At 39.4% G+C, this 144,179-nt stretch overlaps 3 protein-coding genes across 7 annotated transcripts; 2 read left to right on the top strand and 1 right to left on the bottom strand.

The window, feature by feature from the left end:
• The first annotated feature begins 7,622 nt into the window (after positions 1-7,622).
• LOC128362489 (paired mesoderm homeobox protein 2B-like) lies at positions 7,623-9,548 on the top strand. The gene is made up of 3 exons (XM_053323228.1): positions 7,623-7,863; positions 8,513-8,700; positions 9,120-9,548. Exons 1-3 carry the CDS (start codon positions 7,623-7,625, stop codon positions 9,546-9,548), a joined length of 858 nt encoding a protein of 285 aa, XP_053179203.1.
• Positions 9,549-13,686: 4,138 nt separating this feature from the next.
• On the bottom strand, positions 13,687-106,093 carry LOC128362485 (LIM and calponin homology domains-containing protein 1-like). Of its 3 annotated transcripts, XM_053323221.1 has the most exons (27): positions 105,930-106,093; positions 67,778-67,848; positions 62,166-62,235; positions 55,781-55,887; positions 48,680-48,710; positions 45,142-45,252; positions 43,182-43,380; positions 36,333-36,591; positions 31,881-32,276; positions 30,546-30,581; positions 28,310-28,436; positions 27,803-27,960; positions 27,069-27,555; positions 25,173-25,487; positions 24,660-24,765; positions 24,400-24,494; positions 24,215-24,314; positions 23,512-23,586; positions 22,693-22,721; positions 19,380-19,472; positions 18,949-19,113; positions 18,672-18,766; positions 17,760-17,921; positions 16,889-16,984; positions 16,080-16,188; positions 15,035-15,137; positions 13,687-14,063 (listed from the first exon to the last, which is right to left on the bottom strand). In XM_053323221.1, exons 1-27 carry the CDS (start codon positions 106,029-106,031, stop codon positions 14,038-14,040), a joined length of 3,723 nt encoding a protein of 1,240 aa, XP_053179196.1. In that variant the 5' UTR covers positions 106,032-106,093; the 3' UTR covers positions 13,687-14,037. The 3 variants fall into 3 exon arrangements, with proteins under 3 accessions (XP_053179196.1, XP_053179197.1, XP_053179198.1); XM_053323222.1 differs by lacking the exon at positions 23,512-23,586 and having other exon boundaries at positions 105,930-106,092; XM_053323223.1 differs by lacking the exons at positions 62,166-62,235; positions 67,778-67,848; positions 105,930-106,093 and adding an exon at positions 56,196-56,224.
• A 2,675-nt stretch (positions 106,094-108,768) lies between these two features.
• Positions 108,769-112,275, top strand: LOC128363144 (transmembrane O-methyltransferase homolog). Of its 3 annotated transcripts, none has more exons than XM_053324070.1 (4): positions 108,769-108,997; positions 110,305-110,600; positions 111,543-111,739; positions 111,843-112,275. In XM_053324070.1, exons 2-4 carry the CDS (start codon positions 110,345-110,347, stop codon positions 112,185-112,187), a joined length of 798 nt encoding a protein of 265 aa, XP_053180045.1. In that variant the 5' UTR covers positions 108,769-108,997; positions 110,305-110,344; the 3' UTR covers positions 112,188-112,275. The 3 variants fall into 3 exon arrangements, with proteins under 3 accessions (XP_053180045.1, XP_053180047.1, XP_053180046.1); XM_053324072.1 differs by having other exon boundaries at positions 110,337-110,600; XM_053324071.1 differs by having other exon boundaries at positions 108,769-108,993; positions 110,337-110,600.
• The last annotated feature ends 31,904 nt before the right edge of the window (positions 112,276-144,179 follow it).

Consider the following 144,179-nt stretch of genomic DNA (forward strand, 5'->3'; position numbering starts at 1 on the left):
ATGAAATGAAACACAGCAGCTCAATCTCTATTTATTGTCATTTTTATAGATTATTCTTGAACCACTGGAAAATGTTCCAAATATTTTGACTATTTTTATCATTAGTTTTATACATATCAAAATAAGGAACGTTCAACTCCTTAATTTTGGATTTCAAACCCCATTAAACACTTTAAAAATGAGATTCAGATGAAGATAAAATGTTCCTGAAATAAATAAAATCTATTAATGTGATCTTAAAGTTCAACAAAGTCAAGCCCTACATGTTGCTCCTTGGTTGGCTCTTACATTAAATCACTTCATTTAAGGTATATCAGTATATCAGGCTGTTTTCATTCACTGTTCCTACTTACATCCATTACAAATATGGAAAATGGTGCATAACTTTTCATAAAATATCATACAAACCATTTTATTAGAATATGTTGGGTATATTTAAGGGATTTGTCACCAGAGAACAGAGAAGTTGAGGCATGATATGAATTGGTTTAATGAGCTGTGAGTTCATGTAAGTTGTGTGCACATATACAGCTGCTGACAGATGTTACCTCTGCTTCAGGTTAAAGTTGGGTTTTGATATTTGGGGAAAGATGTCACCAAATTGTCTGCAGAAATAAAAAAAATCATTAAGATGCATGCTGTCCTGTTACAGGTCCAACATACAGTAACTAACAGGATATTGAGCGAAATATAAATAAAGTTCAAATAAATCGTTTGTCCTCATTCACATAATCCTAATAAGAGAGTGTGACTGTATGAAAGGTGTGCAGGAGCTGTGTGGAGGAACATATTAGTGTAACATACTAAGTTGGTCAGTTAGATGTAAATCAAGCAAACCAGCTGTTATCACTTGGCTTTGATACAATTGGTTGGGAATTATACTGGATCTTGTTTTGCGACTGCTTTAATTTGTTTTAAATTAACCACAAGATGATGCAACAATGTGACAGGTAACACTACAGGTGACACACATGATGGCCTGATTATTGAATGATGTAATTTTTCCATATAGGATGTCTTGTGTGATGTTTGACAGTGTATATAAAGTGGTTTTCAAGCCATTATTTCTGGTGAAGGTATAAAGCTGAATTATCAGGCTCTAATTTAACATAATGCTGTTTGAATAAAGAAGATAATGAAACAAGAAGACAGCTGTAAATGTCCAGTAATCAGCCAAAATGTATGAAAACACATGTGGCTTATGGGGGTTAACTTCATTTTTAAGCTGTTTTAAGGAGTTTGTCCTGTTTTAATACTGATAAAAACAGCTGTTACATCATATTACTAACTGTCTACATGCAGCCCACATCTCTCAATTAAGGATGTGTTCAATTATTGATAAATGATGTTCTTTTTAACTCTACATAAAGCCATGTTGCCTTATGATAACTGGAGGCCCTTGTTGTTAGGACTCTTTTGACTATATGGAAATAATAATCCAGAGTGGAGCTGCTTGATGGTTTATGCAGATGGAGGCTGGGGGCAAAATAAAAGAGTCTAATGTACAACTGAGACCACGTGTTTAGTCATAACACATCAAAAGAATATGAAATTGGGAGGGAGGGGGTAGTGGGGGGGGGGGGGATGCATGAGGCGAGACAAATTAGCAGTTTTAGAAATTGATAGCAGGTGTTTACATGTGGTATATTTTGCATATTATAATGTCAGAGGGAGGAGGGAGGAGGGTGTAATAAACATTACAATGTGTTGTATAATAATCAATATAATTCACAATGACCTTGACGTTTTATGATGGATTGGGAGACACAGTCTACTGTAATTGCTGCCCTCCCTCCTTTGCTTCCTTTCAGCCTGACGCCTCCGCTCCTACTGCCCTCTCTCCCTCACTCCCCTTTTTTGACATTAAAAAGTGCTCCATCATCCTCGATGCGCCGCCTTGTCGCCTGCCGCTCAGATGACCATTAATCGCTTAATTCCAGTAAACCTACGTGAGCACAAAAGGCCGCTGTCTGCCCCTTAATGCATGTGTGATTAAGCTTTTAGGCAGACCACACTGCATTATTAGCCAGCAGGTCCTTGTATAGAGGGCCAAATGCCTTCAGGGGGCCCGAGGGTGGTGTGTGGGGTAAGAAGAGGGGGTGGGGGGTGGGAGGGGGGCAAGTTAATGACACTGACCCTCACTTCCCCAACAGCTATTCAATTCAACAATAATAACGGGTCACGCAGCTGATTTATGAGGCTGGGGCTAATAATTGTCAATTGCTAATGCGGGGGGTTTGTGTGGTGGGGGTGATGCCTGTAGACTATGCTAAATAAAATATGCCTTGACCCCACTGGGGGTGAAATGCAGGAGGCCAGAAAAGAAAAAAAATTGACAGATGATGTTTCAGATTGTTTTATCCTCAAAGCAGGTTGCAGCATAAACGGCTCTAAAAAAAAAGAAGAAAATATAATGTTGGTTTGGTGTTTGTGTGGATTATAAAACGCGTTAGAGAGAACATAAAGCAAACATCCAGGCCAGACTCGGTGCTGCATGCTCCATCAGTCCGCCTGAGCCGCTGCAAAATTAATAACAACCAAACAATGTGTCGTGGAGAGGCGGATTCAATTACAAGTTTATTTACAGGGAAAATCTCATGAAGGCCATTGACCAACGTTAAACAGCGCGGGATGAAACGATGACAAGAGCTCCGATAAGAATTTAATTCCATCTCATTTCAGACGATTTTATGAATCAAATTCTTGAACACTGGCAAGAGATTTAATGATCACATCTTTGCGAAATCTTATTTTAGAACCGGTCGATGGCATTTCTCTGCGTTAATGTCGACTTAGAGGTTGGAGTAATTTAGTAATTGATTCCTTGCCTGGCTCTCGCCCGTGCCAAGGCCGCGTTTGAGGGTAAAATGTTTCCTAATCTTATCCCCTGGAATAAGATTTTTATGTTAATCCACTGGCTGGTCTCTTGGTCACTTGGGAAGCACAGATAAAGGCTCAGAGGGCTCTGAGCGGCCAGGAGAGATGAGCCGAGCTGTGCTGGTGGCTGCAGCAGCTGAAAAACAAACGGGATGAGTTAATGGAAGATATGAAGGAGGGTATCACACACAGCACAGCCTGTAGACCAATAGAGTAAAAATATTTAACCTATTTCTTGAAGAATCTGTACATTTTGTAAATTAGATTTTTTTTTTACTCTTTTGCTCAATAAAAAGGTTGGTTAAGTGGTCTCCAGCTATCTTCACTTTATATTCTTATCAGTGTGATTCTTGGCCACAGATATCAACATTATAGCATTTATATTAAGCTGTTGTATATTAAGATGCTTAAATTCTATTATATATGGTTAAAATTAGACATCAGGTGGCTTTACCTCTCTCTGCATCCCGCCTACCACCTTCACTAAGGCGCACGGTGACCTCAGATTTGTGGCAAATGTAAGAATGAGGAAGCATCAGGTGAAAATATCAAACAACAATAACAACATGAGTTAGTCTGCACACAGCAGGCTGAAACTCTGACATCTTTTGTCCTGCATGTTGTTTTTTTTCCTGCAGACACCGAGAGAAGACTCCAGCTTCTAATTGAATTTGCCTCTTCTCCAGATGTCACTTTCCATCTGTGCGCTTGGAAACGTGACGCGCCTTTTACGCATCGACTTGGAACACCTTTAACTCAGATGGTTGTGTTTTTTTTTCTTTGTCTGAGGTTTTAGATTTTAAAATTGCAGGAGGAATTATTATAAAAAAGGTTTGCCTGGAAATTTTATGATCATTTTGGATGACAATGTGTTTTTCCTAATCATGCAGGATTTGATATTGTAGATCTGGAGCTGTAAGGTCACCATTTCATCCATCCTGGTGATGTTATTTTTTTATTCTTTTTCAGCATTTTCCAGGTGAAAGCTCGACCCCTCGTCTTTATCCATCATGTCAAATTGAGACATCACACTAAATTGCCACGACAGCATCCACCAAAATGAATTTTTTATCTGTTCCCGAGCCCCTCCCCTGCAACACGCGGCCTTATTAATAACCGTTTTGATAAGCGTAGGATTTCCTCGGGCGGAGGAGTGAGACATTGTAGGTGAAATGTGACAGCGGGACCCTCCCATCGCTCTCTCTCTCTTTATCCTCCTCTGTTTCTTTGCCTTTTCGGGGGAGTGGATCCATCCAATCCATCCAGAGACAATGGCATTTTGTTCCTCTTTTTGTCCCTCCTGTCGACCCGCATTCCTATATTGCTGAGCAACGATAGTCCGCACTAAATGGAGAGGAGTTCCTCCCATATCCAAGCTATTGTCCGGCACTTGCCAGGGGAATTTAGGGTCTTGCACACATCGCATTTTCCTGATTTATTTAAGTGAAGGCATATGGTTGAAGCCCTTTATTTGCCACATAATTACACATTAACTACCAATTTACTTGAATTAAAGGACCATTATGTTACTGTAAATCACTGTTTCCAGGTTTGTTTGCTGTTTGAAAACATCCTACAGCCACCAGAACGCGAACTGTGCATGTGGTGAAAACTGTGTGCATGTTTTCTATCCTGCAAAACTAAAAAATCTTTTTAAATGAACTCAGGCTGCAGAGTCTGGCCTTTCGGATTTAATATTCTCACATCAAAACATCAAACTGTGGCTGCTCGTCCCTCCCGCACCAGCTGAAAGAATTAAAAGATGTTGAAACTATAAAAGGGAGGCGTTTCAATAGCTGGTGGACTATGGTGGAGGGACTATAGACCGCAAGAATAAAGAGCGGCTTCAGTGAAAGAAACCCGATGGCTAAAAGCTATAATTGTATTTGCCTCGGCGAAATATCAGAAAAGACTTCTCGTTTCTTTGAGCGTTATTAGATTAATTCCCAGAGATGGTTTCTTTTCTCGCTGCCAGACGCGTGGAGGGAGGACGGTGAACCATTTGGCTCTTTGGTTTCAATAATCAAATTAACCATTTGGTACAACTTTTGGGTCCCAGCTCGTGTGTAGAAAGGGGGAAAATAAAAAAAGAAAACATTTACATAATAGGGACCGGGTTGTGTCAAGAAAGAATTAACTTTTTTGTTGTTGCTCTCGTTGATCTCTGAAAAGACAATGTACACACGAAAGAAAAGGCAGAAACACACTGCAACACGTCAGCAATTGTGGAGAAGAAGAATAATTGATGGCAAATGCAGGCGGGTCAGATGATGTGAGAGCTGCACCTTGCGGCCTGTAAAAAGACAAAATGTACCATTTATAACAACGTCTGGTGTCATATTCAGCCTTTAAGTGGACATTTTTATCACATGCAATCTGGTTTCTATAGATATTTGGAGACAATATCGCAAAGAAGAAAAAAATAGCAGCTAGTTCTTCTCAGATATCGACATATCTGAAATAAAATGAAGATGTATAAATAATTTAATCACCTTTTTCATAAAGAAATATATAAAAACTCAATTTTACATCAAGGACCTCAGATATTGACCTATATTTATCTCACCAATAGCAGCCTGTGCAAAGATATAATCCCCTTTTTTAATAAAACGTGTTAATGTCATATTTTCCCACTCCTTAATAATAATGAAAAGATGAGATGAGTGTGAAAGTAATAAATATATGAGATGAACCAGTTCAAAGCAAAATATGTGTTATAATCCTTTAATATAATCTAATAGGCTTTGAGATAGAAGTTCTATATAAAAATATCTAGTGTTTAAATTGATGATACAGTAACATAAAGATGCTGATACCAATGAGCATCATATTCTCAGCCGCCTATTAAAGGGATATTGTGCTGATTTTTTCAGAGATAGAGCCTCAAAATAAGAACATTACCAAGCAGATCAATCACTGAAACACGAAAAGTGATGAAGAAATTGAAACATCAAACACTCATCTGCTAAATTGAATTGATCCATCAGAATTCCTGTTGCGCCTTTTTGTGTTTTTGATCATTTGGAGGCTTCAAACGAGGACTTGAACTCGATCCAAAAGGAGGTAAAAAAAAAAGAAAGAAAAGAAAAGAAAAAGAAAAAAAGAGAAAGAAACACACACTCGGTTTCAGCGCCATACAAAACGCTTCACCTTATTACACAAACCAAATTAACCACTCAGCCAATATTGTGAGCCTAAGAGGTCCGATGACTGCCTCGCCAGTTCGTTACTTTCATTAGAAAGATGTTATTTGCTAAATAAACGAAATAATGAAAGTAATAAAGACAATTACAAACTCATTTGAATCCTAAAAACACACCCGGAAGTTTAGCAGAGATTATGCTGCAGCAGTGGAGAGGTGAAGAAATGTGGAAAACGTTTTGTTTATTTGGCAAAAAAAAAAAATAAGAGACCAATATTGCCATCGAAATTAAACTGGTAAATTAGTTTATTACTGGACGCAAACTGCAATATGATGGACCATAACTTTCATTTATTTAGATGTATTCAGCTTCTACACATTCATGAATCATGTACTGGCAAAAGCCTAAATTACAGGTTCAAAATCATTAAAAATTGGTCATAGCATGCAAAATTTAATGTGACATATAACCAAAAAATAATGTGCATAGACTGCTCAGTGCATGCATGATCTGTGCGTAAAATCAGCCAGTAATATAGATGATTTGCTGCAGTGGAAACAGCTTTTTTTGTTGCAATAAGAGTCCTGGAACAAAGCAGGAAAAATACGGATCACACACACACATAGAAAATATGATTAAAACTCAGTTGCATTTGATACTGTAAGTGCACCTGCAACTGTAACCGAAGTGGCTGATTTTTTTATTTGTCAAAAAAAAAGAAGATATTTAAACCTCAAGAAATCCTAATACCTAAGCGCCAAAATAACCCGTTATAGAGGGTAAAATGCACACACGATTCGCTGCTTCGGTGCATGCAGAAGGGTTCACGAGAGAAATCAAACAAGCCAGTGAAAACAGTCAGGAGCAGACGGGCAGAAAGAGAAGCAGAGGGGGAATACTATGTGAAATCCTGCCCAAGGTATACGGTCGCTTAAAAGGCTTAAAAGCTTGGAGAAAATTGGATCAGGGAGAATCGTCACCCAACTTTCATTATTTCCAAGTGGTGTGATTGAATTAAAGGGCAAGATGGTGGTTGGAGAGGAGTGGGGTGGATGGGTAGAGGGGTGGTGGTGCTGGTGGTGGTGGAGGGGCTGCGTAATGGCGTGGTATTAAATTCTAATTAGAGATGCAGGGGATCAATGATAGGGAGGTTGGACAGCCCGGGCCCCCAGTGCCAGCCCAATAGACTGATGAGTTATTGTCATGTAAAAAAGCGCTAGCAATAAGACCAAACGCTTTGCTATTGTCCAAGCGGAAAGAGCCAAGTTTATTATGAGGACTATATGCTCTAGAGACCTCGGGCTAGGCGGCTCTTAGGGGGCTTTTCATAAAACAGGGCTAGGTTCCTATAAAGGAGGCCAGTTTTGGAGCAGGCGCTGAGCAGTGAACATCTACCCACCGTCCAGCCTCCTTCCAACCAGTTCAAACCAAACAAGTCATCTTTCCCTCCCCAACTCAGACCGCGCGTCCTCCTCAGTTTTGTTTTTTATTATTTTTTTCCTTTCTTAACCCAATTTTTTTGGGGTTTTTTTTTTTTTTTTTTGAGTGTTTCATATTTTTTCCCGGGAAGTGCAGCTTTCTAACTCAACCGAGCCTTCTCAAATGTATAAAATGGAGTATTCTTACCTAAATTCCTCTGCCTACGAGTCATGTATGGCCGGGATGGACACGTCGAGCTTGGCATCGGCCTATGCGGACTTCAGTTCGTGCAGTCAAGCCAGTGGGTTTCAGTACAATCCCATCAGGACCACTTTCGGGGCCACCTCCGGCTGTCCGTCTCTCACGCCGGGGTCCTGCAGCCTGGGGACCCTGCGGGACCACCAGAGCAGCCCGTACGCCGCAGGTAAGCAGCGGCTCCGGAGCCTCAACCAGGCGTATTATAGGACGCCTTGATTGCATTTGAAAATGGAAATGTGTTTAGTATTTACCAAACGAAATTTGCTTACATAAATGAAAGAATTTATCACGTTAGAAGCGATTGCAGGCAAGCGGTAATTCGGTTACGGGGTTATACTATCCCAGTCACACCCAAAACCGCCAACAGAATTATCTTAAGCTGCCAAAATGATAGGCATAATTTATTTACTTTGCGATGAGACATAAAGCTTCGAAAATAATTAGATAACCAAAGACTAAAGCTCATTATTGACACCGAATTGGAGTTACAGTAGCAACAAGCGGGGCGGATGGGAACATTATGACAAGTTTTCAAACTTGAGCCTCAGTCTGAGGAGCAACAATTAGTTTAACATTACAATTAACCGCATCACAGGTCAGCCACGTTATCAATTCAGAACTAATTCACAGGTAATCAAAGGCGTAATAGAATTGAAAGCTCTAGCCCGGCGCCCTTAACTGGATTTTATACAAAATATCGAATTTGAATTTACTTTCATTTGACAACATCTCTACTACACACGCTCATATCTTCCCATTACTGCACAGATAAGACCACTGGCACGTCTAACGGTGACATTTCATTTCGTTTACAGTTCCCTACAAACTCTTCACGGATCACGGCGGACTGAATGAGAAGAGAAAGCAGAGGCGCATTCGGACCACTTTCACCAGCGCCCAATTGAAGGAGCTGGAGCGGGTTTTTGCTGAAACACACTACCCGGATATCTACACCAGAGAGGAGCTGGCACTCAAAATTGATCTGACTGAAGCCAGAGTGCAGGTAAACAGCCACCGGCTCTCCAGCAACAGGCGCCAAACTGCTCCCGTTACGCACGATTACGCTACAATTACGCACGGGTGGATTTATGATGCAAATGAGAAACATTTCAACATCATATGGCTTATTTTTTTTACTAGATTTTAGTGAAATAAACACTTTACTGCTTTGACACGTGACAGCATGTTGTGTACTAATGCGTAAAATAAACAGTTGTTGTTCTTTAAAGACACTTTTAACATTTTAACCTCAAAACACATTTATAAGCAGAATGAATTCACAACATCTCCACTATAGAGTCTCACGTGGTCATAACTGAGCTGTTATATCGCTTTAGATTAGCAGTGATTTATTATTTATGTACAAATAAACCATCAATGGTTGTTTAACTTTTCCTCTCCTATTCTCTCTCAATTATCCAGGTGTGGTTTCAAAACCGGCGCGCCAAGTTTCGCAAGCAGGAGCGGGCAGCTGCAGCGGCCGCAGCGGCTGCTAAGTCCAGCTCCGGGAAGAAGTCCGACCCCAGAGACGAAGACAGCAAAGACACCAAATCTACCGACCCCGATAGCACAGGAGGACCGGGCCCGAACCCCGTGCCCACCTCCAACTGCGGCGGACCGAGCCCCACCGGAGGCCAAGTCAACACCACCGGGAACGGACAGGTGGATCAAGTGAAGACCTCCGTGTCCACCGGTATGGGGGTGACAGCACCGAGCCAAGGCTGGGCTCCCGCCCCGGGGACCATCACCTCCATCCCGGACTCATTGGGCGGGCCATTCGCCAGCGTACTGTCGTCTTTGCAAAGACAGAACGGAGCCAAAGCTACATTAGTAAAGACCAGCATGTTCTAATGAAGCTTCACAGCGGGGGAAGAACAACAGAGCAGAGGAGAAAAGAGAAGTTTCCTCCCTCCGGAGACTGAAAAGCAATTGCTCAAGACAGACTTAAGGACAATAAAACGCAGTTAAAAAGAAGATGACAACTCTGTTATTTCGTTTTTATGCCTTGCGCCGTTTCTTGTGGTCAGTTGACACTTTGGCTGTAGAAATATCCACCTTCACAAGTCATGGTTTGTCTTTTTTTTTTCTTAAAACAAGTGCAAGATGAAATGTTTCTCCTCCTTTTTTTTGTTTCATCATGTCCTGAAAAAAAAGGCAGAATAATGCAGATCACTGTAACTCACAACACTCTTGTTTTAAGAAAAAAAAACAACTACACATTTTAGACTCAATACTGGATTATGTGACTTGTTAAGATGAATATTTTCCTGTTCTGATAATGAGCAGACGTCTGCGCACTGGAGACACCTCGTGCCATCAGTGAGCAAAAAGGAGCCTCTTTTTTGTCACATTATAATGTCAGAGTTCAACAGCTGCTTTGTTTGGTAGAGAGACGTTTAATATCCATGACTGCGGATGCTCTCTCTATCTCATACACACACACACAGACACACACACAGACACACAGACACACACACACACACACACAATGCAAGGTGTGAAGCAACAAATATCCAACCCAGAAACTGACGCGTTTTTTTTTTTTTTTTTTGCTTTCCTGTTGTCTTGTAGACACAACCTGCTGCGTGGAAGTAGCCTCTTACAGCTGCGTTCCTTTCTTTCTTTTTTTCTGCGGGGCTGCTGAGAGTTTAGTTTCTTTAAATTATCGATATAAAAACACAATTGTTTCCTCGAGAAAAAATAAGGCACAAACTACTGCAATGTTCACCTCTGACAGGAATCTGTATGTTTTGTGTGTCTTTCTACGGCAGTGTTTTTGTGGCTCAAATTGTATAGTGTTAATACGTATTATTGTCTCCTATAGTTGAACCATAGGCCATACTCCCTCGTAGATCGATCATACAAGTCTTTTTGATGTTTTACAAAAATTCCCTCGGAAGAATTTATTTTGGGTAAAAAACTAAAAGAAAAAAGGGAATGGATGCAAACATTGTATTTATTTCTATATAATTTGCATGTTGTCTCTCTGTCTGATTTTACAAATGATTTCCCTCCCATTTTGTGAGCATTATGTAACATGTTTTGTCCGGGATCTGAAAGTTATTTATATGTAGGTAATGAATGCTTATATTTAAGAAGGAAATATTTCTACATGTGCACATAGTTTTCCAGGTGTACCATTGAAATGGTTGTTGATGATAAAAAACAAAAAAATAATAGTGCAAGTTGATTTGTCATGTTTTTCTTTGGAGGCGTTAGGAAACACAGGTAAAGGTTATTATTATTAGGTTTTTATTATCTAATATTACAATCTTTAAAAGTCTTTTTAGGTGTTGCTCATAAATAATGTGCATTGAGGCTCGTTTCTAAGAGGATCAGTGATTTCAGCACCACGGACAGCACCGCAACACCATTTATTCAACCTTTTAAAGTTTATTTATTTATTCATTTTCCCCTGAAAATGGAAACTGTTGCATTTTAAGTTAAATTATTTCTTTTAATTTCGATGCAGATGTGCAGACACAAAGGCCCAGGTTACTGAAATGAGATCAAATCTGAAAAACTGCTCCATTAACACCAATGAAGAGTCATCTTATTGGAGAGCAAATTTAAATGTGGAGATAAAAAAAAAGTAAAGTTGATCCGAGTTGGAAAGGATTTATTTTTCTTTAATCATTTTAGACTAGACGGGGCTGATGTTGAATGAGGTGTTTGAGATTTTGTGATGCTGGAGGATCAAATACATGAACCTTTTTTTTTTTAAATATTGGGGCAGATTTGGGCAGGTGAGGTGGTGAGGACCTTTATTGATCCTGGTCAACGGTTTGTGCTGTCAGAGTTTAATATGTGTTTATCTGAACTCACACTTTTTGGTAGCAGCTATCAAAATTTGTGACCCAATTTTAATATTATGGGGGTTATAATTGTGCAATAACAACAAAACAGATTTTATGACCCACGTTTTAATACTTAGACTAACACGGTAATAGGTCAACTTCAAATAATTAGATTTAACATCTGTAATTGTCATCTCTATGATACTTAAACACAATGAGTTTCCTCTAATTTCACTGTCTACATATTGCCAGATTTCTAAAAGGAGCCAGAAAATGTAGAAAATATAACAAGTATTTATTTAACAAGTTTCTTCCATTCGTTTCAGGGGATTCTTGCAAAAATGAAAACACAGCTGCACATTTTTTTCTTCAAATTTATACCATTTTATTTATAAACATACAGTATGCTATCAATGCCATCGCATTTGGACATCAAATGTATCTATATTTCGGATAGTGTTCAGGTGAATATTACAATAAATACAGAACAGACGTAAAAGGTTTTTCATTCCCCAACTATCCATGTTAAAGAAGACCGTCTGAATATAGAGCTCCGTCTCAAAGATCCCGCTATAAGAGACTCAGCCGAGATTTATTTGTTATCTAAATGAGGATTTTAAAAAAAAGAAGAAGAAGAAGAAAAAAAAAGAAAACACACAATTAGAACAGAAGCTTAAAAATACTGTAGATCAGAGAAATGAACCCGGAGGAAAAGCTTGGCTATAGGACGCAGTTGAGGAAGAGGAGGAGGAGGAAGAGGAGGCTGCTAGTTTGCTTTCATTTAGCAAATCATTTGGTTTTAGGCTTAAACGTGCATTTTTTTAACATCCACAATACATAATCGAGCTCTTCTCATACAAGTTCAGAAAAAAAAAGAAGAAGAAGCAAGTGACTTAAAAATATCCAGCTGGCGGCACAGATCTTTAGTTTCATCCAACCAAATATTGCACAGGTGCAACTGCTGGTATGTGTGTTCAATATTAACCTCTGCTGATTAACTAGATGTAACATGTATTGGTGATATTTGTGTTTTCATTTTTTATTTTATTTTTATTTTTTTCATTTTTATTTTAAATGAATGAATCCTACCACTGAGCAATTATCAAAATTACCTCAATTAATAGCATACAGAAGTCTATATTGCCCTAGAATAAAACAACATTCAAAATTAAATCAATGGTTTCCCCTGCAGTATATATTTCATCTATACTGTGTTTTTTTTTCCTTTTCCAAATAGACAACAAATGTATTCATTTGCACAGGTTTTATCACTGCAAATCACAGAGGAGTCACATGTGGAAAATTAAGTAAAGGGTGTTTATGTGAAAATAAGTACTTACCAACTGAAGTAAAGCGTGATGTGTACGGGAGGGCTGCAGCCCGTCTGTCTGCAGTTTAAAAAGGTAAAATTTGGCCAAAATCCCTCCCTCTACCCAAAATAATCATAATAATTAGAATTAGAATAAAAAAAGAAATAAAACACCATACAGCTGGTGTTTCTTTCCTGCATCACCTTGCTTTCCTAAGGCACATTAAAGTCCTGACTTTCCAAGCTGACAGGCTGGCCGAGGAACAACCTGATGTGACCCAAAGCACGAGAACAGCTCACAAGTCATGTTATTGCCCTAATGATGAACACTACATTCATAATATGTATTTATATAAGAAGCTAATTTTATTTTGAGCACAGAATGAGAGACACAAGAGGTCAATGTGTGGGCCAAAGGTTCAAAAAATAGGGATTTTCTGAATATATTTCATCTGTGGACCTAAATGTGGGTTTATAGTGACCTTTATTGCTCTTCATAAAAGAACTGTGTTAATAATATTTTGTTTTAATCTCACACTTCATTGCAGGGGCATAAAATTATTCATATTTTTCCAGATCCAGCCTGTTATGAGAAATTAAAAAATACCAATCTGAGCTGCCTGACGCCACATTCGGTTATCTTTTTATTCCTATCACTCCAAATTAAGAAAATGTTTCTTAAATGATAAAAAAAAAAGTGATTACGTTACTGTGATATACTGCATTTCCATTTTATGGAACTGAATGGTACATTTTTCACATTTCTTTTTCCAAACCAGGAAAGTAGAATCTGATCCTACTTCTCTAATCAACACCTGAGCGTCAGGACGTTGACAGAGCCCTTCCTGTGTTTGAAGCATCTGTAAATGTTTTCACTGAAGGATGTTAAAATGGCCGCCGCCCCCCAAAACAGTCTCTCTCTCTCTCTCTCTTGCTGCATGATATAACAGAGTCTGTGTGGTGTTATGAGGACCAATCGAATCCAAGAGTTTGATTCATTTCACTCACATATCAGATGACATACACACAAAGAATAGATTTTTTCTTTTTTTTTTTTTTTTGACTGTCCACAGATCTCTGTTTGACCCACGTGATGAATCTTCGTTGGTTATTGAGCTGCGGAGGATGCAAAAAAAAAAACCCCGACACGCTTTGAAGGACATGATTTTGCAGATAATCTGGTTAAACAGGGATGAGATTTCTTCCGTGAACCTTGTGCTTTTTCTGTCGAGCGTCACAACGTGGTTGGCTGTCCGGCCGCTTGAAAGAAAAAGAGAGAGAGAAACACACAGAAGGAAACCCACAATTTAAAAAACAACAACAACAACAACTACCCACAATCGTTTCCTGGGATGTTGAGTTCAAGGACATGCGGCTATAATGAGAGAAAACCCTCCTAATTCAGGACTTAACGGCCTTTTGATTGAGTCTGATTTGATTTTGCTGCTTGCTGATCCTCAAGTGACAACAGCTGCTGAGAGGTTATCTAAAAGTTACAAAAAAACGTTGCAAAACTTACCATCATCCTCACCTGACTGAAACATCCCTACTTTCTCTCTTCCTCTCTCACCGGACGCAGCTTCAGATTCATCCCTCCATTCATCACTGCTTCACTGTGTCTGACACTTCTTTATTAAAGCCGCACTCAGTTGGATTTTTGATATTAAAATACACGCATCTTATCAGCCTCACAGCGAGCTGCAATAAAGAATGTGGGGTTTGAAACGCACCTTGAATCTTTACCAGAAAATACTGTCGCGTTTACTTTGAAAACAATAAATCAGACACTAAAAATTCACGGCTGGATTCGTGGGGCACTGTATTTAATGCTGGGTGCTGTACCAATATTGCCTTATTGAAAACTGCATTTATTCATCAAGGAATATATGAAATATGACCAACATTAGCAAACAATAAGGAACAATAACACCTTTCCCTTTTTCTAATTTTAGAGAATGATTAAACCTCTCCTCTTTGTGAGCTTTATCTAACATGAACGTTTAATTATTTTGTGGTGCTTCTGCTTTTTGATATTCATAACAGTGTTTTTATATGCTTGGAGTCAGCTACGTTGATAATTCCTTTAAGTTTTTGGATGGAAATGAAACAGAGGGTGTGAGACAGAAAAAAAAGGGATGCAGAACAGATGCTAGTTGAGAGATAAATGGGGAGAAAGAGGAGGATATGAGATAGAGAGAGAGGGGGAGGTGGAGAGAGGTGGAGGGACTCACAGCGGGAGCGGATGTAGCACTGGTGGCAGTTGAGGAGGCCGTTCCTAATTCGGACGTCTGTCCCCGTGGTCGTGTCGCCTAGCTGTCCCTTACACACTCCGCACTGAAGACAGAAACAAAGAGACATAAAGGATGGAGAGAGAGAGAGAGAGAGAGAGAGAGAGAGAGAGAGAGAGAGAGAGAGAGAGAGAGAGAGAGAGAGAGAGAGAGAGAGAGAGAGAGAGAGAGAGAGAGAGAGAGAGAGAGAGAGAGAGAGAGAGAGAGAGAGAGAGAGAGAAACAGAAAGGTGATTTATTAGTTGTTATAACAGGTGAATCTGAAAAGGAGAAGGCTCGCATTAATCGGTTTCTTATTGTCAACAAATATCAATAAAAAGACCAAAAACAACCGATACATTAATCCACCTCTCAATACTGTTCTCCACCCTGCCTGTGTCTCCTAGTCCCAAACCCATTAGTTCCTACAGAGGACATACATCTTTAAAAACAGGTCACAAATATATAGTTTCATTTCCAAGAAGAGGCTCAGTCATTTGTCTGTCTGTCATTTTTAAGCAAAGGTTATTCAAATATGAGTAACATCTGCATTTGGGTGGGAATACTTTCAGCTGTGGATTAATACAAATTTGGTGCTCCAGTGAGTATTCATGGCAGCAGGACTGTGTGTGTGGGACTGACTTATTATTACATACTGTGCCTATATTCATGGTAATAAGAAAACATGCCTCTTGATGTGTTTTTAACAAAAAGGAAGAAGGAATATAATAACAAAGTAATATCAGGTTTTGGCTCCACAAACAATACTTACAGTTACTTAGACTTCTAATATTGGTTTTGGTCTTTTAATGCTGTTTCTTGGCAACAAGAAACATAACAAAATATCTTCAGCCTTATCCTTTTATTGTGTTTACGAGCTTAAGCTCTGCTGCTCGAGTACAACTCATGCTCATAATTGACCATTAAACAAAGACAAACAAGAGAACGAGGCTGGATATTTGATGACAAAAAGCAGTCGTGGGAGGACAAATTCTCTCTCTGCTACTAACCTTAAAGCAATGAATGTGGAAGTAGAGGCTGAGGGTCTCTATAATCATTGCCGCCCCCTTCCCTAATGGCTGCCCACAGCTGGAACACAGCTTCTTCCCACTGACGGACCTACAGGAGAGAGAGAGAGAGAGAGAGAGACGGATAGACACACAGGCTATGACACTAGAACACTGAACGACTTTGAAGGATGTTCATGGACTTGCAGCTTATTTCTTGTTGTGCCAATTTAGCTGTTATTTAGCTAAATACAAAAAGGAAACAGTGTTAATGAGCTGTAATCATCAGTACTTATGTCATTATGTTGGAACTTTTCAGCTATCTCATACCCTAATCTACAAGGACAGATAGTATCTTCTTCCTTTACAGAATGAAAATACAGAGGTAGCTTTTCAGTCGTTGCCCTTGCAGTTTTTGGTCGTTATATCTGTTGATCAGGGTTCATGTGATCACTAATGCTCATCACGGTCTGCGGCTTTACATGTTTCCTGTTTTTTCAGATATTTAAAATCTGGTCTTGGCCTGCAGATTGTAAACTCTATCACATTTTTTTCCCGCTGCCTGTAAAATAGACAAACAATATTAATAAATAACCTTCTGCTTCTCTCTGACTCCACGTTCCCATTTATTGTATTGATATTCCTGGAAGGTTGGAGAGTCCTTGCTGTTAGATGATATGAAATGGGTGGAGAGATGCAGGCAGCGAAGCAGAAAATGACAATGCAGAAATGAGCACCCTAGCCACCCTCCACCCCCTTCCCCCCCCCCCCACCCTCTTCCCATCTATGTGGAGCTGTTTGTGATGCAGTACCTATTGGGTGCTGGAGGCACTGTGTCTGGAGGTGGAGGACATGCTGCGGGGGGCTTTGATGAGTTGCGGCCCATGTTATTATCAATGGGGCTGCTCCTGGAAATGGACAGCAACATGCAACATGATGATGACTCACAGTCCCAGCGTTTCTATTGGCTGACAGACACAGACACGAACCAATCCAAACCAGGACAAAACTACACAGGTGGAACTTATTCAGTGATGTTTGGGTGTAACACAATCCTACTTTATTCTTTAAAATGTAATGTTATGTGTCTATACAGTAGATTCATCTAATGATAATCAGTGTTTTTCTTGTCAAGCAGGAGTGTTGCTTTACAGAAGAAGACTATGACAGAAAACACAGGTGCAAGACGCCACCTGCTGGTCAAACATGTTCACTGAAGGATGCACACAAACCAAAGTCCTGCTGCTTGTTATTATGGTCTTTTTAAATATGCATTTAAACCTGAGATAAATGTAAAATGTACATTTGAAAAAGTACATAATGAAATAAATGTTACAGCAGCAAATGCTATATTTTAAGAATTTGTTTTCTTTCTTTTATTAGACAGGCTGTGAATATGTAACATGTACAGACACATTCTCACATTGGTTAAACTGTGCTGTGTGTGTGTATCTTGCGGATTTTCCATTCTGACAGTTAAGGACACATTTTTCTGTATTATTTCAACAATATGCAGCAAACCTTTATATTTAAGGGGGACATAAATAGAAATGAATTCCAAAAGCCTGTTCTCTGATGTTTAACAAACTACTTAATATCCAGAACTGTGGTGCAGCTTGTACAAAAGGATTTCACTCTCTCACACACACACATATACACACACACATACACACACACACACACCTGCGGTCTCCTGAAGGCCGGCTGGGCTTGTTGCTGTCTGCTTTGAGCTCTTGTTGTTTCTTGACGGGAGTTGAGGTTTTGGCCGGCACCGATGGAAGCTTTTGGCCGTTCTGCAGACTGTGACCGAACATCTCGACCTGACTGCTGCTCTGGCTCACCGAGCTGACGATGACAGAAATGAAACATTAACTGTTGTACATGCTCATGTCACATCACAGATTGATGCTTTTCATTTTATATCATTTTAATTTGATTAATCCCACTGATATCCATTATGATAGAAACTGGTTGAAGAAGTAGAACAAAACAGAGATAGAACATCCAAAAAAATACTGGAGACACATGAAGATGAGAGCCGGTCAGGGCTGCAACTAAGAATTATTTTAATATTATTCTATAACTGTTTAATCCATAAAATGTCAGAAAATTGATCCTGATATGTGTAAAGTATGAGGTGACATAATCAACTTGCAATAGTCCAACATTATATAAAGCCAAGAAAAGCAGCAAATCCTCCCAAATTGAGAAAATGTGAAAAGTTCAATTTCACAAGAAATCAAATCAAAGACACTGATGACATTTTATTCTTTATCTTACATTTGTCTATACAATTATAGCATGAAATGATAATTATTCCAAATATTAATCGACAAAAGCAGCTATTTTATCATTTAAAATCTAAACTTCTCAACTTCTCTGAGCATTCCTCCAACCTCTCAGAAGTTTCCATCTTTTGGGCTCTTATGTTTCTTATGTGGTTGGTAATAAATTTCACATATTAAGACCAAATAAAAAACAATATTGATAGATGGACTTGTCCTTGAAGGCATCACAGCCTCATTTTAGCCACTCTGTGTGTGTGATGAAATGCATCATTTACAGTTAATGTATCTTGTGACACACTTCACCAACCTTCTGCCTGTTTTCATGCTGTCGTCAGCAGTGCTGATGTCACTGGTCCTGTCGTTTTCTCTTCGTTTCCATTCCACGCTCTCTGTACTTCCTCTCTGTTTCAACCAATCAGAAACAGCGAACAGTTAGCTGATCAACCAATCTAAAAAAAAAACCCAACGTGCCCACTCATGTAATTCAAGCCAATTGCCACCCATAGTCTCCCGGCTGAATTGATACAAGATTAATGCAAACTGCACCATCTAATAAATCAACTATAATCAATAAATGAGCTAACCGACTGATTTTCCAACATTTCCTGCTTGCGTTCCCAGTCGGCGAGTGAGCGGACGATGGCGTCCTGAGGCTGCGAGGTGGAGGAGAGCTCCCCTCGGCTGGGGGAGGGCAGGGCTGATGAACGGGGAGTCAGAGGCGCCACAGTCTCCTCCAGTATCCTACGCTCCTGTTGTGATAGAGGACAGTGAATTGTTAACATGTATGTAATTACTGTTATTATTGAATATCAGTCAGTAAATACACACTTATTTAGATTTAAACATGTGAAATACACACATATTATACATTTTAATTTAGATAAGTCAAAAATGATGCTGGTTTCAATTATTTTGAGTGCCTTTTATACCAAAAAAAGAGCCCCCCCCCAAAAAAAACCACATCACAGAGGCAACACGTGCCCTGAAACATAAACACACACACACACACACACACCTCCTCATGGTACTTCTTCTCCTCTTCGGCCACCTCCCTCTGAGCTTTCTCCCACTCCTCCTTCAGCTTCTCCTGCTCGCGCTGGTACTTCTCCTGTTACCATGGCAACAGACACATGACATACAGCACACAGCCTCAACGAACAGGGAAGACTAAACTGTCTGCGGGTGGTTGCAATTGGCAGGAAAACAGAGCCGATACGCAGATATGTATAACTGGCATCAAAGTAGATTTCAAAAATTAAATTAGAGTCAATGATAAAATTCCTTCCTAGTACATACTGCCTGCTCAGTAGACTATATAAGATTTGCTTGTAGGTTGCCCACAGTAACTACATAAAATATAAGCCTTGATTTAGAGAGAATACATGAATCCAAAAAGTAATTCTTTGTTCTGGCTAAACACTTGCTCAGATCTGATGTTTGCTTGTCAGGGGAAAAAAGCAACCAAAACAGACCAGAAGCAGGCGGTGCGGACAAAAGGCAAAAGCAGAACATGCAGAACCTGCTGTGCACAGGGTTCCTACACAATCTTCCATTTTTTAAAAGGCTGCGTTCATACTTTCCCATGATGTTCGCTACTGTTTTTGCAACTGGGGAATATAACCCATCCCTCTGAGATTATTCTAAACAAGCACTATAAGACTAAATGTTTTACTCTTTTTTTCAGATTTGTGTAGGAAGCCTGACAGCAGGCCAGAATAACAAAGATTCAGAGAGAAAGCAACTTAAAGCAAGACAGATGAAAAGACCAAGATCAAGGCGCAGAGACAACACAGAGTCAACCAGAGAGGAAACGAGCACATTCATCCATTTCAGGGCGTTTCATCTCAAGCAGTCCTGAAACAACCGCAGAGAGAAATCTGCTCTTATCACTTTTGTTTTTTAAGATTTATCTATCAAGATGAGACCAACATATCTGAGAATCCTTTGAAGGTTAAATAAAAAAAAAATAATAATAATTAAAAAAAATGCGGGCTTGAGATGCAGCTCTCATTGGTTGAGGAGAGAGAGGGTGATTTGGGCAGCAGCAACAGCAGCAACCTTGGACAATGTCCTCGTCTGTGTTTGCGATGTATGTGCATGAGATGGAGACAGTGAGGTGAAAGAAACCAAAGATAAGTGGTTCTTCCACTGCACAAAATCGCCCTCTGGTGGTCAAAGTGTGTATAGGAGCAGCTGGGGTGTGTCTTTGGAGGGGAGGATATGCTTCATACAAAACAAATATGGACAAAAGCTTGGCAAGTAGCAATGAAATGTTAATCCGTCTGATTCTGAGCAGAGCAAGTCAGTGAGTGTCACACAGCAGCTGCTTTTACCGAAAAACGGTGTCTGAATTCATTTTCAGGGTTTTTGGCTGGTTTAGTATCCCACTAAGCAGGGATTTGGTGTTTTGCCAGTCAGGATGTCTTGGTTGAAATTTGGCAGATATGTGTTTTTTTTAATATAGGTCAATGTCAAATATAAAATAGTTTCAACAACATTTAAAAAGGACATGTGTAGTCATGACCTGCCTCACATTAAAATACTGTCATTACCATTTTTAATTAAGTCTTATCCTCCACCCATTTACTGACCTGCAAATCACCAAATCAGTGCTTACTAGGATAACATGCCTTGCATCAATTCAAGCTTGTATTAGCGAGTCAACCCAGAACCTTTTGGGCAACGTTAAACAAAACATTTGCAATTTGCTTTCATGTAACGCAACTCTGATCCAAATGTAATAACATGGGCTGCTGCACCCACTTTCAGTTCAAGGCTTTAAGGCAGCTTAATAGCCAGGAGAGCCTCTGTTGTAATATGAAACCAATCTTTCTGAAATGCTCAAACATAATATTAAAAATGGCTATTCCATTCATACTCTAACAAACATGGTTATCCACTGCTGTACTTGGAAATAAAACACTTCTTTGTTTCACCTATAACTTTTATGAGTTTCTGACACACTTATGTTATCAAACCCTCATGACAAGTGGAGCCATTTATTGCTGAATATCTAATAATTGTTTCCTTCTTAACTAAAGCTCTTGTGCTCTCTCCCAAATGTGTGGCTTAACTTGGAAGGTTAGCTGTGTGTGCTGAGAGAAAACCTAATAGCAAGACTGTGAGGCTTAAAAATTAGCTGGCTAAATAGGTAGATTAAAGTAGGCTTTTTTTCAGGATTAGGGTTAGGGTTCAACTTTTCATTTCTGACAGCTGTTTGTACAACTAAAACCTAAATTTGCATCTCATTCTGAACTCCTGGTGGTCTCATGTACCATGCTTTGCCCCTTTGAGGTATACTATGTACCTGCAGCATGCGCTCCTGCTCTTGCTGCCACCTTTTCTGACGCTTTCGCTCCTCATCCGGGTCCCAAGACCAGCGGTCACCCCGCCTGGCCTGAGGCAACACCGGGACTGACACCTAATAGTAGACCCCGACACACACACCAAAACACACACACAGACATGCGTAAATACACACACGGCACACAGATATTCATGCGCACATTCACAACCACCAACAAGCCGCCATTCACACACAAACACCCTCTCACCCAACCACGAAGCCAGTGAGAGACCAATAAGATGGATGAGCCCCCCGATAAACACACACACACAAATACACACACACACACAAACACACACACAGATCAACACCAATGTGCACACACATCCACCACAGGAGAAAGAAGGGAAGGGAAGAGACAGAAATAGTTGGTCTACCACAACAGCACTACTCCAATGCTAGCCAAAGGATTCCTACTAAAGGAGAGAGAAGACAGAGAAAGACAGAGGTGAGCTCAAATGAAAATGAAAGCAGTTTCGGCCATTGTCTACAGCATCTTCATCTGGCATGCTACATTAACAGCTGTGTGTGCGCTATGATGTGTAGCTGAGTGATACAGCGAGTTCACGATTTGAGCCAAAAACTTCACTAAAAGCTAATGCCTGACGTTAGAGAATGATGACCAAAGTCAACACAGACTGCCATAATGGATTCTAGCTGAGCCTGAACTGCTGACTATGCAACATTTTACAGGATTTTGAGATTTGATCATGTTTTAAAATGGATATTATACACAATGTTACATGTTGGAACTAAACACTGCTGATAAAAAGTGGTTAATTATCTTGGTTTATATTATGTTTTAGTTCAGGTGAGAGGCTTATTTTTGTGTACATAGAGATCATTTGTAAACTTCTGGTACCTAATATAACCCAGGAGATGGTAAACCAGATGAGAAGCAGTAAAAAGGAATATCTTGTGAGTATGACCATAAAATATATACCAAAAAAAATAAAAATAAGATTATGCTTCTTTTACTCACGTTGCCACGGCGATCCTTCTCTGCTTCCTCTGTAGAGTAAATGTGAGAGGGGACATTATTTAAAATACAATTTAAAACAAACCACCACATTTTTTTGATGTTAGTGATCATCAATCTCAAAGCGATTTATGACGGGACACATGTTAAATAAACTCAGAACATGCCAAGCTGAAGTTTAAAGTCCTGAGGAGTAAAGATGTTGATGAATGAAAAGGAAAAAGTCAGAAAACTTCCACCAAAAGCGACAAATAAGCATAATCGAGAGCCAATTACTGACACAATAATAATATACGATTGTCCTTTTTATCTTGATTTTGTCTTGATGTCTTAATATATTCAGCTACACATTAAGACATTTTTCAAAACTGAGGCAAACTTAATGTAGCTTTTGGTGGAAAGAATAGCAATGAAAAGCACACTGAGGCAAACACATAACTGATAAGGATCAAGTTAAGAAGGTCATCCATGATCATTTCCAGAAACTGTCACAGGTGACCTATTTTTTTTCTCCCAGCAGTGCATCCTAATCAACAAGATGATACCAGTATAAACCAAAATGAAGATAACTCTAACAATAATAACATACTGATGACTTACACCTTTAACAACTGTATGTTTCAACGTGCATAGTACAAATGAGAAACATCAAAACATCAAAACTGATCATCCACAAAACTCTGAACTAGAAATGAATTCAAAACAAATGGATGGGACTGAGGGGCTGCTGCCTGGCCCTCGCAGGAGTGGCAGGGAAACCCTGTGCATTCAGCACTCTTGAAGGCAGAAACATGAGCTCCACTGATGAATGGAGGTGTTTACCTGCTGGAGCGAAGAAGTCCCAGCGTAACTTAGGGTTGCTGGTTGCAGACGGAGACCTGACACTGTTTGCAAAGTCTATATCGAAATAAAAAAAGTATATGTGGGTGGAAAGAAAGGAGGGAAGGGAGGGGAAGAAGGGGAGCAATAAGGGATAGACAGATGTCAAAACTAGGTGTTGGAATGGACATTGAGAGAATTGGAGGAATCTAATTGGGGGAGGCTTAATGAAATCTAATTGGAAAAGCAAAAGAAATTGCAATTTCCGATTTAAAAAAAACTGTTTTCTACTCTGCTAGAGTTTGAAGACAAGGTATAAATAAAAGACAGATAAAAAACAAATTAGGCAGTGTAATAGCTTGTTTTTGGTCATTCTCAGTTCTTACTAGCTTCTGTACCTGTCATCATTATCAAAAGTGAAAGAAGGACTTCATTAGAGATAATTGCGACTTGAGAATGGTGATGCAGGAGTTTGCCAAAGTAATGTTGCCAAAACAGGTTGATACACATTAGGTTACTGACTGCCCCCTTAACTCTTATTCTAACATCTCGTAGTAAATAAGCAAAAAAGAAAGAGTGCACAGTTGAGAGGCAAAAGGGAAAAAAGCCGGCAAGGAGGATATGCTATTCAAAACTCAGAAAACAAGAAGATGTATGAGGAAAAAGAAGCTGCTAGTTTGGTATTTGACGTCAGGAGTTCACTCACCTTCTGTTGTTTCACTTGGCAGGTCGTATCCAGATGATGCAGAAGCAGTGAAGCTTTGTACAATCTCCTTTCTCTGAGACCACTCCAGGGAACTGCAGATCTGGAGGCAGATTTACAGGACTGATAAATGGCTGTTATGATATGTTAGGTTAAAATGTTTTTATTGGCTCACTTGGCAGTCTCACCTGTGAAGTTACTGGCTGACTTTCGTGTGTGCTGTCCTCTGATTGGTCAAGTTTGGAGATGTTTTGTTCAATCTTTTCTTGTTTTTGATTAGTTTCTGAAAACATAGAGACAACAATTTATCACAAATGTTAAAACAAATCAAAACTAATCACATTATCTTTCAAACATTTCTAAGAAAAATTACAATGGTCCATGAGCTACAATAATACACATCTTTACACAACCACAAGGGGGCAGCATAGCAACATGCTGCTCAGACCTGCAGGTGCTGTTTGTTGATCTGCAGCATTTGACTTTTCCTCCTCTGGAGCACCTGCTGTCTGACCTCCACTCTTCTCGATGCTTTCCTCTGGTTTCTGCAATTCCTGTAAATAAGGCACAGATTGTTTTCACATTGATTAATGACAAACACAGGTGTGGTATCAAGGTAATGCTGTGCAGGGTTAGGATTGCTCTTCAAGAAGCCTTGAAGAGCAAATTTTCTTAGATGCACTGACAACATTTTTAAAGATAGTATAAAACAACTAAAGATAAAGAGTGGATTACATCGTTATAGTTAGGTGTACATAAACAAATTATTTGGCAGAAGCTCTTTTTTTTATAACTATATTTTGCAGATGTAAATTTCCTCATCATGAGACTAAAGATGAATTTTCTTATCTTATGTCAATCATGTCAATGTGATAATGATCTTCTCGAAAGGAAACGGACTTAATTCAGTGTTTTATTTCGACGTCTCACTGTATCCAACCATAAAGATATTAATCCTGACCGTTGGGAGTGAGGTGGGCCGGCTCGGTGGCGTCGAATGCTCTGTGACTTTCCCTTGTTCGACGCCTTCAGATGGCGACTCTGTGCCACCCGGTGCCTCTGCGGACTTTGTTGACACTGGGCTTCCTCCTCTTCCAGGGGAGGCGTGTGTACTGTGTGCGGGCGAGGCTGTTGACGAGGGAACGTCTACAGTGCTGTTGCTGGTTTTGGAAGGGGAGGCATGGAAATGAGGAGGAGATTCCCTTCCTTGACTCTCAGGTGTGGTGGGAACATCGTCACTTCCTATGTTACCGTTGACTCGGAGCAAACCATCCGCCTAGGATCAGAAGAGAACAGGTTTACTGTTTGGTTTAATATGTGTCCTGTACTGTTGATGAAGATGTTTTAAAAGCTTTAAAAGGTCACTTAAGAAACAAGAGTTTTTTGGCCAATACCTTTTTGATAATCTGTTACGTTTTGTATATTTTCCAGCCCTTACTGTAAATGACTGATTTAAAAATGTGTTTATTGGTATGAAACATCTGGAAGAAATATATCCACTTTAACCAAACTGTTTGAACTCTTTTCAATGACAAACCAAAAATTAAAACAAACCTCATGGCTACAAACCCTGTGCACTCATTTGTGGTCATTACCAACCACTCCTCTCTGTTCATTATTACCTATTCATGTAGCCCACAACACCACCCTGGCCTCTATGACAAAGAGGCACTAATATATGTGTGGGGAGCTCCTGGTGAGCGGTAACTTAAGACACAGTGCTGCAGTTTGGGTGAATACAGCCAGTCTGTGCGACCCCCCCCCCTCCTCCAACCTCCACCTTCTCATCCCTCTCCTAGCAGCCTGTGTGGGCCCTCTTTGTCCGCTGGGAGCCCACTTCACATTGAGAGGGCCCTACTTGTCAACTTCTTAAGTCAATAGGGAACAGAGGGCTCCATTCAAAGCCGGGCTTCGCTCAGACTCCTGACAAGACATTCCAGCAAAGTGCTCTGCTCCATCTGGTCTGGTAATAACTCCCCCCTCCCTTCTCCGCCACACCAAAACATAAGATCTCATTTTGAATATTCCCATTTGGCAGTTTTTTCCAGAAGAGGAGGAAATGGATCCTGTTGAGAGCACTTTGAGCTAAATTGAAACATGACATGCTTCCACTGAGAAGGGAAGTTTTTTTTTTTCTCTCGAAACCAGCCGGCTCATCACCATGGCGGTTCTTTGGCATTCGAATGTAAATGCCAACAAAGCTGGAGGCGAATTTACCCACCAGTCTGTGAGGAGGGCAGCCAGCACTGGAAAGAAACCACATGTAAAGTGGTGAAGACCTCGATCATGCCTACTGAAGAACTGCTGTAGTTACGCTAATCTAATTATTTTATTGATGAAAAGATCTGTATCATGAACATGTAGGGAACATTTTAGACTGTGGGATATTAGTCTATTGGGCAGATTTTACTATGGCAACCAAGACATTTGACAAGGCAAGGACACACAAGGCATTTGAAGGACACTGTAATACAAAACGTACAAAGCACTGAGAATGCGTCATCATTTTTATAGTTGGGAAATGGTCCCATAATCCTGGAAAAGTGGTATCCTTGACTTTCTCTGTTGAGATAATGACATTCATTCATACATTTTCCATACCGCTTATCCTCTAGAGGGTCGTTGGCGGGGCTAGTGCCAATCTCAGCCGACATTGGAAAGGTCACCAGTCCATCAAAGGGCTAACATACAGTTAACAACCATTTACACTCAGATTTACACCTACAGGCAATTTAGAGTGACCATTTTACCTAACCTGCATGTTTTTGGCCGGAGAACCCAGAGAGAACCAATGCAGGCACGGGGAGAACATGCAAACTCCACACAGAAGATAATGACATGCTTTAGTGAATCTCACCTTGCTGGACAATGGTTCGACCGCTGCAGGCCGGGGGTGGATGTAAGGCTTGGGCGTGAGCAAAGGCACCGGTTTGGGCGACAGGGCTCGGGTTGATGGTGGCTCAGACGAATGTGAGCGAATCTGGTGCCGCGGGTGTACAGACGTGTCTTTGGGAAACTCCTCGATTCGCGCCTCCAGTGTAGATGTGAACTTTGGAGCTGGGGCAGATTGTTGCCGCAGATACTTCATGGGCCCATTAGGGTCCATATCAAAGGGATCTGGGGTTGTCGGGGAGGAGGACAGGGAGAGGGAGAGTGGGAAGGGTGAGGTAGGGAAGGAAGGGTCAGCGGATATGCTGCGGTCCAGGAGTTTTGGCAGCTGCAGGCGTTCCAGCACTGACTCGCTGATGGAGAAACGCTGGGCGTAACGATTGAGGATGACAGACGCCTCCTCCGGGGTTCTGGCCCTCCTATAAGCCAACCGCAGCTCCTCCTCTCGACGCTCCCTGGTAAAAAGAGGGAAGCAGGTACAGAGAGAATAAATTGAAACGGCTGCTTAAAAAGATACAATTTGAGTTTTAAACCATATTATAGAGATAGATTTAAACAAAGGGGAAACATACACCTTGAACACTTTGATGTCCACTAACAGGGAGCAAAATTAGCAAAATCTCTTAATGACATAATGTTCCTTATACAGAATTATTCAGTACCTACTGAGACCTGTCATCAGTTAGTGTGAATTTAACCTACTTGTCCTCCACTATCTCTCTGTAGGTTTTGATGCTCCTCCTCCTGTGGGAGATACAGCCATCTCCTGTCATCAACTGCTCCATCATTTTCCTCTCCTCCTCCTTCTTGATCAGATCCTGGGAAATACTCCTCCGTCTGTTTTTCCATCGGGCCAGGTCCTGACACACACAAACAGATTATATGTGTTTTAACTCCACATGAAACAAATCCCGAGGTCTCGGTTTAGCAGCGTTGTGAGACCTGAAGCTCTGCTGTAGCCCTCGGAAACTGAATAAAGTTGTTTAACTGGGGCAAAATATTACCGGAGTCTGTGCTTCAGCCTGCAGGCACTAAATCACTGAATATATCGAATAAACCTCTGACACAATGGAGTCAAGAAATACAAACTGTGGAAGTGAGACAACATTCTTATGAAAACCCTGTATTGAAGGCCCACTTAAAAAAAACAACATTAAAAAATGCACAAAGACAAAGAAAAATAAAAGTTGGAGAATCTGACAGACTCACATCCTGCCAGTGATCCTCCTCTTCCTTCATCTGGTTGTATTGGTTGTGCATCAGTTCATGACGCACCTGACTGTGGGGCTGCAAGATGGCCTCCTCCTCGCTACGCATGTCGATCATACTCACACTCCTGGAGAAGAGGAAGGGATAAAGAGACACAAAAAACATAGATAATGAAGATCGCGTTGACAAGTCATTGCCAGGATGCAACATGTTTTTTTCTTTTCTTCCATATTGCTGCAGATGACACCATGAATTCTCCTGAATGTTTTTCACTGTAAGTAAAGTGTATCTGCATGTATGACTGGCATATTAATCCATTTCATACAGTCCTGTGGAACAAACCGTAATAATAAGGAAACCAAGACATGAGTACAACTTCCCAAAATGTTTTGCATCCTTTAAAAGACCTTGTGTAATGAGGACTTGAACTTCCTGGAAAACTGCATCTTCAAAGATTACTTCAAGCTGACACAGTAGGCTAAAGTATTTATGGTCAATTAACCATCCCAGATCTTTTAAAAATTCCACTATTGTGATTCTCCTCCCTCTCTTCCTCTAAGTAATTTGCATTTATACTTGTACTCAACAGGAAATGCATAAAATATGGACATAAAAATGCCATTTGGTGGGCCTTTGAAGATATCAGCATCAGAAGCAGGTACCTGTACATGTGAAGCTTTTAGTGACATTCAGGCGTGAGTTTGGGTGCACGCATGAGATACAACAACCAGTATGACCTTCAGAAGGCACAGAGATGTTTCAGAAAACTATAATTGTTCAGTCAATAAAGTTAAAGCATCTAGTTTTAAGTGCAGCCATACAGTTAGAAGCATTCTGCTGTGTTGTGTGGTAGAGTGGGCGATGTCAATACATTCACACGTGAATTAGTAATCCTGCTGATGATGTTTAGTATAAATATTGTTTTGGTGAGTGAGACTGAGAAAATTGATGCATTTCCAACACACAAATTCATGTTGGAAAAGGGAAAGTGACGTTGAAGATTACAATATTCAGAGTCTTGCATTGCTCACACACTAACAAATGTTTTAAAGCAGCTGCTGGTCACTGACTGGACCAAAGAAACTCAAAGCAGGAGAGTGTTTCAACCCAAGAGATGACTGACATGTAAAGCCATCTAAAAAGCTTTGAGATAAAAATAAAGCTGCAGGTTTAATCTGTGGACTGTAGCTGTAGTCTCCTCTAAAACTAATCATTTTAAACAAACATGCAGTTGAGTCATTTCTTTTCTATGAATCCTCTCTCCTGCTTTAGACAAAATTGCACTTTTTTGCATCAGCTTTAAGCAGCAAATGAGATTATCATGATGTGATTTTATACATGTTCTGCAGAGGGGTGAGGGAGTGGGGGGGGGGGGGGTGAAGTGAAGGTGGTTAAAGTTATGTTACATTAAAAAAGTAGCTGGCAGAAGCTCTGAGACCATGACAGAGCAGCATAGTTTAATTCCTCCTCACAGCCACGACTGCAGGCGCTTTTGGACTGCAGTGAGTCAAAAAGACAAGAATGCACGTCTGCTAGGTTTCTTATAAACTTGTTTTTTTTTTCAGATGTAATGATTTTAGTATAGTGGTCAGGGGCAGTGTTTGGATTGATGGACATTGTTTGACATTGTTAAGAGTATGTTGCCAAAAATGTCCATCGTCACAAGTCATCTAACTTAATGTTAGGTAATACAAGTGGGAAACATCTGCTTAATTTGGAAACATTACAGCTGTGTCCAATTAACTTCTTGACAGTCATGTCTTGGATTACATAAGATTATTTTGAATCTATACACTGGCTGTGAATGACAGTACTTAACCACATTTACCTACACAGTCTGTACACAGCCTTAGTTCCACTGTGCAGAGCATTTCTTAAACGAATAATAAATGCATGAAAGAACTAATTGAAGGAATTAAGAAGATTTCAGTATCACATGAGGGTTTAAAGGCCTTTACAATATCAAAAAGTGCACTCTTCTAATTTTTCTAACATGAAAAAGGTCAAATGTAAAGATAATAGATACTGGCACACTATATTAGCTGTGATACCAACAAATAAGAATAAACCTTTACAACTGGAACACTCACTTAAATTGTCTTAATAATTACATCATTCTGTTGGCAGATTTTCCCACATGCATAATTGTTACACCAAATGAGTAATTAAATGACTTGCTTGTTGTAGTGCACAGCGGAGCTCGGCCATGCAGCTGAGTGGTGAAAAGACAACTTACTGTGGGTCACCTGACACACTATCTGTGTGGCTGAATCTACAGAAGGCAGGGAGCGTGGAGAGAGAGCACAATCACAAATGAACACAAGTTCGTTCAACAGAGAGAGACATCATTCATCCGTGTGAATAACATGTGAAATGTTCGATAGTTGGCTAGTGAGCTGTAGTGTATTGTGTGATTACAACAGACAATGAGTTAGTTCATGACAGTTTAAACAGACAACATATAAAAGGATAGTTTCATGAATAATCAAGTGTGCTTGGTGGGTTTGTGTCTATGCACAGATGTATTTGTCAGTTCCTAGGGTTTAATGATACACCTCAAACCAAGCACAAGAGGGCAGTCTTACCCAAAACAAAGGCAGAGCAAAAGAGAAGTTTACTGCAGCACTGCAAACCAAAACACTGCCAGCATAAAACAAATGCATATGGCAACAATCTTAGAATGAAGCTGACACATAAGTATTAAAATAAAAGCACATGCATCTTTTATTAGACAGCATGAGAGCAACATCAAGAAGATGTGGCTCTCTTTCCGTCTGTGACCACCACTTGTAGGTTTGGCCTTAACCACAAAAGGTCTTCGCACAGTCTTTTTTTTTTTTATGGAGCTGCCTCTGTGAAGTGACAGGGGTGTGAGAGAGCGTGGCCTGTGGTTGCTTACCACAAGAGAAAAAAGGAGACTAAATTAAGAGCTTCACTAAATCAAGACCAGATAGATTGTTTTGAAAGATTACTTTTTTTTACATGTTTTTTTTGTAAAAAGATGTCTGTCTGTGATTCAGTGGCTTGCATTAAAGCCAAAACCATTACTTTTTTTGTCATTATTGGAATAAATAATATTTTCATGGTTTGACTGAATAATTATGACTGAACCAATGTATGTTACACATGTGCAAGAACTGCCAAATATATGGATCATAAATATAAAAGTAGGTCAAATTCAGCTTCAGTCTCCTAAGAAGTCAAAGACTGTTAACCAAGGCCATGCATTGTTAATTAATATTACCACATTCTCAGACATCTTGATTATTCTCCAAATTTCTTAACAGAAAAAAAAGCAAGGAAATGAGAAAAAAAAAAGTTTTTTCAGAGTTTCCATGCATCCTGAGTACAATAACAACTGTTATTTGGCAAACAATATCAACTTGCATGTTAATAAGGTCATGCAATAGGTAGATGTCATCCATTGTCGTCTGAGGTCAAGGTCACATATCGAAAAAAAAAGGATCATGAAAACTGTTGATCCCTTGAGTTTAACGTTGAATTGTGTAGCTTTTATTTCAACGCGGCAGAGATTCATTAAAATGTAGTGTAGTTGCTAGACGGGGCTCACGTTGCTGGAGGATTGCTGTCCAACCAAGAAGTCCCTCCTTGCAGGTTGTCACTTTCACTCAGCGCCCTTCCCTTCCGACGTCCTGTATCCGTCGGTGCAGCTGTAGCGGTTACCACGGCAGCGGGCACAGGAAGGAAGTGGGATGGGCTCGGGATGCTGATGTGTTTGGGTGGCGTCAGCGCACGACGGGCCCGCTTATCATCTCGCTCTGCATCTGCGAGTAACAGAACGCCGACGTCACCCTTCCTCGGCCCGGCCTTCTCTCGCTCTGTGACAGGTGGATGTTTCCCAGGTGTGTTGACGGGGCTTGTCGCGACCACAGATGCTGCTGTGGCGTTTGCCGCTAGGGTCGACGGATGGTGGAAGAGTTCCTCTGAGCACGAGCGAGCTGGAGTGCTGCAGAGAGCAGAGCAAACTAAACGTATTGCTGCCTGGTTATCATCCTATATCATCAGACAGCATTCCTCTGGAGGAGCCTAAATGAAGGTTTTTTTGAAGACATAAATCTGAGAAAATAGCAAAGCATGATCACAAATCCCTTCAGTGCATACTGGACGGGAAAACAAATTTGAGTCACACAGCCAAGGCAAAATTCACTGAACACTCTGTTGTTTGTTATCCTGTGATGAACAGCTACTTTCTGGGAGGCTTATTATTCGACTGTAAATTCCCAGAATGCATGGCAGGGAGGGAGAGACTGGCCAGCTGCCGGCAGTGAAAGGGCCAGATTCAGTCCAAGCCTGCTCAGGGTCAGGGAAGGAAAAAGGCCTCATTTCCTTACATCCTTAGGGTGGGCCGTATGTTCCCTGCAAGTGTGTTTGTGTGTGTAGACACATTTTTCTGTGTGCGTGCTGTTATGTATGGTTGGTATTTTAAGGCATGTACAGTTTTGCCCCAAGAGTTCCACAGTAGTGTAGACAGGAATGCCCTATTGCAATATTATTGGAAACTATAAAATACTCAATTGTGTTTCTTGGTGCAAGCTTGTTTTATTTCTAGATTCAGAGTTGATCTATTCATTACATATTTTTGTCTCTCTGGTGAAACTTAAAATAAATATTCACCCCTATAAAATGTTACACCTCACTCTCCATTTCAATTCAAGCTAAGAAACACAATAAACAGCTAACACACACACATACACACACACACACACACACACACACACACACACACACACACACACACACACCACCACCACCACAGGGCTCAAAGTCAACTCTGACCACACAATTTCCTTAAAAATTCAAAACACTGATATGCTGATGTGATACAGCCACTTAACAACATTAACTCCTGGCAGCACTAAAATGCACAAATTCCAGTCTCAAGTTATCTTTTGGAAAATGGAAGCTGTTACCAACTAAAGCAGGAGCACATATCAAAGCCTTTCAGAAACACCCCCCCCCCACGCCCCCCCGCCTTGCCGTTTCCTTGCAACAAAGCTATAAATCACAACAACAACATGTCCGATTTCTACTGAGTATTCTTTTCACTCCCCTTTTCACTGAAACACTGACAATCCAATCAGTGCCAGAAAAAATGTGCCAGAAAAAAAGAGGGGGAAACTGGGGGTGTGATTCTAATAACCCTCCAAAAGGACTCTGAATGAAACCACTGCTTGACTAGGAAATAACACCGGATAAAGCTGGATTGGATTGTGAAATAACATCACAGAGCTAAAACTCACAGTGGAGTGACAACATTATAATCACACTGGACTTCTGAACTGTAAAATAGATAATAGCTCATAATCCTCACCCTTGCTACCTGACACCAAGTATAAAAGTTGTGGCCTCAGACTCGCCTGCTTGATAAAGCCCCTGTGCACTGATATCATGTCCTTCATGTATCTTGTTAACTGTAATAGAAACAAAGCTCGGGCCGTGGCAATGCCAAAGAGGAAAGGGACCAGATGGTGTGAAATTTCTTCTAAGTAAAGTTGGTGGATTATGCTAAATGACTGAGACATTGTTTTTGGAAACACATATTGCTGTTGAGATTTTTAAATTAAATTTTTTAAGTGGCACAAACACAATCCCATTCACCAGGACTGTACTGTGGTGCAGGCAGGAGTCTCAGAGGCAGAGCTTACACTTTTTATCTACATGGCAAAATGTCCCCAGGACTTAAATGGGCCTTAAACAGGAGAAATGTTGAGCTAAAATAAAAACCTGTGCTGCTCATTTAATTTATGGCTAATATTAAAAAGAAGATAGAAAAAAACAGAAGCAATAAACATCTATAATCAAAACAAGAAATTGCAAATGCTGTAAGACCGATCGATTAGCTTTAAGATTTGATTAATTTAGAGGAAGGACAAAAAAAAGAATTTGGCTGCTTATTTGGGGAACTGAGAAAAACATGAACTAAGGTAAAGACCTTTCCGCTGAGGTGACCTTCAGGTGATTTACAGCCTCCCTGGAGGACTCTGCATAGGATTCGGGGAGGCTATAGGGCGGAGGCTCACTGCTTCTCCTCAAGCCTGACGCATGGACCTCAATGCAAAGTGTGGAGGGAGTCCACTCCTCTTTCTCCTGGTCCGTCTCAATCTGTGTCTGGGGTTCAAAGGGCAGGGCGGGGTACAGACTGGGGGACACTGGAGGTGGGGTGTCTATCCTAGGGACGTCATTTAAACTGTTATATCACCCATTTACATGCATCACACAGGGAAGGAAGATGTAATCATGATGGAGCAAAATGAGCAACGAAGACATGACGGTTACGAGACATGGAACAAGCATGAATGTAATGAGGGATGAGTGGGTTCACAGAGGTAAAAGAAGACAGAAAGAGGGGAAAATGGTATGGTACACAATGCAAAGGAAAGAGATGGAGGAGAAAAAAAACAAACAATGAATGAAAAATCAATGAATACATGAATCTTGTCATAACACCATGATGGATGAAGTTAATGGGAGAAATGAGTGACAAATTAGCAGCACACACTTGGTGATGTGATGCACATCCAGTCCAGTATATCCACCCACTCCCAGCACTTTTTAAGAACATGCAGAAATTATAAATATGGCTTTTAAACAAATGTCTTCAATCGCCTGATGTTGTATGTCAATGCAGTTAAATTAGGATACGTCAAAACCTTTAAAATAACAGCCTTCAAAAACTCAGTCAAACTTCTCACACTTCTATACACTATACACTCGACTAAAGCTGCACATACTGATGCTACGATTGATTAGAGCACACTGAGGAATCCACTTAGCGAGCAAATTTTTGAAACTTCTACATGGGGCGAGCCAAGATAACGATAAAACACGAAACGAAAATCTGTGATATCCCAGCGTTCTTATGATGACTCGCCAAACCAATAAATGCCAATAAGACCGTTAGACTTAAATCTGCCTCATTTTTGTCTGTGTGGCATATTTCACACATTCGCTTCAATCAGAGTTCGAGCCAATGAAAACACACATCTGGCCTCCATCAGCCACTCCCACATGTACAGAACTGGACAGAGAGAAACAATCGAAAGTTGAAAAGTTTGATTCCAGACATCTGCATTTTGACACAAGAGACATCTATTCTTGCAAAAAAATGAATAAACAACACAAGATGACCTCAAAAGGATGTCGATGGGGACTAAAATATCAGTATCAGTAGTGAACGATAAAAGCAGATATGATATGTTCCCTCCCCCCCCAACATCTATCATCCATTCAGCGCGCTCAGTTTATTGTCTACCTCCACCCATGTTTAAGTCCTTTGTGTTTAAAATTACTCATGCAAATTTAAAAGACACGAAACAGATGGACGCTAGATCATACTTAATAAACTTCTTCTCATCAAACTGCATTTTCAACTGAAGCAGAAATACAATAAATTTCTCTGCCAAATAAAGTTGCAACATTCAAGTCATGGTAGTACACCCTATTCCCAAATAACCCGATTTATTACGCAACTACACTCTCCTGACAACTACCAGCAACATTCAAGACCTCGACTGGCTCAGCGGTGGAGGTACCACCCATCTTTAAAAAAAAAAATATCATCAGATGTCAAATGTGCCTGTGTCAAAGTTTACAATGAATTCACAGAGGAAAGCTTAAAATAAAAGCTTGTTTTGTTTAGGAAATAAGGTCTTTAAGTTCTTAGAACAAAACAGGATTATGTAATGGTACATTTATTATATATTTATTATGTATTACTCAAAAAACCCTGATTAAAACCTCCTTTGCCGAATGTCCTATTTTTCTATGTAAAGGGGATTAAGTATTTAATTGTATAAGCATTTGCAGACTAAGTACAGAGTTCAGTTTCATAGGATATTCAGTCAATCTATGGTTAGTAACATTAACAGATACACTTTATAAAGCAATCACCACCTTCTTTAAATGTCCTTTTGAGTAACCCAAATAGGCAAGAAAAGCTCGATCATTACGTTGCTTAATGCTGTCATATTTTAAAAAAGGTTCTCATTAAAGCCACACTCACCTGAAAGGTCTGTCTCCCCCTATAGGTGAAGTGGCTGTACTCCAGCTCTTGCGTCCTCCCTCGTCTTTGTCGCTCTTCTTCTTACGGAGCGGGTTTGGCACATATCCACTCTGGTTGCTCCTGTTGGGCAGGTACTGGTTAAAAGGCATGGCGGTCCGGGGCTCGCTGACTGAAGTCCGCCGCGCCAACATGTCGTCTTTACGGACATCTGGCATCTTCCGGTGTGGGGCGCCGTCGGACTCTGAGTCACTGCCGCGGCCTGTTAAGAGGAGATGAAGTGTTGATGAAGATATTTGTTAGTTTCATGGACTTTTTGACTATAATGGCATCACAGGAAAATCATCCTGCAGCTGATTTGGTCATAGTTGAACATCCAAAAACTTAATTCCACAATCACTAATACAATATTTGCTCTCTTTAGAAATTAAATTGTATAATTCAGTAGACTGTAAAAGGTATGTGGAGCTTCTTTTTGTGATTTAGAAATGTGATGAGGGATGAACTCTTTACAACTGAAGGGAGGTAATTTTCTTCTCATTCTTTGATAGGAGACATTAAATAAAGGCATAGTGCTTGCAATTACTTTTAAATATAATTGAGGAGTCAAGTCATCATTATAGTGAAGTGACTGGATATACTTGAACAGGCAGCTTACTTGATTTCCATTACTTTAAGTCTATTAAGAACAGTGATTACTGGAAAACAAAGTAACTCAAAGGTGTGGCATTATATATTTGTGTTACAAGTATTATTACAAAGGTTATTTAAACACAATTTTCTTTGCAATTCTATACACCCCTCAATTTTCTCATTTAACATGCTATTACTTGCTATTAAGCAGTCTAAGTAGCAATAATGTCTCATGTCAAATATGTTCTGTTACTTTCTGAATGATACTGTGCATTAAAATTAACCGTGATCGCCCTTTAAATATCCCGGAAAGCAAGAAGCACCCAGATTGCTGAGTCAGAGTGAGAGAGAGCGAAAGAGAGTGAGAGAGAGATAGACAGAAAGGGAGGGTGAGATAGACACAGAGAATAAATCCAAAAATAAATTGGAGAGAGAGACACTTGACTGTGGAATCTCACGGCGGCTAACCCGGATTGCCAATCTCTGCAATAAATATCACTTAAAATCTGTAAAAATCTTTCCTATTACATCATATAGGCCTACAAAACATTACAGTTTCTGTTTCAGTATCATTATATAGAGTGCATTCCAGCGGCTGAGCATAAATCAACACCGAGCAGCTTGATGGGCTGTTTTTTATGAAACAAAGCAAGACACATAAATCATCACTAAATTTGTATTGTGCAGCTTCTACTGCCTCTAAATTCTAGCCTACAATTCGGAAGAATTTACTTAGCATGCCACTGTGTCTGCCTGTATCATTTTTAAAACACACTGTTAGCTCTTTAATGTCAGTGGCAACACCTGGCTTTACAGACGTGCATTGCTCAAGGACTTTCCCTGCTTGGCGTCTTAAATTCCTCACTACATTTCCAGTGTTGTGTCACCTTCATTTAGATGTTTTTTGCTAATGCTAGCCCAAAGGCAATATGTACGACAGCAGGTAATAGATACCTTCAGTCTTACTTCACTCAAGGTCTCCAAAAATTCTTCGCCAAGATGTTCAGCACATGTGCTACTGGAATCCCCCTTCCCTGAATATGTGTGTGTACTCAATCTACGACCCATTTCAAACAGATCCAAACCTTAAGTTTTGAACTGATACATGTGGATGCAGCCACAGCTCCCACTGGAAACAAACGTCACATTTTGAACTTGTGAAAACCTCTTCTTCTATCAATAAACTTCTTCATTTTTATGTGGTCTGAAAAAGATTGACAGATCAAGGTCCAGAAGAGGCCTTGAGGTATCTACACTTCCAAAAATGAATGGTTCAATTATGACTCTTAACCCATCAATTGGAAACATGAGTGACTCCAGTATTCAAGTCTTTAAGGAACAACATATGTCTTCATGGGGCGATCTCCTCTCTTTGCACATATGGTAACACTGAAAGCTTGAGGGGAACGTTCATCATGGTTCAGTGCCATACTGTACCAGGGCTTCACAGAAAACTATTTACATCAATAATCATCAACATCATGCTACAGGAAACATAAAAGCCGTAGAGTCTTGTTAAATAACTGAAAAGATGGAACAGACTTACAAATGCGGAGTGATAGTCACGCTCCACAAATTTTCTAATAGTAATAAAGTGAAATAAATGATGACACTTTCTGGGATTGTATTCATACTGAAGTGGTCTTAAAACCCTTCACAGATCTGTATCTACTGGACTTCATGGATTTCTTTTTTAACAGAAAAAGGAAATCATCTCAAGGACATTACTCAGTTTATTCTTTCAAGCAACAGTTAACTAGCAATGGGTGTTGTCCTGCAAAAGGCTGTACTGTAGGAGCACCAGAAGCACAAAGTGACTCATTTATCAACACTGTATCTATCTACAAAACTTGGCCCAAACAAAAGAACATTATCAATATTACATTTCTCCCAGAGATTGAATTAAACTCGTCCCCCTTAATTACTGTCAGGGTGAAGTCAATCTGCAGAGATGAATAGAGAAAGGACTTAAGGTCAGAGCAGGGAAAAACCTGGCGGAGCCGAATTTCGGTAAATGCTAATAAATGGATGCTTCTGTTCTGGGGTGAACTCAAAGTGCTCTGTGATTGGATGAAAGCTGCATTGTTATCCGCTAATCTTGTCTGTGCCTCCTGGGCCCGATCTGAACTGTTTATATTATGATAACCAGAATAGTGGATGTGCAAAATCTGATCAGACATGCAGATTTCTATAAAACTATTGAACCACATGTGTAGATTTTGGCCTCTGACTAACATCTTTATCCTCCTAAAATGTGCCTGAACAGCAAAGTGGATCTGACAGTAATAAATCCAGAAAATACCCAAAGGAAATTCCAACTTCAGACAATCTTATGTTGCACTATATCATCAATCTGCAATGTTCAAAGCATTCCAGGATATTTTTTTTCATTTAGTTCTTTGCTAAGCCCATTTCTCCAACCTGCCTCCTCATATTTTCATCGGTTAGTAATTAGTTTCTTAATTTTAAAATGACTGAGCTTGCTGCTTTTGATGAAAGGTGGGTGTATGGGAATAGAAGCAGCTTGACAATATGACTAATCAGCTGTGGGTTATGAATATATATATATATATATATATGTATGTTGGTGGAGGGATGGTGGTGATAATGCTTGCATCACATGAGTTAGAGGGTGTAAAACAGTGTCTTTTGACAGCTTTACATTCTAGTCAATTAAGGCTAATGTAGGAGGTGAAAGTGGTGTCTCTGTCCTTTTATGGACTTATTGCATAACCATCAAAGTGCAAAAATGTGACTGTTTAACAAGCCTTAATCTTTTATTTATAATATCTGACAGTCTAATTGATGATCATTGATTCATAGAGTACTTGTATGAAAAGCTATGGCTGCTTATCTGCAAGGTTGAGAAAATACATGACCAAACAATACGGTTAATTACTTTGTTTCTTTTAACAGAAGTGTATTTTTTCCCCTCTCATTTCCCACAAAGTTTAACATCACCTTCCAAAACAACAACCACATTTTTTGGATAGCTTGACTCTTGGTGACAGCAGTTTCGGAGATGGCAGTTTCCTTTGCACTTCCCTCAAAACAAAAACACAGTCAGACAGGATGCTTGGTTTCTGCTCCGTGTTTTCCCACATGCAGTCCAGAGATGAAACACGCATTACGCTCTGCGACGACTGCCGTAACCTTTTATAGCCTGTCATTAAAATTTAAAAGGGTGACATTCAAACACAAGTGTCGCCATCAACAGCTTTCAATGGCAGCATATGGTCAGCGTGGCATTAAAAAGTATTTACTGTATATGAAGCCAAACCATTTTTGACTTCAACGCAAAGCAGAACAAAAACCTTCACAGCTGTTTGCAGTTTATGCTTGTCTTGAAAAACTTATTATGTCTTCACACTACTGTGAAAATAAAGTTATCATAGAGTGAAAGACACAGCAATGTGCAGAGATAAAATGCATATAATTTAATCCTTATGTTCAGTTTTAGTGTCTGTAATTCTTTATTGTATCCACCAGTGTGGCTCTGTGTGTTTGCTAATACCTGAAGAGTCTACTGGCTTTTGAATCTCACAGCAAACACTGAAACAACCACCCTAAAAACAAACTGAAGATAAACTTAATTTGGCAGGTGAATCTAGAGAAGAAGGGTTAGAAATCAAAGTGAGAAATACCTATCTGGCATCGTTACTGCACAGCCTTTATGGAAAGTTGGCAGGGAGACTCCTCACAGATAACATGAGCCTGGTGTCATGACAACTGATATATAATAGACTCATGAAATAGTGGATGAGGGAGGTAAAAAAATGAATCATACAAGGATTTCCTTGTACAATACTTGAAATCTAAAAACTAATTCCTGGAAAACTCAAAAATTATGCACATCTTATTGCCAGGATATATCATCTCAGGAAGTCACATTTCATAAACTTCATTTGATGAGTTTGCATTCCAAGTATCGAGTCTGAGTTTCATTATGATAAAGATGGGGATGTGTCCTTTGTTCTTAAACTGAAACCATATCAGTTTCTGTTATCCAATGATCCCTGACAGATCTGCCAAGTGTCAGATCAAAAACCCCCGGTGCGAGCTATCATTCAAACAACCGCACTTCCCTCTCTTTCTCTTCTTTGTGTCACACGCTACATCACACCGCTTCATCTCTCTGTAAGTGCTGTCACTCACCATCTCGCGCCACACTTCAAGAGAGCTCCATCAAAACAACCGTAGTCCAGGACAACGGGCTCAAACACTGAAGCACAGAGACACTTTTGTGTTGATGTCAATGGCAGGACTGGAAAGGTGTCACAAACAGTATGAATGGCGAGCCTCGACAAGCACAGTGGCTAAGGCACCCGATTGTTCATATAGTGTATATAAATAGACCCACGCAGATGTAGACATAGATTCAATTACTGTGCAATAAAACAGAAATTCGGCTATATGCAATTTTGGAAAGTATTGGAAAAATCTGAGCAGAAAATGAGGAGGAAAAAAAGATCAAGAGGAGGAGAATTTAATTATTCATCACCTTGTTACTTGTCTAAAAGGAGGAGGGATAGTTATGTATTGAATGAGTAGAAGCAATAAAAGGGGGGTGGTGGTGTCTTAGTATATCTTAAAATTTCTATGATAAGCATTTATCTAATTGAGCTACAACTGAGCCGGGGGTTGAATGTCTCACATTGTTTAAACTACAGCTATAATTGTGACAATTTTATCCTCTATTAAAAGGAACACAGATCTGATATCTTAACTGCAAATTACAACATGAAATTTCGCTTCTTAATCCCTGATCTGTATCTATGTAGCCGTCTTACCACTTATTTCATCACACAAGTCAGAAGTTTTCCATGTTTCCATTAGAACAAATTAATCTAATGTGTCTGTCTAGGATGTCATCTTGGTGGAGTCTGTGTTACCATGACATAACGGAGATGTGTTCAATCACAAAAACAGATGTGACCACATTTGTTTTTGTAGTTGGACTCGTGCATGATTTTTGATATTAGTTATTTCAGCCTGACATCAGATATGGATGATGCTAGCGCAGATACGAACAGATGTGAATGAAGCTTTCCAGCAAGGAACATGTGGCGCGAGTGTCGTTTTTGTCCTAGATTAATAAAGTGATAACATAGTGGATCTATAATATTTTAAATCTCATATTTTAATATTTTAAATGTTTTACTTCTGCAATAGGTGTGGAGCAGTTTGGAGCATATGCAGGCATTACACAATAGGCCTTCACAACATGATACATATGGCTGAAATTAAAACAATGGCTATGTGTACAAAGTAATCTTTCTATCAGAGTTCCTGCCATGAATATGAGAAAGAAATACCTGCCCTCCCATGTCATGATCGACGCCCCACAGAGGCAGTCACATAGTGTTTCCTAAGCCAGCTACCTAAAAAAACCCAACAGCTTGGCTTTAAAAAAAAAAAAGAAAGGCATTGCACTGAGATCATTCACTTTATTCTTTCAGATAGCCTTTGAGCAGCTCTGGGCGTTGTCCTGCAAAAACACAGGGAGCTGAACAACAGGCTTTACTACAGTAACACTGGAAGGACAATGCACCTCATTCATCTCTATAATGTATCTGTACACCAAATTTAAACCAAACAAAGCGGCCCGTACCGAATTACTTCCCTTCCACAAGACAAATGGCTGTAGCTAAAATGACACAATGCTTATTGAACAGATTTAACCTCCAGCCTTGTATTTTTAGAATCAACCTTTCTAAATTCCCATCATACTGCCATAATCACCTCTAAACTAGTATTAGCCCTGTCTCCAATGCAGGAACTTCAGGAAGTTCCAGGTAAAATTTAGGAGGCGGGACCTTTACAGGAATGTCTTTTCAGCTGTTGTGTTTCCACAACAGAGTAGGACCCAGATAGGACCCAGATAGGACCCACTGGACTCTGACCGTGATGTCACAGAGGCGACTCGCCGAAAACATAAAGAAAACGACAACGAGGAGGTAAACATGGAAGGAGCTGAGCTGGTTGCCGCGTTTCTGGTTTGTGTGTTCGTGTACATGATGGTGGACGTTATAAACTGTTTTCCAGCGGTGTAGACGCTTTCTACGACTATTATTTTGGCGCTTTCTGTTGATGCCACATCCTGCTTTGAGTATACCCAATCAGCACCGATTACCCTGAGGTTCCTGCACTGAAAACGCGCCTATTGGTATTAGGTTGTGAGTTCTATGTGAGTATGTGTGAAATAAGTTTCCATCCTACCATCGCTGCTGCCGCGGGCGACCAGGACGTCTGGCGACGGGGTCTGTCGTGAGCGTGAGCCGAAGGAGTCCAGGCTGTCGAACGAGTCCTCGCGGCCGTGGCGTGGCGGAGAGAGGGAGTCGCTGCGTTCAGAGTCCCAGCAGTCAATGTAGCCACTGTCCCGAATGCTACGTTTAGGGCTCTCTGCCTCCTCCACCTCCTAAAAATGTGTGGAAACACACCCAGGTTGCACCAAATGAACAAATGTGTGTAAAGTTCATGGAGAAAAAAAGTAAAGAGGCATGACATTTGGTGCTCAGGACATGCATATTAAGAAGGAACTGCTTTTGCATAAACATGAACTGACTTTGTGTCTGGTCAAACAATACCTGAGGAGTTTGTTCATGTCCTCATCACCATAATCATCACATCATATCTCTGTATTTTTCCAGCATCTAACCTCTAAACTCTAATTTACTTTTCTTGTCTCTTGTAGATGAACTTTCTCTAACCCTCTCGCTCTTTCTCCTTCTGCTTCTCTGTGTTATGTCATCCTTTTCTCAGCTTGAATCCCTCTCCGTCACTCTCTCTTCACCTCAGGGACCCCTCCCCTCCATCTGTCTGCTGCCGAAACATGTCTCTGCAGCTAATGGAAGGTGGGGAAAGGCCTTTCCTGCCTAGTAAAATACTTCCTGTTTCTGACCCCTGTGCAGTCTGATTTGTATCTCCGAACTACATATTATGATTTCAGCTAGACTCCTTTCACAGTATTTCAAATACTGTACATCTTTCATACGCCAAATGCTCTTGGGAAAGTAATGACATCATAATGTGGAGGTGTGCTGGTCACATTTTCTGAATAGCAGAAAACATCTGCTTGAAAATCCCATGAACATAGCTTAATTCACAAATCAGCTGTCAAATTTTAGTTTTTAAATGAACCACTGCCAGAATTTTATCACAACGTTAACAAAACAATTGCCTAAACCTAAAACTCCAAACCCATGCCTTGTATTTAAGCGCTTTAATTTACCTTCTAAATCTTCTAACCTAAAGTGGTAACTAGCTATGCATAGTTTTGGTTCATTGATCCAGATTTTTAGACAAATAAAATCTCGGTACCTCTAGAGGTGTGTGAAAAAATTTTTTTTCTTAATTTGGGTGAACAAACCCTTTAACTGATGCACTTATCTTAAGTGGTCAGTGAGTAGCAAATGGTGCAGCTATGCCTCACATTCACCTGCTTGCATTTCAATCATCATTTTTTTGAAGTTCAGCCTCCATTTCATCACCTTTAAAAGAAGAAAACTGTGCCAACGTCTTGAATATGTGCACCCTATGTTCTTTCCTTGTCCCCCTTAATTTTTTTTAATACCTTTTCAGTTTCATGGAAACGTGGCTTTATTTTGGTCATCTGCAACGTGTGGACATCTGGGAAAGATATTTTGCTGAGTTGGCAGTGATTGCTCAGTTTTATAGAATAGAAAAGGGACGTCACAATGTGGAATAAATTGCATAAGGGTGACATCATGGTAATGACCGGTTGTCATAGTATGTGTATGTATAATTGTTTTTGTGTGTGTGTGTAAATGTGTGCCTTGGGGGCTAGCTACTGCTTTTCTTTTTGCATCAGTAAAAGGATAAAACCAGGTGACTGACAATGGAGTCCAAACTGACAGAGGTCATCACTGGACCTACAATGAGGCCCTTGTCCTTTGCCTGAGATGATTTCATAGAAGTCTGGGTACATTTACTGACTACATGAGTGAATCTCACATAAGTTATTCAAGAGAACGTGTGTGTCCTTGCCTCAGGTAACTCTGAGATTTGGTCTCCAAACACTTACAGGATCCAGCAGCCTCTCCATCACTTACACCTCATCACCTGCGGTTGCTAGGAGCTTTTTAAAACAGCCTCATGAGCAACTAATCACTGCATTGTCCCTGTAGTTTAGATTTGTACTAAACATGACTTGCCGAACCTTTCGCATCTGTGACAGCAGGCCCTCAAACTCTTTCAGGTCCAGCGTGGGCCCGTTGTAGGAGGTACAGCCGTTGGCAGCTCGACCCAACCAATAGATGGTGATTAGAACCTAAAGAAAATAATTCATTTTATTCCTTTAGGTCAAAGATTATGATAACATGAAAGGAGGAAAGAAAACTGCACATCAGTCTGCTGAGACTCAATGAACCATGACGCACAGCTGTGGACAGAAAGTTGATTAATCATTAAAATGCAGTAAAAAATGCAGAAACCCACCAAGTCTCCCATTTATAATAATAGCAGATATGTACATGATTTTTCAGTCACATCAAGTTTTCATCTGGTAGTCAGGCTCAACTTCTGTAAAAGTAATCTGTACAATACCTTAAATGTGTGTTTGTGTGTGTTTATGTTGCCCAGATTCATTAATCAATAAAAAGAAAACAAACTTACTACTTACAATTTTTAGTCATTACCAAATTGAGACCTCCTATTTAAAACAACAACTACAACAACAACAACAAAACAACTCATCCAGAAATCCTGATTTCATTTTCACCACTGCAGTCTGTCTTCATAATGATGCCCTCGAGATCCATACATACTGTCCATTACACTTCATCACAACAAACTATTCAGCTTCAATTTAGCCAGTTTGTTTGGAGCTTCACCAAACTTGACCACAAAAATGAGTAAAACTGCATAACATGAGTACTTCTTTGATTGCCTTAAAAAACAACAACAAGTAAGTGATCATTTATACAACATATGAAACTTCACACCTTCACCCTTCTTCTGAATAGGCGATAAATAATATTTTGTCAGCTCATATGGCTCAGCGGTTGTATTGACGGAAGGTATGAGAGCATGAAGTAAACACTCCAAGTCCTTTTCCACTCTGTTCCCTTCACTTTCCCCCTACAAAACAACACAATCTGTTTTCCTGGCTATTACAATCCAGCCTCCTCCAAAGAAGTTACATGTTAGCTTAGGCGTTCAGCACAAACACGACAAGACCTGCTACAATATCCCTTCAGGGCCTGAAGTGATTTATATTTGCCTTTAGCTAGCTTAGAAGTCAATGCATAAATTATTGGTCACTCTCATCTTCTTCAAACACACTGCCTGTGTACAATCGGCAACAGGAAGGGGTCAATGCTTCTTCCTTATTATCTGATGTCCTGTAGTAATACTGCAGTGTGAACCACAGCTTTCAACATTCACTGTAAGTCTATTTAGTGTCAGCTACAGTAAATGCCTAAAATGCAAAATACACAGAAAGACTCCAAGGCAGGGAGCTCACACAGAGCTGCACCTTTAACACTGTTGGCAAAGTGTTCCCAGCTATATTTACTGTGTCCATGTCAACCAGCACTCCACAGGGATTGCTTTGATAAGAAAGCTCAGCATGGCTTAATGTGTTTATTTCAGTCAAACTGTCACTGCAAACATGCTGCTGTTCAAAGACACTTTCAGGAAGAGCAAAGGATCTGCTGATCAGAAAAAGCACAAAACTAAAGAGTCATTTTCTGTGTGATCAAATGTTAAATCCTGATGGGAAATTTAGCTTTTTGGTCAAAGCAGCATCACTGAGCTGCAACTTTTTTAGCTTGGAGCTTCAGACAATAGAAGCCTGATTAAATGCAGTTCAAAACTACTGGTTTACTTTTCACTGGCATTCACTTTAATGCTAACCACATGCAAACTATGTTTTCTCTGATTCTTTTTTACTGCAAAGAATGCCACAAATATACACATACTGCGCTTTAGCCGTAAGACACCTGCTGTGGTTGTGGTTCATTATCTGCTCACTTTAGCATCCTGAGCAGCAGGATTTGTCACCAGTATAATGATAAAATCCATGCCAGCTCCCATTAGAAGTGGGTCAGCACCAAATGTGTTTCAGTTGCATGCTAGCGCGCTTTAAACGCATCCCTATTGATCCCAACTGCACAAACACAATGAGAAAACATACCACAACTCTGCCAGCATGATTTGGCAATGCAACACTGAACCCGACCGTGCAAAAACTGAAACTTGGACACCGGTGATGGAGTTACAACAGCTCAAAGCTTTGTTTGACTGACACAAACATCAACAGCAGGTCTGACAGTGAAGAGATCATTACAGTGCATCATCACATTGCCTTTTGACTCTTCAGTTTCAGCAGCCGTCTACTCTGGCACTTGTGGAAAGACCTGTCAAAAGAGGTTCCACTGACATCATCTCTCAATCATCGCCTCTTTGTTTCATGTGCACACACACCTGAGTGACACATAAATACAAGGGCATGAATTAACCAAAAAATAAACACACACCTTAGAGCACATCATAATCTGCAAACCTGAAGTGCTACAGTAAGTACAAATGCAGATTCACCACATGCAATTGGCCTTTTTAAACACCTGCTCCTACTAAATGATCATTTCATGACATCAGCAATATTTTAACTGTCCATGCAATCACTTCAACCTCATGACTTATTGCTATACAACACCTTTATCACCACATCAGCAATTTCCTCTCGGTGCAGTTCCCCCTTCTTTGAATATGTGATGAGGTGCAGAGAAGCAGCAGCAGCTATCAAATCCTAGTCCACAGTCTGCAGAACAGATCCACAGTTGTGTAGTAGCAGGTCCCGGCTAATGCGATGGCTGCTGGGAGTTTGTGGGTCATTAGCTATTGCCTCAATTTACGAGGGTTTATGTGGGTTACCGAGAGTCCCTGCTGTTGTGTTGTCAGCTAAATGAGCTAGCAGCCCAGGCCGGCTCTGCAGCTCAACACATTTACTTGTACAGTGCACACCAGCATCAGAGAGAGAGAGAGAGAGCATTGACTGCAGAGTGGGCAGGGCTAAAATGGTGTTCTACTTCTTAAAGCAGCATTATTGGGAAAAAAGAGGAGGATGTTGAGGTGCATTTGAGTATAAATAGACAAAACAGACTGTAAGAGTGAATAATTAAATGAGTTAAGGAGCACCAAGAGCTCACAGAGCTAAACCTGGTAGAGTGTGCAGAAAACATGACTGGAGTTCAAATATTTGAAATTAAAATGAACAGAGGGGGAAAAAATAGCTGTAGGACAAATAAAATGAAATAAAACTACAAAAGGCGGAGCAAGCTGAGCTAAAAGAGGCAGGATACATAGATGATAGTGTATGTGAACAGAGAAAGTGAGAAGAAATGGACTAAAAGGAGTAAGGACAGATGATGGACTGTGAGTAGAATAGGCTATATAAATATAATATGTATAGCTAAAAGAGACAGTACAGCAAATCAGTGCATAGAATAAAAAGATGAATAAAGTTAGTTATGATCAGTACAGACAGACTGTATAAGTAGCGTAATATAGTACATAAAGATGGAGTGAAAAGTATTGGTGGAGTTGAAAATGACACGACAAGAGCAGCTGTAAGAAAAGATTGACGGCCACGACACAAACACAAACACCAGACCATAATAACAGTTTCCACAAAAAAAAAAATACATTTAGCACACAAACAAATGATCCCACTGTAACCCGGAGGCATCACTTACATTCTTTAGCTTTCGGATGCAGTCACTTCCCCTGTGGAGGATAAGACAGAGAGAGAGAAAGAGAGAGAGACACAGAGACAGTGAGATTTTGACTTTTACTGAAATATCTTATATAAAAATAACAGCAGACATTTAAACTAAAGTCAACAGCTCTCACATACCCACACAAAACAGCAGCAACAACAATACAACAATAAAACTTATTGTACATATGTGATAGACGCCCACACATGCTGAACTCACTAACACTTACATCTCTGCATCTAATTTGTTGTTAAGTGATGCGTTTATTAAATATTTATTCACCACTTCCAGAAGAACTATATTTAAATTTGATGGAAGCACTTTGCCTTCATATAAAAGTCAGTTTTGGTGTTAAGGCACCTCGGGATGAAAGAGGGACAGCGTCTTTCTGGAGGTGCTATTTTACATTTGCACCAGCGTTGACTATTCACAAATCCTTCTTCCACAGAAACTTAGAGGAGAAAAATGTCCCAATGTGGCCAGATGGTTTGACTGCCAAGTGATCTCAGGGAGGTGCAGCGCAGAAACACCACAGCAGCGGCCACTTAGCACCACAGATGTTGCCAAAATGAAAAGTTGTGGATCTCGTGGATCACCACTTGAGGCTATAAATGGGAAGTGGAACGAAGCACTTGTAAAAAAGTGACCCCAACACACACTTGTGTTGTGGAAAAAAACACAACACACTTCTAGACTAAGAGAGGGAGACAGAGGAGAACCGGAGAAATACACTTTTAGAAAACAGAGATCAAGCAATAACACACTATTATCTTTTTTCTAAACTGTGAAATATTATGGCATATATGAATTTTATAATGATTTTGTTCCATATATGAACCTTGGTACTTTATAGGGATATATAAAATGCATATACAAGATTTTTTTTTATTGCATTACCATAAGTGCATTATATATGTTATTATTAGAAGTGTGCTGTGTATGTTATGTACATAGGGATCTGTTAAAAAGCTTGTAGATATGTAGAAAGGGTAAGTGTTGTAAGCTACACCTTTTCGGTCAAAAACTGCCTTTTTAATTTGTCACCATTTCTAAAGGAGATGAAGAAAACAAGGACATATGACTATTTACTTTATTTATTTATATGTTAATATGATTTGCATACATTTAAAAATGAGTGAAATAAACTAAACTAAAAGAGACATTTTTTTGGTGACCACTGAAGATCTTGGCAGCCTAAGAAAGGTCAAAGAAAACAAGTTTTAAATAGTGTTCTCAAGACAAAATATGAGCCTTTGAGGCAGAAACGACCCGCCAGAGTCTACACACCCTGACCGAGAAGTCTGGTCGCCCTCACGCCTCAGACTAGACTGTGACAAAAAAAACAAACTTTAAAACTGTAATGGGACTAATCTGCAATTTTATCAAATGCAAGCCCAACACCAGCCTTACGAGGAGATCGATACAATCTCTGAAATCACACTTTATTGACACAAGGAGACAATGGAGAGCAGCCAAGGTGGGGTGATGTGGTCCTTCTGGTGCTATCTGAAGAGCTCAGCTGCAGGCTTGAGAGAGTGATAGTATGAGAGTGGTCTTCTCATTATATCTGCTGATAGCTTTAAATAGATTGTATAGGTAAAGTGTTATTTACAAATATGAACACCACATCAGTTTAAATCCAAAATATTTCTATGAAAAGCACATTGCCTTCTGTGGGTAAAGAATTGCTTTTATGCATAACTGTTTTCCATATATGTCGAAACTTTTAAGGAGAATCGTAGATAACGGTTATGATACATGTCCAATAGATGAATAAAAACAACATGTGTTCTTATATATTGCATTGCAGCAACAGCATCATCTGTTAAAGATAAAAGACTGCCGACATGGATGATAAACTGTTACCTTGTCTAGCATGAGCACTGTAGAGGTTGAGGTTTTTTTAATATTACATCATATAAAACTGTTGTTGGACAAATGCCCCAAACACATCTGTGAAATGTAAAAATCTCGTGCATTTGACTCAGTTTTATTCCTGATTTTACTGTATACACATTATAGGAGATTTTACAGCTAGTTTTAGAGTGCTGAGGGTCAGAAAGACAAACTCACTCAACACACAAGTGACACCTAAATTGCAGCTGTGTGGGTTTTTCCATGACAGCAGTGACCTGAGAAAGAAATGAGGAGGAGAGGTGAAGGTAGCTGGAGGGGTTGATCTGTAAATCCCCCCCCCCTCCTCATCCTCTCTCTCTCTCTCTCTGTCAGCTGACTAAATAAACATGGAGACAAGTTGCTTTTCTTTGCTGTAACCTTTGGAAGAAAACCTGAAGGACAAACACAACAGATTCCACAAGGTATTAGATCAGAGCTAAGGGAGTTTTCTTTGGAGATAACATACTTGAAAATATGCAATATACAGTAGAGTAGATATTAGTGTTATTCTCACTCTTCCTTGACATAAACTATACATATACTGTGTGTAAATAGCTCCAAATAAATACCAAATGTATTATAGTATCATTATTGAAGGAAATCGTATTCCAGACCTTTTGATAAAGTCTGCAATGATTCCTTTCACATTATAAAAAAGTCTAAATGATGTTTTTTTGCGTTTGTATTATGTCTAAAGTCTTTCTACCAGCTGTCCTTACAAACCACACATTTCTGCACTTTTATACTAATAAAACTTCAAAAACTGAACTCGCATCCAACATTTTTTTAAATAAATAAAAGTACAATATATTTCAAACGAAATACATTTTTTGAATAACTATTTTATGCAGGCTTGGCACAATCTGTATATTTCAGCGCATAAACACTCCTACTTATCTGGCGTTGGAAGTCCTGAAGCGTTTTTCTTTTTAATATCTGTCAAGAAAAACCTTTAAGAATGTTCCATTTTAAGCTTTATGTCACCTGGTGGGAAGCTTAAGTTTAACTACTGCTAATATGACCAGGTGTGCTTCTTTTAAGATGAAAGCATGACATATTTTGCAGTGCTTTGCTGACAATTAATTGTAATTATCAACTACTGATCAATATTCATCCTGAAAGATGTTTTGTTGTGTGCAGGCATTTCTGATTTCCATCATATTTACTTCAAACCAGATGAGAGAAAACACATTCGATTCCTATTTTATTAATTCCAGCGTTTTTCAATTTATTAGACAGCTGCATGGAAACTCAGTCACTCTCTCCTCTCCTCTCATTGACTGTGCCAGGCAAACTGTCACTTATCTTGGAAATCGATCTGTTTCCATCAATGCGCAAAGGAGCGGGAGATATTTCAGGTCTGAGCTCATAGTGTACGGGAACCTGCCTGTCTTTACGCCTCCCCATCTCGAGCGGTTTCCTAGATGAGTAAACACCTGTCCAAAGACTCAGGGGGGGGTGGGGGGGGGGCTTCCTGTCATGGGTATGAGCTGCAAGAAAATGACATCCTGTATGAAGGATGGTTACATAACCACTGGAAATGGCACAGGGCCACTAAAACAATGGCACAAATGTTTCTCCTCAGCTTTGTGCTTATTGTGTTCATACTGTCCAGAGAGCATATCCTTCATTATATTTCTAGATTTCACATTTACATTTACTTAGATTTATTTACATATGAACACCAGGAAAATAATAATTAAGTATTTGATCTATTATCATTTGTTCAAATTCAAATTTCTCTATGTATGATTGCAAAAAATGTGTATTTGCTGACTTTTAACACTTTAACGCCCTGTAATGTCAGCTTGTCACTGACGACACTGGATTTCATGTGGCAGAATTGATTCGTGCGCTGAAGCAAATGTAAGCGTGACAAAAAAAATAAATAAAAAAAGTGTGGGCATAAACTCTATCAATCTCGCTTACTTCCATTAATGTCCTTTCACTCACTACAGCCCCCTCCTTAAATGCTGCTTGAATTCCTTTGTCAATGCAGTTATACTTCTTGAAGGATTCAAACCCACCTCTCAAACTAACTGGACACTGAAGAGCCATGCAATCATGTTTCTGAAAGATTTGAATCTATCTGAAGCAATGAAGTGATCTCCATGGAGTGGACCACCATGTGTGGTCAGCCATGACAGTTTCTCATAGAAACTTTTTTTTCCTATGGAGACTGAAATCTGGTCTTTAGGATGTTACTCTATTATTACTCCCTTTACAAACTTTAATGACAACATCCATGTCTTATTATTCACAGTATCTTCTGTGTGTTGGCAATTACTGTCACGCAAGGTTTGACATAATATCTCTATAACTGAAACCGATAAATCTGATTGTTGGAGAAACGTGAACAACAAACATCAGTGTTCCATTTAAACTGGAGCTGAATCAATGCAACAGAATGATGTTTTTACTTGTAAACTTATGCACATGCTGAAAAAACAAAGGCAAACACATGCATGCACGCACACACGCAACCACACACACCTCCGGTTTCCAAAGAATTCCTGGTCCTCACACAACCAGTCAAGCAGCTCCTCCTGAGACCAGCTAAGATTAGCACTATCCTCCCTCCCTCTCTCCCTCCCTCTCTCTCTCCCTCCCTCTCTCCTTCTCTCTCTCTCTCTCTCTCTCTCCATCTCCAGCAGCACCTTTCTAAACCCTTCTGTGAATGAAACCTTGTTGATACACAGTTAGCACGAGGACAGCACATGCCACACGCACATATATATAAACTACATTATACTTGTCTTTGTTACCAAGCAACAAAAGTAAGAGTCATGGTTCATGGAGAGATACAAACCCTTGCTGTTATGTTTGGACAGAGACCGGTTGTGTTTGACAGATGTGCTATTGTTGCTTCACTGACAGACTCATACAATTATTCCATTTGCTCTCATTTACTTATTTGAATTGGCAGTGAACTATGTGACTGTTTGATGCCAAGAATAAGTGAGTGACTGTCAACGACTGACACACAAAGAAGCAAACAATTGGTCGCAAAGACGAGCTATTAACGCTCGACTGAGGGGTTCATTATCAAAATACTTTTCTTTCTCAGTAAAATACAGCCTTTCATTTATTCATATGTTTAAATAATAATAATAATATCCAGAATCAAGTGCAAAAAAAAAAAAAAAAGTTATCAAAATTTTGCCAACCAAAAACACAGCTGTCAACACTCTTTGTTTATATAGTATTATACCTTTCACCCCCCACACCAAAGAAAGACTACACTTCTCAAAAAGTGCTGCTTCTTGTTTCCAGAGCCTCATTGTTTTCTGTTTATGTGTCACTAAAGAGCATAAGCACCCATCAGTAAGAGAAAGTGTGACATCATTTTGCTTTGGGAGAACAGCACCCTCTTTCTGTTTGGTGCAGCAAAGTATATTAATCTTAACCCTTACATACTGTTCATATTCTGACTCATCGTTAGTAAAAAAAACAAAACATTTTCGTTCACTATTTTATGATCCAGGAGAACATTTTATAGAATATGATGAAACATCTTTTAATGCTGACTTAAGATTTTCTTAATAACCTCAGGTCAAACTTGTACATTTGCATAAATACACTGCACAGAAACTTCAAAAAAAGATACATTTTATTTCCATTTTTTATACTGTGGGTGACATTAGGAAAAGTCTGGCTAAAATAAAAGTGTAGAGGCTGTTTTTAAAGCTCTCAAATGTAAAAAATGGGTCAAATTTGACCCTGAACAGTATGTAAGTAAAAATCTGATTAAAAATTGATTTTTTTCAAACACAGACCTGACCAAGTGAGCAGCATGGAAACACTACTGTAGCAATGAAAACAGTTCAAACATAAATGTGTTGATGGTACTGGTACTGAAGAGCACCAAGATAAAGATCTATAGTCCATTTCTCAGCTGACAAGAAAGCATCAGTGATAACAAAAACACTGACTTCAAAAGGCTCCATGAGACAGATGTTTGAGTGATATCTGATCCCCATATTTACGTGTTTCTGGTAAAAACATAAAGCAAGGGAGGGACAAGTTATTGATTGGCATTTGCAGTAGCCAATAGTGTGGAATAAAAATAACACCACACACAAACACAAACACAAACACACACACACACACACACACACACACACACACACACACACACACACACACACAGTTACTGTTGTGAAAATAGGACAACTATTAGCTATTAGCTGTGGTGATAGTCATTACACATACACTAGCTGTGTTGTGATGTCCATATATCAGCTCAGTCTGTGTACTGCTCACCGAACTGAGCTGCACAACTGAGTGAACAAATCTTTTGAACAAAGTTTTTAATTTTCATTAAAATTGCATTTTTATTGGATGCAAAATTTGTAAACGCATGAGTGTAACATTTGAAAGATTTTGCTGTAAAAAAAAACCTCTGATACTGATATTTTTGATGTTTAACAAGAGATAAATGAACAATTAACACAGACACAGGATTAAAATGGGAACATTTATCTTTCATGAGGTCTTTAAGAACTAAACTGTAAGACCTTTACAGATTAGTTTAAATCAACAAGAGTGCCAGCTCAGATAATGTAAAATCATTTTAAAAGCATAATCAAACCTTTATTTTGAAACTATATTCATCCTAGAGATTTGTTTAGTTCTACTTCATATTTACAGTAATCCATCTGAGGGTGAGCTGCTTGTAAATGCTTGCAAACTCTTACTTCATACAGGGAAAAGTAACTATACCGGTCTTTTAAAAACAATAATAGCTTTCTCAACAACAAATTTGGCCCAAACTTGTTCAAATGGAAGAAAGTGAAACCCGACACACCAGATGGTTTGTTACACAGAACCGTCTGAGGAGTCCTCTTTGGAAAATGTTTGGAAATACTTGGCAGGTGATTGGATTAACCATCCGTCTATCACTGCGTTACCTTGCGAGGCAGCTGGATTTGCTACATCACGGAAGATTCCTCATAGGATGCTGCTCGGTCTGAACCAGCGGAGGCTCAGACAAAAACAAATAACTTAAAGTCTGACAAGACAGATTCTGGCATGATGTGATCTTGCAAATCCAGCTCCCCCATAAAGTAAAAAATATATATGTGTTGCTGTGTTTTGGAATAAAACCGTAAGAGACACACACACACATTCACTCACACACACACACAAACATTAAGGTATCACTGAGGCTTTAAGTCTTACTTGGTGGTGGGGCGTGTTGACGTGTCCTGCAGGTCTCCAGGGTCAAACAGCTGAGAGCCCTTCAGTCCCAACTCCTCACAGCCGCGCAGGAACACACTCAAGTTGTCCTGCACAGAGCACAAAGTTTCATCAGGATAAAGACTGTGTGTGTGCAAAGTGAGGTCAGGTCTGCACATGGCATCACACAATTACTGCAGGAAACACACACGGCTGCCAGGTAAGGAAGAGAAAGTAAAGTCTGGCTCGTTAAGCTCGTTACACACCAATAAAGATGGATACACTCAGGCAGACACACAAACACATGTTGACCAGAGATGCACAAGTATAACCAAAGATGACAAAAGACTTATTTTAGGAGATTTAGCTCTTCTTTCTGCAAACACACAGTTTCTGCACAACATGAAAATCAGGATACCTGCACGACAGAAATGTGACACCACCAGGTTTTTGTGGCGGGGCTTTCGTAGGTCTCCTCTCTCAGATTACTTCCACTCTTCACTTTTTACCTCCTTCCAAAGGGTCCACCCCTGCTTCCTTTTTTATATTCCTCCCTTCACCTGCTGCTCCTCGAACATTGCTCCTTTCTCTTCCTCTCTGCACTTCACTCTCTTCCCATCTTCTCAGCCTTTCTCCCTCTCTCTCTCTGGCTCTCTGAAGAAGTCTTTGTTGGATGCAACCTGAGCTCTCCTCTCCTGTTCCCAGGTTCTCTCTCCCTCCTTTGTTTCTGTCTTTTTATCGTTCAGAGGGCCACAGCCAAAGCCCTTCCCTCTCTCCCGCTCTCTCTCTCTCTCTCTCTATCTCAGGGTGTCACCATTTCCTGTCCCAAGCACACATTTTAACTCTCTGACTCACCAAAACAGAAATACAATGTATTTATATTCACACGTTTAGACTTTTAGAAGTGCTGATTCAAATAATATGTCAAGTGCACAAACACACCTCACTATGAGCCTTATTTATATGTGCACACGAGCTGGTGGAAGAGTATATGCACGGTTACAAACATGTAAACACACACTTGGAAACACTTGTTCTCACAATCTTGTTTTATTTGTGACAAAACACCCAGTCCAAGCCCACCCGACGGCTTCCTGTGTTTTTGAGACTGCGTTATTTGTGCACTACTGGTGGCGTTACCCCACCCACCCAGCCATACACACACACACAGCCATACACACCACACACACACACACTTCTTTGGCAGAGGACACAACTACTGCCTCTTTTACTCCAGGGAGGGCACACCTACAGCAGGATTAACTGTCTAATACGCACACATTATCCATAAAGGTCATATTTGGCCTCAAAATAAATGTCTTTCAGTCTAGTTGCATCCAATATCAGTGTCTTTAACATTTCCCAGAGCTCAGAAATGAGCTATCAGTTGGACCAATAAGTGACTCCCTTCTCCCTTGGTGAGGACAGCCTGTAACTAGGACTCCTGAACTTTTTGACTAAAGAATCCAAGTAAACAAATCTGACTAGACCCCAAATATTCCCACTGACTGGGATTCAGTGGTGAGAATGGTGAACGGATCATGATGTGCATTTACCCCCCACTTGTACCTTCAATACAAATTTGGAAAACTTAAAGTGGAACACTGCACTTGCTTCTAAACAGTGTTCATGTGTGAGCTTGTTTAATCTATGCTTGCATAAATTGGAGCTGCTGGCTAACGGTGGAGGACAGACAATGTATTTGACATTTCTCAGTGATGTGTGTCCTCAAACAAACTTCCCTGCAAACATGATTGATTCAATGAGTAATAATCTCATTTTAAACCTCTTAAAACTGTTTACCCCAGGGAGGACACACCTACAGTGGGAATAACTCTCACAGTACCCGTAAAGGTCAAATTTGAACTCAACATTTCCCAGGACTCAGAAAGGACAGACAATGTGTTTGACATCTCTCAGTGATGTGTGTCCTCAGATAATCTTTCCTGCAAACATAAGCAAAGTTTACTAGATGAGCTGATTCTGAGCATTCAATTGAATTTGGTAAAAAGTTAAATAATTTTAGCGAGAAATATGACTGATTCAATGAATAATAAATGAATTTAAATAAGACTTTCTTCTCTGAAACCAAGATAATAGTGTGAACAAAAAAACAGGCAAATGGTCAAGCAATCTTCAACTATAGGTACTAAGAAGAGATGCTCATCTTTCTTTAACAACATTTCTCAGAACTCAGAGACTAGAACTCAATATTTGGGTTTTAGTCGGGTATATGAGAATGGTGAATTATCACTTTAACCCACTTGTGCAAAAGTTTGGACACATGTTGGGAAACTTTTCTGAATGGAAACTCCAAAACAAAAATTGGGAAACTTGGGAACACTGAACATGCTTCAAAACAGTGGAGGACAGACACTGTGTTTGACATCTCTCAGTGTTTGATGTGTGTGTTCAGTTAAACTTCCTTCCAAACATGATTGATTCAATGAATAATAATTTAAGTTTAAAATATTAAACTTCTTACAAAAACGGATAGTCAGAATTCAAAGAGTGAGCGCAAAAATATGCATCTTTAAGAGAGCTACTGCCTCGTCTGAATTACAGACTTTTCTCTCTGATGTGATTAATAATTGTGTTAGCAACAAAAGAAACACAGGAACAGATGCTACTCTTAGAGAGAAGCATAAAGCAGCTGTATGATAAAGGAGCCACCAATGACACTATACATCCACCAGTATACATCAATATGTTTACTCTATTTTGCAGTGACTGGCATTTTGTGGTGTGTGTGTGTGTGTGTGTGTGTGTGTGTGTGTGTGCGTGTACGCATGTGTGTATCTAAAGAAGTGAGCATAACTTGGTAGTGATTTGCAGGTCACTGCCACAGGAAACTGGGTTTCTACCGCAAAGAAATGAGTGACAGCTGAATGTGTTTGTAGAAGGATACATAGGTAGAGCTTTGACTCTAACACAAAACCTCTCTGTCCACTCTGTCAAAAAAAAGTCATAATGAATTTGGGCAGTCATGCTCGCTGTGGAAATATCAATATTGTGGCAAAACATGTGATAAAATGAAATAAATTGCAGCAAAATGTCTGCAAATAACAAACATTAAGAGCCACTTCTTATCAGGTTTATTTCATGTCTCCAGGTAAAAACTTCCAAGATGTAGCTCCTCTTGACTGTTAAATTATCTCATGACACTAATGAAGCATGCAATCCCTTAAATTAAAACTAAAAATCAAAATAACCCAAAGCTGGACTCTAGAGGTTTTACATAACAGCCCAAAGTGTTGCTTGTTTGCTACTAAAAAGTAACACTAATGCCAGTCTGGAAAACAACACCTTTGGAAGCATGTGAATTACTACCAGTAACTCTGCGCTACTTGTCTGTTTACACACTGTAAAACATGAACATACCAGCCGACCCAGAGACTGCTGGGGAACAGAGCGCGCAACAACCGACCTGTTCAGACGAACACTGAGCCATACAGTCCGAGCTGCCAAAAGCACCGAGTTAGCCATTCTAATTACAAAACAGCCACAACTCCTCAGAGACCCATTTTCCCATTAGCCCCCAAACAGGAAGAGGAAGGGGGAGTAGCCTGTGTTTTATTATGATCGGCCAGATTACAGCAGACCCCTTGTTTATGTGTTTCTCACCTCTCCAATCACAGCCGGGGGGAAGAAAAAAAATCCCTGCAAAGCCAACGAGAAGCTGAGAGGCAGGATTATGAAATTTAAGTATAGTGGGGGTGACAGTGTATGGACAGGAAGAAAACAAGCAGGTGTCAATTTGACTTTTTAGAAGACGTAATCAAACTATGACTGTAAACATGTTGTTGTCATTTGGTCCTTTGGGGGGGGGGGGGGGGGGGGGGGGGAGTAAGGGTCATGCCATGTGTTTTTGTCCTGTAATTGTAATGTCCCCCTTGGGCCAATTATATTGTTTCTTAGAAAAACAATGCTGCTGTTACTTGCATCAATCACTGATGTTCGAAACGGCATAAACTGAACAATCACCTTCCTGCAATCTAATAAAACAAATGCCAAGTCTGTGTTAACGTTGTGGTGTCCGCCTGCTGTTGATGTAAATATATTGAGTGCAAAGTTTAAAAGAGAGCGACACTTCAAATCCAATTTTCTCTCTCAGTTCTGGTTAAGTTTTGATTTATTTTAAGAAAACTAAAATGTAACAACTTAACACTCCATTAAACATCTTGTAAGGTCAATAGTCTTCTGGTGTAATGTCCCAAGGCAGGGAAGTAGCACTGCACTGATGTGTTTTAATGGATATATGGCAGTTCTTAAAAAGCCTTTAAAACAAACAAACATGGCCGTCAATGAGTGCAGATACACTGATTAGAGTCCATTAGCTAACAGAAGAACATTACATGGAAGCTGATGGAAATTCACTTAAAATAGTTTAAAAGTCTGTCAGATCATACAGAAAATGACCAAAAACTGAATTTATGTTCATGCACTCCTCACATAGTTGAAACATTACCAAGATGGAGTACTATAACAAGACAATCAGTTGTTATTGTAGCAGTCATTGTGTGGTGAGGAATGTGGCTGTGTAATGAGCCGCCACTTGTAAAAAGGCAGAACAGGCTCATTGGCGGCCATTAGTGACGCCATGAGATAAGAAAAGCCATTTCAGCCCAACCCAGACTTCCTTGTCTGTCCCGTCATGCTGTGATCCAAATGATAGCCACGTCCCTTTACGGTCCTTATCATCTGCACCCCTCGTTTACACCGTCGGCACATTGTCAAGCTGAATTTTCACTGATCATGAAGATTTGTACAAAATCTGATGAAAGTAATCTGACTTCAACTTATATCGGTGTGATTGAGGAGATGAAGTGACTCATTAGTGAAGTTTAATTTCCTTCATTACACTCATGTGGCCTCACGATGGTATAAATGATAATCTCACAATTTCAGATTGGGAGGTGAGAAAGATATTAGCAACAAATCTTTGCTACAAAAACATAAAAAAAAAGCTGAAAAGTGAATTTTTAAAGCACAAAATCTCAGTGTGTGTCAAAGTAACCGTGACAACAGCTACCCCTCCTACTTCACAAATGTAAACTAAATTCATCGTTTTTTCCCCTTGATTTTTACTTTTGTAATATCTTTTGTACCGGAGCTTGGTGTGATCTGTTCTCTAAACAAGATGATCAAATAAATGCCCCCAAAATATAAAATTAAACTTCTACATGAACAGCCTTTATTGACAGTGATGAATCCAGTGGAGTGCAAGTCTCCAAAGAAAGAAAGAAAGAAAAATGGAGGTTAATGTGAGCTACGACGCTATCAACTTTCCATGAGCCTCTGTTTACGTGTCGCTCCTGGTCCTGAAAGGCCACTTCATCCCAGATCAAGGTCTTAGGTCGCCATGAAAGGGCTCCACTGTATAACACTGTACTCTGTTGAAATGTATCAGTGTTCAGGTCCACTGAAATTCACAAGCTGGCTCCATTCAAAGCCAGAACTTAAGATTCTTAAATAAAACCTCAGACAACAATGAACAATATTCACTTCAAGCCTTTGGGACCAGAAGGTGAATTTGTTCTGGTCGGATGAAAAAAATACTAATGGATCAAACATCCAATAAGGCCCTGAAGATATTTTATCCTGATGATGTGACCCATAATATTTTACAGACAACAGATGATTTAGCTCACTCCAAAACTGACTCACTGGACAACAAGTTAGCCGTTGGCTGCTGACGGACACCTTTGGCTGTGGGGACCGAAACTGAGCTTGTGCAGCTGCATTTATGTGTAATCAAACCCCGATTACACACCTGGTGACTTAAAATGGAAATCTGCATGTCACATGATTGTCAGTGTTGGTCTGAAGTCATTGCCTTGAGGGGGGGGGGTTATGTACAAAGGAAAAACTTAGAGAGATTTTAACCCCTTTTTCTTAGATCTTTGGCACTTAGCCAACACAGTGGAAATTTGATGGATATTTATTACTAATGAGTGAGGCTGAAAAAAATCTGAAAGCTGGAAGAATTTCACACTTCAAACCATATATACACCACCAATAACATGACATATATATGATGATTTATTTTATAAAAGGCATCTTAGGATATCTTTTTGCTTTGGAGAGCTGCTATCAGAGCCTTAATCTTATGTTACAAGGCATGTAGCTGGCGTAATGCTGTGCCACCCTTAGGACACGTAATTCAAGGGAAGTGACAACAGGTTATAGCAAGTTTTTAAACATCGGACAACATTAAACCAGAGCAACATCAAAAGTATCTTTGGAGAAGGAACCAGACACTGATATAAAAGAGACGTGGAAGAAGAGACAGTGCACACAGACATACAGGAATGTGAGGAGGAGAAGGGAAAAGCAAAGAGATAGCATGAAGGGGAAAAAAAGGATAATGTAAGGGTTGAAGACTCACCAGGCCAGCTATAGGTGTTGGAAGTCTGTTGATTTTCTTCACCAGGCCGGGTTTAATGGAGCTTAGCAACCTGGAAAAAAAAAGACGGGCAGGAAAAATAAGACATGGGCTTTTTTAAAAAGAAAATTTCAGAAGTTACATCACACGCTAAATTGAAATGCATCACGAGCAAGATTGAAATAACTGCAGGCACAACAGATGAAGTGTGTGAAAGTGCATTTGTGTGTCTTTGGAGAAATGGGGGGGGGAACCTAAAAAAAAAAAAGGGAGAAAGAAACATTTTTGAGTGTCCCACAGCGGCGTCTGGAAGTTTAATAACGACAGATTCTAAATCAGAGATGAGAATCAACGCTGCTTTCACCCGCCGTTGGGAGCTGTTATCTAGTTGTAGTACATTTCATATAAAAAACACATGTGAAGAGGTATGTTACTGCTGCCATCTCTCTTAGATCACACACAGAGAGGTGAGCAGTATATTCTTGCAACTTTTGACTGCTTTAGTTTTAGAGTTCCCGCTTCTCAAGCTTTTCCAACCTCTCTCTCTCTAGCTCCAAGTTTGTCTTTTGTGTGTGTTTTCATCAGAGGAAGCACTATAACAAGATTTAGCCCCTGTGGAGGGAGGAAAAAACCCACCCTTGGATACTCTTACGGTATAAGATATCAGCGGCCCCTGTGATGTTCGCGGAATTCCAGCGGTTATTATGTGATGGAGAGCTGTAATTTTCCTTTTTGGTGAACCTTCTTTTCCTCGGCATGCCTCATCCACTTTTACTTCACATAGAGATTTCCTGTGTGTGTTTCCCAGAATAACTGTCAATGACCCCGGGAGAGGTGTTTTCAGTGCTCCATACAATACGTGTAGGTGGAGAGAGAGAGAGAGAAAGAGAGCCATAGCAACAGTAAAGACAGTGTTTCCACTCTTTTGAAAAGTACCTAGAAGGAGAATAATGTTGCAGTGTCCTTTTTTTTTTTTCCTCCTCCAAAATTACAAAAAAAAAAGTTATTCAAGTGGGGTTTCCGATTGCCTGGGTCCAGACCCTACCCACTTCACTGAGTCAAGCTGACTGATTCTGGTCTGGCATCATGACATGGAACAGCAATTTTTCCATCGATCCAATGAGCGCTGCGGGAATGTCTAACGATGAGTCAATCAGTGCTGTAGGTGAGACTAACGCTGTTGTCAAGCTGTGCACCAGAACCAAGGAGGAGTCAAATTAGGCAGTGCTGATTAAATATGAATCAAGACTGTTACAGCATTGCCTATGGTTGTGTCCGAAATCACTCCCTCATTCACTACTCCCTATTTAATAAACATGAAATACTTCAATCAATAGTGAGAAGCAAATTAAGATTTCAGACCCTAAATAATAGTCTCATGTCACTACTTTTTCATTGTGTTGTGGAATATTTGAGGACTCTAATGTTACATAGTGGACATATTTACACATATATGGCTGAAGGTAAATGTAGTGCATTTAGGACACAGCCTGTTTCTTGCCCTCCAATGTTTTCAGACACATATGTTAGTTTACTGTTTCGCTGTAGCATGAGAACGTTTGTGACCTGAACGCCATGTTGAAAATGGATGAGTCAAAACTTTTAGTGGTGATGGAATTTAATCCCAACATCCCACAGAAATCAGACAGTGGGGAGAGGCAATGTCAGACTGAAGATGGAAAAGAAGTAAGTAAGGTTTTTTTCTTCATGTTTGATTGATTAGTATCAAATGGTCAAGATTTAGGAGAAGTGACTTTGATTTATAGAAAAGTTTGAGAAAAGTTTGATGAACTCAAAACACACAGTTCGAGAGAACATAAATATATCAAGCTTGGTATCTACAGGAATAAATACTTTTCCTGATGCAGAAGATAACAAGAAAAAAGTGGAGGAGGTTAGAGAGATTCAAAAGAAGCTTCACAAAGAAAGTCCAATCTGCTCTCTTCTCTGCTGTGACTACATTACTTGACACTTGGCATTAGGACAAAGTGATTTAAGGTGAGTTATCAAATCACACGAGTTATCTAAACATAGTGCTGGGGAGCATAGTGATTTTAATTTCCCATGTGATATGAACTTTTCATATACCGCCATACTTGTGCATAGCTGAAATAACTGCTGTAACTCTTTAATAAGCAGTAAAATATATCATTCCTGTAAAGACTATGAAAGTCAGCTGTGTGGAGTATAGTGAGAAGGGACGCCTATAAACTGCCTAAACTTCTTACTAACAGTTATAAACTTTAAACACAATAAATAACCAACAACTCATTCTCTTTAAACACCACGACACACAACAATTTGTGACATTATCAATTTGTCTCACTCATAATTGTACATTTACAATTACTCACTCAGCTCACTAGTTAGTGATGTAGCTCCATTATTGATTTCATGGAGATTCAGATTGAGATTCGGGCTAACGAGGCCTCATGTACAATGAAGGTTATCAGGGCCAACCTCAGTCATTTTACATGAATCGCTTCAGAAGGCTGTTTGTGAGTCTGAATGAAAGAAAACACAGGAAATAGCCGCCTGTATCGGCCTTATGGCTACATGCAGAGGGAATTACATCAGGGGAAGTTTTTACATCTAAGACTGTGGAGAGCTCAGCATCTGTTCATGCTTGGGAAGAAATGGTTCATGTCTGCAGGTTTCCCAAATTTGTGAGGATAAAATGACCAAATACACACTGAGTAGTTTTCATGCAGTACCGCTGGAAGATAAAGAGTTGCATTTTGTAATTCATCACACAGCTACGTGGTGTCATTTTTCTTACTGTATGAAGCTGAACATCCGACCCAGCTGACTTCGCTCTTTTCTTACAGTTGATTTTGTGGAGGTGAAACAATCTCCAGGACAACACTGTTGCTAAATGCTGTAAATCCATGTGTAGTCGATACCACAGCTGGGATTATACTCTCATCCGTGGACACTTCTAAATTTTCCGGATCTGGCAGCAACGAGTCCCAATGCAGAAAGAGTTTTCCTCTTCACTCTTTAGGGGAGCAGTGACCGCAGGAACATCAGCAGTTTCTCTGAGGTAAGCGTTACTGTATGTTGACCGATGGTCTTGTTGCCCTTCTGCCTCCATTCTTTGTTTTTCTTTCTTTCAGTGGTTTTATCTCCTCTCTGCGTACTCCAGCTCAAATAAATGCACCGGGCATGAAATTACTCACGATCATCCTCATAATAGTCTGCCGGATAATCCATTATTTCACTCATTTTTTTTTTGTTTCCTTATAACAGTGAAAGTCAGCCTCATACATGTAAATAAACCAGGGTATGGATGAATATGTGGGTGGTTCAGCCGGCAAACTGCCTCTCTAAGCAGTTAGCCATAAGTCTGCTACAAGCGGCTAGCTCCTGTGTTTCTTTCAGACTCAGAAACAAATTTCATGTAAAGTCTATGTGCTCCTGACAGTGGAATAAGCCACTACAAACCTATATATAAACATTTTTAATGAATGATATACCTTTAAACTGCCCAACTTAAAAAACATCAACTAAACACTGATAATTGATGGATATTATACTGATAATGATGACAGCTTTGAACATTTTTTACTTGATACTAGCAGATCTAACATCCTATATCACACAGCAGTCAGTCTGCACATCACCCAGCACTACATTATATAAGTCAATTAATCTATTGATTATTTTGTCAATTAACCAACTATTGTTTAAGTCTATAAAATGTGAGAAAATTAAATGAAACACTTTCATCATAAGAGTCAGATTTCAACTTTTCTATTTTCAACTAACAGTCCAAAACCCAAATCTGTGCAATTTAAAAGGATATAAAATGGAGAAAAGTAGCAAATCTTCATATATGAGAAGTTTTTAGCTTAGAATTGAATTACTTAAATGATCAATAAATTATCAGTTATTGGTGATTGACATTCTGACATTTCAGCAGTAGCCTAACCCTAAACAGAATCACTTCTCTGACATAATTTACCGCTTTTTGAAATGTGTGATTGACACATAATCCCCCAATTTCCAGGGCTTTTTTTTCCAATGATATTCCAGAAATTCCAAACCCAGCGGGGATACTTTTGAAGGGGTTCATATGTCTGTATTCACAATAACAATATAGTTAACACTTCGCTTGTGTAACTGAACTTGGCACAGAGGAATGCAGAAGACCGTAAGTGCAAGTTTGTGCGTTTCTAGTCTCTTTTCACCACCTCGGCTCATTATGAGTGGGCGGATGGGGGTCGCTCTGGAGGACAATTTAACAGTTTCTCTCTGATCACTGGGCCAAGAAGAAAGGAAACATATGTGACTGCTAATCTTGTTATCACTGAAATTATGTGTCATTATTTTAGGTTCACATCAGAGTCTGAAATCTTTGTGTGTTTAAATGAACCTTTCCTATTAAAGTCTGTATAAAAAGGAAAATGAGAGATTTTTTTTCAAACACAATATACATGTCAGACAATAATTGCTGAAAACATGAAAAGACTGAAATATGTATTGCTGAATTGTGGAGTTAGAGCATTAAACTTTTTTCAGCAACTTTTTATGTTCATGATTTTTTGGGCAAAGCTTGAAATTGTGGCTCCAAGATGTAAAGGGGTGACTACCATGACCCCCCCCCCCCCCCCCCCCCCCCCGCACACATACTCATAGTTACTTTTTTTTACACACAGTAGTTTTGTAACGTTTCATTTGAGACAACTATAGGATTCACTCCAGATAATCCACTGTTACTAGTGAATGGGGCCATTATCAGTCAATGTTAGTGCTTAAGGAGTTATTTTAAACCCAGCTGAAGTGTCCGTTGACTGGTGGAGCTGGCACCAGCTGATCGGCCGGAAGAACTGCTGACATCGGTCACCACTTCGACTGGGTTAGGGTTAAAGGGGAGAGACTTTACCGGGCAGCACTTCACCAAAAAGCACGATGTGAGAGCCAATCAAGAGGCAATGGAACCACTTTTCAGCAGATAAGTGGGTGACATTTATTGCCCCAAACTCCACTGAAAAAATTAATATTTAATATAATGATGTTTGTTGATGGTTCGCTTGTTAACTTGTCATTCAAGTTAATTTTTTTCTGAAATCAGTCTGAATTTATCACAAAATACGTGCTGAAATAAACGGTGGCTTTAAATGTTACTTTATGTGTTAAATATTGTTGTGTTGCTTGCCTTATACCAACAAACAAGGCCTATTTTAAATTATGTAAATTTATACAGGAGTTTGGTTTGAGCACTATTAATTCAGAGGCTGTTAAGTTGGGCCATGCTTTCCTCGCCTCCAGCAGACTTGCCTCCAGCATTTCAGAGCAGAGATACTGTTTGTTATTTGATTTTTAGTGGTTAATCAACATCTATATGTGGCGTGACAAACTCAGAACACATATTGTTTTATACACACTTTAAATTAATGAAAGACCAATGTAAGAAGAACATTTGAGAGGGCTCACTTAAGATATTTGTGAACATTGTAACTATGATTGTTGCACTTTGACTCTCAGGATTGAAGCTTTTTCTTATTGTTGCAGTCACATAAAACATGACTGCAGGGCCTCAAATAAAATGAAATCAGAGTCAAATTTCTATTTAACAATCACTGCAATAACAAACATATGTATTCAGGACTTACTCGCACAGCAGTATCCCATTCTCCAACCCTCCTCTGAAGTCTTTGTCACCAAAGCATCTTCCTGTCACAGCCTGCAGAGGGAATAAAAGAAGTGAGTCAGACATATGACAATGAGAGGCCTGAAGAGCACAAACATCAGTCTATGAATCTAAAGTTTAGACACAAAAACGCCACTTGGAAACAAGAAACAAGCACAACCTTTATTCACACTCCTTTCACGTCTTTCCTTCACAGTAAATCCTAGGAATGGCACAGAGAGTCGTACAAAGAGCTGCCGGCCGTATATCAAGTCCCTCTCTGGTTAACAGTGCTAAACACTAACAAGCTTGACATAAGCTGCAATCATCCTGTCCAAATGGCTCTGGCAAGCTAATGAGTTGTGACAGGGGATTTATTGGGTAATAGTTGTTCAGACCCTCTGAGGAGGAGAACCTGTCTGTTTGCATGTATTTGCATGACTACAGGACGTTGTCATGCATGCATGCTACTCTAGAACAAATATTGCATCACATGCAAATGCTTCTTTTTTGGTTGTGAGATGTATAAGTGCACAAAACCCTCGGACAGAAAACTTGTACATGCTCCAAATATCTGTAATGTTCAGCTGCAGCAAAGTTGATTTCACAAATTGCTGTTTTATGCTTCTGTTGTTTAACCTTCAGCAGAATTGTTGACCTTTCCCCTTCACTTAACAGGAAATACCAAGTGCAAACATAAGTGCCAACCACGCCGACATATCAGCTGTTGTGAGAACCAAGCCCACTTAAAGTCTCACAAATACTGACAGACATTTGGGGAAAAAAAACAGGGGGACCCCCTTTGGACCACTGAGTCTGGTAGCCAAAACAATTACAAGGTTAAATTTCCTGAGAGTTTCTTTCACATGTATTTGCACAGCTGTGTGAAAAAAAAAGTGAGTAGATGTAGAGCGTCTGGCCCGCCTGTGTGTTACTGTCAGCTTCTTGGCTCATCGGGGAGCCTGGACCTGTTACAAAAGAAATGGACTGCTGTATGTCAGCGAGTGGACCAACAGCAGGTCTCATTTCTGCTGCCGGGAGAGCCGTGAGGTGTCGCGTCTGGTGTTTTGGAGTTAGACGGGCAGAAAGGCAGATTAAGAGAGACAAACGGAGAAAAGAAAGTGGCACAGATTTTCTCAGTGTGTTGACATTTGGCTATTCACTGCCACCCTTCCCTACTGCGGCAGCGCTTGTGAGCTGGGCTTTGTGAGTCTGGTGTTGACAGCGCCGGATTGACGAGTGAGGTCGTGAGTGTGAGGCCTAAATATCCGCCTCACAGTACAAACATATGGTCCACAAAAGCCACATTCTATGATTACAGTTAATGGACTTCCTCTGGAGGAAGACATAATATTATTGAAATAAACATAAATGGGCAGAGTGGCAAACTTCAACGGAAAAGAGGAGCCTCTCTGTTTTGACTACTTTTTTTTTTTTTTTTAATCTATTCCTGACAATGTATTTATGACCTCTGAATGTCAGGACAGCGCAGCAGGCTAGCTAACTACATTTTAAAAAGGAATAGCTCAACATCTGTCAAAATCCACCCACCAGCGCCACTAAAGCTCACTAATTAACATTTTACATCTTTGTTTAATCTGTATAAAAACCGAAGAGTAAAAGAATTTGTAGCACATGAGTTAAATCCTGGATTATTTCATGACAGGACGCTGTGACTTCTTAAAACTCTTACACCCACAAAATTTCTGTAAAACCACAAATTGTCATTTTTGTAATATAAATTAGATATTATGTGTTAATTAGTGAGCATTAAAGGTTGTGGTGGGCAGATTTTGTTACATTTGATAATTGTTGCCACCTGTTTTAAGTCTATATGCTAAGCTAACCAGTTGCTAGCTCATATGTCATAATAAATGGACATCTCGAGCTCCTTATCTAACTCTTGGCGTGTAATCGAAGAAATGTCAAAGTATCCTTACACATTTATAGGCTTAGACAAGAAGATTAGTCTGACTAGCCAACACACACATCCCTAATGCTGCTAGACTCAGTTATCAGCAAGAGCAGCAGGATTCATGGTAATTATCTTCCTCCCCTTTTACTTTTTGTCTTTTCCACTGGGCTTCAGCCTAATATTACTTGGCCAAGAGATAAAAAAAACTTCTTTGGCTCTGCTGCTGAGCTTTAATTCAGTAAATGAGATTAATTCTGTGTACACATCTGACACAGAGACATGTTTGTGTAGCAAAAGGTTCAATATTTAATGTGCAACCATGTGACTAGCTGACAGCAGACAGCACCATTAACATTACATTTCTCTATTTTATATACACAAGAATGACATTCCCAGATCCCTACATTACAAAATATCATCCTGTAGTCTTTCACATGAGGAAAAACACTCTCAGATCATCATTATAAAAAGAGTATTCCCTGGTTTTGTTCTTAAGAGTGTAACATTTCATGTCTGATCTAAGTAAAAGTTTGGTGGCCTGGATACTTTTATATCCGCAGCTTAAAAAAATCTGCAGCTGAGTCGATGACCTTGATTTAGGAGTTCCTCAATAAATGTGTCAGATGACTTAGTGCTGTGCTTGCTAGGATGACCTTTAGCTGCTTTGTATGCCCCACCGTACAGCAAATATCGCCAGGATTTGATGTCTTTCTCACAGACTGACACTGTAGGGGGAAACAAAAAGAGGTGGAACATGTGTTTTAAACCCCTTTTACATAGCCGATTCAAGGCGGGAACGCTGCTCCTTTATTCTGCCGCACTACTCTGTATAAAAGATACAGACACGGAGTCAAGGGGCACAGTTGCTTGGCCAAATAAGTCGGATACAGAGGTGGTCAGAGAGCAGGATCGATGTCACGGCGGGACAGGGAACCAACGCTGTTGTATTGTAAGTCATATCTCTGAATACAGATTGCCGGCATGCTGTGTAAAAACACACATGGGTGCGTCATTATGCCTTCTTTGTTTGGTTCAGTGTAAAAAAAAAGCAATGCTTAATTTCAGATCTTTCAGATGGCTATAATGTGGGATCTCTGTATAGAAGAGCCTATACAGTTACAGTCTCACAACAACTAGGCCAGCTCTGCATGGAGAGACTCTTTACAAAGAGCGATTACATCTTGTACTGTCTGTACTCAAACTGTAGATCAATGTGCAGCAAAAGAGGGAAAGAAGAACAACAATCATACTAGCTATAATTATTAAAGTGAAAAACCCAGTGGTTCTTCTGGAAGTCTCCGTTATGCAATTAGTGAGGCTTGTAATTCATTTTCTTGCAGGTGGTACTGTACAAGGTTCAAAGTGGAAACACAAAACCTTCTTGTACTCATAACTTCATAAGAAAAAAGCAAAGACAAGACGAAATATGTGTTTCAATTATTTTCCCCCACAGCCAATACATCCCAAATTTAATTTTGTGGGTCTCTGGTGGGTCCACACCACATGGTGTAAAGCAGTTTCTTAAAGGTTAGGTCAATTAACATTCTGTCCTTTGGGTCTTTATGCATATTAACATAAATTACATGTTCCTCTTCTGGCCATGACAAGGTCTGAGCTGGAGAAAATGGCAGGGATTCGTTTTTCTCATTATCTTGCTGTTCGGTTTGGCAGTGACAGCCGCGCTTGCTGAGGACCTTGATTCATGTACATCTGTTGCTCCCATAAGTGTCGTCCTGAGCTGAAGAGCACATGAGACTCACATCTGGCCAGAGGGAGCACTTAGTTTAAAGACAACACACATTTGGGCACATGAACATGAACATGAAAAAGTAGGTTTTATCTATTAAAAGCAGATTCAATCATTATGGAGAAAGATTGTTGATATTTGAACTAAACACCCAAATACATACACCCTCTCCCCCTTCATGCTCATTCAGAGGCTCTGACCCCCAAAGCAACAACCAGAGAAACAAGGAGGAAAAAACAATCATCTCGTGCGCACAACAGTCAGTCCATCCACCTTCTCCTCCTCTCTTCGGCCTCCCCGACTTCTAACTTGACCTGAGTTCAGCGTCTCTGTCCACAGAAGCAGCCGTCTGTCAACTGCAGTTCCTCGAGAGCTGAGAGGACAGCAGTCAGTCAAACTGCCTTCACCACACTGACTGACAGCAGAAATTTACTGAATCTAAATAGTTTGCATGTCAGAAGTAAATTAAAGCGATTTTATTTCTTGATCTATTGATATGTTTATGATGAACACACACATACAGCGGGATATTTGTGTGATTTAAACAGCGGCTTGCTCAGATTGTGCTTCACTGAGCACAACAGAAACAGACTCAGAGCGTAAAAAAACCCCACCCGGGGGTAGGGGGGGGAACAAGAGACTATCTCAGATTCTGTGTGCATTCTGTACCTTCCTGACTAATAAAACATCTGTAGAGTTACAGCAGGATGTTTAGCTACAGTAACATTGCTATAAAAGACAATGTGACATATTCTTTTTTCATGCAAGGACACAGAAGAAAAGCCACTGACAGAAACCTGAGTGGGTATGTAGGTCGTGCCAAGAGTTGTAGAAAAACACAACTCTGAAAATCCAGAGGCGTATTTAAAAAGGATGTAATAAATAATCACAAAAGATCACCCAGAGTAATAATTACCATTTGGTGATCTAAAAAGCAAATGTTCTGCTTGGATAAGGACAGTCTCTTTTAATACGGTGGATGAAATATCTCAAGTGGAAATACAAAACAGTGTAACTAAATAAAAAGAAGATGTTTAGGTGCATTACAGTAATGTAGTGTATATTGTAAAAATGTGTCCTAAAGATGCTGGAAACTTCTGGGTCCAGACAGTGTTTCCAAACCAATGTGGGGTCATTTGAGGACTCAATTAAAAAGAGGAATGTGTCGCCTTTGTTGTTTTCGGTGGAATGTCGCCCGCATTGTTTCACAAACAATCAAACAATGCTGGCTTTTATTTTTTTCCTTTTCTCCTTGAACACACTTCATGTTCTGACCAAAGTCATTCTCATAGACTGATATCCACAACGACCATCACTATCACTTTGGTTTCCACAAAGAAAGGAAGTCTTTGTCGGTTTGGAAATGCATGAATGAACTTTGCAGAAGCTAACTTGGCTTATGTCAAATCCGGTTTCCCCGAGGGATCAGTAGTGTGTCAATCTACTCTATTTTTTTTTTTACTTTGGTGAATTATAAAATAGCCAAGCCAATGAAGTTTTCCCATAAAAATTCTCAGGAGACATCCCTTTTATGTCCTGAGATAAAACATCAATGTGATGAAAAGAGACTCCACTAAAGTAAACTCATGTCTGGCAGAGGACCACAGACAATTTGCTGAAATAATATTGCAAAGAAAAACACATTTTTTAAAAACAGGATACAGATGAAAAACCTATACAGCACATTCAAGTCAACACAACAGCCAAATAAAGAGCATTCCTTCAAACAGCAATCAAGTCCATGACTGTATCTGTGCTTGTACTTCTCCCTGTCTGAACTAGCTGAGAGACATCCAATGAAAACAGATCCGTTGCACTGCAGCAGTAATCTTAGAGGCCCTGCGCCTGGACGGCTACCTGTCCCAAATTAACGACGAATAATTCAAGGTTTAGAGTGAGGCGTGTTTCTGTGACTAAGGGAGGAAAAGGCACTACAAGGCCTTGAGGCAAAGTGTGTTAAAGAGTTGACAGCTGTTAGCTCAAGGGCTGGTGAACATAAACAGAGACATGTGCTCCCGAACCCACACGCCTGCTTTCTAGTCACACGCCTGCTTTGTGTAGTCAAAGCATTCTTCCTCACAGGATGTTGTGTTAAGTGTGTTGCATAATCCTTCGCAAAGTCCGACACTACGGATCCAAGTTCAAGAACACACGTAAACACGTCTTCCGTCGGTCGGCCAGTAATCTCGTTAATTCAACTTGGCAAGAAAGCTTAATCTGTAAATGCTTTCGGTTTTGATTAACAGCATAAAAAAACAACAACAGTGTGCAACCTGGCCGATTCAGCGAGGCAAATTTGATGACTTGAGCGAGGGGGAGAGTAGAGACAAACAATACTGCTGATGCATGATTTGTGTAGTCGTGTGTCCTCTTCAAGCAAAGCAAGAGAGAGAGGCTGAGCGATAAAAAACGCTGAATTTGTTCAGCTCTGCAGAATCTAAATCTAAACAGTTTTCATGCCCAGACAAAACACCGCTCTGGCACAGAAGCACTGAGTCAACTGCCAAGTTTTTATCATCATAAAACAGATAAAAATCTCGCTTTTGACTTTCTGAGAAGTCGGATTTGATGAAAAAAAAAGACAAACAACAGCATTAAAATTGGTAACATCTGACTCTTCATATGAAGGGGGGGTTGAGGGGGGGGGCTCTGGCTGGGGGTCCCCTCGACTCATGGAGCTTCAGCAAGTTCAGCCAAAGGTCAGTGGTGGTATCTGCCTACGATCAATCATCCGGACCTTTTCACTAGCTGCCACCACTGCCACCACCACGGGGATCCTCTATTGTGACTGTATGGACTGTTTGCTCTGTGCTCGGTGTGCTGGCAGTGAGGGAGGAGGGTGGAGAGGGGAGCGCTGGGAATCGGAGGGGGGAGAGTATTTCAATCACTCAGTCTTATGTTTTATCATGTACAATAAAAACATGAGCTCAAAAGAAGTCCATTTTAACTTTTATAGGTCCTGAAAACAACTTTTCAAACCAAATGGTTTCCAACATGAATAATATTTTTGGTTATTTGAATGATAGATTTTTGCACTTAAACCTATGTTTTGTCTGCGTTCTCTTCCATTGGTTTTAAAGAGGGCATGGCTCAGTTGGGGGAAAAAGAGGTGATGCTGCATACTTGAGGTAGAATTTGGCACCTTTTTAAAATCAATATCTGATGGCAGTTACAGGGGTTGCACATGTTGCAAGAGCGTCAAACCACACCCACACAGTCCTGATGAAGCATGTTAGCTGAGTTAGAGAGAGTGGTTAACTCTTTTTATATATATATATATCTATATATATATATTATAACAATCAGTGTTTTTTTTTAATTCTGAACTTAAATAGTTGCCTTTTGTGTCAGGAATGTTTAATGTTGTAGAGGAGACATTTGTGTTGTTGTTGTTTTGGTGTTAGCCAGGCTAATAAAACAGTACATGTAACTTTAGTATTCAACAAGCAGGCTGCAATGGTAGTTAAGGGCATTTTGAGTCCATGGCCACATATTAAATACATGCTCCATCTCACTTAACCTTTCCTGTGGAGTTTTTCTTTTCACTGCAGGAGATCAAAATAAAATGAAGAATCTAAAGGAATAATATGCAATATTAAACAGTGCTTTACATTAAAGATAATACAGCATCCTCATGATACAAACTCTCGCTTTCAGAAAGCAGACTGAGGTGCTTAAGCCATCTGGGGCCAATGTGAGCCTGGAAAACAGAATAGTTTGTATATTTTTCCACGTTGCTTAATTTTAGCACGCATCTTGAGGTTTCTGTAAGTTGGCAGAGCTTTTATAAAATTTGGGCTAATATTGGATCATGCTTCTAAAGCCTGCATGGCAGATCACCGTCACCGCTAAATCACCACAATCAGTTGCAGATCCGACCATTCAGCGTGTCAGACCGATCTAGAGAGATACTGACGCCAGCAGATACGGGCCGAGCGTATCTCGTCGGTGAGAGCCAGAGGAACGATCAGACGAGCCCATTCGCGGGGTTCGAGCACCAAGTGCAAGTGAGGTCTGAAACGTGATATATTGTTAAGTGACGCAAACTTTAAGAGATTCACGGACCCCCCCACTGGGACACACATATGAAAAGCAGTAGTGCAAATATTCAATGTCAGCATGTGTTTACAGGAGGCCGACTGCAGACACCCCAGTTTTTTTTGTTTTTTTTTGGCGGGAGTTGAGACAGAGGAAGCATCCAAAGTTTTTAAATCAAATTGAGCCAAACTGGAACCACAGCCTAAAGAGAGAGAGAGAGAGTCGCTGCCCGGGCCAGAGACAATGAACAAAAGACTATTATGAAACATGGATCATCACAGGTAATGACAGTTAATAGAGCATAATTGGCAGGGTATTAAACTGTGGAATCAGCAGTGGACCGCAACAGACTAATCCCAGAGTCGGACCTCGGCTTCTGAGAGAGAATATTTTGGGTTGAGATGATGACAGCAGACTATTTGGGCTCAATCTGTTGAGATAGACGATCGTCTTTCATACAGTAAGACTTCTTAATGGCGGCAAACTTCGAAAGACCACCCCGAAGTAATAAGAATAATGACCTGTCAAACGCAAGGTCCTAACATTCAATCTAACGCATACGACATGAGAAGAAGAGTGCGTGGGACAGAATGTAATGCAAGACCTTTTGTTCTGGATTAGCACGAGTTTACCATTCACATGTGCCAACCACACATTGTAGGCAGCAACAATGAATTATATTGATTTGTAGTCACGTAGAGCACGCATTGTAATACGTGTTTTGTTCCAAGAGTGGAGAGGAATCACCCTGAGCCACATCAGCTAAACGAAAACAGAAGATGCTTTACAATCTTTGAATTCTAAGTGTGAACTATCAGATTGCATGACAGTCAGCATTTTTATTGTACAAAAAGTTTAACATCTTCCAATATACTGAAGAATGTGAGGACTGCTGAATTTGTCACTGCTTTTTCATGGATTGAAAACATGAACACTTTTTCTTTCTGTTGCTTCCCTCGTTTTTTTTTTTAGTCAGAAAAGCACAAATGTTCCCAGGCACACGATGGATCCTGAGAGTCATCTGGCGTGGGAAACCTTACACAACCCCTGATTAGTCATGTAATGCTCCTACTCAGCAAGACAAACTGTTTTCATCCGTGTAGAAATCACATTATTACATTTATATGTTATATTGTTAGATGTAGCTGACACTCACGGGAAATTACTAGTACTATATTCATTCATGGTAATGTGGCAGGTAGAATAATACAGGGTTGTTTTTTTTAATGAAGGACAGCATGATCCAACAACTGACTAGCTGAAGGTTTAGTCCACATTTCTCTTTATATTTCTGCATTTCTAGTACACAGTATTCAGATTTAGATACTGATAAAAGCTTATTGTTTGGGTTTAACCAAACCAATGAGATATTTTCTTCTTAAAAAGACACAAAAAGGTCCAAATAAATATTTAAACTTAAACCAGCAGACGAGCAAAGTCAACTCGTGTCTGGCAGACGACCTAAGCATCTTAAATAATTCAAAACTGTGATCGGTCATGCTATAATCAGAAACTTCAGTAACAGCACCCAGGGGACTGCCGGTGTGCCTGATGCACGAGTCTTCAGGCCTGTTTTCAATGTCACACCTTCATCTCTGGAGACTCATCCACTGTCTGTCAAAATGAACTGATGAGCGCCTGAATGAATGTCCGTCTGCTGGGTTCACATTGTAAAATCTGGAGACCACCTGGTAGGGCGGTCCATATATGTGGCTGTATTCTCTAACATGATAGATATTTAATAAATGGATGAAAAACATATTTCTGTTTAAAAGCAAACAGAGAGCAAATGTGGAATAAAGAGTTCATTTATGCTTATAATAAAAATGAAACCCAAATTAAATGTGAGGGGTAGACTAAACAACAAGACAGACAAAATATTTCTTTAATTCTCCACCCATCACAGTATTTCCTCACATAATTAGTTTATATACCAAACTTCTAAACCACACTTCATTCATAAAGACCTCATCAGTCACAGATAAACATGAGTTATACTCAATGAAGCTTTCAGAGAGCAGAGGGTTTATTCTTTAGTTTTTATGATAAAAAAAATTATATAACAAAATAACAAACACTGTATGATGGTCCAATATTACATAAAACATGAAAACAATTTCAACAAATTATATTAAATGTAAATAATTAATAGCTTTGAGATTTTGGATGAATATGGGTCAGATATATTTCTTTTTGTGTATATTCTGGGTCACATCACATTTCAGGCTAAAAGAAAAACATATTTCTATAGCTCTCAGATGTAAAGATGGGTCAAATATGATCCTTTTTGCAGCCAGATCTAGAAAACATGACTATTTGTATGGACTTGCTCAATCAACACAAGCGTTCTTTGATTTAATGAGACATGTGATTGGCTCACTGCCACAGCAGCTACAACCAGTTTGTGGACACACATACATTGATTTATAAGTGTCTGTGTCTGTGTCTGTGTCTGTGTCTGTGTGTGTGTGTGTGTGTGTGGTGTGTGTGTGTGTGTGTGTGTGTGTGTGTGTGTGTGTGTGTGCATTTTGTATTTAATAAAATTAATAATTTGAAGACTTGCAAAATATATTCGCGTAAAAATCAAATCATTAAGACTCGGAGGAGTGGTGGCATTGTATGTAATTTAATGCTTCTATTCAAATGATGGGTATCAAATCAAGTACTGAATTGGTATCAATATCATTTTAAGGTTACTTGGATCGGTACTGGTATCTTAATTCTTTAAACGATACCCAGCCCAATCTAATATTTGACAATATAGTTTTTATTTAATATTTTGTCATGATTTTCAAAACTGTTCTTGACACAAAATATTCTGATATTCACCTGTGCACCTGCAACAGGGCTTAGATAATGTGATCCCTTTGAGCTGCATAATCTTTTTTTGATACTCTGAATACTCACATATCAAAGTGATGATTGTCAGGCAGCTTGAAAGGTGACAGATGTAGCTTGTGATCATGCAGACTAATACGACATCAATGTTTGTAATTGTAATGATATTACATCATACTTTAAATCTTGAGCTATACATATCGCTATAAAAATGCTCTGACCATCAGCTGCCCATCTGTGAGAAACAATGATGTTCTTATTAGAATGAATTACCTTAAAAATCTAACCACATTTAAAATGTAACTGCAACTATTTTGGAGATAAGAAGTCACTAAGCCTCAAACTGAATCCCCAAGCTAACATTACAGAAAAAAAACATAATATAATCCACAACACATCAAACACAATTAGGCCAACCCTTTTCCCAAGCTACTGTATATGGGCACGGAAATTAAGATCTCTATTTTTTCAGTGAATAGCAAGTGACCTTCAAATAAAGAAAACCCACATGCGGCCTGACAGCTTTGAAGATGGAAGCTGTTTGAATGTTGTTGTAGGTTTTTTTAAAAGTACTTTTTACCTGAAGTCTTACTAGGCGATGTCTGCGGTGCTTTTACATCTCAATGCAGATACAGCATGTGTACATTTCTTGAGAAATTGATACTGATGTAGTCGTAACATTGACTAAGATAACATTTGGCATTTTTATCTTATTAATCCCTCTAGAAAAATATGCCTATAAGTTTAACAGTCTGTCACCTGCTTTTGATTAGAAAGAAATGTACACACACACACACACACACACACGCACACACGCACTCACGCACGCTGTCATTGCCAACTTGAAACTCAGTGACAGCAATTCCCAAAGACAACTGGAGGAACTCGGTGTGCGAGAAGTTTTCCAGACTTGGCTCAACTTTTGTATCTCGCTTCAACGGAGCAATGAATCAAAAGACAGCTCAAGGGAGAAAAGAGCCATGTGATACACCAATATTAACCATGCTTCGCTGAGACACGAGTGCAAAAGGTCAAGTTACGAATCCGCTGACTTTGATCATTTGTTCCTTTTGTCTGTCTTTGTCTTTCTCTGTAAGGAGGTGTACTCTAACAAACAAGCTACTGCTAATTTGCCAGTGACACATGTCATCCAGGTATGTTGGGAATCTCACACAGGTGCATTCGCTTTCCGGCATCAATCAAACGTTAAACGCGTTGTGTCATGAATACAAAAGGGAGTTACACACATGATGTCAACTTGGGAGCCATGTGAAGACTGAGGAGTATTGTCAAAAAATAAATAAATGAATAAAAATCCTGCTCTCTAGGCAAGGAAACTTTTTTTGTTACGGTTCCTGGAACATTACAAATTTAACATCCTAATTTAACTACATTGCCAGACAACTGCATACCTGAAAATGTGCTCTAGGTAGCATTTTAAACAGATGATTGCCAGATAAACAATTATTTCCACATTGAGACCAGTGTTGAGAACATTCGCAACCTTTACCTCCATCCCCATTTTGTTTGGGCACCATGGATGAACAGATAGGATGCAATGATCTGGTGCAATATGACAGAGATGGACAATAACTACGATTGTACCAACGCATCTATCCCTTAAGTATTTCTAGTTGTGTACTGTCACTGTGGGCAATGACATGAATCAATGAAACAGCGACTCAAATAAAACATCCATGTATTCAAAGAGCTATCCGTTTGAACACAATTTCAAAAGCACATGAAAATCTTATTTCTTTTTTTTTTTGGGGGGGGGGGGGGGGGGTATTTTTTGTCACATATATAAAATAATGCAAGTGAAGGACAATAATGAAAAATGAGATTTCATTGAGATTTCATTTCAGGGGGAAACTGCTTGACAAAGAATACCCAGAAATTATGTAATGCAGTGTATAAAATATGTACACAATGTTCATTTCCTTTGTGACTCCAGCATAGACAACATCTCAGTTATCTGTGATGTTTCAGTGGTTCTCAGCTGATTTCAGAACAAGCTTTGACCCTTGTTATATTTCTAGGTTTGGCAGCGGAAGTGGCTCTTGTTCTCCATTTCCTTTCACATGAGAGATGAAGAGTAGAATGGCCTCATGCCACCATTCACATAAACTCACGACTTGAGGAAGCTCAAAACTAAACAAGAAGGTCAACTTTCAAATATCTCCACACTCCTCTGTTCAGGATCCGTACTTTGAGAGCAATACGGATGTAGTGTTCAACGCTAAGGCACGAGCTCAAGAGTTCAAGAGCGCATCTCTGTTGGTTCAAATCCAAAGGCTCCATAGAAGTATGAGAATGTAACACAGAAAGAGGAAGCACAGAAGTAAAGACATAAGTATATATGTATTACAGTATTTAGATTTTTTTTTAATGAATGAACAATTATTCTTTCCAGTTTCTGTGTGTGTGTGTGTGTGTGTGTGTGTGTGTGTGTGTGATATATACTGGGCCTGTGCTATTGCGGTGTTGGACTCTGTCTCCAACACTATCAAAAGTTCTTACCTTCTCCCACCTGCTCGGTTTTTATACATTACCAAAACCATTTGCTAGTGACCAAAATGGAAGCACTACAACCTTAAACTATATTAAAAACTCACTTGGCTATCTTGTGACAAAGTTTAGCTAGCTTTAAGCAGTGCAGCCTGTCATCCATCTGTGCTGATTGATAACTGTAACCAAGTCAAGTTAAGATTTGTTTATATAGCACATTTAAAACAACCTCACTTGACCAAAGTACTGTACAAGTTTAAAAACACAAGATAAAAAAGAACAATTATGAGTAAGATGAACCATAAAACAGAATAGATAATCTATAAAAACACAAAAGATCAATTAAAAAAACACAATCCTGTTCATCATCTGGTCCTTTTTCTGAATACATTTACTGTGGTGGTTCATATCTTGTTGAAGGAATACATTGATTGATATATTGAACAGTGTATATCGTGTACGAGGCCCAAACTGAACTATTATTGCAAGTTATTCACTTCACTGGTTTATTTCATAAAATGTTATTCCAATAAGTTCAAAATGAATGCAGAAAGCGTACCACATTGCAGCAGTGATTATTACTCAATGAGGCTAAAAAAGCTTAGCAAGTGTGCCACACACTCCCACACTGCAGCCATTCATATACCAGACAGGACCCATTCCTACTCAGGCTTGTCCAGTGCTATTGTGTATAAGAACCGAGTGGGCTGACCAAAGCACAAAAGTAGTGCAGAAACTTTTTAAATGTCTAAAAGTTCAAAAAATAAACTGCATTTTCTGTATTTGATAACAAATACAGACCTTTAACTACGACAATGAGCACTTTGCATTCAAACTATAAACCTTGCATTCAGACAGAGGAGACTGTTTTCTTCCCAACTTGTTTTCCTAAGAGCTTTAACCCGTCTGAATTCCGACGCCGGTTCACTTCTTTATGTCTCTCGTCCCCCCCTCGAGTCATGATAAGCCCCTCTGATTAAACAAGCCAAATATCCTGCGACTAAAAAACGGCCTAGCCTTGAGCTAAAATGTTAGTATTCCAGCCGGTCCATCCTATTTCCACCCTGATTAGATGATGGAACAATGTTTGTGTTGTGGATTAACCCCACTCCTGGCCCCCATTGGTGGTACTCACTTCCACCCCCATTTCCCTCCCACGTCTTTCTCCTCATTCTCTTCCAGGTTTGGCAGGACCTTGAGCCCACATACAGGGAAAGGAAGGAGCATGTGGCTTGAGGATGGCTTGACAGTTGGTCGAGGATAAAGAAGAGGGAAGGGGGACCGGTGCTAAAAAGGAAACTATGACCGGGGTCAGACATGAAATAAGGTGTGAGGTCAACGGGGGGGTAGAAATGATTACATTGTCCTGTTTTAGCTGCAAGGTGAAGCTGACAGCTGTGACTTTCCTGCCAAGTCATTCACCATTTCATAAATCTGTGTGGGAGTGGGAGTGAAACGGTTACAGTCACACTTTAATTCTATTAGTGAGCCTATACAACACTACATCCAGAGATTTGTGTGGGAAAACAGTGGGCATGAAATTAACTAATGCTTTGACAGTAAATGGAAATCTATATAAGCAATCACTCTATAACCAACACTGGCACAACATACAGCAATTACCTATGAATAGTAATGTGATTCAGCAGTTGTACTTTGTTAGACCATGATCTGTGTATGTACCCAGTAAGTGTCAGAGAAACCTTAATTTGGCAATGAAATTTGAAATATGTCACTCCTCATCTGATAAGCCATTTCTGGCACGAGGCTGAAATCTGGGAATAAAATGTGTGTTCAACCTGGACCTGCCTGAATAAAAATACACATTTTACATCAGTCTAAATTACCAAATGTAGCTGCAGCAGAGAGGCTGTCACACTCTTAAGTGACATTTACACCTTATTAACCTAAATGTAATACTATAAGATAATGTATAGTCACTAGGGTGGAAATCATAGCTTGAAAAGCAAAATGTAAACTGCTTCCTCAAAAGCAGTCAACGCAACTAGTCCAACTAGCCTTGACCTTACTTTTTTTTCTTTACAAAGCACCACAGTGTCCAGTTTGTGAACTGTTTACAGTTTGCTCACAGGATCATGATAGATAATATCTGTATGACATTCAAATTGTTTCCAAACAGGGTCTGTATAGATAGGTACTGGGAAAAGGGGTAATGTAACACTTACTGCTATGTGAGGCCACTGACAGTATGTGCAAACCTGTTCACATGTAATATTTTGAAGAAGAGGATATATTTTCCATATCATTGTTTACTATTACTTATTTGTCCTCAAGACCTAAGCTTTGACCATATACATTATAGATATATTCATGACTAAGAATTTGAGTAATACATGTAGAATCATCTTTTTTGTGTGTCTTTTCCCCCCAATGATAACAACTGAAGTTGTAATGTGTGATAAATAGGGCTGGGCAATATATCGATATTATATCAAAATCATGGTATGAGACCATATATCGTCTTAAAATTTCAATACTGTGATATGGCAGAAGTGTCTTTCTGGTTTCAAAGGCTGCATTACAGTAAAATTATGTAATTTTCTTTACTTACCAGACTGTTATTTGCATTTACCCACTTTCTCATTATATCCAAATTACTAATGATTATTTAACAATAATCCTATTGTGTAAATATTTTGTGAAAGCACCAATAGCTATTGTTTCAGAGGTATTTGGTAAAAAGTATTGTGATATTTAATTGTATCTATATTGCCCAGCCCGAGTGATAAGTGTAATTACTTACTACCTACTACTATATTTTATATACTGTACATCTGAATAACTGATTGAACCTTAAAACGTTTTGATAACCCTCTGTTCTCTGTGCAGAGCTGCCATCAGGTAAAAGCTGCTGAGAAGTAAAACCGTCTGATCTTACCAACAATGTCCCTTTAGAAGATCAGGGAGACCAGTTGGTTGGGACAGGGACAGATCCACACAGGGCCTTCATTGTGTTGCCCCACTTTGACTAAAGAGATGTGTGTGTGTGTATGAGGGGTACTGAACCTTCAAACCTCTCCACCCAGCACACACTCCAGGGTCCTCTCAACTCCTCTCAGTGGCACAAATGCCGCCTCTTCAAATTTAGCTATTACCCTGGGTGTGCAGTTACAAATCCCCATTCTACTAACCCAGATCATCTCACACACATTTTTTTAAAAAGTGAAATTAGACACAGAAATCGAAAGTGTGAATGGATAGAGAAGACTACTGTGTGGAGAACAAATAATAATAAGGGTTAATATTAACTTAATATTTTTCTATTTTTAATAGTCTTATTTCCATGTTGAAAACCTGTGGACAAAAAAAATCCTAAATTATCACAACTTGAAATTGGCCCCTGGGTTGTTGGGTGTAGTTGTCTCTATTTTGTCTGAGGGTGGCCCCACACTGTCAGACTTTGTCCTGGGTTACAGGATAGTCCTTCCAACAACTAAACTCCCTGGGTATAGCTAAGCAGATCAAAAACAACCCAACTCTGATGTGAAAAAAACACTGATTTTACACATTAACCAATGCAAAGCACAGCAGTAACTTAACATACACCCCATACTTACCAGGATTTTTGTGACAACCCCCCACGGCTCTGCAAGATCAGAAACAAAGAGCCTCCGTGTCGCCACCGGCTCTCTGAGCTTAGCTTCCTGAGCAGTGGGGCTTTTCCAGGGGCCTCCGCTAGTCTCCAATATCCTGCCTGCTACACTCTCCCTGAGGCCGAGGGCAACTATGAGCCACAGGCCACACTGGGAGCCACAGTCAGACAGACAGGCAGACAACCGGCCTTGACCTGCTGGGGTGGACATCATGACGCCAGTGTTCCTTCAGCTATATTTAAAAGGGGGCTTTTATTGAGCACAGGGGCCCATTTTAGGGTTCAGATTATAGACTTGTCTACTACACTAAAATATTTCAGCATATCTTTCCCTTTTGTATTTCTGGAACATAATGTATAAAAGTGAAGTAGCCACCATGACATCATCCATTACTTTGCACACTATCATTGTCAAGCCTCAAATTTTACCATCTTGGTTTTTTGGAGCCAGAAGTCACGTTAACTGTGATAATAACTGGGATGCTAATTTTGGCGAATGAGAAACAGGCTTCAAACTAGAAAAACTGAACAGCCAACTCCTTAGAGTGTCTTTTAATACAGCCGACCCAAAATAACCAAAATGTTACAACTTTAATAAAACACACAGAATCTGAGGTTGCGATACGTAACCGGTGCTGTTACCATGGTAGCGACATGTCAATTTCAAGCTAGCCCTGCCCTAAAGCATACTCTGCTTGTATTATCTATTTACTTTAAATGGAACTATAATCAACAAAATGAACATCATGCTGCATTACAAGAAGACTTCAAATCAGTGATTGAGTTCATAAACTCATTAGGAGAGTATTTACTGACCTGCACTGATATCACCTTTTAGACCAAGAGATAGCTACTTGGGCACAGGTTGTTGAAAGGGTTGGTACACTCATGATAAAGAAAGAAGTGCAATTGTGATATTACAGAGGGTTCATTTTGTAAAACATATTAACATATGTTGCTCAAGTCAATTAATAGCACAGGTTAGCTTTGATATTAGTGGCAGGAGGCTCACATAGAGGCTCTATACAGCTCCACAACACAACTCAGAATGTGAGATACTGCATGTGGTGGATAGGATCAAACTGGATTGGAGGAGCCACTGAATATTCAATACACATGCACTGACATCTAAATAGCACAGTTGTGGTGGGTATCTGCAATCCACCATAGTTGGCTTGGCAATATTTCATTATTATAATAGCCCTAATTGACAGTTTGATTTGTGTGCGATGACAATCACTGGCACGATCAAGTACTTTCATGAGTCTTCTCTCTTCACCCAATTATAGCAGGTACCAGATTAGTATCACTGACACTTACTGCAATCATTTTGAATCACTACCTGTCTCAAGACAATATGAATGTAATGGTACAAGTGGTTGAGCATCAAATTGTGTTTTTACTTAGCGACTTCAAAAAAAAATAGTGAAGTATAACTCAAGAGTCATTTTCTTGGATGCTGAGAGCAATATAAGATTTGGCACAGTGTGCTTGTGTAGTGCACCGTGCTCAGTACAGTATCCAGGCAACAGACCTAGGATCTTAGTAAATACATGAAGGCTCATAACAGCCAGTTCATCTTCATGCTGTCATTTCAAGAAATGAAGATCTATATGCCAGCCAAAACAAATAAAAATCTTTCCCTACTTCCAATGTGATAAGATTATATTCTCTGTTTACGCACACGTTCAGACATGCCCTTCCTTCTCATCATTACCAAGATTTGTCCTCAGCAAGGCTGAACTAATCAGCAGCTTCAATAACATACTGTGTCAACACCAGAGCACAATGGGGGTTAATCAGTCTTTACAATGGCTGCTGCTCTCACAAGTGTTGGACATGAGAGACACTCTTTGGCCATTAGTCATGTTCAAACACTTGAAAAACAATTCAACCCTAATTTCATTACAATTAGGTTTCCATTCCACCTTCAACAAAACAGGCTAGAAATTTGAAAATATATATAAATATGTATCTCCAGGTTTTCTACAACAAAATACTTTAAAACTCAGACAATTAACTGATAAATCTGTACTTCAACCAAATCGAAGAGCACTTGAGACATAGCTGGCATTAATCTGTGGGTATACGGTGATGAGAAAATCTTAATTTCAATTCTGCAGGTTAATCGAGTGCAAATGATTAAGCTGTATTGTCACATTCAGTCTCAGTCATGCATTACATGTAGAACTCTGAACCGCAACACAAAGACAAGTAAGCCAGTTTAAGATGTATAAATCCACTATTCTCTTTGGTTAAAGCCATCACAGGAGGACACTACAGGTTAAGTGATCTTATTTGTCCAAGTGTTGTTTTGTTTTTTTTACTTTAAAGCTCATGAATCCCTTCTCTACACCACATTTATGACTTAATTTCACTTAAGGGTGTAAATGGAATGTAAAGGAATCCCTTTCCCTCCCCAACAGTTTCCCATCGCTAAGCCCCTCTGTCACCCCTGGGAACATGGGCGTCTGTCAGTCCACGTTAGCACTGATCTCCCATTAGGTAAAAAGGAAGCAGTGGAGCCAGGCTTTCCTTACCAAAAATGCACAGAAATCCTGCCATTGTGCTTCTCCCCAGGGGTTTAAGGATTTAAAAAAAGAACCCAGGGACCTCAACAGTATCTTCCATGTAGGACAGATTAACAGACCTCACTGCCTAAATTCCTTAGAAGGTGCAGTAAAGGTGAGATAGTGTAGATCACAATGTCATCAACGTTCTTCAAAACCCATAAAATAGAAACATGATAGTTAAGGACAATTAATTAAATGTTGTTCAATATTAGTAAATTCACAAATTCAAACTTTATTCACAGCAATCGCTTAAGTGTAATGGAGTAAAACACAATAGAAAGTTAGGGAGACTGTAATTTTAATGTCACAATTCTGAACTGGAGCTGATGTGTGTTAACCATCATGTTTCTTGAGTCATGAGCTAAACACCATTCTATGAGGCACCTAAAAAAATCCCAATGAGACAGTAAACTGAAATAAAATGATACTTATCTTGGTATGAGTGTGTATTTATTAAGCTAAATCAACAGTAACTACTTCCTGTCTAGCTTGTGTAAAACAGGAAAAAACCAAAAAACAGCACAAGGGATTCTATGTTGACGTAAAGAGGCTATAGGTTAGTCCCCTTTAAATCCACGTGACAAAAAACAGGAATGCTCTGCGATTGTGAGCTGAACCCTAAAAGTTTCCACTACACCACAAAAGGACATTTGTATTGGTGACATTGTTATGAGACTAAGGTTTCATTTCTATTGTAGGAACATGAAAACCAATAGCCTTCAGTTATTTACCTAGTTGTACTCATATTACGCATAATGCCTACACACACACACACACACACACACACACACACACACACACACACACACACACACACACACACATACACACACACACACACACACACACACACACACACACACACACACACACATGCTTGGAAATACCGTACGCTATTTGAGATGGACTGATGGTCGCTCAGGTTGAGCAGTCGGATTAACATTACTGCTGTAATAAAGCTTTGAAAAGAGAACTTATTTAAGTTAGTCTGAATAGTTTCACAATTATGGCTAAAATCTGTGAAGCTTACCCTTTGCTCACATTGCATAAGTTGCTTAGTAGATGTTTGAATAACTGATTACATCACTGAACGTTAATGGATGACTGCTGAGCGATTGGACACGATGTAACAACGAATATAAAACAACTCTGAATGTGTTGCGCTACACACTAGGCTTTAGATAACTTTGCTTGTCAATTTGCTTAACACAGAGAAAAATGTGATATTTTATTTGAGAAAGATGCACACAGAGTAAAATTAGATCAACCACAGATAAAAACAAAGCTACAGCTACATTTTGATCTCATCAAGCCAACTCAGATTTCCTTTAGCTAGCTTAGCCTCATCTGAAGTGACACATTCTCTACAAGAGCGGGTAGAGTTTCGGGTATTCTTACTGTTGTCTCATGCATTCAATGTGTTTTTATTGTGATCCCTCAACCTGTCTTGTCTTCCTAATTAAAAAGTATTGAATTCCCTGAAAGCGTTTCAACAAACCTCACAGAAGGACCATTAACTTCTCGCTTTCAGATGGGGGTTACCTGTGACGAAAGGGAAAGTGATGACAACACGCTTGTAAGAGCACAGAAACTGCATCTTGTCTTGTGTGTGCACAATGACATACGATCTCCATTAATGAACCAATGCGAGTGTAAAATAGTGTAGTTTGGGGTTTTTTTGGGCTCCTACCTTGACTAAAGCCTCTGCTCCCAGATTGCCAGCCGAGTTGGTTTAATGGCGGCTGATTTGGCTGCATTCTGCCACCAGGGGGCTAAATAAAAGCAGAATCAAGCAAATATAGTGCAGCGACTACAGGCCATCAGTCTGCTCTCAGTGCAGGTATTTCTGGCTGCCTGCGCTCCAGTTTAAGTTTCTCATCAATAAAATTACAGTGTACCCTCTTTCTCTGTCCATGGTGTGTGATTACAAATTGCTGTAATATTGGGCTCTTGTGGTCAATGTGAGTGTCACATCACTATCACTCTAGTTTATTAAATGGTTATGCAACATTTCATTTAGTAAAAGTAATTTATTGAGACAGGTGTACCATACGTCAATCACCATTATTTTGGTTTCTTTTACATTTTTTATAACGCAACCATTGCAGGCAACCAATAAGAAGAATCTCTAAAGGTCAAGGCTTCCTGTTTCCCTTTGAATGATGGTGTCCAAGTTGGACTAAGGCCACCCAGTGAAGCTGTCGTGCTCACTCCTGAAAAGAGGGAGGTGCAGGTGGCTAGATTAGTCAGGATTAGAGTTTAATCCTCGCTACCAGCAAGCTGATGGGGATAACTGCACTCAAGAGACCAGTGCTGTAAGCTAAGCCATTCCACTGTAGGTATTCAGTTGACACTCTTAACTAGAAAGACTTGCACCGAGTGAACGGCGAGTGTTTTGATCAAGGACACTTTGGCCCGACATACAGTGCACAGCGACCACTGCGTTAGATCAAGCTAAGTAAATCTGTTGGTTAAAGGATCACTACTAAATGCATCATCACCATCATCAAGTTATCCACCAAAGCTACAGAAAAGCTTGATGTAAGTTTACTTTTTAGTTTGGACATCTAATGCCCTGTCGTAATTTCAATTGTTGCCAGAATTTAACAAACAGCCTTGATGAATTGCAGGGCTGGCTGTGGTCCAGGCCTGAAGTAACCTCAGGAGACCCCAGCCTGCCGCCTTTTACACAGGGGCTGATGTGCTGCAGTTGGGGAGAACAGGGCTCCTACTGTAAGTCAAACATACCATTTAGTAGATGCTTTTATCCCCATTGCCACAGTGAGTGCTTGCATTTTCAGCATGGTTGAGCCCAGCGGATATCTGAACCCTTTATCCCAGCAGTGGCAGAGTCCAGCTGAGACTACTGAGCAACAAACAAACTGACAGCTGACAGTCTAAAACCTGTTGCTGGCCTTGTAACCAGCTATCGGTTGCCAAAGTAGATAAAATGGTTGCTATATTGGTGTCCTAATAATCTTGTGTAAATGTAAAAAAATACATGGTTGTCTCTCTCTCTTCCTCTCCAGTTCATTGTCTATCCATGTCACAGACGCACATAAACCTGCAAATTTAATGGATTTCACTCTGTGGCTTAGCTTCACCAATGACCCAAAAGTAACACAAAATAAACATTAGCATACTAAATTTAGATTATTGCAAGATAACGCATTAGTAGGTAAAAAAAACACAAACCAGCAGGAAAAGCCTGCCTCCTCCAGCCTGATCATATCTGCAGTCTGGATCTGGATATGCAGTAAATTGGTAACGGCTGAAGAGGATGCAAGTTTGTATTTTAATGTAATTTATCAATTCTGTGACATTTTAGAACATTTTGCTCCAGATTTTGAGATCTCTGTTTGCATATCTGTGCTGCCAGTACTTACAGGCTTGTTGGTACACACTAACGTGTTTTCACCTAGATTTTAATTCAACACTTCCAATGAAATAAATCATAGTTGAATGTGACAATTTAATTTCTTTAACCAGTAATGTTCATGATCTTTTGCTCTAACATGTCAAACAGGTCTTGATCTTTCTTGGTTATCTCTGTATGTACTGCCTGCCAAGTCCTCGGTTTCAGCACTACACTGCCTAAAAAAATACAATCTATCAAACAATGAGGTTTATATTTCTGTACAGCAGATGGAGCCATTTATGGATTCAGTTATGATTGTTTCATTTACCCACTTTTTTCTTGTTCTGCTAATTTTCTGCTATTGATGCCTCCAGTATGAAAAAACATTAATGAATCTGCACTCAAAGACTGAAATACTGAAGCAGCTACATAGCAGATGTTTTTATAACCTGGGTATGTGCTGCTTTGTAGGTCGTATAAAGTCTATTTCATATTTCACTGCTGAAGAAAGAGAACTACTAATAAAAGGGCAAAAAGGAGAGACAGTAAATTTTTGTCTGTGAACGTTGGAGCAAAAGTGTCAGGATGATTCGACAGACAGGTTTATTATTTTACATCTGCCGACACTCTACCGAACGAGACATAGTTCATTCCCTGCCAACGAAAAACTTCCAAGTTCAGTCGTGACATCTTTGAAAAGTGCAGACGGATGACAGGAAATCATCAGAGCATGTAACTGGTAGCTGCACTGGAAAAAAAACCATCCAATAAATCAATTTCTCTTTCATACACTGTCATACAAAACACAAACTGAGGAGTGAGAGTCTGTGTTAAAGTCCTCACAGCTACACTTTCCTCCTCACATTTATTATTTATAAGTCTGAGACATTCTGGAAATGAACTACTGTAGTGAGTGACCTCTACTCTCTGTGCCAGAAGCTAACTGAGAAATCTATAGGAGGTTATAAATTTAATTGTAATCGGCTGGAAAAAGGTTCGAAATGATTGCGACGTGATTAACGAATCTAACAGAACAGCAGACATTTTTTTTAAAAGTGAGAAAAAGAAAGAAAGCAGACGGTTATTCTCATGCAAATATTGCTAATGGTTTTAGCTGAATACCTAATAAGGGTCAGCGAGGGCAGCACAGGGACGGGGCGGGGACACAGGACCATGCATGTTATCCATCCTCCTTAAAAACTGCAGCTACTTTTTAATCAATTTTATCTTCCTCCCATATACTTCATCAACTTCATCCACCTGAATATTGTGGTATTACTTTAGAATACTTGGACAGGAATGTAGACTCATCTTAAACATCATTTGGAAAAAACAAATCGCTATAAACTATGAACCATATTAAACCCTGTACGCTTGCAGATACACACAATACATGCAACATATTGACTGTACAGACTTTCACCTCTGATTTGGCAGAAATACACACTGATGACAGCAATGCTGCATCATGCAGCCCAGTCCAGACAAACGCTAGTCAGCTGAGAGACGATCGTGTCATTTTCCAGAGCGTGGTGACAGCACATATTGTTGTTGGGGGCAAACAGCTGGGGGAGCTCTGTGTGTGTGTGTGTGTGTGTGTGTGCATGTGTGTGTGTGTGTGCACAAGCGTCTGAATGGGATGGGGATTGAGGGATTTAGGAATGTCGGGATGAGTGGGCACAGAATCGTGTGTATGAGACTCTGTGTGAGACAATGACAGCCGACCCCCTCCAATACTGAAACCCTCCATTCATGACGGACCCCAGTCATCCACTTCTATCCAGTTGAAAAAAAAATCTCATAATTAGTCTAACAATTTCATTTTTTTGCTCAAAACCACAGAAAATATCTTTCTATGAAATTAGACAAGACAGCTGAGGTAGCTTCATCTACCTGCTTACAGATACGGAAACTTTTCATTCTCCCAAAAATGCTGGAACAATCTGAATTGAAGCTGAACATGTGAAGTGAATCCAAGCTAACATGAACAGGGATTAATTATTAAATCATTGCACCTTATGCTAACATAGTCTTAAATGTTTTTTATGCCTCTGGTAGTGCTATCTAAACTTCATTATATTGTTGTCTGACCCTCAATATAATGACAATAAAGCTACTACTACTACTACTACTAAGAACAACTGGGGAACAATCAAGTCAAATTGTTGGGTATATTGTTCATGATTAGGGATGCAAATAACTATTATTTTCTTTATTAATTATTCTGTGGATTATTTGTACCATTAAATGATTGGTTTCGTGTATAAAATGTAAATAATTTGTAAAAAATTTCTAAAAGTCGAAGGTGACGTCCTCAAATATCTTCTCTTAACCCATCCACAAGTCCATAACCCAAAGATATTTAGTTTGAGAAGCTGGAATAAGACAATTTCAACATTTTTTCTTAAAAAATGAGTAGGACTATGATTAATTGACTAATTGTTGCAGTATATTGTCATTAAAAAGGCCACAATATGATAAAACATCAATTTTTGTGCTTTTAAAAAGATCACATACAGCAAAGCAGCGAGCTAGAAGCCAGAGAGAAGAAGAGCAGCAGGGTCTTTTCTTTTATAATCTCAGTCTCACACTATTGCTACACAACTGTCAGTCAGTGAGTGTGTCATCTAGCACAGGTTGCACTCGTTCCCCTGATAGTCAGAAGGAGTCCAGCTCCCCAGTGCCCCAACTCAGAAAACTAGGAAACCAGCTCAGCCTCACATGACCCAATTAGAAACATCCCCAAGACGGTGGAGAAACATCAGTCTTGTCCTTTCCATCAAACGGTCCCATTTGCTAGTTAAGAACGGCTCCGAGAGAAGGATGCAGGAAGATACATGTGCAAGTGACACCTCATGTAATATGTTTATCAAATATACTGAAAAACTGTCCAATACAACTAAATGAGAAGCAGCAGATCAAGTATTAGGTCAGCACACTATTTACTGGAGAATATCTGTTGCACATTTGTCAAGGTTTCCGCAGCTATAGTGTAAGAACTTGAACCTGTGATCTTTTCAGTCAAAAGGCCACAAAACAATCCATAAATGTGAGTTAAATAGGAGGCATGCAAAGCGACCCACATCGCCTGTGAATGAGGGCAATCAATAGAGTGATGGCAGATTACATGACAGAGGAGGCTCGGCCTATAAGATTAGGGAACGGGGGCTTGTGACTGAATGAGTCCCTGAGCGTGTCAAGAAAACCTGTTGGAAGTGAAGTATTTCGCCTACTATAAATAATAACCTAGAAGAAGAGGTGGTGACTCCTGAGAGAGATTCCAGGTATGGTTGCTTTCTCTCTCCATAAAGCCAGAGCTTAAAATGTCAGATAACCTTAGTTACTGAGAGTTTTTCTACTGAATTTTCTCATGTCCTTTTGAAGGTTATCGTTGGTTCGTGGTCTGCTCCTTAATGAAAAGGAAAGCTGTTTAAAAAAGATACACTTCAAGTAAAACTTTTGAAAAAGCCCTCATTTTATGGTTACTTCAAAAGAATATATAGTCAAGTGAAAACAACCCTGGGGCTCTCTGGACTTGTTGTGGTTTCATAAAGAGGAAGCACACCAAATTGCAGAGGACCAGGCTCCATAAGAAATTCTACTTGTGAAAAATGGCTTGAAGTGGCTTTGTTTTTCTTTTAAAGAATTATTAATGGCAATGTCTCTAAAAAGCAGCTGCAGCTTGCACAGAGACCAACAGAAGGAAAGTTTCTTTGGCTAATTAGCTTTAATTTTCCATATTAATGCCTCATCATTATTCTAGGCCTAAATGATCTTAAATTCTTCATTAGGGTTCAGAGAGTCAAACCTCCTGCTTGCTACAACTCAGGCTACATCAACCACAACGAAAAACTCATTTCAGGCAGGAGATTTTTGCAAGTAGTGTTTCCTCTAGGATTCTTTTTCAGCAGCTGGTAGTAAGGGTATTTAGTATCTGAGTGATGCAGTGTGCCAGTGGCTGGATATGTAATTAGAAAACAGGACATAAAGTGCACTTTACACATTGTAATAGAAGTAACCACTTAAGTAAAAAAAAATGGGTGATAACTTGTTACTCTTTTGTACTATTGCTGTAATCTTATATTTAATGCTCTATTCTAGCATTTTATTTCTCTCTTTCTATTTTCATTATTAGTGTGGGGGGTGGGGGGTATATTGTATGTTTTAATGTTTCTCAAATTGCATGTTTTTCTGTTTTATGTCAAGCACATTGAGTTGCCATTGTGTATGAAATGTGCTATATAAATAAAACTGCCTTGCCTTGCCTATTTAAACAGAAAAAAAACACATTTTATATTGTGATACTTAGATTTTTATTTTACTTTAGCTTATTTACTGGAAATGATGATGTAGGTAACAGCGACTTAACCAGAAGCTTCCAGCTCCGTGGTGGTCTCTGTGCAGCAGCTATCACCTCATTTACGTTTTCGGAGTGAAATGAGGAGGTATCAGAGAGATAACTCCTCATTTTAACTAAAGGGATCAGTTGTGTCTCGCCCGACAAAAGTTCAGCTCAAAATGGCCTGCCGCTACTTAAGAACGTAGCAGAAAAGCTGTGCAAGCATACACAGGAAACACAAGAACAAAGTTATGCAGATTAACTGTACATTAAAAACTATTAAAACTATATATTTTGTCGCTTTTAGCCGACTGTTGCAATGTAAGTTACTTTGGATAAAGTATTCTTAAGACGCTTGAAATATACTTTCTCTCTTCACCAAACTGTCATCATCCATCGCTTATGTTTCTTCTCAGAGTGAGTATTAGGTGCAGTGGCTAGTGTAGCAACTACTACTGGTAACAGCTTCCCTGCAGAGAGGCTGTGCAGCTCTGGCACCAAGCCGGCTGTTGCTTATTGTCTCTGTGTGTGTGTGTGTCGCACTGCAGTTTGAGAGCCAGGTTGCCTCGCACTCTCCTCCTTGAAGGCTCAATTTCACTCTTTTTTTTTTTTTTTTTTGCGTGAACATACAGACCTGACAGCTGAACAAGATAAATATGTCCACCTTGTCGCAGACAGACAGACTTGCAACATCAGGCAGCAGAAAGCCAAAGAGAGACATCCTGAGTGAGCAGAATATATTCTTGGTGCTCTTCTCTTGGCTCTCTACAATCCCATGTATCTATCCATTGATCAAGCCACTTTCTACCCCATTTCACAGTCAAAGTGGTAACAGACTCTTTTTTTTAATTATTTAAAAACGGATATGCATCCTATCTCACACAAGATCATAGTTTAACCTTGTTTTATTTATTATCACGCCTCAGTACAGGCTCAGGCTTCTTTCTTAAATCTTTGGACAATTAGCCATTGATCCTTCCTCCTTATATCAACAAATTCCGGGTCAGTATACAAGGATGATATTTATTATGTAAAATCATAGTCTTTGATAAGCGGTCATCAGCCTAACTGGATAATGTTGCTTTCATTTACTACAGTGGCCAGTCTCATTTGATTACATTTGATTGTGAAATTAAGTAGCAGTGGATTTTACTAGATAAGTTGAGCCATCTCCTTTCCTCCTCCCAGAAGACCTTTTCTTATGGGCGTGTGTGTGTGTGTGTGTGTGTGTGTGTGTGTGTGTGTGTGTGTGTGTGTGTGTGTGTGTGTGTGTGTGTGTGTTCCTTGTTTGCTCTGCTGCCTGTTTAGTGGCAGGTATAGCTTTCAAATATCAACTTGACCTTAGTGGAACAGCAGCCAACACATCCACTGTTTTATGTGAAAGGTTGTTTAGAAGAAGGGCATTATACAATTTAGCTACAGGCAGGACACACATGAGCACCAGAAATGGCTAATGATCAGGTGATGCTTCAAGATCAGCTGCAGGCAATGAAGAAGCAATGCAACCCTGACCATTAGTAATAATAATACTAATAATAATGATAATAATAACAATAAATAAACTTATAAACTTTTCAATATCCAAGTTATGAAGTGCTTCACTAGGCAGCAAAATCCTCAAATAATAAAATAATGACATTATAAAAGAGATTCAATGTAGGGAAAAAAGCAAGAATAGACTAACCATATTTAAAAGGGGGGTAAAACCAATTCATGGAAAATTAAGACTCAAATATGATCAGGAAACGCTCTTCGATGAAAGCATGTCTTAAGAAGGGACTTAAAAGAGATTACTGACTCAGCCACATTTCGTAAATGTGCTAACGTGAACAACAATGGATTTTCAGAAACTACAAAACATGGTGATCCATAAACATGAATGAATGCATGTTGCCTCAGTGGCTGAACAAATACAAATACCTCGTTGAAGGGGGGGGGGGGGGGGGGGGGGGCTAATCTCCCCATCTACTTTTGTAATCCCACCACATAATCACCTTTCACCCCAAACGTGCGTGTGTTCATAGATGGTAGGCATTCGCTGCATCTTTACTGTACAACAATGACGTTCTTTTGTAATCCAGGACATTTTATTTACAAGCTGTCCTCATCTCAGTAAAATATATAGTCCATATCTGACCAACTTTGGCCAGAAGATGCCTCAACTTTGAACGTATAGTTGTGCTTCTTTAAAACATCTAATCCCTACTGCTTGTTGTTTCACTAATGCCACCGTGTCAACACGCCAGCTCTTTTTCCTGCTTCACCGGGACTGGACAGAAGGCTTCTGCTGAGATTAAGAGGATCATAACCACAGGATTAGTGATTAGTATCTTACTTTCAGCGATTTCTCATTTGTGTGAGTGAAGCTATGCAGCAGTGATTTATGTACCGGGAGAGAATTGAATGTTATACACCACAGCATCCAATTTTGTGTTGCACTTTTATCAGCCATAGTTCAGCTGAGCAGAACATGTTGCAAGTTGTTCTATTGATCAATGTAGTCAACATGAATAATAATTAAGTAGTGCAACTGTTGCTTACTTTAACAAGCTTATATACATTATTTGAATACTGGTGGTGCCCCATGCCTTTAATCTACTCAAAAACATCAATAGCAGTATGAAAAGCAGACAAAATAAAAGTACCCACTCTCTACAAGTTTGTGGATCAATAGAGTGTAACTACTTTTCAATTGACTGAACTGTCAATATCTTGATTCAAGGACTTCACTGCGGTTACTTCTTACTCAATCTGCATTAAAATGACTGTATTGACTGTATTTAACTATGTCCATAAACATACTGACAACAGATGGCGGAAATATGGCTTTGAATGCAGAAAAACCAAGCAAAAGACTTGGGCATCTGAAAATAATCATTTCCATGTAACTTAATTCTCATCCTGGAATAATACACACATTAGTGTTTACTCTAAGCTTGTCATTTAAGCTGCACAGTCAGAAAGAGAGGGGTTTGTGGTAGACTGCGGATTTCCAGCTCATCAGATCATTAAGGTGAGTGATGAGGGGGACATCCTCAATCTACCCTAAACCCTTCTCTGACAGACACTTCCTTCTAAAATTACATTCCTCTACAGCTTTAGTTGTGTAGCATGTAGCCTACTTTGAGAAAAGGTGACAGCAAAGCTGAACATTTGACAGATGGAAGAATGACGATACCCCAAAAACTGGGAATGGCATCATGGAAGAACTCAGAGCAACTGCATATCTTTCTATGCACATGGCTCGCTGCCTTTGAAAAAACAGCCTCAGGGGACAAATAGAGGGAGGTGTGGCATTGCATTTCAAAAGAAGTTGCTGTCATGATATCCAACAAGGCAAAGACATTTTATAGTGAAGGTATAAAGCTAGAGCTCAAGGACATTTTGACAGCACAAATAGCTGTTGACAGATGTGCATTAGCCTCTGTAATATACACCTTGTGACCTTTTGGGCCAGTTTCACTAAACAGCGGGCTATCACGGAGCTCTTTGAAAGTCAGACAAGGAGACAATGATGGTTTGCCTGTGTGTATCCATCAACCATTTCTGTGCAGCAAAAACTAAAATGTGCTTCCAGAAAAATAACTTGAAAAAGTACCTCATAACAATCGCAAAGGCAGCTACAGAGACATTATGATGAATTTCAATTCAGTATGTATCAGCTTTAAAAGGATGTGAAAATGTAAGCATTTTGATGAAACTAGCACAGCTTCACGGGTGTGGTTATTAGCTTTTGCCCAAATTTAAGGTGTACACAAACTATGTCAGTGAAGAAGACTGCATGAACACTTAATAGTGTAGCACTTAACATCCATATATCACAGTCTCTGTCTCTGAAATCTCTCAACAAAGGCTTGCTTGCTCTCTCACTTTAATGCAGGAGATGAACCAGATGGATGTAATTTCTGTGTTTTATTATGAAGAATTAGTTTGCTCAACAATAACAGCACCCTCCAATTGTTTTGTTCCACATAGCGCGGAGCTCTGGAGGCCCAGAGGAGCAAGCTGCTGGCAGATCTGAGGGTGCTGGTGGAGCTTTGTGGCGTGATCATTTAGTCTAGTGAAACCCATGTCCGCTGATGGATTTGTATGTAAGTGGCAGTACTCGTTAGTCAATCCTGTAGGAGACATGGTGCCAGTGCATTGAAAACAGAATTGGTGTTAAATGTTTCCAGTTCCACACTGTCATCAGGATCCTTGCAATGATGTTTTGAATGTACTGGAGCTTCTGGACGCTCCTGTCCTAGATCCATGTGAAGAATGCATTAGAGAGATAACTGCATAGTTTCTCTGCATCTGACAGGGTTAGAGAGGGCAGAGTTTAAGAGATGCTTTTGAGATGTTAGAAAGAGGATTCACATAGATGTCTTGTATGGTCTTAAAAAGTCAGCTTAGGGTCAAATCTAACACCCAGATTAGTGACTGAGGAGATGAAAAAGGTCAAAGGTGTCCTGAGGTATGGTGGATGTGCAAATAAGGAATGCTCCGGTTTTGCTTCAGTTTGACAAGAGGAGATGTGTGCTTATCAGGGCCTTCATCGTCATCTTCATCCTTAGGACCGGTGTGAAAGCGTGACATGGCAGCAGAAGAGCCTAATGTACAGTTTGGCAGTTATGATCTCTTATTTGCTGATGACACGTCAAAGCGGGAACATGTAGAAAGTAAACAGGAATGGTCAGAGAACCGATTCTTGCTGGACTCTGCAGGAGACATGGAGCAATCTAAACCTGCATCCCTGAGAGCCACCTATGTGTAGAGTTTGGTGATGTGGAGGCACTCTAAGAGAACAGTATCAAATACAGTGCTCAGGTCAAGAACAATCAGGATAGAAAGGGACCCTGCATCAGCTGCCATCAGCAGGTCATTCACAAACCTGAGTAGAGCTTTTCTGGTGCTGAACAAAAACCTGACTGAAATTTTTAAATAGGTTGGTGCCTTTAAGGTGGTCCTGAAGCTCAGAAGCAACCACCTTCTCCAACACCTAGGACAGGAAAAGGAGGTTGGAGATTGGTTTGTAGCTGGCAAGAACTTGTAGGTCTAGGGTGGGCTTCTTGAAGAGGGGGCAACTTGGTGAACTACACCTCATGAGGAGAGTTTGACAGTTTGCGGGGGGGCTGAAAATGGGTACATATGATTGGAGCAGAGCTGTGGGAATGGGGTCCAGGGCACAAGTACAGGGTTTCATCTTCCTCAGGATTTCCTCAATGTGGCTCTGCCTGACACCAGTAAAACAAAGTAGAGACAGCGACCCACCAGACAGCGGGTAAATGACAGGAGGGGGCAGAGAGGAAGAACTGGACATCGGAGACCGGATGTTGTTGACCTTGGCTCTGAAGAAGTCAATGAAGCTGTGTTACATCACTCTTCTGTAGCCACAACTGGGACTACAGGATAGATTTATGTGGAAAAAAGACGCTTTGGGTTGCCAGGCCTTGGATTGTTATTAATTAGGTTGGAGGGCAAATGTGACTGAGTGTCCACAAGGGGCTCTGAAGCTCTGATGTTGACAGAAGGCCAGTTTATGGACAGTGAGCCCAGAGCATCTGATGCATCGTTTCAGGACATTTCCAGCTTCACAAACACAACCACTCCATATTTTGTATCTCACCTGGTAAAGGATAGTCTTACAGTGTTTCCAACTATGATACTCAAGTTTGTTTTGCTTCTGTATTCCACATTGAAACCACTGTGTGAGTTTATGGATGTAACAAGGCCAGTTTATTAAAACCCCAAACTCTTGGCAGCTGGGTTGTAATTAGAAAGCTGCATAAACTCTGTAGCTGTGTAGAAAATCCCTCCAAAAAGCAGTTGCGTAGTTTGGGTAGAACGGCAGCCGTTGGCAACAGCCAAGAGTTATAGTCACACAGTGGAGATCATTACACCAAACATGAGAGGAGCTCCAGTTGAAGAAAACCCCAGTCAATAGAGTCCATCCGGTGATTTCCACGCTGATAGAGAAAACAGAGGAGCCAGGTGGGGGCTTTGTGACACACCTGAGCTGCCAGACTGCAGGTACAGTAGAGACAGCTGCTGCCTTTCAGAGAAAAGGGATCCCAATAGAGCAGGTGGGAAGCATTTTAATAAAGTTGAAAAATACAAACTCCATAAATCACAGAAGAGAAGATAAGCAGTACTTTCCCTTAAATTAATCCAAAGTCCACCAGTTCAAGAGAATAATAGATTGCACCAACTCAGGAAGCGATCAAAACACACAGACAGAAAATGGAAAAACAAAACTAAAAAACTCAAGCAAAATGCAGAAAGGCCACATTAATCACACGAGCAGTTTAGTTCACAGTCAATTGTCTATCTGGCAAAGATGCACGCCAGCATTCCCTTGTAATGCGGAGTAGTTTCTCTCCCACCACAACACAAGCACGGCAAAACAAATCTTGTACTTTTGGTTGCCGTGGTGACTACACTGATAATGAAGATCGTCAACAGTGTTAAATATGCTCCCCTTTTTCCTCCATTTTATTGTCTCGGTTCATTCGTTCCTGGCTGTTTAACTTGAAGGATTCACAACAAACAGTGTGGACGAGCTGTCATCAAGTCTAGTCCTGTTTGCCACTTTAATCAGATGCCGTTTCTCATCCCAGTCAGATTAGGGTGGTCCTCATTGTCACTATTTCACCTCACAAATATGTTTGGTAGTTCAGCAGAGTGTCTATTGGACGTGTTACATTTCCCCCTGACAATAGTTCAGTTACTTCTTCAAAAAATAACAAATATCAAACAAGGATATACTGTATGCTGGTTGCAGCAGTTTTTTTGCAGTTGTGCCTTCTCTATAAACATGACTACTCTGCACCTCAAGTCCCGGGATGGTTTCACATTCTGTGAACAGCAGAGTGAGGATGAGATTATCCTGTCACAGATGATATGCACTGAAAGCAGAATCTAACTAGATGGATCCGTCTGGTGATTTTGACTGTTGAGCACAATGATATCAGCCATAGACATGTAGATGGTATCACTTTTCCTTTCAGGCTTGTCACAATGGAGCTCCGCATTATTCACAGGCCCCTAAACAAGCCACGACTTGGACCGGAGGGGGGTGGGAGTTCAGGGTAGAGAGAGAGAGAGAGAGAGAGAGAGAGAGAGAGAGAGAGAGAGAGAGAGAGAGAGAGAGAGAGAGAGAGAGAGAGAGAGAAAACACAGAACTAATAGAGACGAGACACTGAACAAGTTGAAACAAGCTTTACAATCAGATGAAAAGATATGAATGATACTGGAGATATTATCAATGTAAAGTATAAATGTCTGAAGCACTGAGCATCACTCATTGTCCAGATATCATATAGTGATTGTTGGAGTAGTTACCACTGGGCAGACCCTCAATAAGGAGGCAAGAGATGTGAATAAACTACACTTTTTATATACTAATATTGTATTTTATTTATTCTAATATTGTATAATTCCTTTTTTGAATTGCTTAATGTGTTGATTTCATATTTGATTTATGCTTGACTATTGTTTTGATTAGTGTTTTAGTGTACAATATACCATTTATTTACTTAAATGGTGTATAATGTATTATGTGAACCACCTTGTAACTTCAGTTTGGAAAGGTGCTATTGAAATAAAGTTTATTATTATTGTTACTTTCAAACTACAGTGAAGGTGACCTGTGCCAAAATCTCAAGAAACAGCTGCCATGTCCATCTTATGGGTTTTAAATCATGCAATCTTTTCCAAGCTTTACAAGACAGCCTCCCTGGCAGTGAGGTTAAACTTCCAGTATATATAGACTTGATTCATTATTTTATATGGCCGACTCCCCAAGGAAACCAGCGACCAACATGAAACACAATTCAGTATTTTAGCATTTAGCTTTGCTTAAAACTGACAAGATATCTTATTACGCTCCACGTGCCAAACTTTTCTTGGCAACTTTTTCATTACATAATTTAAACTTTCTTTCCATTTGTTCCAACATATATTCTTCATGTTCATCTATCTTGTTGGATATTTTTTCCCCCCTCCAGAAATGTCTTTAATCATAACATAACGACCGACGAAATAACACAACTCTTAACAGAAATACTCTCCTCACATTTATGTTTTGACATGAATTTGCCTGCAGCGGAATAGTCCTCGACCACAGTTAAGAAGAAGAAAGCCTCATACATCACGTCACTGAGATATTTGACGAGAAAAGAACCGGTGAGATAATTCCTCTGGTTTTCCGTTCATGCAAACACCCTGTGGTTACATGACACGAATCAATCACTCTGATCCAACTGAAGGTTTCCACCCACTTCAAAAGAGCCAGTCAGTCTCTTCTGAAGTTCAGAAGAGCCTAAACACCGTCATTAGTGACAGCATTACTGAGGACATGGTGAGAGGAAGTGGCTATAAGGAAGTATAGAGTGCAGGTGTGAATGCTGCGTCACAGTGTTGTTGGGTTTTACAGGCAGCGCTGTTGGATGCCATTTATCTAAGCTTTGGTTCCCATCATGACACATTATTTCATAAATCAAAGGTTGAATAAGAAGAAAGTTCTTTCAACCAATTATGGATTATTTATGAAACAAATCTCAGTAGGAAATGTACCTTAACATCTTGCTTGGGACATACACTTCCTCAAAAATGCATTTATTGTACACGTTGGCAATGGTGATACCACATGGAGACTGTTAACTCAACTACATGTTTAATGCTGGAAGACAACATGAAACAAGCTGGAGATTCAGTTGTCTTTTACCTTTCCAGCAACGCTACATTAATTTCCAATGCGTTATCTGGCAAAGTCATTACCAGTGCTTAGCCATGTGTAATGAATGCATGAAACAGCCTTGATAATACAGTACACATACACATACCGTTGCACCAATCAACAAGGTAAAAACCTGCGCTGTACTATAAATCAGTTCCTCCTTTACTGCGACTATGGCGGGACCACCAGAACATGTTGACAGAGAAGCATAAATCTGGTTTTCAACGGCAGCCTAAAGAGTCTCGGTGTGGTTACAGGGTCAAGAAAAGAGTTCACAATTATTCTCACCTGCCAAAACAAACCACAATGAAAAGAGTAACTTGCTCCTTGTTATGAAAAATTGCCCCAAACACCCCAAATAAGCTACCTCATGTCAAGTCTGACGTTTATATGGAAGGTAAGAAGCTATGTCTTCTCAATTAAGATATCCAATGCTGCCCCTATGGGTCTTTATTCCCCTCCATGAGAGGTTGGACATGATAAAAATGGGTGCAATTATTACTTAAAAGCAGAAAATGAAACTGGAAACTGAGCACAAAGGACGTGAAAATGCAGGAAAAGTTTCAATTTCGAGTGCTTGGCTGATGAGTTGCAGCTGTGAAAATGCTAGATTTAGTTTCTTTTACGCGCTCTAATTTGTCAGTGACAATAGACGGCACACAGTAGACCTGTTGAGTTAACCCAAATCCTCAGGTCTTGACACCATATAAGACACAGCATGTGAATACAGCTAAACATCGGCTGTTGGGATGCAAATTGAGGCTTTGTCCTGTTGCATCCTCTGCTTCCCTGAGGTGACTGAAGAGTGTGTGTGTGTGTTTGTGTGTGTGTAGGTAATGAAATCAACCCCCTCGGGAGAAGGGTGACAGAACAACAACAACAAAGGTGTGGTATCAGTTCCCTCAGTTCACCTTCTTCAGCTCTCAGGCCTGATCCGCCTCAGAGATTCTAGGTCAGTAATGGCTTTTTAAAGATGTGATATGGGCCTCCAAGGAGTTCGGTCCTGCTAAATAGGCCTGTAATGGTGCCTGACACTATTAAAGAGGATCTATAAGTTTTTAGACATTTTTCAAGGTTGCGTACACTCACATTTGTTTTAACACAGCTGGTTAATGTAAGATAGTTTTAAGAAGAACCTCAGGGTTATAAATGTGAAAATAGAAGTCAGAAAAAGAAACATGTGAAAAGTGTAAAATCTCTTACTGTCTCATTAGAAATACAAAGGCTGTGAGACAAGTTGTAGCTGTGATAAATGCATTAATAATGATAGGATAAATAGCTAGTAGGACAGTCCCAGTTACACAAATGTAAGAGATTGTGGTTAAAATATTAAAAGTAGTTCCCTTTTATTATCTCACACTTCTGCTTCACACGGTTTTCTTTTTTTTTTTAAACTACAAAACTACAAACAGAGAATCCTCATAAATAGATACAGAAGGTGTCCGGTTAACTGAGACTAACAGGAATTTATGTGATGAGGTTTTAACACACTCAAAAATGTCAATTGATTGATTATGAAATGTAAATGGAGGAAAAGTACAGGGTTCCCTCAAGTTCTCTGTTGTAAAGAGGCCCCTTAATTCCTACCTATGCCCCTGCTGCACTGAATCAATCACTTAAAAAGCTCTTTCTGTGCCATAGTGGGCTTTAAATCGCATATTTAAGCCTTTATGTAAACCTACAAAGCTGTGCCTGCATTCCACCAACAGCACGCAGATAATCAGCCAGTCATCAGTGTTTTGAAGGCTGACAAGGGGAGGGCAGCTCGCTGCAGGATGACAAAGTCAAATGCAACGGGGGCAAGCGAGTGTCGTGATTGAAATTCTCCCAGAACAAAACCTCATTTGTGTGATTATTGTTCACCGGGCTCGCAATGAGGCAAAAATCCATTCCACATGATGCATTCATTGTTTTCAGCTAAACACGCACAAGGCCCCACAGCAGCAGCAGCCACTGTACAATGGCCCAAAAAACAACTGAGAGCCTAATGTAACACTCAGGAGGGTCCACTGTAAGCATGGACAGTATCTTATCTAAATATTAAAAGATTATTGTAGAAATGCTAAAACACATGTGCTAATTCATATAACTTTCTACTTTGGGGGCAATATGATAGTTATTAACTTGTGTCCCTATTGGACTACTACTGTACAGGAATGTTACATGGCTGATTAGATTAAAACATTATTAAATTAAACATAGTCCCTATAAATAGGCTTCCCTACTGAGCAACAGACACCATGTAATACAACACAGAAACTTCAAAGATATAATTGGGTGTTTTTTTCTGCTAATTCAATTATTGCACCTTTCAACAGGTGACGAAGCAATAAAAAAATCAAAAAGGCGTTTAGAGCTGCAGGTTCAGGCTGCACACCAGTAACTAAGGCCACATAATGACAACAAAACACTTGCACCAAAGGGGAAGCAAAGTGTCGAAGTGTTGATCCAGTAAACTGAATCTTTTGTTGATGGTCAATGACTCACCTCGATCCATTTCTGCGCCTCTTGAAAAGCGGAGTCTGCGGCCGACTCGGTCACAGGGTGATGCTGATGAGACTGTCCTATGTCTGCAACCGGACTTGCCATTGGCGAGGAAGCTCTGCTCTGCAAGTATTAAATGTGTAAAAAACAAAAACAAAAAAACAGCTGTCTGTGTGAGGTGTTATTCCACAGAAAATAAGTCGTGAACCGCGTCAGTCAGCTCTGTCTCCTCCGTCTGTTGTAGGTGTCGCAGCAGCAGCAGCACCGGCGAGGCGGACGAACCAGTTGCTGCTCTCCAGTATCGCTCCAGTAGGGAGGCTGCGTGCAGACATTAGCGTCAAGTTAGCCACAGTCACATGCACAGCTTCCGGTGAGGGCACCCAAAATAAAAGCATGCAAGGAACATGCACCAGCTTGTCTTGTTCTGACACCTACTACCCTAAAAGTAAGATTTTATTTAAATGTTTTTGTTATTTTAATATTTAACCGCTAAGTGAATTATTACGCGTAAGGTAAATTTACATTATTGTTGCTAATACCAGCTAACAGGTGTTACGCTGTATTTGGTATCAGATTCTGTGACCTGCAGTGTTGGAAGAAGTCTCTTTCGTGGGTAAGAGTGTCAATTCCACAATGTAAAAATACTTAATTATAAGTAAGAATCCTGTATTTAAAAACATAATTAAAATTACTAAAGTAAAAGTACTAATCAAGCAGAAAATTAAGCTTTAGTGCTTTGAGTAAATCTAGCTGGTAGTACCATACTTTTACTGTAAAAGTATGGTACTACCAGCTAGATTTGTAAATTTGTAATGTAAAAGTTTTACATTACAGGTCACACAATTTGATGGGTTATCAAATACTGCGTAACACTGACACAGGCGCATGGACAACAAGGCCACCGATAATTATAAGCATACTTTCAAATATTGGAAATGAAAAGTAGTAATGCATTTTTTTTTATCGGCCAGAACAGCAGCCACTAAACTACTACTATCTGGCTAGCATAGACGGTTGCTAGGTAACGTTAGCTCAGCAGGCGACGTTAAAACAGAAGCTATCTGGTTAGCATAGTCGATTGCTAGATAACGTTAGCAGAACGCCATTTCAAAAATATTGAAATTAATATTGCTGTCCTTGTCTGAAAGCAGGCTGCTCTTATAAAACATGGTAAAAATGTGACCGTCCTTGATAAACCTCCACACAGCTCGTATACACATATTCAATTAGCCTGCCTGCTAGCTGTTTTAACGTTATTTTTCGTCAACAACATTAATGACATAAGGTGCTAACACATGCTGTTAATTAATAGCTTGTCAGTAACCTACGTTGCTATAGCAGCAGTCCAGACTGAGGAGCTGCTTAGCTAACACAGCCTGAGAAAACTACACCTGTTGCCTCAAAGAAATAAAACTACAACTGTGGTTCAAAGATAAATACATAAATAAAACTACAACTGTGGGTCCATGTAATGCATATAAGTTCAAGTTTACAGTAGTTATCAGTTTTTATGTTTACAAAAATGAAGGTTATGCGATCGAAGTAAAAACTCTGACACCGCCTGATAGCAAACGTTTAAATTGTTTAAATTCTAAGACAGTGCAGTGATTGGTCCCGTTTGCACATGCGCAGTTCATTCACATCTATATCTGAGACTCACTGAACAGAATAATAGTTATATTGTAGTAGTGTAGTTGCTGTCCTGAAAATGCCCAATGGAGCTCATGTCCCAGTCGACAAAGCTGGTCTATAAAACAGCCTACTGATTCAGGCCTCCATCCGCTCATGCTCTTATTTTAATGGCATAGTGGCCGTGGTTCCGGTGATCGACTGGCTGCTCCTGGCTAACTTGGCGCAGCTGGACTGACTGAGGGACTTGCACGCCGCATTATGATTCGCTCCAATGGCCAAAAATACACAGAGCAGTGCCGCTCTGCCACCAGCCAATGAGGGCAGCAACACACGGGGGGATCTTACACCCACTTTCATCACTATATGGGGCAACTGACTGAGCAAAGAGTTCACTGGAGATAGAGCACAAGACAAGCATCCAAAACAGAGTATCACCCATGACACCCAGTGATTGTGAGCAACATAAGGCAATTAACTAAAGTATAGCCTGCTATTTAGAAAATGTCTTTATCTCTTTTAATCAACCTGTTTTCCTACCACTTTCATTAGTTTGATTCTAGCGCAAAGAAGTGCATTAGATTACACTTTTTTATTTACTATATGTCTTACTACTATTGTCTTTTATTGCTTACTTACTATTATGTATTATTTTTATTGATGCTTTCTGTGTTTGTTATCCACTGCCATAATGTAAATGTCCCCTCTGTGGGACTAATAAAGGAATATCTTATCTTATCTGTCAATAAAAAGCTTGGTTATCTTTCACAAGACCAAATCATAAGAAAGCGAACATCTGTAAAGGCTGAGGTTAGAAAACTCTAAAATCATAACCAGAGGTACTATTACCAAGGCTTACCTGGCCCCTGCAGTCATGCCACCTGTATTGCATTTAAGTCTTTTCTAAAGACATTTCTAGCAGCATATAGAGTGAAATACAATCCCATTTTTTGTCAGCCAAACAATAAGACAAAAGCTGCCTACATAGTAAATCAGCTTAAATATGGCAGATCTCTCAAACAGAAACCCCACACATAAATAAATACAACATATTTGAGGGTAGAGGATGCCAATGAATTCTGTGGCCTGCACAGGTGATATTCTAACATCTCTGCTGACCTCTTGTGGAATACAGCAGTAGTACTATAAAGTGGGAGGAGTCGCTTCCGTGACAGGATATATGAACTAAAGGTGTATTCACTCGCTACTCCTCTCTTCCGTGCACACGCATCTATTTCCTTTCCCTCCTTTTCCCTTTTACTTCCATGTTGACCATATCCTAGGAGATCTATGTCTAAGATACAACCAATGTCTGTCTTTTTAGGTACGCTGCTGTCATGTGCTGTTCAACCACAGAGTACTTGACTTAACAGAGTGACACAGCCATCTGTGTTTAACAGGACAGACTCTTATTCTGGACGAGCAACACTGCAGTTTCGCAAGTATTACTCAACTACTGTTAATGATTTATTACTTCTGTCTCAAGAAACTGGTTCAATGTCCTTGTTCAAATGTTCATTCTCATTATTTTAAGATACTAGAATATCCAAAATCCTCATTCAATTTTAAACTAAAACACCATTTATTAGATATGTGTATTGATGTTATAGTGTTGTGGTAGTGGTGTATTATTTATTGTAAGATACAGTAGACTATAAATTAATGATGGAGCATGTAGTAGAAGATTAAGAATAACACATGGAAGGGTTTTGCAAAATCAATAAAGTAATTTAAATTATATGTAGCTTGTTGCTTGGCAGAAACCACAGAGATACACAACTTACAAAGTAATGTTTTGACATTAGAGAAATACAGTGTGCTTTATTTTACTGAGAAAGGTTGAAGTTAGTACTTGTAGGAGCAATATATAATTCAGAAAGGCAGTTGGCAGTGTGGTGTATTTATTATACTGAGAGCTGATTTTAAAAGATACCATTCACCCATTTATTGTGTGTTTGGTGTTTGGATTCTCAAAAGAGAGACATGAGAGTCTGTAGGTTTCAACATAGCAGCAAATTAATTCAGGGGAAGTGGTTGCTGTAGTGTTTTTATTAGATTAGTAAAAACCTATTGGCTATTTGCCCTCCATGATTTATGGTGTCACATTGATTGCTGTAGAAAGGATCAACACTTTTACCAGTTCACACCAAAATCATACCACATTTTTGTCTACAGGGGGTGCCAGAGATCAGTGTTTCTGTAAGCTTTTGTTGTCTGTTAGTAAAAAAACAACAACAACATACAAGTCAGAGTTTGCTCAATGTCCTGAATGCTATTTGTTAATTAATGATGTGGTGTTGGTTATCAAGAACCAACTCCACATTGGAGAAACACATATACACAATAATGAGTATAAAATAGTAAATAGTTAACTTCTGCATGTCAAGATCCACCCTGAGCTCTAGCTTCATCAGTGGATGGACTTTCAGGACTTCTCATTTATCTTGGTATAAAAAAATGAGAGTGTGAGTATTTTCAGAGGATTGTCTTTAACACAAAGCACCATATCAAATATGACAAAGTTATTGCCTAAATCTACTGCTTTTAGTATTCTTTTCTTTTGTTTCTTGCCAAGAATCAAATCTGCTGTTTCATAACAGCTGTAAATGAGTAAAAATTGGCTATCAAACTTCACTTAAATCATACCCAATGTCTTGTTCTTGTCAAAAGGCAAATATAACATTCATCAAATCAGCCACATATCTAAGGTCCACAGACTGATCTCACCTTCTCTTCTTTTGATCCACAGATTTTGAGGCGTCATACTGTTTTTCTCCACAGTTATTCCAATGTCGCTGATGGTCGTTTCCATCCCGCTGCTTCCTGTCATCATGATGTTATCCAGCCGCTATCGTGTTAAAATTACTGCACTGTGCCATCGAGCTCTGGCCTGGGTACTGAGGCTGGTGCGAGGAAGAGTGTGCGTAAGGAGCACCCACGCCTTTGTGTTCTCCCAATGCACTCATGGCAATGCTGACAGCGTCGTGGAGACCTTTGACCTCTATGGTACCACCCAGCCTTCTCTCTGCATCGGTCCAAAAATTGGTCAGTACATTAAGTTACAAGAAATTGTCCTTGAAAGTGTTTTCAGCAGGATTTATCTGAAGTTTAATTTAGCTAGTTTTTCTTGCTCCACATCACAGATCATCTATTAAACCAAAGATGTTTGAAGTCTCTTAAACCAAAGGCTGTAATATGAGGTACACGTCCAGTACAGGCTGCCAAGATACCAGCAAAGTTTATTGTGTTTGGATTCAGTGTTATGCTCTGGTGATGGGCAGGTGCATTTTCACTGTTACTTAACAACCCATGAACAATTTTTATTGTTTGTAAGTCATTATTAAGAGTTTGAGTCAGGTCTGAAGTCAATATAAACAAGATGTAAGTCAAGTTTATATTTGATATATATGCAATGCAGATGCAAGTTGACTGATATGCGATTATGATCATTTTTTCTTTTATTGCTACAAACTCACTGTCAATGTCAGCATTTCAGTTGCTTAATGGTTGTGCAACATTTTTATTATATTTCACAATTTCCCGTGATTGTAGCTCAAGTTCAAGTTTTAGAACATAAACACAGTTCACATGTCATCAAATCTCTAATTCTCTAAATTGGTAACTTTTAAAATTTGCTTCAACAGGGGAACGAAAAGGGGTTCTACATTAGGTATCCCACATTATCTTTCAGTATTCAGTTCCTTACATGTAATAATACTGACAACGAAGAAAATACAGGTGATAACTGGTGATAACATGTCCAGAGTATAACAATCCCCATTTAATAATCCAGATTTTAGTTTAATGGAACATACTTGAATTTTAGTCTGTCTTTACAATAAGAAGCTTAAAATAAGACGCTTATCATATACTGGTCGAAATTCCACCTACACGGCACAACATTTATGATCCTAAATCCACTAGATCCTTTTGATCCTTATTTAATTGATTGAAGAAGTAAACACCAGCCCTGTCCTGTGAACCCAGGCGAGGCGTTGGATGAGGTGGTGAGGCGTGTTTGCCCCTCTAGAGTGCTGGAGCTGGGGATGCACTGTGGCTACAGCTCTGTCCGACTGCTGCGTCTGCTGCCCCCTGCTGGTAGACTGGTCACAGTGGAGCTGGACCCACTCACAGCAGAGCTCGGAGAGGAAATCATACTGGTCTCAGGCTTCAAACACTCCCAGGTATGTTCACATCCACAGAACAGACATGGTGCTAAACAAAAGCCGAAAATTACATCAAATCTAACGGAGAGATTGTGACATTATTTCATTGGCTGTTTTGCAGTTCCAGGTGGTGACTTGTAGTTCAAATGAGAGCATCCCAACATTGCATCCATTTATTGAACCTGATCAAGGGACCAGTGAGGGTTTCAATCTGGTGCTGATGGACCACGACCCAAAGCAGTACCTTACAGACTTGCTGGCCCTGGAGAAAGAGGAGCTCCTCTGCCCCTCTGGCTGCTCTGTTATTCTGATCCACAGGGACCGAAGAGCTGAAAGTCTGAGAGAGATTGTGGATTATATCAGAGCAAAACCAGACTGTTACTGCATCAAGACAGAGCTTCAGTTTATGACTGAGGTCCTCTTCCAGAAGGAAAGCACAGAGGTAAAAGTGGAACAAAAAGTCTAAAGAACTGTGAGTTTTCTTTGTTTGTGTAATTTATCAGTCAGACATCTTTAACCATCCTGTCTTCTCAAGTAGTACTTCTGTGTGAGATGTGTGCTGAATAAAGGGTTTACTAGAAATTTTTGAAAAAAATGCTTTTTGTCTTGTTGTTGCTTTGATAACTTAAAAAAATACACAAAATAAAAATATGTGTTACTGTCACAAAGCTTGGTTTTCAGTTATTTTTAATCTACAGTCTTCAATCATTACAAGAATATCATCGTGTTTCCTCCTGAGACAGTTGGATTTCATTTACAGCAAAAAATGAAATTATACATTATGATTTACTTTATTCAATCTGCACAGTTATTATGTTAGGCATCAAAAGACAAACAATAAATGAAAACAATGATTCCAGTAATATAGATATGAGAGATGCTAAATTTGCTTTAGCTTTACATGTAATATTGAGAAACATCCAAACATGCTTTCACAAAGACCTCCCCTGACAACAAAAGAAACAAAGAAAGAAAGGGGTAGATGTAGAGCACAGAATAACCACTTGATGGCGATCTCTGCTTTAAGAAAACATAAAAAACCGCAGACATGGAACTGGTCCTGACAAAGCAAAGATTTAAAGGGAAATACCACACATTTTTACTTTTTTTTCCTGCACCCTAGGACAGCTCAGCTCAACTAGCTAGAACAGCAACCTTAGTTAACCTTTGCATTTGTGATATAAACACTTATGTTTCCTGATTTATTCATGATGAGGAGGAGGATCCAAAGCAAAGACATACATTCCCTCTTGTGAACATTGTGATATTTACTTTCAGAGCCAAATTTCAATGTTTACAATCAAGAAAATATGTTCTCTTTTTTTTAACCCTTTTTATAATTAAATCAGCACCTTCACCACAAATAGCTTTAACGAGCCCCTGAATATGAGGAGGTAGTTGTGTTTTCTTCTGGGTAGAAATCAGGTGGAGTTCTCTAAATTAGATCCTAATGGCACTGCCTAGGCTTTTATAGCAGCCGAGAAGCAATTACATGGTTTAGAGACAATTTAGTGTAGAATTTAAATATATAATACTTGTGCAATAACAGGATTTAATTAAATGCAATATTTCCAGGAGCCTCGGGGTGGGTCCCGACTCGAGGTCACAGTTGTTACACAACAGCGTGATGGATGTTGTAATGTTCTAAAATTATACAAACTTACAGAGCTTATTGCAGTTAAAGAGAACAAGAGAAGGAGACATGCAGAGAGAAAGGAGAGTCAGGAGAAGGGATGTAAATTTTTAACTATTATGACTTAAACATGGAGCTAATGCACAGCCAGGGATGAAAACTTTGCAAATCCATCCAGTTTAACGGTCCAATGTGAATGTTTCCACACGGGGAAGCAGGTAATGGAGCTTGGAGCTATAATGGCAGATATGACAAGATAATGAATACTTTATAAACTCATACATGGACCACTATTTGCTCAGAAGAGGAAGTGGTGCATTTGTTGAATAGGACATTGATGCTTGAGGGGAAACAGTAGATTTACAGCAAACTTTGATATGTTTGGATCATTGTTTATGTATCAGCTGAAAACTGACTGCTGCCAGACATAAATGTCCAATCGTCTACGTTACAAGGTCACATGGATTTGCTGTTCGATCTGAATTAATAAGAAAGAGACTAGAGGCATGTTAAGGTTACTGTCTGCTCCTCAGCTAGTAATATTACTTCTGTTATGGAGAACTGCAGAAGTAGAAACAACCAACTCATTAGTATACAAAGTTAGTCTCATAATCAGTACCAAATTAAGATATCATTTGAAAAAGAAAAAAAAAAGGTGACGCCCACTCTGAGGAAGTGATTGCCTCTATGAAAGTATTGAATATTATAATCTCTAATTAGCAATCTGGAGCGTTTCACTTGGAAAATCGCAACATTCAGGGTTGGTGTAATCATCTGTGAGGTTTTTATTCATCCAATGAATAGGGTTTACAATTTGGATCTTGAATCTTTGAATTTTTTTGGATCTTTTAAATTCAAACTAATCCCTTTTTATCTATAAAAGCAACATGACAGATAAGTAAGGAATTTGACTTAACTTTCCTTTCTGTACCCCTTAACAGATGTGCACAACTGAAAAGAAAAACAGGATGATGCCCCATTAATAACATATTTGTGTCCTCATGTACCCCTGCTCATGCATACTATATCATATTTGCATATTTGTCTATTTCCCTCAAACAGCCTCCAATCTACAATGAAATAATAACTTTGTGATTGTAGCAGGCATTTTAGAAAAACTAGCAGCATTACAATCACGTTAGCTGTACCCAGCACATCCCCAAATGGCCAATGTGTGTATGTAATTATACAAAGTAGACCAACTGTAATGATTGCTCATTAGCTTCCACCACTATCTCAGCTCAGATAGTATCCCAACGTCCCACAACACAAGTGTTGGAGCCAAGACGTGGTCAATTTCTCAGCTGTCAGAGGTGATTTAACATTTCCTTGCCCTCCTTTCAGAGCACCACTAGTGTACACAATGATGTACAACCAAATGTAAACACCATGCTCTGTGACCACCTTAACCCTTTGCCCCCTTCCTTCAGTTCCCTAAAAATTCCTATTTTAATGGGTTCAATTTCTGGGTTTCTCCTTCATCAAGCTATGAACTGCACTCTGTGTTATGGAGGCTGGAGAGCGGATGTAAACACAGCTTTCAATTATAAATCAAACCCTAAAAGAGCCACGCTCTGCTGCCCCCGGGCTTTCCGCACAAAGGCCCAGCCTTCATACCCAAACAGCCCACATCGCACTGCTGGGAACTTCTGGACAACTATTCACCAGGATAAATTCACAACAGAGACAGAAACTTTTTCTGTAACTGTGTGTCAAAGTTATGCAGAGAATCTGATGCTCATCTTTTATACCGTGTTGGGTATTATGCCATCCATCATCTTATACTACTAAACTTAAAGCAGAGGTTTGACAATTTTTTTATTTTTGTCATAGCATTTATATTTGTCTGGATTTACATAATTGAATCAAACATACAGCTTATGAATATCAGAAATGTAGCAATCTGTCCCTTGTTTCATGCAAAGCACTGTGAGAAGGATAAATCAATACCCTGCAACCATATCTTTCACCACTCTGGTTTGATTATAATGGAAATAAGTCTGCCAAACTAAAGAACATAATAAAGTGTTTGTCAGTGCTTTCCAAAACCATTACATATGAACCTAACAAAAAATATTCATGGCTTTTTTTCTTATCTGCCCCTGCTATGATTGAGGTTTGGTATGGTTTAGACACAAAAACAACTTGGTTAACATTAAAGGTAAGTCTTGATCATAGGTAAAAGAAACCAACATTGACTGTTGGTAAGAAACAGGTTGTGTAGTTATGTTACTTCAGCATTTTCTCCTAATAAACATCATTCATGAGGCCACTAGAGACTCTCGTTCAGTAATTGTCAAGCAACGAGTCCTCCAATGTCAAAATGTCACTTGTCATTGCTCTCTGAAACAATACACTGGGACATTTTCTGATCTGATCAACAGTCTGACATTTACCAGTGCCTTAAAACTAAACTAAAAATTCAACCTTTTTCCTATCTGATACCACTAAGATTAAGGTTTGGTTAATTTTAGGCATTGTTTCATTTAAATTAACTACCTCATTAAGGTTAGGGAACTTCTGTCATCTCGGCCACAATAATAACCACAAGGTTAAGGTTAAGCAATGCACTGCGTTGGTAAATGGACTGCATTTATGTTGTACTTTTCTAGTTTACCGACCACTCAAATTGCTTTGCAACACATGCCAACATTCACACACTGATGGCAGAGGCTGCCACTCACCATGCCTACCTGCTCATCAGAAGCAAAAAGCAGAAAGCAACACTTTCCAATGTCTCAGATGCTCAATCACCTACACACGCTCACAATTTGAAGCAATTTTAGGTCCAAGGATACTTCAACATCCAGACTGGAGGAGCCGGGGATCAAACCACTGACCTTCTGATTAGCAGTGGACTCACTCTACCTTCTGAGTCATAGCTACACCTGTAAAGATCTGGATTATAGTTAAACAACATCAATGTTAAAACTCTCTATGAAACTGGAATCAAACAGTGGTCCTACAAGCTTTTATTAATCCATCCATCCCGACCTCCTCTCTGCAGACTTATTATAATGACATCACACGTCTTCTTTGGATCCTGACAGACAAGAGTCGATCCTCCTGCCGCTTGGGGGCTTTGTCACTTGAATGTAAACAAATGCTTTTGGACATGGACTGAAACCACTGATGCTGTTGTTTTATTTGGGATGACAGTCTCTTGTAATCACAACCCATCTTGGCATTTGAACAAACAATTAATGCCATTTTCTTTAATTCTTGAAAATCGCAGGGACAAAAAGTCGTAAATTAGCCCACACCTGCATTGCAACAGTCCTCTGTAGGATTTGGATCCTTTGTTTGAATTGTTTTCTTTTTACATCAGCATGTCTAATAGCAGCAAACCTCTGTTTACAGCAAAGTCATTTTAAATTCACACCATGTTTCTTCTCAGTCGTTGAAGGAACAAAGCCTCCCCCTCTTCGCCTGGTTCATCAACTTGAGTGGGCAGAGCAAAAGGAGAAAGGAGACTCTTGATGGCCTCTCCAGAGACCAAAGGACTTCTATTTTTGGTACACTGTTATCCCCATGCACACCATACACACCCACCACACATACACACACTTCATTCTGTTCACTTCAGCATTGTGTAATGATGCTGTACCCTCACATTTGACTGCTGTCACTTGAAAGTGTTGTTCCTCCAACATGTCATCTCTCCAGGAGTGAGGAAACAGTTGTATTTTTAGACTGACTGCTGTGCTCTCTTGAGATATTACAGTGGTATTTAAAATAATTTATAAGCTTAGGGTTTGTTACAATTTTCAAAGTTGGATTTATGTATCTACCTAGAGTATAAGTTTCTATCGATCTATCTATGTATCTATCCTTATTTGATCTATGGCTGCAAAGGAGCTCATACTGAACATGAAATGAATGACTTTTTTCATATGCAAATTTTACTTCTTTATTGTTATGGGGCTCTCCTGGAATATCTTTATGTAAGCCTTCAGTTTAGCGTCAGTTTGAAACAAGTCATTTTAGATCCTGTCTATTTAAGGCCCCCCTCCCATGAGCCCACACCTTTCTGATTGGTTAGCTCTCAGTAGCTGCTTTGACTTCTTTTTCTCATTCTTCACTTGAAATCATGGCTGTAATATAAGAACTGGTTACTGGACCAAAAGTCCTATAGGCTGGCATATACACCAAAAAAAAGTTTCTAGCTTCCAGGTCTGCTTCCACGTTATAGTACCCCACTGAATATGAGCAGTATCATTACCCCTGCTGGCTTTGCCTACAAGGTCCCTCTCGGCCCATAGACTTTACATTATGATGACATCACAGATTTTTAAATCGCTTTTCTCGGCTCGAGGAAAGTTTTACAAATAAAAAACCCATCTCCATCAATCAAAAAAATCATAATAGAATCATAATTGATCTTGTCTGCTGTTTGAGGTGTCCTGTCAAGAATTTTAGTGGTTTAGTTTACAATGGTGGTCTATGGGGAACATGCTTTTTGGACCACAGGGGATTTTTCGCTGCAATACCCCAAGTGACCACTGGGAAGATCGGCTGATGTCTGAGGATTGATGCCCTATCCAGCTCTCATAATACATCCATGCTTGAAATATAAACCTCTCAAATGTAACCATATATGTTTGTGCCTGAATCCAGTCAGCAATATGCTAGTGGACATATATATGCTATGTCAACAACTCATGAAACGCTTATAACACTATGTTTATAAAATCACAAAAAGCATAATCTGTCCCCTTTATTAGTCACATGATTATGCAATGGCTGCTTCATCTTGTCCTTTCCCTCCCACCTCATTGTATTCCCAATGTTTCTCAGTTCCAAATATGAAATCTGGTTATCAGAAGATCGAAAATGCTTTATTAAAGATTCAATAGATTAAATAAACTGAATCAATTTGAATTACAAACATTTTTGCTTTAAGATATACCCTGTCTATTGTTCACTTAATCACAAAAAACACACATATTTAATAAAGGAAGGCTCAAATTCAGTATTGTCTTTGTGACCTGTTCCTTTAATTCCTATGATTTTGATGAGTGCCAGTCACTGAAGGACGACAACACTCAAGTTCTCTCTTTTAATCTGTGGAAGGATCTGACAGTGTGAAGTGACTCTACCACCCGCATATGACCCGGACTTCAACCGCCACACACACAACACATATATGCATTCACACACATACACCCTCCCTGTGGAGAGAAGGAAGATTGAGAGAAAATAGACCTCCCACCATGCGCTGTCTTAAGAGGGCCAAAGCCTCTCAGAATGTAGTTTCTCTGCTCCAGGTTGAAGAGACCTCCTACACTTGGGATTTTTATTTGCAGGCTGAAGCAAGACACGCTGTCCATATCTCGTACTTCAGACATTAAGAGCCTGAACATGGTGCTGAGGGAAAATTGGACAAGCACCACTGCTGTCCTCATACATTTTCATTGAGATCCGGGATCGTGGCTTCATTAAAATACAAACAATTCTCCTAGTGCTGTTTAGATCTTACAGTATTTTACTTGTTTTATACATGGGTGCAAACTTGTTACCGAAGCATGTACTCTGAAAGAGATTAATAAATGCTAATATATGATGATTACATTTAACATTTTTGTGATTTTGTTTTATTTCAAAGACCAAGAAAGAGGAACTGGCAATATCAAGAAAGCAGGAGTGCCCAGGTAGCTTAATGGGTATGCCACATAACTGCAACTATCTATATAGTAACTATCCAATAAAGGCAAAAATACCCAAATAATTAAAAAGAAAAAGAATGAAGTTAGCTACATGCCAATCTAGCAAACTTATAGTTTGCTGGTGCTTTTGACTTGCAAACTGGCTGAGGAGATAGAGCAGTCGTTCTCCAATTGGAAGATTGGCGGTTCCATTCCTGCCTCCTCCGGTACACATGTCGATGTGTCCTTGGGCAAAACACTTAACCCCAAACAACGGTGTGTGAAAGACAATGGTTAAATTCCCCCTGATGAGCACGTTGGCACACCTGCCATCAATGTATGAATGGATGAATGAGTTGTAATGTAAAGCACTTCGAGTGTCATAAAGACTAGAAAGGTGCTATATGAGTACAGTCCATTTACCATTTGCCCATAAAGCTGCTGCCCTTTTTCAATAGCAATTTGGGAACTTAATTTAGTTGTAAGTCATTCTACATTTCCCCCTATATTTCCTATGGCTCTTCATTGTCATTAGTCAAATAAAGGTTAAAAAAATCCCCTTTAAAACAACATTTGCATCAACCTTTATAATCATGGCCAAAATATTGAGCAAAGAAATGTTGAAGCTTGTACTGTAGAAGGAATAGGCTACATGTTTAAAGTGTGATGATACATTTTATTCATTTGCTGAGGTGATGTGTGTATTTCTGTGTTTGACACTTCATGCTTTTACCACACCAAGGACATTTTTTACTTTTTATAATATGATGCCTTTTCACCTGCTAAAAATAAATGGGGCTACTTGTTTGGATTTACTATAAGTACAGTTATTTCTGCTTGTCATTGTGACAAGTGGCAATGTCATTTTGCTCTGCTACTTTCTGGTGTGACTTGGCTCATGCAGCAAAGAGAGATAAAGAGAGATACAGGACATAAAGAGATGGTCGATGAGGGAGGTGGAGGGGGAATTGTCTTGGTGAAGGGATGGAACAAGTGCAATTACTTCAATAAACGTACATCGACAGGGCATCTTATTATCATTGACCTTTTTATGTATTATTCAAGTATTTGCTTGGCCAAGGAGCAAAAAATAGATTGTGTGCCTATACTGCGTGTGTTTGTGCATGTGTGTGTGCCCCTATGAATGCATGTAGCCCAATGTTCATTCGCTTGTTCGTTATGGATTGGACTCGACTGTTTTATTAATGGATCAATTGTGTTTCTGCATCATCAACCTTTCAAAGCTCACTAAGGGTGTATTGATTTCAGCACAAAATACACACAAAAAGGTGGGCTGGAGAAATGTGGATTCATTGATCTATAAGTTACCGGGGAAATAAGAAATGAATAGCTGCTAAAAAGTTCTCACAGCAGAAAACAGGAGGGGATTATTTGACTGAAAATGTACATTGCACATTCTGCATTAGTGATATCCCTAATTTTAGAGAGATGGAGAAGGAAATATGTTGTTCGTCAGACTTGAAGTTGCTACATGTTACATCAAAAAGTCTTCACCAGTGCAATAAGTACGTTAAAAATGAACAAAACCATTGGTGAAACATGAGGAGGGTGTTGTTAAAATAATCTTTGGGAGACTACAGAAAGTTCAAGCTTTCAGTGATTATTCCAATGTTACACAATTAATGAGACAACAGTAATTTGATAGGGATACAGTTGATTAATTAATGCTACATGTTTGACTTCCACTGTTTCTATTGGATCCATGCTGAATTTTGTCAATGGCTTGAACCAAGTCTGGACCATTTGAGAGTCACAGATAAAATAATACAATATGTGGTGGTCAAGGATTATGAATAGCTCTCAGTATGATCATTTTGTTTGATATGTATGACTGTGAATGGGCCAAACATGAGAAATAATGACAACAACAAACCACAAGAGTGTCGCAATCCAACTCTAATCAACCACTTCCCAGTGTTTCATCTCTGTGTTTACTCAAGACTAAAAAAAAACTGTATGTTAGTGTTTGAGTTTGTAGTCTACTAAAGCTTTCCATCATATCATAGTCATTGTCTCTCACTTCTACAATGTGACATATTTCTGAGTGAATAGTGAATATGTGGGATTTCATTCAAATCCTTCACATATGATTGACTCTCTCAAAAGGGGGTAATGAATAAATATGAGCAAAACCATGATATTTGCAAATGTAATAACATTCAATAACATCCAGCACAGTTTTATGTGATGGGCAGGGATGGTAAATTACATTTATATGTATACATGTACATCAAAAAGTTTTACAGGAAATGAAAAGAATGGGATTAAAATATTTTTTTATGTAACAAGAGATTTAAGACAGGGACACAAGATTTGAGTTTGTAAAGTGTATTTGTTATTGCGTCATGTCTTTTAAGTCTGTCCCCGGCTTTGAGAAAAAAAAGCCATGAAGCCTGATTGAATGGCTACCAAATGACTAAATTATTTCTCTAAATCTGGAAAAATCTCTGTCATAGAGGGTCATATATTTAATATATTTAGCAGGCAAATGCAACACCCACACTTCCTACATACTTCATCCTGCCCCAAAGAAGAGGCCACGATGACCTTATTTTAAAATGGAGAGTAATTCCAACAAACTGCCATGGGTGGAGCAAAAACGGTTATGGAGCTGCTGAGTTTATTTCCCATGAGTCTATTACCACTGAAGTAGCCATAGATATATTACGCCTTGAAGCAGAATAAGCACCATGTGCTCCATGACAATCCCTGATGTAGTTGGTAGCGAAACAGCATTATATGAGATTTAAATTGTATTGTTCCTTCATTTCTGACCAGCAGACTTGAATTGAGGCCATCTCTAAGAATCCCAAATGGCATAAATTCACTTGCAGGGCCCTGTCTTATTTCACTGCCCATCCTATTTTCTGGCAGAATTTCATGTTATTTCTTTTGAGATTCCCCTGCACACAGCCACTAATGGCTGCTGTGAATGTCTAATCTGGTGCATCGCCATGGTCTCTTTCATCCTATTTGAGAATGGAGGACAAGTGTTACTCAATCCCTGGTGTGGACCCTCATTTTACAAGCCCACATGAGAAGAGGAGGTAACATTGCTCGTCGTCCAAATGGACTTTTCATTAGGACACAGAATGGGTTTGGATCACAACAGCAGCACAGCTGATCAAATCTCAAACAATGAAGCTGCTGGCACTGCTCTAAGTCTTTGTTTACTGGTGTGAGTTCAGGTGTGTGTGCATGTGTGTGTGTGTGAGTATGATTCACTCATGTTGGCTGGATCTGAACCCGCATGTGAGTTGGAGCCATGGTGTGATCTGATGCAGTAAGTATGTTACTGTGAAACCAGGTAATTTATATGGAAGCCTTTGGCCAGCAGCACTGTAAAATGTTCCATTGTAAAATATAGTATTCAGAAAGAGTACAGAGTTATTTCTAAATGCAAAGAAAAATTATGTTGAAGGAGATCGTTTTAGAGTGCTCTGCAGAACGTATCTACAATTTTTGGGACTTAACACCTTTTTGGAAATTATTACACTTATTTGGTTTCCTGCCGAGAGTTAGATAAGAAAATTAATACCACTGTCAGTCACATTTTGCATCAGAGAAAAATGTATATTTCTCTAGGTATTGAAGTACTCACCTCAACGTCAATTTAGTAGCTGTTCTGGATGTTTTTGTCATTGTTTCTGAGTTTTCCCAGTCGCCCAGACATACAAATGTTCAGATTTTAATTTGTTCTCTTATTTCTTTATGTACGTCTTGTCTATGTTGGAGAAAAAAATTGAGTTTCAAAGGTAATTCTTGACCTTGAAAACAACAGTGGAGAAAAACAATCTCACAATGCGGTTCATGTAATACCTCTTCTAGAGCTTTCAATCATACCATGTTGATCTTCATCAGAAGATGGAGTTTTAAGTTCACATTGTCCAATAACAAGCAAATTAAACTAACAAGAAAATAAAATGCATGAAAATTCACACATTCACTTTGACTTGACATTAGACAATTTTGTTTTAAGGTCCTCTGAGCACACATAACTGCTGGTTATGAGATGTCACAACCTAGGTCCTTATTTCATACACCATATCCTTACACTAATGCCTAGTTTCACACTATGTTGGGTGCAATGATATTAGATTTCCTTTCACCATACCTCTGTCCCCTATGGTCATTATGCCTTGTGAGCTAGCCGAGAGCACAGAAGAAAAACACCCTCCAATCCACAGTGTTCCACTTTCTTTTTTCCACAGATTTATTGTAGTTATTTGATAGGAAAACAAATGAGTCTATGATGTGAATGTGGCACTGGCACATTAAGTGGTTAGAGGTTGTAAATCAGACTCTGATTAAATCTGTCTGGGACAGAGTTGTCCATTTGCCTTGAGTGCAAAACTGACCTGATTTGGGTGATTTTCCTGACAGGTCTGTGGGGGTGTAACTGCACTGTGGCACATTTCACGCCATTAAAGCTATCCGTGGGTCTATTATACTTCAAAGGTACACTATCCTCAATAGCACTTATATGGCTTTGGGGGGATTTTTTTTTACTGTAAATGGTGAGCATCATATGTTGTTAGCTGCATCTTGTCAGGATGAGGGGAATGTGGGAGTTGCTGACATGTTAGCATCTTCTTTTTACTGTCTATGTGGTCCTTTAAAAAAAATCCTGTCCTTTCTCTGTCGCAGAGCTTTTGGTTTTTCTGTAAAACACGGATTTAAATGAAAGAAAGCACCCCATGCTTTGTTCTATTCCCTCTTGCAGAATTTCATCAGGCAAGTGCTTTTTCTTCCATTTGAAAAGTCAGACCTGTCAAGGCTAGTTTAAAACTGAATACTTTTTCTCCTATTTCTTCCCTCCTCTGCTGCTGGGAGGTAGAAGGTCATCATGCCGTAGTTTTTCAGGCTGTCCTTTAATAAAGTGGATGTACGCACAAAAATAAAGGTTTTAATGAATTAACATTTACCAATGTGCAGTTAGTACTCGATAACATCAATCATCAAGTCATTTATTGTAAAACTCTAAGTAGGCTGAGTGCAATTTCTGACCAAACAATACAGCCACTGTATTTTTTTTTTATGAGAATGAAACATTGCTGATATAGCAACAATTGAATTTATTATAGAGTAGCCCAGGCAACCATTGTTTTGTTTTATGTTTCTTTGGTTAGGGTTTCAGCGTTTTACATCAGTGCTTCATCCTCCACAGGCAGTTATTACAACTTACAGTGAATAATTGCCTGGTACAATACAAAGGCAACAGATGGAGCGATAAGTTCAGCAGTAATAATAAAAAAATATATTCATAAATCATTTTCAAGACATAGCACTTTTCTTTTCATTCATATTCATTCATTAAACTCATTCATAACACATAATGGCATTCTAAAAAGTGCACCACTCTAATGAAATGAAATGGCAATCATTGCACTATGTTTCTGAAAGCCATCAATGAAATTTGAACAAAAGTGCTTTGATTGTGTAACAGCAATTTGGTCTTTTAGCATAATTTGGTACTGAAATTTTTTGAGTTCAGGCGCAGCGTTGGGCAAGTAAAGCAGTTTTATGACAATTCAACAATGAACTTAACTTTACTTTATTCTGATTTTTATTATAGGCACTTCAAGTAAAGCAAAAAGTCTCTACTGTAGGTCTTATTTTTCAACCCTACGGTAACTCCGTCAGTAACAATAAAGCAGCAGGGGGAAATTCAGATTGTTTAGCAGCAAGAAGTACAAACATCTGATGAACCTCATTACCCAGACAGTTTTTGATTTGATTCAAGTAAACTGCACATAATATACTTGTTTAATGATAACGATACCAAGAAAACAAAAAGAAAAGAAAGGCACGATTAAAAAACTTTATTGGCCAAGTATGTTGAAGCAAACAAGAGATTTTCTACTTTCCATTAGTCATCAATGTACTTATACACAATACAGATGTGAAGGAATATACACATAGACATAAAAATACAGCACAGGTTCTATAAAAAAAAATTGCAGTTTATTGTAAAATAACTAACTGTATATACAGGAATGATGCAAAGAATGAAATAAATAGTAATATCACAGTTTATTGTATATACTTATGTAGGGAGATAGTGTACATGTATGGACATTACTATTCCTATTACATGCTGTTGCACATTATGTATATTACACTGTACCAGACGTAGTGATATTATAGGGTTATTGTACAGACATTGTTCCTCTGCTCTCAGTTTGCATTTGTATCTCTAAAGTTGTGTTTCTTCACTTCTAAATAAATAAAAGGTGACAGTGTTGAAATGCAGCCACCTTACGTAAGAGAAATTTAAAGCTTGTCTCTGTTGCTGTCCCACTTTGTCATTCAAGATGATAACACACACTCTGTGTCGCGTAGCTACAGCGTATTTCCATATAAACCAGGTTACAGTTGTTTTGTTTCTGAGTCCAGCCTTTCCGCCTCTTGTAAAAGTAGCTTCACTGACATACAAATTGGCCTTTTAACATAACAGGTTCACTGGAACCGTGATGTTTTTCTGCTGTGGCTTGTAAGCTTTCAACTAACCCACATGCATATTCGCTTTACAGCTCCTGAAAGGCAATTGTGAAACTGTGATAGGGGGCAACTATATGAATCCAATCAAGTGCTCATTGTATAGCAGCGTGCTTAGTATTCACAGAGCATTTGGTATCAAACTGCATCCTGCTGTCACTAGTAGAATATGGGGCTCGACCTTGTTTTTCATATTATTCGGTGTGCTACACATTATCATATGTTATGTAGCAATTCTTGTCAAATGCAGACACCATTATAATATGTGGATGTTCAGGAAGACAGAACTTACTATAATTAGACCAATCTGCATGCAAGCTGTGTGTTTTGTGCTGTTAGTCCTTACATTTTAAGATGCAAATCGAATCCCACAAAGCCTTAAGAGTCACCTAACGAACCTCTTAATGAAAGCTTTGATTGCGTTTCACTTGTCATAAAAAGTGATTTGAAAGCTCCTCTGTCTGCTTTAAATCTCCATAATGAAGCACGACAAAAAATGCTATGGCCATTAGCACATGGATTACAATTTTTAATCTGCTGAAGCTCATTATTGAGCCTCATGTGCAGGAGGGAGATTATTCAGAGGATAAATTGCCGTATTTATTTTAATATTGGACTAAACATCTGTTGTTTACTACGATAAGATGGAACATTGCTGTGTGGTGCAGTAACATACAATATCTAGCAAATTGCAATTAATGGTAAATGAACGTTGCAACATGTCAGTATTCTCTGCAACAATTTACACGGGGGAAATTCTTTGATCCAAAATCCATTTTGGGATTTTAATATTCTAGTTGAAGTTTTGCTAAAAAGAGAACAGAAGAAAAAACATTTTATTGATAGAGAAGCCACATGAAACACAAACATTTCTGAGTATTATGCAGATTACCTCAAAGGGGGGTTGATTCTTGTACATTTGCACCACTTTGATTTTACGAAAGACTTTAATGATCTACACTTTCAGTAAAATAGACCTATCAAGTGAATTTAAGGGGGAAAAAGTACTTTTACTTTAATCAATTATTTGTAGTTTCTGTTAAACCCTGTTAAAATCTGCCCCGCAAGTCAAAACCCAGGTCCGGACACTGGTAGCAGTGTTACCCCTACTTTCTTCCCCTAATGATGTCAGTTTGTTGGTACATGCCTTAAAATACAAGAGCTACTGCCTGTTTCAGACAGAAGCCAGTCTAAGATAAATATGGAGCCCAAGACTACGGAAATATGCATTGTATGTCCCCTTTACTGACAAAGTGGAGAGATATTGTTTATTATAATTGATTTACAATTGCACATCTCTAATTGACGTTCAGCAGAAAAACAAACAAACAAAAAACCCCACAGCAGACCAATACAATCAGACCCATTGTCCACTAAGACATGGATGAGAATGACTCTCTCCTACTGCAAAAATGAATTTCCAAAAACTGTCAAATTTAAACTTCTTATGAGTCCATTTGTGTGTAAAAATGTTGTTGCCTCCAACCTTTGTCCATGAGACATGAAGCTTAACAAATGATTCCAAAATATAAAGTGAACTCTTCCATGATGGACCAAAGAAAAGGAGACTAACAAGCAAAGGAACTGAGCCTTAGCCTTCCTCATATTTTCCATCTAAACTTTTCTGTCGAGTTTTCTTTTTTTCTTCACTGTCCCTATGCAGCAGCTGCAAATATCCAGCAGTAACAACAGCTGACCTTGTAGGTCTTGGCTCTTGACTGTGTTCTGTGTTTGTCTCTGTGTTATTCTATAAATACGAGATAAGGGCCATGGCAGATCCCATGTGTAGCTGTGTGGTTAATTGAGACCTAGTACTGGTGACCCTGGTCTATCTCCAGGCCTTCCACACCACCACCTATCACTCATGCCAGGTAATTGGTAGCAGTGCCGCTACAGAGAGCTAACATTACAACAATTGAAGAGCTGTGACTGACAAGAGTTCTGCTGAAGAGTCTCTTTTGGACAATATATTTGCCTTTGGAGGACATTTCATTAGGAAAGTCTAGAAGCTGATGCAGGTGATACTTTGATGTTAAACCTGTTTAAAATGGCACCTGCTCCACTTTCACACGCACAAAGCAAGACTGTTTAATCAGTCAAAAATCACTGAAATCGCATGAAAGACTATCATTAATAGAGACAATGTAAATCCTCCCCATACACCAAAATGAAAGGTCTCTTTTTCTACCAGTGGAAGTGAGGCATCAAGACGTCAGAGTGAGCTCCTAAGCAGAGCATCTTTTGCTTCTATTATCTCTCTGGTATCATCATTATTGAGAAGCTTTCAAAAACTAGTTGCTAGAGATAGTTCACCCATATTATAATGCATGATTCCTATTATATGTTATATCTTACTCACATTTCGACCACTTCTAAAATTCATATTCATAAACAACCTATTGGCATAAGAAAACACATTTTAAATGACATAATGCCGCCTGGGTTACTATTCCATCAGCATAACATGGAAACACTGATATTGACTAAATAACTGTCAGCATGTTTCATTTTTCCTCCACAATATTGACTCCTGGTAACTAAAGCTAAAGCTTGATTAACGTTTCTATGGTTACTGTTGCAACTCACAGCCGTTGTTTATGCCTGGGGAAAGATTGTGGTCTCTGCTAAATACTGAAAAAGTCACAAGTGACATTGCCGGCTTTTTAAAATATCTAACCAAGACCACAATATTTTCTTAACCTTAATCAAGCATTTGAATATCTAAATGTAAAACATATGGGATGAAGGAGGCGAACCCTGGTTGGAAAAAAAAGTGCCAGACAGCAGTTATGTGTCCTTCAGAATCTATTTGGCAAAACAAATCTAAATGTATTCTGTAGGAGACAGGGTTGGCTATTCTGTGCCACAAAATTGTTGTAGATTTGAATAAAGGTTTAACCACTTAACACACGCCCCTGTTTTTTATGCTGTTTGCCTAAACGACATGCCCAAGTTGTGAGCAGCACAGATACCACATAGTTTGAGTCTGTGATTGATTCTGTGACTTACTGACAAAGAGTGGCACAGGTTACAATGATGGGGTTGTTTACTCGCCCATAGGTTTGCCTTTACAATGACATGCGTACAGACATTCAGGGACGTCTCAGCGGGATATAGACACAATGAGGCCACAGCCACAGGTCTTGGCTTCATGCAGTCCAAATTTGGAGTCAAAAGACCAAAAGATGAATTTTTCAGAATTATTTTTCAACAGGTATGTCCATGCGTTTTCCTCAGGTCCTTTTTGGAGACTCCAAATGGACACTTGGTTACCAAAGCTGTATAACCGCAATCAAACACCTATAACTTCACATCCCCTTTGCCTACAATCAAAATCTTGGTCTCTAATGAAAGCTGACGCCATATTATTATTATTATTATTATTATTACCATATTTTTTTGTTTGGCCATATCTATCTATCTATCTATCTATCTATCTATCTATCTATCTATCTATCTATCTGTTTATTTTGGTATAAGTCATATGTTAAGTTGAAGAAGAACCAACCGTGTACCAAAATTTCACCGAATATTTCCATAGGCTAGAACAGCAGTCAATCAAAGCCATGTCGTCATTGTTGTCGGTCACATGTCCTCATTGGCTTTGGAGACATGTACTGCCTAATCCTAAACACCGATTGGCTTGTGTGTGGTGTCGTCAGAAGCAGAAGAGGCTCACGGTCGTAAACATCTAGTCACGTGTACTCTGAGATGAACGTGCAGGTCAGGAAATGACGTAAACGGACCGTATATGGTTTGTTATTTGTGTTATTACGTTACGTGTTGGACTAAATACATGGACATATTGAGGAAAGTATTCCGGTTTTATGGAAACGGATTTCATATTTCACAAGAATGGATACTTGGAGAGCTGTACAGAAAGTGCTGAGTCATAAGATGATCGTTGTGGATAAAGGGAAGACTTTGAAGGTATGTAGCATTATAGCTTTTCTTACTTAGCTCAGGGGCTAGCCGAGCTAATCGCTAATACTATTACGGCTGTGAGCAACCATATAAGTCGTGAGTGGTCTTGAATGAATCAGGACAATCTAAGCTTTCCAACGATGTACGGCATGAATATATATGTTTAAGGGTTGCTGTTTAAAACATTCAGAAGAACTTGTGGCTACCTCCTAACATCCGTCCCGTCTCGTAGACGGAACAGCGTGCGTTAAGTGGTTAAAGAAAATAGTGTTTGTATGAGTATTGTATTAGGTCTCTGCAAACAATGAATTAGCAGCGCATTCAAACATTTATGAATTTAATTTGAAGAATGAAAACAACCACCACCACCCCAATCATAATCGAGCCCCTCCTTGCATCCCATATTCATAAATCAATAGTTAATATCTTCCTTTAGATCTCCACTTTCCTTTGAGTACAGCGATTTATTTTTTTTTCATTCAATTAGCATGACCCTCAAAAGAATTTGCCCTCCTTTCTGAATGCCATTTCCACCCATGGAAGAGGTGACACAATGAACAGCCCCCAGGTATTTTTTCACCCCTCCTGAGCAAAAAGGGGGAAGGTGGAGGGTGTGAGTGTATATGGAGGGGAGATGAGGGGGTGAGTGGGGGATGCAGTATCCCCAGGGAAGGGCAGCACAAATCCAAGGGAACAAAAACGCATCCATATTTGGCAGGGCTTTTGTCTCCCCTGACAGCTGAGTGTACAGAGGGGGGCCCACAATAATGAATTGGATTATATGTGAAAGTAAGAAAGCATAGCTCCTCACAGGCCAGGATGTTTGTGTGTGAGTGTGTGTGTGTGTGTGTGTGTGTGTGTGTGTGTGTGTGTGTGTGTATGTAGGGGGGTGCGGTATGCTAATGTGTATACACTTTCAACAGATCAAAGATGCATTCTTTTTTAAAGTTTCACACACCAATAGAGATTAGTGATATAAAAAATAATTTCCCTATTTCTATGCTTGTTAAACGAGCTTTCTGGAAAATGATTGCCTCCTAAGTGCTGTCAGTACTCCCCTTGTTGTCTCTTATATGGGAGCATGTAAAGACGCCTAAAGAAATTCCTTCCCTAATGAGAAAAGACGAGCATGGCGTTTCAGTAAATCATATATACAGGAAGTGTGTAAATCACCAGTCACACATAGACCTCTAAGCTGATTAAAACACCTGATACCAAACAGCATAGTGCACCATACAGAGCTAATTTAATCAGCCATCTCGCTCATTCTATATTCCATTACTCTACACTCTTTCAACATGACCTTAAAGCACAGTGGATTCCTTTTATTGCTGCACTTTAATGTATAAATCTCCCGAAGAGAGAACAGCAGTGATTGTGATTTGCATTTTATTGAGCTTTAGATTGCACTGGGATAATGATGAGATGTGGGGGCAGTGTTAATGCTCTTAATGTTGACCACCACGGTGCACCCTCTTTGTCTTCCATGTGTAGTCACTACTAGTTCTGCAGCTTGTAATTAGTTTCAGATATCTATAGCTTGCTAAAGGACAAGGCAGGGTGACCTCGCTGTGCGCTGATGACAAGGAAAGAACACAGGGATATGAATAAAATGAATGTCTGTGCGAGTGTGCAGTCATAATAATGGAGGTGAAGTACTGTGAACCAAAAATGTTTGCAAACCCATTTGCACTGCTCTAATGTGGAAAAAAATATCTCTCTGTATTCTAACACGTGGCTAATGTGTAACGCTGGGCAAACAGTGTATGGATTAAGCCCATATTCAGCTCTGAACTCACTATCTCCAACAAAAAAACCTCTACTATCATCTGCCTCCCTACCCCAAATCTCTCAGACGTGACCAACAGAGCCATCACACGCCTTACACAAGGCTGTAGCCAGGATTTTTCAAACACCGAGGTCAAAAACAAGACCACAACTTATGTCCAAATTCAGTGTAATCCATGATGTATTTATACCACTTTCTTGCTGTGCATTTCTCAGTCATGGTCACTCTTGTGGTCCAGTTCTTTCTTATAATTTCCAATTTTGCAACTTAAATCAACTCCTATTTCAATATTCTACAGCTTCCATGGTTGTATATTTAAAAACATTATAACTGCTGTATTTCTGGCGATTTTCAAGTCGCAGTTCACATCTACTGCAGCGAATATTTTTTCTGGAAGTGGGCACCATATAACTATGACATAAAAATCTCCAGTAATATACTGTGTATATTTGTGAATTTGTGACGAATCTGCTGACGGAAGTGCAATGCAGCTGGAGCTGTTCGGCAAGGAAACCAGTTAAATTGGAAACCAGTTGGGACATAACACCGGGGCCGGTGGATTTCAAGACGTCACTCTGCCATCAGTATCTGCAAGTATGTGTCACATGACGGTCCGTTGATGCTATTTTCACTTCACAATGAAACAAAACTTCAAGAAAAAATACCGAGGACATGACCTCAGTGTCCTCAATGGTAGCTACGGCCATGGCATTGCACTGATAATAGCAAATGCTCATGATCAGTCCCTCAAACCACAAATCACACTGCTGTCATCTGGTTGTGGATGAAGGACTCTAGAATAAAGAGAGCTTGTTTTGGCAGAAGATTTGTCCCTTCTGCCATCAAAGTCCTGAACAAACTGTCTCAGTAGATGCAGACTATACAACTGTGTTTGTATAGTGTATATTCAGTATGTGTTTAAGGCTTGGGATACAGGCAGGAATTCGATTATGTGTGAATGTATTATGTGGATATGGTGTTGTCTGCAGTGTTTCTGTACAGGCTGTGAATACAAATATCTGCTGAAACAATAATGGCTGTACAAGTGTGCCAGATTTTGCAGAATTTTCTGCCAGATCGGCTGTTATTCAGTTATACGGAGGTTGCGACACCTATTTGCCAAAATGGCTTTTGTGTGGATTGTTTTGGATTTCTGGCATGTCAGAAATTTTGGTCAGCAATCTTTCACTCAGAGCAATTTCTACATGGGTGCTGTCAAAATATTTGTTATAAAGTGTTGTGAGGTTGTTTTGATGCCATCAGAGCAGTGTAGCCTTGAGACTGTGTTGAATATGGTCTGCATCTTTCCAGCCATATTCTTCTTTCTTAACCTTACTACTGCAGTAATGCTGTCTTTCTCTTCTTTTTTAAACATTGTGTTTTACAATGCATACCGTATTTTTGACAACCGTATAACCCAGGGTTATCATTAGAATTTCTGTCTCTCATAAGTACTCAAAATGTGATGCTTCATCCAAACAAACACTCAGCTCCTGCAGGCTTAAAATTGTCGGCTGTTAGAAGTGGAGAGTTTGGACCTTCATAGCAATTGTAGTCACCCTGAAATAGTATCAGATGCAATGGATTTCGATTGTGACAAGTTTTCACCCCCCCCCCCCCCAAAAGCCACATATCATATTATATATGAAAGCTCAAAACATCCATGCAGCTGTCCATTTGTATGCTTACCATGTTCTCACAGTTATGGTTTTGTTAGAAAGTTATAGAGGGCAACAGAATGTTTAGAGTGCTTATTTCCTGGCCTTAGCAGGTGTGCTTTTTGATTGACATTAAGTGAACAAGGATTTAGAGCAGCACTCATATTAAAACAGTTAACAGTCTCATAATCAAATAACAATAAAACAGGAACTCTGACCTAACTAAATTATAGCTTAATGTTTCCTGTGATGAATCATCTCACTTTGTGGAAGTTGTTTTTCATATAACACAAGAATGAATGGCAGCTAACACCCTCTTCCTGTAGAGGAGGAAAGAAACTAAGCTGGAAGACAGCATAAATGATTGGTGCACACATTCATAAACACGTGAGTTACCGCTTAACACTATCCATCATTTTTTTTCAGTCAAATGTCACATATTTTAAATGTGTGAGGAAACATTGAGTTAGATGTTTTACAAAGAGTGGAAAGTAAGCACAGCCTCTCTAATGACCTGTCTGATGGAGTTTTGTTGGCACTGAGCATGTTGACACTGAGCCATTTAATAAAGGAATGATAAAAGGAGAGGAACACTATACTTCATGTTTTGATGAAAAAAAAAGTCTATTAATCAGATTGAACTGGTTGTTAAGCAGTTGGTTGCAGCTGAATACCCTGTTATAGCAACCCCTACTGTCTCAGTTACATGGTGGTAAAACTGACACTGTTAGCTAAACATTTCCACATTATTTTTGTTTTTGATAGTCAGTAAAGTGCATAAACTATGCGACCGAACAACTGGTCGTGATGACTGGAGTTCTGGTGGTGGATGTGTTTAGCTAGTAGTTTTGTTCTATGTTATACCAAAAGGTGATGGGCCAATGCACTATACGACAAAGGCGGGAACTGATTTGTGTTGTTGTTGCAATTACCCGAATGCCATACTTGGCTATGTACCTTGCTACTTTTGTTAAAATATGTAACCATCTTACCTGAACACTACAAACTGGCGATGAGATGGACCTGCAAATGTTTTTAAGTGACGATGGCTGAAAATGTACCATTTCCAGACCTTTTTCTGTGCCTTGGAGAACCGGCAATTCATGGGTGAGGATGTTTGAGAATTACCTTGTTATTGGTGCAAGTGGAGGTGCATGGCCAGAGGCACGGAGATTACTTCATTGCTTTGAATCAGAAGGAGAGCAGATCTTTCATGTTCTGCAGACACACATGATAACCTAGCATCAGCTGCATTAAGAGAACACTTCACGCCTACAGTGAATATGGTTGTAGAGCGTCATGCTTTTAGAAAAAGCGTAAAGTCCAGGAATCTATAGTGCAGTACATTGAACTGAGAGTAGAATACCTGGCGGTGTCTGGCTTCTCCCTATCCCTGATGATCTGAATAGATAGGTTTGGTCTCTTGTGGGTCCGATGCTTTTCTTGTCTCTTCTGTTCCTAGTTCCTAATGTCAACCAGTGCTCTGAGGACCTTGTCATGATGCCATCTGTAAGTGCAGTTTTCCACCGTGCCAGTGTATGAGCCACCGTGCCAGGAAAAAGATCCACAATGTGATGTCCTGATGATTCCTGGAAGTGGCTGGTACCAAGTTCTGGTCTCCCCATACATGGTGTGTCAGCTGCTCACTTGCATCTTGATCTTGTGGTGACGTCTGTACCTTTGGTCTTTTTATCCTTGGAGTTTCTGTACATCATTAGAGGCCTGCACTTTGAACTCTTCGACCACTGATAACAGGGGTAGCTGTAATTGACCCGACCTGATGTATAGCTCTACTGACATGAAGCTTGATGGGGTTCCAAGCCACCTGCTGAGGTGTTCGTTCACTTGCCTCTCGATTCCTTCCACTGATGTCAAAGGCACTTAATAGACTGTCAGTAGCTACATGAGTCTTGGTAGGAGATCCTGCTGAAAGATCCAGGCTTTGAAGTAAGTCTGATCCCTCAATCTCTCTCAGCCATTACTCTGCCTGTTCTTCTGTCTTGGATACATTGCCTATGTTAGTGAGAGAGGCATCATAACACTTCCCATTTATTTGTTTTTCCTTAATCGATGGTATAACCCCATCCCCCTGGATTTGGCATTGGAACTTGCTAGTCACTTCCCCATTTCTGATCACCATGCTTCTTGACCTCCTTGGTTTGAACTTCATTCTTGCCCATGTTGCCACGTCATTAAGTGCCTTCAGGATTGACCTTGCTTGTACATGCATTGAAGTTGTTTTGGTTAGGTCATCCATAAGGCCTCTTATTGGAAGTTGGTAAGTGTCTGACTCTATTATCAGCCCTCTGGATTCCCTGTTGCTGTTGTGAGGAGATTCATTCTCGTGATAAACAAGATGAGGCAGATAGTGCAGCCTGTTAAGATTGCCTTTTCCAGGTGTGCCACTTGGTTGTGAATGGGAAGTCTTGAACTTGAATACTCCATGAATGTAGCCAATAACATGCTATTGTAGACTGTTTAGGTCTTTTATTTTATGTTGTAGGGACATTTATTGTCTTGACAAAATTTGATCAGCTTTCCTTCCAATTATCCCTAACCCTAACCCTAACCCTAATCCCTAAATGCCCTTGTTAGAGTATATTTTGATATAAAGGCGATATGAAGTTTTTTTTCCAATTGTTATTTTTTTATAATTTATTGTTGTTTACTGCTAACCAAATTGCCCATTACATGTTTGAAGCTACTTGGACATGCTTTAGATAGCTTTACTGTTAATTTGATGTTGAGTTAGCTGTTATGTATTTTACTTGATCTGGGGTACAACATAACTAATTTGACAATCAATCTATACATTTGTGAGTCCATTTACCGTACATTATTACTACTAATTCTTTTTTGCAATATTTTGGATTGGATATTCTGTCTCTTATCTTTTTTTTGTAAACACCATCACTGAATTTGTTTGTGGCATGAAACACTGAATTTGTTTGTGGCATGAAACACTGAATTTGTTTGTGACACAAAACACCTCTTTGTTCAAGGAGTAATACCAGAAATTACGCACTCAAGGCCTCCCTTGACACGGTTAAACTACACTGGAATTGCATATTGTCCTCAGGCTGTAACGCTATTGAGAGCCCCGGGGGGAGCTCCTCTCCTCTGTGAATTATAAAGGTCATGGCAGTTTCACTCTCTCTCTCTCTCTCTCTCTCTCTGTCTCACTATCTTTGTCACTCTCTCTCGCCACTGAGAAAAGAACATGAGCTGATGGCCTATTGAGAATATTGTTTTCTATCTCTGGGCCCCTATAGAGCATTTCCAACGCTGCCCTTGGATATGCATTGAAAGGCAGCTCACAGCATGGCAAAACACACAACACGCTCTTGTTGATGCCCTTGGTGCCTCTCAATATGCAGACCATAGATAATGGCATTCACTGCACAGTTGGTACTGACTTCCTCGCCCATCTTTTGAACGGGTACACTGCCTCATACTGCGCTTTGTGTTACTCTCTTTTGGTAAACAATGGTAGCTGCATTGATGGAGAGGGAAACATGGATAATATCTACCCACAAGTAACCCCAGGGAGGACGAGCCTGCGTCTTTATATATCATCATGTATTTTTCAACAGGCAGAAGTAAAGAGACACACAGGACACAGTTTGAATAGATTGAAGTTGTTGTGCCACAGATAACAAGCTCACCGCTCACCCCTTGCTGCATCTCAGCAGAGGGAAACAAGATATTTTCTCAGTTTGTTGACAGTCAAGTGAAATGATCATTTACAGAGAACTAGTCAAAACAGATGGTGTCACATTTGAGAAATACACTCTGGTTATATCTGCTTCTTGTTTTTGTTTATTTTTCATTTCTCTGAATCAAATGAGCAGAAATCAAACCAAACAGGGAGTGAAAAAGGGTGGATTGATGTTTTAATCCTTGAGAATTACTGTTGATGTTTGATCTTTGATTCAAATCTGTGGTCTTAACAAGCGCATGAGCTGCAGTGGCCACTTAAAGCAGGCTTCAGTTATCTTGATCTTGCAGCTTTTAGTGAATTATACCTGGATATGGATGAGAAATACAACAGTATAAACCATAATGCAATATAAAGGTGTCTTGTATCAGAGATTTGATCACTTATGTTGTGGTAACCATCGTTTTTAATACATCTGGGTGTATTAGGTAACTGTGGGCAGTGTTGTAAATCCTGTATGTAATATTAGATTTTAGTGTGACTTGTATATTAATGTAATTATGTTTCTTGAATTGTCATATTCATTAAAAACAGATTCCCATCTTATATTGTCCATGAATAGTTTCTCATTTGATTTTCCAGAGAAAGTAATTACAAGACACTAGTTTGTAATATAAAATTACTAAATGGTGATAGAGAATTTCCCTTTAGGTGAATGGAGTCGTTCAATATTCTGGTAAACACAGTTACAGTTGGAGGCAAATATTGATACCACTATCATGTCTGTACTTCAACCCTCCTGGATTTTGCAGTTTTACAGAGTTTTTGCAGATAATTGTGATCAATAATGATTGATTTTGCAGCAGCTTTTCTCAAAAATGGCCATTTAAAAAAAAAAAAGTTTTATATTATTATTTTTTCTTGGCACTAAAATTACAGGAATGCAAGTTGAGGAAAAAAATTGCAAAGAACCATGGTAAGACCACATTTCCCATAAATCATCTCACTTCCTGTTTTGCTCTGTTTTCTAATCTAATGGCATGGGGTTTGTTTGATGATGAGAGGAGAGGTTGAAGAGCCTTGCTAACTGTAAATGAAGAGTTATTTTTGTTCATAAAATAAAAGGCTTACTCTGCAGTTATGCCTTCAGCTAAGCTCCTGTGAATCCGACTCAATCGCACAAAATTTCTCAAATCAAAGCAATTGCCTGTCATCCTTATTGCAAGCTATGGAGATTAAGATTATATTTATATTGTTGATGTCATCTTACTTGTAGCACCTTTTAATGCAAAGAAATTGCTGGAATTTTGCAAAATTGCAAGTTGCTGCTGCAGACATTGTTGGAGATTGGTTGAATTTATATTAATCATTGTCACGGCAAGATTTGTGATTTCCTGGAGGGTCTAATTAGCATCATGACTTGAATTGTAGGGAAACAGCTAGCGTGGCCCTATCCAAAGTGAAGAAGTACAACTCGCATGTCTGAAAAAAATCATTTTTATCTGATATTGACTCTTTATTCTACTTCTCAGTTTAGCTTCTGTCTAAAACGGGCTGTTTTACCTCGTGTCTCTTTAAGCCCTCCCGAAGACCGTCTGATTGGTTAGGTCCTTGAAGCTCCCCCTTGGCAGTCTTCTAGCAGCTCGAGAGGCTACGCAAACAAATGATTTTACTTCTTTTTCTTGTTCTTTACTTGAAATGGAAACTTATTAAATACATCCGTACATGTTCAAGTCTGAATCTGATCCAAAATATGCAAGTGGACACAATGCAAACTATGGAACAGATGGCCATTTGACTGGATTGAAGTCAGGTCAATGGGGACGCAGAGGTAACTTTACTAATTAAGCATTCAGAGCACGATGAGGCTCTTGTTTCTAACTTTTAGGGAGCAATTTTACATAATTTCACCTCAAATTATGTTAACTCTACATTTAACACCTTAACAGTATAGAAATTACATGAAATCACACAAAGAATGTTATGTCCCCTTTAAAACCTACTTTTCTTAAATATGTTTATAACTACCTTTCAGCAAGCTACTAAACACTTATAGTGCTTCAAAATTCCAAATGGGGGAGTTATGCTACTATAAACTAAAGCCAACTGCAGTGTTGGATGGCCTGCAGGCATACTGCTATCACTATGTGCTGAATGTCAGACAACAGATATAAGTAGTGTTTTAAATTCTAACCGTTGTTCAACTAGGCAGGTTGGCTGAAGAACACATTCTTATTTGCAGCAGCAGCAGCCTGGAGGAGTAGCTCCACTGGGAGAAAGGGATAAACACATGCATACATGAAAACCTTGATGGCACTTGTTGAGGAAAAGTCTGTCTGCTGTTTATGGGAACTAGCACAAAAAGAAAGATTTTCATCTAAAGAATCATCTATCTAAAGGCTAAGAGGCTTGAATAGAGAAAAGCATCAGGCCCCATTCAACACCATAATTCAAAGGAAATGTTGATGTTTGGAATGTACACATCATTTTGATTCATTTCAAAAATGTATTTCATCGCAGTTTTCACATAGAGCGAGGCTATACACTGTACTCTTTATATTACAGCGATTCCCTCAAGAGCAAACACTTAGCAACAGCAGAAAGGAAAAACTCCCCTTAAGCGACAAGAAACCTCAAGCAGATGCGGGCGCTAGGTGAGCGGCCATCTGCTTCGAAGAATTAATCATAATCATAACATACTCATACGGCAAATGAGCTGAAAAATGTCTACTACAGATACGTTTGAGATCTGGTTATGTTGGATCTGTTGCCTTTCTTTTTAGTTTAGTGTCCGTTGGTGTGATAGTTGCTAAACACTTGCTCTGTGCAATTTACTGATACAACCTGATACCTACAACAGTTTAATTTTGAAGAGCACACAGTAAATAACAAGACAGAATAAAAGTCTGCTGCATGGCAAATGGTAAACACATTAGCAAACAGGGTGAAGGCAAACACACAAAGAAACTGCAGTACAAACAGAAAACCTAAACAGACAGTAAGCAAATGGTAAAGGCCGTAAAAACAGAATTCACAGATTTAATAAACATAATGGTGTGGATTTACTGCAACATAATGAGCAAATTAGCATAATCAATTAATCATGTAAATCAATACATTACACATGCTATTGTGAAATGTAACATGCTCTGTGGGACATGAAATGGCAGATGATTGTGACAAGAACGCTGCTTGTTTAAATCCTTAAACATGCCTTGCTCAAGGGTCTATTTGCACAGTATGTTACCCTCAGCAGCTGCAGCACAGCAGTAATTAAAGTATACGCATGTGATTGCTCGGAGAGTGAAGGTATGTAACTCTGTGAAGGTGAACCTGCTCAGGGAACAATACTATGGATAAATAAATAATTAATAAAGTGTAATAAAGTGCAGTTATACTTTCCAATAAAACTGAGGCCACAATTAATTTACAACTCAGTTATCCAGCACATTGAGCTAGAATATGCTGATGAGAGTACATCTACACATTTATGAATCTTGCTTGGCTACAGGGTAAGCAGGTTCACAGTTAAAGATTCATAGTGACTGACACTAGCTAAATAGCTGCTGCCTAAATTTGGCTCTCCCAGGCTGATTGTTGACTGCAGTTTCATTTAAATATTTATCATATGCATATTGGACCCCTAAGGGCAGCATTTGAAATTACAACAGTCAGTCCGTTAATTGCCAAAAATGCCACACAAGCTTTGGGATCTAGATGTTCCATTTTATTATTAATGAGCCAGAGAGTGCAGTTTGACATTCATGTTTGGCCTGCAGATGCAAATGAGTCTCTGTCTAAGAGTCCAAAAATGAAAGCACATGCAGGGGTAATCTGATTTATGTTAAAAGAGGACTGCTGGTTTATAGATAGATGGATATATCCTTTGTTCAATTTTGTTTTCTGCTAAATGTTGAGCTATCTATAAAATCTAGTATTCATTCAGCATTTCTCTCAAACTCTTGAACTACAGAAAAACACTGTTGCATCTTCAGAGTTTGATTTATTTGAGAGAAAATGAAATAAATGTAATTGATATCAAAGTCAAACATACTTTAAGGGGAATTTTTATTGACCCCTTCCAAAAATCTGACCATCTCTTTCAAAGAAACTGTGTTGCTTGGATTTACCAAATCTTCCCCAAACTTAAACACAATCACAAATGCTTGTATGTGCATTTTAAAATGTAGTATTAATTGTAATGAATTGTAATGAGCTAATATCTGCATCTGACATAAATCATCTCTTCCTATTTGATACTAATGTTTTTTATAATAAATACTAATCCAAAAAAGTTTCCATATGTACAGTACACAAGTCTTTCCTTTAACCTTAACTCTGCTACCTATGACTTCATAATCCATTTCTCACACATTTAGAAAAACATGTGTTTCTTTTTGCTTTTCAACATGGAAAACAACTTGTCTTGAGTTTTTCCTTCAAATTCAGACATCAGTAGATATCCTAATCCAGTCAGACTCAAACCGAGTCCAATGGCTGTATGCAGGTAATGTCCAAAATGATGAAATATAGAACACTCACAGGGCTTAAAAGGTCGTTTCTAATGCAGTCTCTAATGGGCTTTCCATATGTTCTTAGCCCCTGCCACCTGAATTCCATCATGGCAGCTGAGTGGGGGGAAGCGAGCCCGTTTCATAAACATCTGCCATTAGAGTTTATGCTGTGGAGGGCAGGATAAAAGTCTCCCAGGGTCCCTGACAAGATAACTTGTAAAACCTTGGCTGAGGGTCAAAGGTAGCAGATATCAGAAGAGGTGCATTCCCCCGGTGATCTGTCCTGTAAAGATATATAAATCACCTGGAAGGGTGCTGCCACACATTTGTATCTGTCCATCTCTGAGTCTTTACTTTTTTTTCTTTTTTTCTTTCCTATCGTGAGCCTGGGAGATTCACATAGATAAATCCTCCAATGTAACTCCCTGAACTTTGCAGCTTACTGAAGGGAGGAAATGAGGACAGGACAGCTGCTGCTGACATAGTGACAATGATAAAAAACTCCACCAAGGCCTTAGACCACAACAGTTTAGGAAAGATTGATTATCTAATTAACATCTGGCATGGTGGGGAACTTCACATGTTTGGAGCAGCACTAACAAGATGCAACTGTCTGGTCATGCTTTCTCTGCACATTATGCAATTCTTTACCAGCTGGAAAAAGTTATGCACCGTAGAGAATAAAAACAGCTTTCAAAATGAGTGTTTAGGACACTTCATCATCATTTTCATCATCAAATTGCTATCCAATGCCAATCCATTATAGCATTATAACTATTAGCTACTGTAAGAATCTAATGTAGAATCTGAATCTGAATGGGAATGTAGTTAAATTATGTAAAAGACTCACATTTAGAGATATAAACACACCATGTAATGCATTCCTTCAGTTTACTGCTACACTCTGGGTGCCTTAACTTTAAAGTAAGGTCCATCAAGAGCCAGATTGAAGATGGAGTTCTCAAGTTCAGATCGATACAAAATTGACTTTTGGCTTTCTGTAGTGTATACTGTGCACATAAAACATAATGTTATTCATCTCAATAAAAACACAGTGGATGCAGGCTGTAAAATAGTGGACAGTCTCATCTTGGACTCTACTCAAAGGGCAATTCCTCAACACCAGCTGCAACCTATTGGTGTCCATGCTTGTGTCTGAGTGAAAAATGAGATTAAGAGTACTCCTCATTGTCAATATTCATGGTCGTAATGTCACGTTACACAGGTCATTAAGCTAGCAGGATAACGAATGATTAGGAGGGGACTACATTTGATCTCCCCTCAGCTCTACTGTTGAAGTAAATTTGTGTCAACACAATGGCAATAAGCCGCCCCATGTCAAGTCAGCTGTTCAAAAATAGGATTTAAAGTCTATTGTGTTTCAGCACGCTTGATGTGTGTGAGGGAATTCAGTTCAGATGCTCCTAATGGCTCCCTGTGGTGAGTGCATGTGTGCACTTATTGATTTTATGCTTGCCACTCTATGTCTTTACATAAAACCTTTTAATGGTGGAATCTTTTACCACTGCTGATGCTTTGATTGTAATATTGATTTGTTTTGAATGTTCAATAACTACATACATTGCATGTTCAATGAAATAAAAAAATGTATTGAACCTGGGAAATAAAGGCAAGATGATTATTTTAACCTTTGTTCATTCCAGACATTGTTTACTGAATATACACTGTATGTGAGTTTTCATTCCTGTAACACACGCATGAAGGTTTTTTAGTTTATAGTCATTGATCATCTGAACTGGAAAGATGCATTCCTGGCTAGTGAGAAACTGGGGAAAAGGTGACTTGTTTGAGGTTACTTTGATGCTTGTTATTGTGAGTTGAGTATGTGTTGCGCATTATCCAGTTAAGATTTTCTTCAGCTGCTCTGGTCATTCAAACTGGTTACAAGCCCTTGTATACTTACATATGGGTAAAATTAGGGGTGCTAAACTAATGGGGTGCTGAAAACAAACTCAGCAACACAATCTGATTACTTTTAGTAAAATTCTTGCCCTGCAGATCCCAAAGGATACAGACTTAAAACAGCACATACTAGCTCAGGACAGAAGAGATCAGTCAGAGAAAGAATTTCTTACAGTCCCTAACAGATTACAGCTGCCAATATTTTGTATTCAGATAACTGTAATCCCCTTTACATAGAATCTGTTACTCCTTAACCATTCACCTCTTTCTCTGGGAGCAATTAAAACAAGCTCTTGAAGCTCTGTACCAACAGGAAGCATTAGCAGACTTATGACTTCAAAGGCTGAGCTCAAATATAACACAGTGAGATGTGCTTCGGCCATGACACTTACACAACAGATAGGTTTTCCTTTCTTCTGCATAATGCACAATATTGGTTTGGTTTATTTATTTATTTATTTTTAAATCAACAATCTCATCTTAAAGTGGTTCAACAGCTGAGAGCAACACATGCTGATAAATGTGTACAAAACATGAAAAGGAGACATGAACCCTCACAGGACTGCTGGCAATGTTTTCTCATACATGTGGATGATATAAGATAGTAAGTCATCCATGGATTGTGAATTCTTACAAGTCCTTGAAACCTCTCCTGAAATGCTCATAAATGGTAATTCTGGTGGTCTTTGTATCCTTTACTACTAGCTGCTTGTAATTGTGTGGATAAAAAAATAAATTACACTTCCCTTATTAAACTTTTTTAATGACAAATGTTTAAAATCTACAAGTAGAAATGTTTTAACTTTGCCCTGCCAGCCATAGAGTTTACATTCCTCATATAAAGCTCTGATTAGTAATTCAATGCTATTTCAGTTATTTTCATTTTAATGCCATAGTACGCTTTGAGGAAGCAATTACCAGACTTTGGAAAGTTTCTTATGAGCTCAGGAACAACTTGGCATCTGCAAAATACAGTCTATGATGTTAACAAAAACTAGTCAGTAGCCCCACATTACCCCAGCTCTTTCCTCCCTTCAATGTCTTCCAGTAAAACACAGAATTGACTCCAAAATGTTACTAATTGCTTAACAAGGTCTTGCATGACTTAGCAGAGTTGTTGAGCCCCTATTCTAGCTGTCGGCCAGTCCAATCATCTGATCAAGGCCTTTTATTTGGTCCCTGTTCCTATTTTAAA

The sequence above is a fragment of the Scomber japonicus genome, chromosome 8 (genome assembly GCF_027409825.1).
Source record: "Scomber japonicus isolate fScoJap1 chromosome 8, fScoJap1.pri, whole genome shotgun sequence".
NCBI classification, from domain to species: Eukaryota; Metazoa; Chordata; class Actinopteri; order Scombriformes; family Scombridae; genus Scomber; species Scomber japonicus.

Bases quoted from the DNA above. Each gene is read 5' to 3' on its own strand.
- LOC128362489 (XM_053323228.1), top strand. From the start codon at position 7,623: ATGTATAAAATGGAGTATTCTTACCTAAATTCCTCTGCCTACGAGTCA. The intron at 7,864-8,512 runs GTAAGCAGCGGC...TTTCGTTTACAG, and splicing joins GAGCAGCCCGTACGCCGCAG to TTCCCTACAAACTCTTCACG. The intron at 8,701-9,119 runs GTAAACAGCCAC...TCAATTATCCAG, and splicing joins TGACTGAAGCCAGAGTGCAG to GTGTGGTTTCAAAACCGGCG.
- LOC128362485 (XM_053323221.1), bottom strand. From the start codon at position 106,031: ATGGCAAGTCCGGTTGCAGACATAGGACAGTCTCATCAGCATCACCCT. The intron at 55,888-62,165 runs GTGAGTCTTCAA...TGCTCTGTGCAG, and splicing joins CAACACCTATAGCTGGCCTG to GACAACTTGAGTGTGTTCCT. The intron at 14,064-15,034 runs GTGAGTCCCTCC...TTTTCTTTCAAG, and splicing joins GTGCTACATCCGCTCCCGCT to CGGCCGGACAGCCAACCACG.
- LOC128363144 (XM_053324070.1), top strand. From the start codon at position 110,345: ATGTCGCTGATGGTCGTTTCCATCCCGCTGCTTCCTGTCATCATGATG. The intron at 110,601-111,542 runs GTCAGTACATTA...CTGTGAACCCAG, and splicing joins CTGCATCGGTCCAAAAATTG to GCGAGGCGTTGGATGAGGTG. The intron at 111,740-111,842 runs GTATGTTCACAT...GCTGTTTTGCAG, and splicing joins CAGGCTTCAAACACTCCCAG to TTCCAGGTGGTGACTTGTAG.